The sequence below is a fragment of the Podarcis gaigeae genome (genome assembly GCF_964106915.1).
Source record: "Podarcis gaigeae genome assembly, chromosome: 1".
In the NCBI taxonomy this organism is placed as follows: Eukaryota; Metazoa; Chordata; class Lepidosauria; order Squamata; family Lacertidae; genus Podarcis; species Podarcis gaigeae.
Window position 1 is genome coordinate 64,902,873 of NC_139678.1, and position 144,179 is coordinate 65,047,051.

The 144,179-nt window shown below is 44.2% G+C and overlaps 1 protein-coding gene across 12 annotated transcripts; it reads right to left on the reverse strand.

The window, feature by feature from the left end:
* Window positions 1-10,516: 10,516 nt before the first annotated feature.
* Window positions 10,517-53,181, reverse strand: PAX6 (paired box 6). Of its 12 annotated transcripts, none has more exons than XM_083728117.1 (14): window positions 52,998-53,181; window positions 42,398-42,543; window positions 37,983-38,059; window positions 37,525-37,579; window positions 31,395-31,525; window positions 30,382-30,423; window positions 30,072-30,287; window positions 28,959-29,124; window positions 19,415-19,573; window positions 18,488-18,570; window positions 17,572-17,722; window positions 17,315-17,430; window positions 12,188-12,338; window positions 10,520-11,584 (listed from the first exon to the last, which is right to left on the reverse strand). In XM_083728117.1, exons 4-14 carry the CDS (start codon window positions 37,532-37,534, stop codon window positions 11,499-11,501), a joined length of 1,311 nt encoding a protein of 436 aa, XP_083584243.1. In that variant the 5' UTR covers window positions 37,535-37,579; window positions 37,983-38,059; window positions 42,398-42,543; window positions 52,998-53,181; the 3' UTR covers window positions 10,520-11,498. The 12 variants fall into 12 exon arrangements, with proteins under 12 accessions (XP_083584239.1, XP_083584242.1, XP_083584250.1 ...); XM_083728119.1 differs by lacking the exon at window positions 52,998-53,181 and adding an exon at window positions 51,878-52,095; XM_083728120.1 differs by lacking the exon at window positions 52,998-53,181 and adding an exon at window positions 51,682-51,806.
* Window positions 53,182-144,179: the final 90,998 nt, after the last annotated feature.

The window sequence follows — 144,179 nt, forward strand, 5'->3', positions numbered from 1 at the left end:
GAGGTGTTGCCTGGAGAAGATGCAGAGCTTACAAAGAATCCTGAGAGACATGGCCACATTTGGCCTGAGGTTCCAGAGCAACTTTTCAGATCAATGAAAAACAATCTAAAATAGATGACATATAAGGAAACGAGAATGGGGAGAGAGGAGGAAAGGAACAAGCTCGGGTACTAATTCTTCCTATAATGACCAGTTGGGATGGAAACAGTGCAGGGAGCTTGATGGAATGAGTGCTGCTAGATGACAGTTGCAGAAGAGCCAAAGGCAGCTCTGAGCAGCAATGATAGAATAACCCAGCTTCCTTTCTCTCTCTGCTCTGCAGTCTGGGGGAATCTTGGCATTTGCTCAGTACCATGTATGTCTATTTCCAGCATGGCCTACTTTTAAAACTTTTCAATCTAAGCTCTAATGTTTCACCCCTAGTTTCATTTAAAGTCGCACTGTGTTGTGCATCTTCAAACAGCATTCTTATACAAGCATCTTTTACTCATTGTTTTTCTGCATTCTGACTGCGAATGCAAGAAAAATGTATTGGGGGCACAGCTTCCAGACAGATCCTCACAGGCACTGTGTGAGAGCATGTAATCACCTGCACATTTGGTGCACAGTGGCGGCAGCACAGATAGGATTCGTGTAGGGCTTACTCCTTAGCCTTTTCTTCTCCCAAAGATATCCTGAAAGGCTTAAGATTGGAGTTTTGCTTCTCCTGAATGGGCCTCATCTGCCCTTCGGCATGTAGGGAAGTTTGTGCACATTTCTTACAGTGCCTCTGTATTTAGCAATCTGCTCCTTCTAGTCCTCCTGTATATGAAATACAATTCTACCAGTCCGGAGACGCCAGACTGCCCAGCTTGGTACTGTACTGTGCACAGAGATATCCAATGTTTGGGGATGTTCCATATCTGCAGCCTCATAGAATAGATGCTGCCAGCTGCCATGAACCCAATGACCACTACTCTCTAGGCAGGGAACCAAGAGTGGTCAGTTCAAGTATAACACACAGGCACCATAAAAAATGACAGCATTCAGAGAAAATGATGGTGGTTGTGGTAATGATGATAGCACCATCTACAAGAGCTTTGCAATTATGGAGTAATTAGGCTTATAATTACATACAAATATGTACATTTGTATATTGCAAACAGTGTGCTAAGGACAGGCTTAACGTTAAAGAGAGACTTATTAGCAAAAAAACAAAAAATACTTAGTATAGACACTAAGGAACAAATAAAATTGTTTCAATTTCAGTGGAGCCCTACCACCACCACTGGCCATTCCCATGTGGGGATGTAGTGACTGGAGTGTTAGCTTTGAACCTGGGACAGACCAGGATTCAAATCTTGACTCTCCCACTAAGTTCACCAAAGGACCTTGGGCCAGTCACCGTCAGCCTAACCTACTTCATAAAGTTGCTGTGAGGATAAAATGGGGACAAGACCTACAGTATGTACTCCACCTTGAGCTCCTTGAGGAAAGGAGGGATGTGCATGTAATAAATAGAAACACATAGAGCAGTTCCTTGATTTTGCCACTAACCTTTGCAGAGGTTTGGACTGCAGCCTCATTTTCATACGTCTTAGACTATTTTGGAGCAAAGATGCAACCAAAGAAGATGTGAGTGGATATATTTCAGCTGTGACCTCCTGGGTCCAATTCCTCCCCTTTCTAACAAAAATGGGGGCAGGAATCACAGGGCAATACTATATACGTGATGCCCCACTCAATTTAATGGGTCTTACTGTCTGAAAAGTGTTTATAGAATTGCAGCCTAAATCCCTGATGAGGATTGCTCCATTTCACATTTCTGCATTTTGTATTCTGTTATATGCTTAAAGGTGTTTGAAATAGTATTAAGAAAATGAGTAAACCTTCCCAGACTAGGGGAGTGGAGGAGGAAGAGGAGGAGGAGGAAGCTAGCATATGTTACAAGAGGCTTGAGCTTCTTCAACATATCACTTTGAAAACTCTTAAATGTATTACAGGTTGGGGTTTTTATTTTTATTTTTGCAAAATCACTCTATAGGTATTATTAAGCTGCTTTGGCTTTTTTTCAGACTGGTAGAGGGTTACATAAGTAACCTGCAATAGTTTTAAATATGGAATATTTAAACAAGCTAAACTATGGAATTAGCTCCCACAAGATGCAGTGGTGGGTACAAATTTGGATAGCTTTAAAATATGATTAGATAAATTCCAGGATCATTAAGCTATCAATGACTAGCCATACAAGAACCTTAAACCTGACGCAATAGCATACGCTCAGCCAGTGCAAGCTTTTGCACACTGCAGTTATGCTCTGGTGTCAGTCTGCCCTATCAATAGTCTGGCCACAGTGTTTTGCACCAGCTGGAGCCTCCAGATGAGACCCAAGGCAGCCCCGCATGGAATGCATTGCAATAATCTAATCTTAAGGGTACCAATGCATGGATGTCAGGCACTGGCTGGACAAGGAGTGATGGGATACGTCAGCCAAGGAACCCCAAGGGAAAACACAGAAGAGGAAAGCTCAGAGCCCGGGGATTGGTGGTGGGACACCAAGGAGAGGTTGGGGGAAGATTGGGAGATGGTGCTGGATACTGACGGGACAACAGGTTTTTGTGAGCAGGAAGGACCTATGACAAGGAGCAGTTCAGACGCTGAGGCTGAAGCGGGGGTGGTGGTCAATAGATGGCTGGAAAATCCCAGGAGTTTGCCTCTTCTGCTGCAACAAGCTCCCCTCTTCCCTGGTCTCCAAAAACACACAGGATAATGAGGAGAGCAGAACAGAGGGGGGAGATGAGCAGGTGCAGTTTGAGACTGCTTGGGAAACATCCAGGAGAGGAGTAGCTTTAGAGGGAGTGGGTGGCAGGGACCTTCAGTCCTGGCAACTGTGCTATAGGGGCAAGACCTACTGGGAAGTGTTGCTGAGTTGTATGCCATTTCCTTGACTAAAGGGTTAACTTCACTGACTCTGCTTATTCTTGCTGACCTGTGTCTGACTCCTGCTCTGGCAAATCACCATGGCCAGGCTACCAGTGTCCAAGGCTGGCTGTAGTTAGAACACCAGCTGCAGCTAGTAAAAGGCATTCCTAGCCACTAAGGCTTCCTGAGTCTCCAGCAACAAGGTGCCCACCCCCCAAAAAATAACAAATCTGATCTCAACCCAGAACAGGCAATTTGCCAATTTCCCAGACATGGGGAACGCCCCCCATCCACAGTACAGTGGTACCTTGGGTTAAGAACTTAATTCGTTCGGGAGGTCCATTCTTAACCTGAAACTGTTCTTAACCTGAGGTACCACTTTAGCTAATGGGGCCTCCCACTGCCGCCACCGTGCAATTTCTGTTCTCATCCTGAAGCAAAGTTCTTAAGCCGAGGTACTATTCCTGGGTTAGCAGAGTCTGTAACCTGAAGCATCTGTAACCTGAGGTACCACTGTATCTATATGTTTAAACTCAGTTATGGCCCTCATCCACTCCACCACTGAACATAGACAATGATCCAGATCTTGCACACCTTCTCCTGATTCAGTTGTTATGGAGAATTAGAGCTGTGTGTCACTAGCATACTGATGACACTTTGCCCCCAAAGTCCTAATGAAGACTCCCAACGGCTTCATAAAGATTGGGGGGGGGAGAAGACCATGCCCTGTGTCACACACACCATTGTGTGAAGACCATGTGGCTGTAGCACAATCTTCCAGTACTGTACTCTGGGCACAACCTGTGGGCTGGAGCAAACTGTGCCCCCAATATCCATCCCAAAGAACAAGTCAAGGAGAACACCGTGGTGATAAGTATCGAAAGCTAAGTGACTGAGGAACATAAGCAGAATTGCAGTATCTCTGTGCCACTCTTGGTACTAGTCATCCACCAGGGCAGCCAAGGCTGGTTCCTCCCCAACACCACACCTGACCCCAGATTGCAATGGATCCAGATAATCCATTTCCTGCAGAAACTCCTGCCAACACTCTCTTCATCAACTTGTCCAAGAAGTGGGTATCATTGCAAGGGTCCTGTCCACATGATCCGGCTATATAAAGTAAAACCAGCTCCATAGAGTATGCATTGGACACTGGTGTCCTTGACCTTGACCAACAACTATGGCATCCAATGCACAACAGAGCTGAGTGCCATTCAAATTTCTCACTGAGAATTGCCACTGAATACCAGTTGCTGGGAATCACAGGAGAGGAAGTTGTTGCGCTTATGTCCGGCTTGCAGGTTTCCTATAGGAAGCAGGTTGACCAGTCTGAGAACAGAATGGTAAACTCAATAGGCCTTTGGTTTGATCCAACATGATTTGTCTTATGTTCTTTGCTCTTAATACCATGTTGCAACTTCTCTAAAGAAGAGTGCTGCAATTTTAGGGCTCCAGTCAGCCTGGAACAAGAGCCTTGTAGTCCTGTTCAGGCTTCTGACGTAGGGCAGAAGGCAGTTTCAGCTGTAAAGAAAGGACTTAGGCCTCTGTTTTCTCTTCCTATCTCTGGAGGCCTTCTCTTGCTGTGCTATATAACACTGGAGTAGTGCCAGTCCCAAACCTGAGCATTTTATTTATATATTACAAGTGGAGACTTAGTTCTAGAAACTAAACCATCCCTTCATAGTTCACAGGAGGATTTTTTAAATTTCACAGCATGCAACCCTAATCCCTTCCCCCATAATACCATAAGCTGCCAGGGGCTTGAGGAGGCCCATTACCTCCTCCTCCCTTTCCTCCATGTTGCTGTGGGGGCTGGGAGTGCAGCACATTATTTTCCAGTGACATTCCATGTCTCAACTGCTCTTACACAAAATACATTTGATATCCTTTCCCCAACTCCATGCGCACTCTGTTTAAGGCAGATTCCGCTGACCAGAAAATTAAGCAAAGGTTTAGAGTGGAGGGATTGCAAGTTCAAAACAGCAGAGAAAAACATGAGCCAAATTCAAGAGTTTGCAAAGAGTCCCGTTAAGGGTTTTGCTCTTTAAAAACCACTGAACAAAATTGTCTTGCAAGTTCATTAGCTATACCTAAGGGTTTGCAAAACCACCACCATTTTAAAAAAGAAAAAAGTGCCCTGAAGCTCGTATTTCAAAAATAACTTTTAGAAATTAGAAATGTTAGCTGCCTTTGAGATATAGGAGGTACATAGGTAGATAGGGAGTTAGGTTCTAGTAATAAGTGAAGTTTAACCAGGGGTGTGAAGTTCAAAAGTGATTGCATTGCACAGCATACCAAAAAGCTAGAGATCCACAGGTGCAGTAGTGCTTGTGGGCCTCCCCTTTTCCTCCTGATTGGACAGGTGACCAACACTGACTCCTCTGTCAGCAACAGAGAGTCTTCCTTGAATCCCTCTTCCCAAACTGGGAAGCTTGCTGCATCAGAGCCAAAACCGTTTGTAGAAAGTCAACAAAATAGCTCCACGTGTGGTAGAGTCCATCACTGCCTTAAATCCCGTTTCCGTCTATAAACAAGGTCTTGTGAGATTGAAGGTGTTGCAGCCCTTTGAAAAGCAAGTGAAGCAGCAGCTTGTGGCATCACAGTTGAAAACTGTGTCTCCAAAGTTGCAAATGAATTTTCATTGCTTAAAAAGAGAATGGAAGCAAAGTACCAACTGAGTCAACAGCCAGACATTAGTGAGAAACGTGATCAGCAAGTAATGACCAACTCTAATATTTCACAGCTAAATAACTATAATAGCTAAATTACAATGTCGGTGTCTCACATGTATTCATTCACCAAAGTTTTCCCCAGTTCTTTCAAAAATGTCTTCTTTTTTCATTTTCATGCTGTTTGGTTGCTGTCCAAAATCAGGGACAAGAGCCTTGTGATCAAAATGAGCAAACTGGAAATTCCTTCTTCCTTTTTAAATTAAATTAACTCAAAATGTAGTCCAAAGCTTTCCAAACAATGCTGTTGCTATTTAAAAATCATAACTATTACCCAGACAATTCAGGGAAAAAATGCCTGTTTCCCACATGCAATCTACAATGCGGTCCTTTGGACTCTTTTCCTTTAAGTATCCAGACCCATTGACTGTGGAAAACTGAGTGTTTTACTTTAGGAAAAGAGCTTCTTGCCCCACAACCAACTCAAACAGATGGAGCAAAACATGTGCCTGTTTTTCTAGGTGAAAGCTATATGGCTGTTTAACTCTTGTGAGCATTCCACACAAATACAAACAGAACCAAGAGGGAGGACAGTGTTAAGTGTATGTCATCATAACACCAAACTGTAAAAAGAGCTTATCCCCAAATTTGCACTAAACCCTTCGGGTGTTGCTTGGAGAAAATTAAATTGCACAACGTGATTGGAAAAGGGCAAATCAATCAAAACAGAGCAGTCACCAGGCCATGTATGTATGTGCCCATCTGAGATAACCTGAGATGTCTGGCTGTTATATTTTGATTGATCTGTCCTTTTTCAATCACATTGTGTTATTGGTGGGCAATTAAATTTCACGAAGGTCTGAAAAGTCACTGGTGGACAGCACTTGTAGATGAGTCTGGAAATGGGTTGCCTTTCTGCACACAACAGGAATCACTTTTTAACACAGCAGATGGGTTGGTCCTCTGCAAAACATGCCCTGGAAGGCCACATTTGGAGCCAAATAAAAGATTGCTCATCTGTAGTCCAATGGAAAACACTGCCATTTTTTATTATTAAAATGTTGTTACTCTTTAGTAAGGGGGAAAAACCTCTCATGTAAACTGATAATTTACACTGATGTTTTATGAGGGTTTTGTTCACCTTGCAAGTACAGATTAGCAAATTATGATTTAAAGTATTGATGGCATTATTGCCAATTACTTAGTTTTCCCAATTCCATTGAAAGAAATAACTCCTTAAGGCAGTTAAACTCCTAAACAACATTGAAAAGAGAAACTAGCATTTGAGTTGGGTGCAATGCAATGCCACGCTGCTTATATTGTGCAAACCCATTTAAGCAAATGATCTGAAGAAAATGCAAAATTTCTGGATGATTGAAAGTTTGGATTAAGGTTTTCATGTGACTTTCTTTTCAGAAGAACATTTTTCTTAATCAAAGTCATAATCCATGAGAATGGGTTTCCCTAATGTATCTTTGTAAGCTGTATTCTTTCATCATTCTGATTTATTTCAGTAGCACTTAATCAATGGGGTTACCTGGTACACTTCCCTTTAAAAGCCCCTAGACAACTTTTCTTGGAAAAATGTAAACTATGTGGCCTGTTTCAAGAATGTTTTTTTAGTATTTTCAGTGCCATTAGCTCTGAACTCCTTCACAGAAAATGTTTCCAGTAATAATCCTATTTAAAATCATGAAAAATAAGTTTTAGAAACAGGTCAATTGATTCCACCATTCCTACTATTTTAACAGAATTACATTGACATGGTGGTGGGTATGAATTTGGCTACTCAAAACTTAAACAGGAGGAATTCTGCTGTAAGCCTGTGAATATTATTGGCATCAAAGCTATAAATACATAAGCCAATTGTTTTCTTCTCCCTTGCAGAATATTGCCTAGAACAGAACATTTGAAATAAAAGCTACAGCATGAGTGAACTAAAGCTTACACATTGTTTCTCATCTGTGTGCCTAGAATGTACTATGCCTCAAGGCTCTGTAGGATAACAGCAGATATAAAATGGAAAACACACAACAGGAGATGCACATTGCTGCATCCAATATATATATATATAAAATGGCATTTCCTAAGAAAATCAATGGCAAAAATCCCCCAGAATTTAATGGAAATGGGTTCAGTGTCACAAACAGATGCAAGAAACACTTAATGATGGTTAATAAATGTCAGTCTGTAAACATTTATATAAATCAAACCTGCGTGATCAGGAAGCTGCCATTTAGAACACACACTCAAAGCTTTCTGTTTACGAACCGCTTGCCAAAATGTAAAAGTAGTACCAATGCACAGACTTTCTCTCATCATGCTTTAAACCCTGGAAATTGTGCTGTGTCCAGTTAGATGCTTGGGTTGCTACAGAATCTCACATGCCCCTGAGCCAGGAGCCAGGAACTGGCATGCGAGCTCAGGCATGTTGAGATGTAGCAGCCTCTGTCCCTGCCGTTCCACTCCAGGCGATAGACCCCTGTCAGGATTCTAGACAAGAGTCCTCCAGCACAACGCTGTGTTCAGCTAGTGTTCTCTAACCCAAGATGCCCTGTGGCTGAGAGAACCGCAGCTTTTCCAGGCAGGCAGCGCTCAGGGGCTCAAGTGGCCTCTCTTCTGCCTAATGAGCAGTGAGCCAAGGACTCTTCCCAGCCTCTCTCCCATTGACAAGGAAAAGGATCACCAGCCAGTGAGCCATAAAGGCCTCCCTTGCTCTTAATAAACGCAGAGAATGTACTGCCACTCTGGTACATGATGGTTGTAGATTGTTCTTCAAATTATACCCCTGGACAAGGGACAAAGTATCAAAAAAATAAAAAATTAGGTAATGCAGATAAGCCTTGTTACTGTACAGATCCAACCTGTAGGAGAAAACTGAATGCCTGCCTAGAGTAGAAAGAAGCAAAATTATTGGGGTCAAAGGAAAGAAGAAGAAGAAAGCCTTTGTCTTTGGCTCTTTTCACTAGCTCCTTTGGATGAAAGCACCAGGAAGGAGTTTCTTTGTAACTACAGTATAGGCAAGGATGCTGCCCAACTCAAGTTTTCTCTAACTTGAGCCCTGAAGTTATCTACTAAACGTTTCTGATGATACGTTCTTAAGATCATTTAACATATGCTACCCCTTAACACATTGTAATAACCTGTAATCAAGACGGTTTAAAACTTAGGATAGGTTTCCACACACACACACACACACACACACACACTTTCACTTTCTATTCAGATCTTCCATGCTGATGACTATAATCTGTTTTAGTGATGCTCTGAGTACAGAACCAGGAGGTGGTAGTTAGATTAATTAACCTGGACTAAAGAGTGTGATCTTGTGATGTGCGGTAGGACACGATTTGGCTCTCATGTTGCTGCAAAATAGGGGGAGTAAAAAAGTATTTTAAAAATTGATCAAAATATTACTTAGGTTGAAAAGGGTATAGCTGTCTGATTTGGATAAGTGTGTGAGGGTCAAATTCATGCCTATCTGATACAGATAGTCATGTTAAGATTCACACAGTCATGTACAAGGAAGGGAATTCCTTGTAAAGCAGAATTCTCCTCTAACCTCCTGCAGTTAACTGAGCTGTTTGTATAGGACTGATTTTCCTGATGCCTGCAATTACATGCATGTCATATTATTTTATACATAAAATGCGTACTCTCTCTCTCTCTCTGAAAAAAACATTTAAAATGATCAGCAGAAATAAAGAGCTGACTTTTATGCAAAACATCTCTATTAGTTGTGATTCCTAGGTTGGGTTTTCCACATTATTATAGATATTTCTATTTCAGAAAAGCCACCATGCTCATTTTAAACTCATGGTGTGTGTGTGTGTGTTTTAATTAAAGCCATATTATTATAGGTTATGCTTTTCTGCATTTGTCACGAAAGAAAATTATGCATCTGGATGCTTTTATTGCATCAGCAAATTGTCTCAAAGCAGCCACAGCGTCTCCAACTTATAGAAAAGTAGTATTTGATTATGTTATGGCACACTGAACAGAAGAGAAATGTTATTCTCTGTCTTTTGTGAGTACAGCTTGTGGTGCTTTCTCTTTGAGTCCAAATTCCCTGTGCTTTCATACATCATCAGATCTGTTTTTCCTTGCAACATTGCAAGTAACAGCTGGACCACAATGAACCTCCTCCATAGATGTGGGAATGTTTATATTTAGCTGCCAATGACTAAAATCCTTCGGCTTTCACTAGCCAGTCACAGTTTGCATTGTTGTTGCCTGTTTATTTTCCTTCTCTCTTTATTTCTTGACATGCACCTCTCCACCCTCGCCCACACTCATGCAAAGTGCATTGAAATATTAGCCAGGTTAGAAGTTCATTGGGAAATTACACTAAGAATGTGCTTTGAGAAGCCACATAGAGAGATCGTTTCCTCAGAGAGCTTTGCTTTTGTTATAATGCACCAGTTTAATCATTTAAAAGGAAAAAGTCTGAGGCTGCAATCTTGCAACCAAATATTCCAGCTTAATCCCATTTGATTTAACCTGGATTTATTTGAAGATAGATTGCTTTAGGACTGCTGCAGCACTGAAGTAAGTAGAAAATGTTAACCCCTTTCTATAAATCCACATTTATGCAGCATAATTCAAAATGCAGACCTTCCTTAAAAGTTAGCTAGATTTCTCCCTATTAAACAACTCTTTCCTTGCATACACTTCTGTTCAACAGGAAAAAGTTTTCTTTTTATAGCTATTATAGAGAGACTTCCTTATACAGTTCTGGTGTTCCAGCAATCTGTTAACTTTTCAGCTAAGATTCCAAACCAAGCTATAGAATATATAAAAGTGATTTCTTGAGGACCTCCAATATTTAAAAACAGAAAATAATGTCAAAATAAGATTTGTCTGTATAAAAAAATATATATTAAAACCTAACAAGGAAAAAAAATTGGCCACACCACACTATAAGGTTAAAAAGAAAATAGTATAATAAAGGAAATACAAAGGCTTTGGCATGGTTTTTACAATCAACAATGGTTAATTTTGATATGTCGTTGTGAACAACTTCAAAACACTTAAGTTTAAAACTCTTGCAAGCACTTTTAATTGATTAGGAATGAATTTTAGATGCACAAAAATGATTGGACTGTGAACAGTAGTACAACTTCAGCTAAGAACAATTAACTTTTGCTGACCAAAAAAGAAACGTTTGATGCATGAAAATGTGTATAAAACATCTATAGAATATTCTTGTCAAATATAAATGAAATTAACTTTATTATAGAAATCATTCTGGGAGATTTCTAGGGAAGACAAATACTTACATTTTGACATAAAACAAATTGGATTATATCGAAGACACAATCTATCCTTTTCCTATCAAACTTTTCTTCTTTGAAGTTCTCTCTTGATCCTTCGTTTGCACATAAGCATCATCTGTTAATAACCTTTGGAAATCCCAACAGATATTTTTCTTACAGAAACCTAATGCCGTATTGTTCCAGGTTGAATTATATGCAATGGAATGATACAAACTTGGAGCATCAGTTTGAAATCTATGAACAGATTGGTAGAAGTATTCGATATAGCTTGATAAAACTCTTAATTCGTGGCAAAGCTTGTTGATCATGGCTTCCTTTTTTAAAAATAAAATAAAAAACACAACTTCATGACCAACACAAAAGCAAACATCCATTCAGTCTACATTGTTCTTTTTTCATTATAACATACAAATGCCCATTTACAAATAATACATCAAAATGAATAAAAGTTTGGATACCAAAATGAAGATTTGTTCCAACTGATATAATGCCTTCATGTATACAAAGGTCCATGTTAAAGTCTTTCTCCATGTGTTATGTCGTAGGGCACAGTTGCAGTACAGACGTACTCTGAGAGCCGTTCTTCTTTTAGAAAACACAGCCAAACCTCCAACTGTTGTCCATAGAGCCATTTACAAAATCAACACATGGTTTACTGTAATCTTGGCCAATATTGAGACATATCAGGTTCACTGCCGGGAACTTGAACAGGAACTGACACTCCAGGGGAAATAAGACCTTAAAAGAAAAAGAAGAAAAATTTTGTAGAAACAAACACACATATATTCAGCTTCTCTGTGTCCCCTATTAAAAGGGGGCTTTCTTCTAAAGCTTCCAGAGCTCTGTTAAAGAAGTCAATAAGATCTTTCCCCGTTTGATCATTTCCTAATTTTAGGAAATCAGTTGACCTGGCCATCTGCAAGCATATTAGAAAATACTTTTTGGCCCCACAGTTAAGTGTCCAGTCAGTCTGCTTTGACATTTTCAAATTGTAATGGGATGCAGTATTTTATTTTTATGTTCAAACTTTATCTAGAAGTGCTGAGAGGGGGAAAGATATAAACTGGAAGGAAGAAACAAAATGATGTTCTGTTCATCATTCTTTCCTTCCTTCAAGTGCAGCCCCCCAAAACAAGTCAGGAATGGCTTCCCTATTTTATACACGAAGAGTCAAACCACTATGTTTAAGCAACTGCTACTAGGACTGGGTTTTTAACAGGTAACTAACAATCACATTTGGATAGAAAATTAGCAATAACTTTCTGAATAAATTGTTGCGATCAGACTGGCAGAAGAAACAACTTTAAATTCCTTTTGACAAAGAAACAAAGGGGTGCTTACCTGTTGAAGTTGCGCCAGAGGCGCCCATTGGCTGGCTGTTCATATGTGTCTGCATGTGAGGAGGGGTATATGTATCATAACTCCTCCCATTTACTGACGGACTTGTGGGCAGCATGCAAGAGTAAGAGGAAGTCTGGCTGGGTACCGGGGGCTGAAAGAACAAAGCAAGGCTTGTGAATTTCAGCAGCATCATATAGCCATTGTTTCCTTTTAGGGACAGTAGATAGACTTTACACACAAAGAAGTTAAACATTCATATTTAGTGCCTTGTTCCATGGAGTGCTCAGTCTTCACAGTTCTCGCCCCCAAAAGAGGGCAAATGATTCCCCATCTATATTCCATGGCATGCAGAGAGCAGGCCCTTCCACTATTAGTCTTACTTATTATATTCAAATAGGGGCTACTTTCTTTGAGCACTTCACTTCCCCAGATTTGAGCACTTTCAGATCTGTCACTGGGTTGGGGAGCTGAGAGTGGAGCATCCTTGCTCAGAAGCATCAACTGTGAATTGGGCTATCTTTTTGTTTATATTGGAATGCATGTAAAGGGCATCTCTCAGAAGTGCCAATCCTAATGATTTTCTCAAATTCAGTAGGAATCATCTATCTTCTTGTTTCTAGCAGGAAATCGGATCAGCTTACCAAACTATAAGCCTTACAGTGAACACCAAAACAAAAACATTTTCTCTCTGGGTCTTGTCCACAAGCTTCCCACAAGTCGCTCTACTATTTGGTAAGCAGAATATAAATGAGGGCGTGCATGAAAGCCACATCACTGAAGACAAATATTGCTTATAAGAACTGATATCACTCTCAGTTTTTTGCAATGTAATGGTTTAGGTCTTACATCCCAGTCCAGTTTCTGAATCAGAGGATATGTTAGACTTCAAGGTGACAAACCAGTTTAAACCCATGAGGAATAGCAACTAAATATTTTATCTTAGTCGGGTTATGGATTGGCCTGGTTTTCTAGTTGTTTACCTATATTTATTCAGAACAGCATGGATATAGAAGCAGCAGATATAATACAACAGGCCCATGGGTAACCTTAATAATAGACAATCCACTAATTTATACCTGTATTTATCCTCAAACTGATTGTCATTTGGATTGAGTTATTTTTGTGGGGGGGAGGGGCTGCTAAAAGTAATTAGGTTCCTAATTCCCATTACAATTCCCTGTGATTTGGATATTTTACTTTCTAATCTCTCTTAACTCTCTGTCTTTCCTTTGAAAGTACTGCTGTTACATTTTTGTGGATATTAGGTTACAGTTGCACCCTGGCTATCTGTGTAAAAGTGCTGCTTCTTCTTCAGCAATCCACATACAACAGAAATAACAATTGCCTTTATTTTAGGAATATTGTTTTGCTTGCACAACAGCTGTCAGGTTCTTAAAGGACAGTATTTTGAAACATTCTGCATTTATCTTTTATCCAGAATTTATCTTTCATATATTATCTTTGGATTACTTTAGAACTCTTATCAAGTATGCTCAGATTCCCACTCCCAATAATTCTAGGTTCAATTAACAAAGAGTTCCCAACCCAAAATGCAACTCTGGTCCAAAATACAATTCAGATGCACACGCCAATTAAGTAACCAACATAAACCCCTTCCCAACATTTACTCATGACTATGTATTAATATACTAGCTTCAGTTCTAAATTCAAGAGGCATGCCATACATATATACTGTATTTACTGCAAATGTATTTGTATTTCATTGATTGTGGGGGTGGGGGTCATAAAGAACATAGCAACCTATTCCATCATGGTCAATTCTACTATGATCCGATTTCTCCAAGCTCTAGCCTGAAATAGCTGTACCAGTCAATGCTTCATGAAAAGCCATGGAAAACCTATAGCTTCTGTATCTTCCTATGAGCTCCATCGCATGTGCACAATAATGATTGGGGACCCTAGCATTGTATTCCCCCCCCCCCACTCAGCCAGCTAGTTATCCACCTGCTTACAAGCATGAGGTTTGGCAGCTCTGTTCACTTTAACACAGCTATTTAGAACTGCAGGTGCTGTTCACATCCTCCTCTCCCCCTTGGGTATTTCTAGGGTGCCAATAGCCACAGTGTCTCATCAGCCAAGGTGTAATCCTGCTAGCATTTTAATAAGCCTTTTCTCCTCACCAATGCTATACTAATGAGTTTCTCTGGTTGGGTACATTTTTTTCCTTAAACAGATTCTGAAACTTTTGCTTTATGAATTCAAATCCATGAGCGCCAATTAACTCACTACACAATTTTATCAAGTCCTTTATTTCTCTTTTCCAGTCCAGATGATCACATTCCAGGTTTGGAAAGCTCTTCCCAGTTATTGTGTACCTAACTATCATGTTGCATTGCAACAGTCCTTTTATGTTGGCTCATTCTACAACTTTTAGATCAATGGGTTGTATGCTGCCCTCCTATTCATGGAAGGCTCTTTCATGCAGTGGAGGTTTCCATGAATGGAAAGAAGGGGGAAGGTGGTTTTTGCAAATTCCCCTTTTCTCCCGCAGTCCCCAGCACTATCTTCCATGAGGGTACTCAACCATTTTAGGGGAAATCAGAGAAAAGGGGGATATCACAATCCCCCCCTTCCATTCACAAAAACATCTGCTCGATCAGAGTGCCTTTCTTGAACAAATCAGACACTTTAGAAGCCCTGATTCAGTTGAAATCACATGTGCCTTACTAGAAAAACTAGTCATAGACCCCAAGTCTAAACATATTAGCCTTCATTCAGAAAATGTTTGCTGCACTTTTGTTCTATGGAAATCAGTCAAGCAATGTATAACATTTTCTTACAATATAGCATGCCTTTTCAAAGAGATCCACAACATTTATACACAAGGCATCAGCCACATGTCAAGAACTCTCAAACAGATTGAAATCAGTGAGACAATTAATCACAACTGACTGAAATGCCATGGGGCTTAAGCACAATCAACTCTAACTGGATCAGGACCAACCACCATGATTCAATATAGATTTAATGCATGTTTCATTCTGCACAAGACTGTGTCCTTTAGGTGGCATTTAGGTCTATTGATTGCCTTGTAAAGTATACAAGGTCAGGGTGTCAGTTGTATACCCCAATGGGCAAACTCCCATTAATTACCTGGATGTTCCTAATACTCCCTTTGGTGATAATTTTCCTATTGCTCTGGGAACTTTGCCTCTTTCAAATCAGAGTATTATGAAACTTGTATATTTACCAGGAGTGGAATACCCAAGAATATTGAGAAATTTGCCTTTTAGTTGACTCATAGCCTATTAAATTGAGTTCATAAGAGATCTTAGGTATGGTCCCATTCTTTTAATTAATGTTGATCAATTACAAATTAAATTATTCTGGATTAACCACTGTCACATTTTTCTACAGTAAAACATAAGAAGAGTGTGCTGAATCAGACGAATGGCCCATCTGATTCAGTAACCTGTTATCTCAGTAGCCAATGGATATCAATGGTCATGGACACCATTTAGAATCATGCTGTAGTCAAAAGCAAGTCTTCTTTAAAAAATGTGGGGGACTCTAATAGTGAGTTAATAAACAAGGTTAGCGGCCATTAGAGGGTGTCTAAACTGTCCTTGAACACTACTATTGTGAATTAGAAGCAGGTTCCAGCCCTGCTTCCACACAGCAAAAAGTCAGCTGTGGATAGGGTTAATGCTAAGACTCCCAACTCTGGAGAAACTCAGAGCAACGCCACTTAGCCAGCAACTTCCTGCCATCTTGCCCAATGTTCAATTCAGTTTAGATATTGTAAATTGGGTTTGAAAATCCCCATGTCACACTAATACAGGACTTTTAAAAAATAAATAAATAATTGCATATGGCAGTACCAAAGGAACAGTGCTAAAAAATTATTAGTCATTCTTTTTATTTACTTATTCTGGCCTTCACTCCCAAGCATTACAGTTTTCCCTTGGTTTATTCTCACAAAGGTCCCTGGGATAGTGATTTGTCCAAGGCCACCCTGTGAGCTTCATGCTGAATAGGATTTTGAACCATGTCTAAACACTATCCACCAGTGGTGCTGTCAAGGTATGGCTTTGGGGAGAAAGTGCAGGGCACCAGTCATCAAAATGACCAGGAGGACCCACCAAAAATGCCATAGGGCTGACTTACCACACGTTGAAATAATGCACATTACCATATGGAGGTGAGAGGTGGGGGAGGGAGAGAGAGAGAGAGCCACAATTTCTTCTAAAACTACCTATCTCACACAACTACTATCCACAACAACAATTCAGTGGCTTCTACAGGATAGTCTTGCCCATACAAAAGGAACAGAGTGGCAAACATAAGAAATCACTGAATTTATGCATCCCTGTGAAATCTCAGAAGGGCCAGATTAAACTATAGATGTTTTACTCAGGAGTGACCTGATTGAAATAAAAAGGAGAAAACTATGCAGCATAGAAGCAAACTCCTAGGGGCCGAGGCCCCTTCACCCTCCCCTCCAATAAAATATTTGAGGAGGTCGGCCCCCTGGAAGTTGATAGGCATTGCTATTCAAATGGTGTCTGTCCACCAAGTCTTGTGGTCGATTATGCAGGGCAGGGCTTACTTGTCCCCCCCCCCATATTTTATTCAAGTTGGTACCCCTGCTTTAGAGTAGCCAGTTTGGAGGCTGCTGCCTTGCTCCTTCCAGGTTTTCATACCCAAGAGCACTTTACTCTGATTAATTGTTCTCAAAATACCCTTTAGCTCTCTGTCAGAATCAAGGTGGTTAAACCTTGGCAAAAATGATGTCCCAGGGCCTGTTTGTGGATCAAGTGGAACTTCTGGCCGGCATTGTAGACTGCTAGCATAGAGCCATGCCCTGAGAGCTACTCCACGTTAATTAGCCCAAGGAGGAAATCTTGATGAGTGGCTCAAGCACCTGCATTAGGCTAATCAGTCTCAAGGAGGCTCCATGTTGACTTCACAGATTTGAAGACTTCATAATGGTGTGAAAACAGAAATCCCCTTGACCTTTGACAACCTCCTCTTTTGGCCTGGAATTGGCATTCACCACCCCAGCCATTGAATGGGCAAGACTCTGCCCAGCTCAGAGAGAGAACGAGAAAGTGGGGGAGAAAGAAAGAAAGAAAGAAAGAGAGCATATTAGTGGATTATACTTACTTGCATAGGCAGGTTGTTAGCCATTGTGAAGCTAGGCATGGGTGGCAAAGCACTGTATGTGTTTGTTAGCGCGGTGTCTGTTCTGCCCAGCATTGAACCTGATGTGAAAGAGGAAACTATAATAGAATAGATAGATAGACAGGATGGACGTATTAGTTTACGCTTCAATCAGATGACTGTATTACTGTACAGAGCGTTCTGTTCTATTGCCCCAAATGGGTGACTGACTGATCAATACATTTCTGAAAGCACATTACCAGGTGTTGTGGGTTGCGGGATTGGTTGGTAGACACTTGTGCTAAAACTACTGCTGATGGGAATGTGGCTGGGGGTGTTGCTGGCTTGTCTTCTCTGATTCCTTAGCTTCTCTTCCCGTCTCCATTTTGCCCTCCTGTTGGAAAACCACACCTGCAAAACGCAAGAGCCTTTCTGTTAGCACTGTGAAAAAGTACCTTGTCCTATCACGCATCATTCAGAGCAGAAGACCCAGCTACTTCTCTAGAGCTACTCATGGGAAGCCTCTATAAAGACAGAGCCTCACTGCAACCTTTTTTCATATCTATCTATTATCTACTTAACAAAATGACTGGGGAATAAACATGGAACCATTGATCTACAAAGTCATCTGCATGCGTGACTGGCTTCCCACAGGGCAGATTGGATGCACATCTACTACACACCTGCACACCTGGGTTTTTGTTAGGGGGGCAGGCCTTTTGTTGGGGGGCAGAACCTCAGTTTGCTATGTATTTTTATTGTTTTTTATTGATTGGGGGCAGCTGCCCCTCCCTTGTGCCCATGCTGGCACATATATAGCTATCTAGGTAAGATCCAGATGGAACAACAAGCACTGCTTGGGGCTTTCCTGTCCTCATGCATGGGAAGGGCTGCAGCCCAGTAGGAGAGCATCTAGCTTGGAATGCAGAAGGTCCTAGGTTCAATCTCTGGCATTGGAGGGATTGGAGAGGCCCCTGCCTGATAGAGGGATGCAATGCACACAACACTGAGTCAGATGGACCAGTGGGCTGACTCAGGATAAGTCAGGTTCATATGTTCCTATCAGGCTGCTTTGTTGGAGACTACATATTTCCCCTTGAAAACATCAGTGTCTCCCTTTACAGGGTGATAGGAGGGGAGGGGAGGAAAGAAAACATTACATAGTCACTTGAGTACCTGTATTCTTGCTTCAGGCAAGTCTATTTTGGCAGCTAGTCTCTCTCTGGCAAACACATCCGGATAGTGAGTTCTCTCGAATTCTGGTAGAAAGGAAACGTGGCGGAGTTAGTCTTAAAAACAGGTCTCAGAAAGGACGGCCGCTTCCTGCTTTCAGCTGTCTATGTTTGAGTGCACTTTATGCTTTCAATCTTTTATGAGGAATATTTCCACCAAAGTGCTCCTATGATTTTTATTCCTTTCCTTTAAGAAGAGGGAGATGTCATTGTTCAATGTTCACACACACATATACATTCTCTCACCCTGCTAGATAAATATGTGATTAATACCAGGCTATGCAATTATAGGAGTAGATTGTTAAGAAGGAATTGACCAGAGTTCCTCTGTGTTTGGATGTATTTAGAGCAGCCAATGCATAAGAAATGAGGGCCTCCTTTTCCTGTGCTAACATTTGAACATGAGTAAGTTAATACGTGATCATCTAATCGGATTTCAAGCAAAGCGTTTGAAATCTGGGCCCGGAATCAGAGGTGCATCAAAAGAAGCAGAAGGACAACTGTCCTCTGGGGCAACTGGTGATGCCAGGACAGGAACTGCAGTCTCGGTATCCTGAAAGCTGTCCTTCAAGCATATAATGTAACCTGAGAGAAGGGTGAGGTTGGCTGCAGTCGGAAGTCTTATCACCATGACTCAGCCAATATGCGTTGCCCAAACTGCGGCACTGTGGAGCAGGTGGATTGTCAGTTTTGAATGCTGTCCTTATCATGTCACCTCCAAGCATTTAAAAGATGCCTTTGGTAGGAAAACCATGTGAGATCCTCGTCAATGTCCATCAAAGAATTTCTTTGGAACTTGTTAGGATGGCCCAGAAGGGAACAGAGGATGTGAAGCCCTTCCGTAGTTTTGACTCGGGCACACGCAACATACCTTTCTCAAGCGCTTCGATTTGTTCTTGGGTGAAGGAGGTCCGATTTCTTTGCAGCTTCCTTTTCAGCTGAAGCCTCATCTGGGCCTCGTCTGAATCTTCTCCATTGGAACTGATGGAGTTGGTGTTTTCTCCCCCTCCTTCTTGTTGCGGACAACCATCTGCAACAGAATGAGGAGGCCATCCTGAGAAAGACCAAGCTGGACCGCTATGTTCTAGCACAAAAAGTCAGCCGTGACCAAGGACATATCTTCTTAACCTTGCCCAAGTTACAACCACCCATCAGCTTACTTGAGGGTGAGATGAGGCCTCGTAATAAAAGCCTCTTATTGGTCAAGTTGTTTCTCAGTTAAACCAAACATATTTGAGGTCAACGTATGCCCAGACCCAAAACATGCTGCCACCTGATAGTTCTGCAGTACATGTATCTCATTGAAGTTACATGAAACTTCCTTGCATATAATCAGCTTGATCCAACTTCTGCTGTGGGACATGGAGCTGTTATACCCAAAGGAGGTGCACAAAGTGGGCATCTAAACAAAAGGCAGAGGGGAATCTGCACTTCCAGGCTCTGAGTGTGCATGGCAACATTTGTGGAGTTTCAGACTGAGATTGGTGTAATAGGAATTGGGGATCAGAAGCCCCGGTACTCTATTCTAAATGGTTTGTGGACTAAAGTGTGAGGCTTAAGCCTTTGGTCCATACTGAAAAAAATGGACTACTGTGGGACTGGTGATATAAGGACAAACAATACCTTATTTAAAAGGTTTATCAGTCTTGAAATCTTGGGTGGGATAGTGACTGAAGAAAAAGGTCACCTCCCTCCCACTTGCAATACAGAGGAGTTCAAAGGAATATGGAACAAAACACAAATTAGTATGTAACAATGGGGGACATATATCATGTTCAAATAAAGAATATTCAGTTTATCTAAATAACAACATATTCCCACTGTATGAACTAAAGATTAATAATACATTTTAATTCTATTAATAAAAGACATCACTTCTCCCTCCCATACAAATACAACAATCCAATAAATTATTTCAAGTGGAGATGGCTGTAACTTTTTGAAAATGCCCTGCAAAAGATCCCCTCTTTATGGAATTTATTTACCTATTGCTGCACTTAAAATAGTGATGTTCAGTATTTCAGATTATCTATAATCAGTAATTCCTATCTAATCAATTAGATGTTGATAGGTTTGCAGAAAATGCTATTAAGAAACCAAACCAAGCTTGTAATCTTTTTTAAAAAATATTTATCTAGTTTTGATTTGAATTCTGCACAGTCAATTTCATTTTAAAGGTTGTGAATTTAGAAGTGCCTGCATTGTTCTGCAGTTTTATTCAACTATTGTATGAGTGTGCATTGCCTTGACACCTATTACAGAGCACAGCTGTAATTATATCATCACCAAGAACAGGCTATAATTGCTGAAAATGGAATTTTATATTTAGATAAAAGGACTGTCCATTCTTTGTAATGTGTTGCACCAGAGAAAAGTAAGATTTCTTTAAAAATTTTAACATGTAATTTTAAAAAGAAATAGTAGCGAGTTCGCTAAGTAGCTAAATATGCTATTCTGCAGCTGAGCGCCTGGCATATCATTTAAGTGGTACATTTTTAATTAGGGCATTTCCAACACTTTTAATGTAATTTCTATCATTAAACAAGAGAAAGTTTTATTGTTTTCACATTGCTGCTGGAGGTAAAGATATGCTCGTGGTCTAGCTGTCTTTCAAAGTGTCTGCAGACACTGAGGGAAAAGGGAAAGGAGGGGGGAGAAGGGTGTTTTACAAAAGGAATGGACATTTCTGTAGAGGCAAAGGAGAAGTTGTCAGTAAATTAACTCTCCCTTTCCTTTCAGAGAATAATTTGAAGCGTTTTGATGTTGCTAAATGAAAAATAGAAGAAGGGATTCTTTTGATTCTAACACTCTGGACTAGGAAGGAAGAGAGGGAGAAAAGTTATGCTACCAAAAAAAATCAGCCAACAGTTTTCTCTCTCTCCTAAGCCTGGAAAAATATATATATATTTGTGGGAAATCAACTTTAAAGTAATATCGTTTATAATCAGCCCACAATGGGGCCCAGCCTTCAAAGCCTCAAGAGAATTGTGACAGGATCTGGTAGGGATCTTTTCAAACACTTTGAAATGTTTTAAAACCCCAACTTTCTCCCCCATTTAAACAGTTGGATTCATCTCCAGTGGTCACCATATGGGCGTTTGGAGATCTATTGAGATGACCACCAACACTTGAATAGCGAGGGGGCTGCTTTTCACCAGGACACAATGCCCGCAGAGTAAGGGAAACTATTAAACTCTTGGGGCAAGGAGGAGGGTTGGCAAACTTTCGTGGGCAGAATTTTGAGGACACAATCAGGCAGGCCCAACAAAAGGATTCTCTTGAGGCGTGCAGCGGCCCACATTGTATCACAAGGATCCCAGTCAACAGACTTTTCAGTGAAGTATGTTAACCTTTAGGCACTACTATCATTAATCACTGTCCCCTGGGCTGGGCTACTCAATGCTATTTAGGATTTTTAAAAAACTTTCTATAGGAGCTGAGGAAGAAAGAAAGAACACCCCTAAACTGGTGAATAGGCCAGTTCCATACACTGAGCCTGTTTACTCAACACCAGGAAGGGGGGAAAGAGGTGGGGGTTAGAGGAGAGAACTACTTAGCTAAGATTAGAGAAGCTTCAACTAGCAGAGGAGGGTCCAGGACAAGGGCCCTGTTTTTATTTACTAGCTAGAGTTGGTGGCTGGCTTTTTAAGTTAAGGGCACTGCTAGGAGCCTCTTCCAAGAGTCCTCCGTGTTGGAGAAAGGCAGCCCACTCAGATCTGCAGCCCTAATTGCTTCTGCCTTTTCTCAGCAAGGCTGATGGACTCTGAGCCCCACGTTACACCTTGCACGCAGGTTGAGGTAGTTGAGGAGATACTTGAGCGCAACCCAGGCAAACACTGGTCGCCTTAGTCAATGATGCACGTGTGAAATTGACAGGGGCCCCAATCCTTTCCTGGATTTAAAGGAAGGGGCACTGTGGACCGTTCAAAACTGAAGCCAATGTGCTTATTTGTAATTAAAAGCACTTCGGAGGAGAGTGCTTGGGTTCACCGGGATTTGCATCGGGTACTTCAGCCCATATGAATTCCCTGCTCTGAAACTGCGCGTTACGCGGGCGAGATCCAATCAGGAGGCGCATTTGCTGCGCGGACTTTAGCCGAGGGTCAAAAATGCCTACGTGGTCGGGGATAATTCCTTCCGTGAGATTCAACCTGAACTCATGGGATAAAATGGCCTGAAATCACCAGTTCCCCCGTCAAATCGCATTTCTGGCCACCTGGCTGAAAAGATGATTGGGTTTCAACCGTTTTGTCCCATTGATATCTTATCTGAACAAAAGTTAAAATGAAATAAAGAAACTCCAACGGTTTGTGCTTAGCGCGTGTATATAACCAAACCAAATCTGCAAGCCGCAACGAAGTCCCAGTGACCCAGAAGGAACAACCTTCGGTATAATCGGGACATTTTGGGTGGGTGGGAATTGGCTACTTTGTAGTTGTGGTCAAAGGGAGTGCTCGAAAAGCACGCAACACTTTCGGATCTTTCCAACTCCATTCCTTATTGCTGCGCCCTCCCTCGAAGGTGGTGCCAGCGCTGGGCAAAAGCCCAAATCTGCCCGTTTTCGGCGCGCGCCTTTGGAGGCTGCGTGCAGATGGGTCTGTGCGGGTGCGCAAGAAATTTTCGTCTGCTGCGACTTGCGGCTTGATTCCCCCAGCCCAGCTGCTCTCCGGGGAGGCGGTTTGGGATCCTAAGGGCCTGCGTGGAGTCATTTTTCAGCTCCTTTTTCACCGCTTAGCCAAGGCAGTTTTGGAGAAATGGCAGGAGCCGTTAAAACTAAAGGAACCAGATTCAATCCACGAAAAGCAGGGATAATTCTCTCCTCCTGCAAGGCGAAAATGGCCCCAAAGCAGGATTTGTTTTCTTTTTCCAGGTTAAGGGGGATTTAAAAGCAAAAAAAAGGAAGCAACCTCAACCCGCTCCTCATCCATTCTCCAGTCAGCCTCCACTTCTAATGACCCGCAAAGCCCCATGGATATCAATGGGAGGGTCCCCATTAACTTCAACAGAATGACGGTTGCACCCGAAATCAAGAGCTCTTCGTTTTCTTTAAGGAGCACTTATGGCAACTTTTTCGCTTGTCTTCATTCTGCTGTTTTAAGGCCCTTTTCTCTCCCCGCCCCCCCTGCCCCTCAAAACGGTGTCTGTTTAAACTATTTTAAGTTTTGCTTTGGAAAGACAGATATATGTGTGCGTGCGTGTTTGTTTTTAAGGAAAAAGAAATGCCAGACAATTAAGATATCTTTCTTTCTTTTAAAATGAGACTTGAAAAAAAAGAAGAAGCCTATAAAGGAATGAACTCAATAGCCCGTTCCACCTTCTAGACCTAATCCGTAAGAAAAAGCGAGTGAATATGCTGTCGCTATTATCCTATAGCTAGACCATCTGACGCTGGGTATAGGATTTGTTTTCCAGGAAAGGGGGAAAAACGGGGGGGGGATAAAAGACGCTGGGAAATAAAATCATTCCTTAGTTTCTTAGTGTCTTAATCAGTGAGGCGGAAAACTAGCAGAGAGGGGGAAAAGAAAGAAAGATAGCAAACCGATTGCGGCACCTTTCAGCTGCGGAGCTGGGATCAAAACATTGTAGCATCTGTTGAAAGAGAAAGTGTCTAAATCCTATAGAAGGCTTTAGTCTTATAAGGAGGGGCGAGAGGAGGCGGAGGGGGGGGGGAGATAAGAAACAGTGTCTCAGTGATCCCTAAAACCGCTAAATCACTGGAGAATTTCTCCCGGATAGAGATGTCTCTTTTTGTTCTGTCAGCCCTCATGTATCCATTATTTTATTCACTGCTGCATGGCGTTTATCAGATTGAGACCATATTTGTCCCCCTCTGAGACCTAACCTTGCCTTATGCTTTTGGAGTAATGGACTCTTAAAATCCAGGAACACAGAGGCAGCCCGGGGAGGGGGGGCACCCGAGTCCCCCGCATGAATATTCCAGGGCAGAGGCATTTTATTAATTTTAATTTAGTGGTGCAAAGGCTTTAAGTGCGCGCCTCTCTCTCCTCTTCTCTCCCCCCCCCCCCAGCGCCTCAGCCAAGGCCTCTACGCCCCCTCCCCCGCTTTCCTCGTCCACATTTTTTTGAGGTTGACTCAGGGCCAAGAATATAGTAGCAGGCCCCCATCCGCAAGCTTTCCCATTCATTTGTTTTAACTATATGGCAACTGGTGATTAATGGGGGTCTTTGAAACCCTGGCACCCAGATCCTATACACGTTGGCAAGAAGAAGAAGAAGAAGAAGAAGAAGAAGAAGAAGAAGAAGAAGAAGAAGAAGAAGAAGAAGAAGAAGAAGATTATCAGTGGGCCTTACTTCCATGTAAATGTGCTTTAGGGAGAGCAGTTGAATACGCTCTGGGGGAAACGATCCAGCCACAGTTAAGCACTTTTAAGATTGTAGTCCCATGGGCGTTTAATGGGAAGCTGGACTCATTGTCTAAAACGGGGCTTTTCTTCTGAGTAAACCTCTTACCAGCAGATCTCACTGGTGTAAATGGGATGGATTGATCCGCGCGCTCCCATTAAAACCGGTGGGATTTACAAGGGCTTAACTACAGTGGCTGAATCCTGCCCCTCGTCTCCCTCCACGGGCCCTAGCCAAATACTGCCTGAAATCCACCACAAAAACCGAAAACAAAATTCTGTGGATCCAGCGCTCCTGTCTGGAGAATTTAGAGAGCAAACCCACGCCCTGTCCCGCACCGGTTAATCTTTAACCCCAAGGATCTCCTCAGTTTTTCTGCGGGGGAAGGTGTGTGCTTCGGTTTAAAATTTAAATTTTAAAGGATGAGGGTGGGGGCTGTTGTTTCAGGAAACTATAGAGGAATAAGACAACGCGTCTTTTCCGAAAGGGCTTCACGCCCAATTCCCAATGATTCTGCGACAGATCTTACTTCATTTCAAAACAACAACAACAACAACAACAATATCTGGGAAGGGAGAGAATCCCGATTTTAAAATAACTAAATACGCGCCTGGCGATGAAATGTACCCTCGGTTCAGATATTACAGCAACGGACTTCAAGCAACCTGTTATCTCACTGCAAACACGCACGCACCAACCCGAGTGGGTGGGTGTGGAGGAAGAAATATTGAGCTCAGCAAACTGAGGGTGAGATATCAAAATTGGACCTTTCGACACCCAGAGAGAGAGTTTATTGACTCCCGCCCGCCCCCGCCCCCGTTTACCCTTGGTGGGGCTGCATATGTTCCTACACTCTGGTTTATGACAATGATCCGCTTTGGTATAATATCCGATATAACATTCAAATAAAGCCAAATTTCCCAGCTTGTTGTGATCGGGCTCTCTTCTTCCCTCTCTGATGAGATCTGAAGTATCTGGAACCCTATTAATTGCCAACGATCTCTCTCACTGACTCTCTCACACACTTCGACGATCTGTAGGCTATACATATGATCTATTTAAATAATCCTCTTATTTGGGGTTGTGACTTGTAGGTTGCGAGTCAGGGCGAGCTAATCTGCGCCAATGTGCTCACCCTGATCCTGACAGCAAGTCCCATCCAGCTTAGAAGCGCTAAGGTTGCTATTCTAGAACATAGGAAGTCAGAGAAGCCAGTGTTAGGTGGCTTTAAGCGGGGTTGCCTAAAGGTTGGGATGCAAGTTCCATTGGAGCCATTCTTAGCATCGGGCTGTTTAGGGCCCTAGCCTGAGGGCCGGATCCTTACATCAGCAATCTTAAAACCGAATTCGCAGAAATCCTGTGGATTGCAGTTCAACGTGTTTCCCAGCAAGGATGCTGAGTTTTGCAGCTAGCTAGACCCTGACTTGGGACTTTGTAAATCATTTTGATGCGCTCAGGATCGTGGCAGTGTCAGCCTGAGATTAGACGTCGTGAGGTTTAACTGCAGAGTTAACATACAACAACCAGGAAAATTCCCCGTGCAAGACCCTCGACGAGCCTGGGGCTGCCCTGCCTCTCTTCCTTATTAATTTCAATCCAGGGTTGGATCGTGCCCGAGGCCGTGGACCGCCATAGCAAAAAAACGAGCCGGGATGCCAGTGTTGAGAACCTCCTAGCTTTAAGAGTCCGAGTTATACACACAAAGAATAAAGAAAGGCGGATTTAGCCTTTCTGATATTCAGGACTGATTTGAATCGGTTGGAATCCGAATTCTTCCATTGCCCTGCAGGAACTGTGAGCGAATCTTTGCGCCTGGGACTATCTAAGTTATATACAACGCGGCCTATAGAAGCATGCAGCTTACAGTTCAGGTAAGGGGAAGGCGATTGCTTCATATCGCTGTTACTCAGATCCGCGGAACAGCTAGCTTTCGGCGCCGTTCAACAACCACCCCCTGCCTACCCTCTGTCCGCATTCCGAAGCGAAGCTCAGGCGCAGCTTCCTCACGCCGCCATCCTCAACGGAAGGGCCCTTCCTCGCTTTGCTTCGCGTGTCCCTCTCCTTACTCCAGAACTTGGCAGCTCTAAGGAATTGGAAAGACCTGGGTGCTGCTTTAGAGTCCCAGAGGCCGATGTCCAGTTCTGAAATAAGCCACTAAAAGTCCGGTGGCACTTTGAAAGACTAATACGTTTCATGGCCTCCGTGACTCAGAACAAGTCCCAGGGCAACTGATGCCACCACAAACAGCCTTGAAGGTACCACAAGGCTCTTCTTGACTGTGGGCTTGTTTTTCGCTCCTTACACCACATGGACGCCACTCTCCCATTGGAAGAGGTCGGCAATATGTGGTCTTAAAGACCTGGGTGCCGGATCAGGTCTCCCTAACCCTTCCATCCCTCCCAGGGGAGCACCTACCCAGCCACTCAGAGCACCAGTCTGAAAAAAAGGATGGTTCATTGAAATTAGTGGAACTCAATTCCAACTAAGTGTGGTTAGCTGGGACTGAAGTGTCAAAGGTGCTAACCGGCGGGTGGGGGTGGGGTGGGGGTCTCAGTGAGCAGGCTGGCTCCCCGTCATCCTCCAGCCCCACGGCATTCTTCCTCCCCAATGGGAGATCTGAGAGTTGGGACGGTAATAGGATGCCCCGAAGCTCTTGTCTTTCCAGGGTCCCTCCTAGACTGCTCCCTTCTCTTAAAACTGACATGTCTAATTGGCAAGCGGAGCCATATCGTGTCCAGAGGTCTCCTGTGGAACATTTCTACAGCTGTCTCCTTCAACTAGACGCTTATTCATGTCGCCTTAATGAGAAACAAAACGATCTCTAATGAGCAATTACATAGCGACAGAATTGTTCCCATAACAAATTCTTGCGTGTGACAGAAACATCCTTTGTACCAGATATTCCGCATATTGTTACTGATTTCTTTCTTTTCTCTCTCGCTCTCTTTCTCTCGTATCTTAACCTCCTTTTCGGGATGGAAAGAAAAAATCAGGTTGTTGGGGAGACACCTCTCCCGAGAGACTGACCAGAGCCAGAGAAAGGTCTCGTGGCCCACCGAGAGGCCGCCTTGGCAAACAAAAACAAACCCGTCGCGATTATTACAGCATCTCCAGGAGCGAAGGAGCGCAACCCGCCCCGGAGGCTCCGCATTAACCTCTCGCCATTCCCTACAACAAACACCTATTAATCTTCCGCGTAAACAGGGACCCACATTGGCCAAGTGGGAGCACGTCTAGCTGAGGAGCGAAGGCGCCCCGGGATCGGGAGCAGGCGCGCCACCGAAAGCCTATCCAGAACCAGCTCCAGCCTGGAGCGTGACCTTTTCAGTGATGCACGCACGCAACCTGGAGGAAAATCCAGCCGACCCACTTCTCCTCTGCTTTTCCCGCAAAGGCTCTTACGTTTGTCCTACCTTCCTGATTCCCTCTACTACCCTTGCAAGCAAAGAAAAGACACGCCGAGATGGAAGAAGCCAGAAGCTTCTCTTGCTTCCTCGTCCATCTTTCTAGGTGCTTCCTCCACAGAGTCACAAAATTTGTCAATTACCCTGAAAGCGCAATCGGATACAAGGGTGTTTTCCTCGCAATCCGTCAGCGCTGGAGCTTCTCAGGCTCTAAGGAGAGGGTGGCGTGGTTGTTGGTCTGGTTTGTAAACCAAAGCCCATTTTTAATCATGTGCGCGTGTGCTTATGGGGCGTTTTTCGATCCAATGTGTATCGAAAGGAAAGGGTAGGGTTGAGGGCTGCCGAAAAGATCCGGTTTAAAATAAAGCTGCCGCCTTTCAAAGGCCTCTCCGACCTGTTGCCCTCCTGAGCATTCACACGACACCCAGCCACCCCACCCCACCCCACCCCACCGCTGACCATCTCGAGATACAGGAGGAGGAGGAGATTGCGGCGGAGGTGGAGCCACGAGGCAGACCAGCATGTCGAGCTTTACCACTTTGGACTTTGATGGGTCATTAGAAAAATCGGATTGATCAGGGCGGGGTGGGGGAGGGAGAGGAGGGAGAAGAGGAGGAGGAGGCTTGCTCTTTCTCGCTCTTCTGCTTACCTTGCGTTGGCTGTCCTGGCACGGAGGTCCCCGGGTACCACCCCGGCCTCGTGCCCCACGTTCCGGTCTGCCCGTTCAGCATCCTTAGCTTGTCATACATTCCATCTGCCCCCATCTGTTGCTTTTCGCTAGCCAGGTTGCGGAGGACTCTGTTGATCGAAGATACCTGAAAAGGAAGCGACATTCAACGCGATGGTAGCAAGGAGAGGAGCCGCTTTGGAAACAAAGCGGCGACAACAGCAGGAGCAACCCCCCACCCCCACCCGCTGACCACAGATCTCTAGAACCACTGGGACGTTGCTGTCAGTCCCAGAGGATGTGTGTTGTGTGTGTGTAAGAGGACTTAAAAAAAGAAAACCCAGCCCCCAAATTTATTTACAAAGAAACCATTCCCACCGATTTCAATGGGAGTCGCTTCCAAACAGGCCACCGATCGAAGCCATCGCGACCCTTTTGCTCCAGCACAGCCCCGCTGACTGCAGCAGGACTACTCTGTAGCAAATGGGCTGTGAGAATGGCAGCCGGCTCGCGTGTTCAGCAGGGCAAGCCAGGCGGGAGATGAGAGGGCTGCGGTCGCCTTTGAAAGCCAGGACGCGTCCCCTGCAATACGCGGGGTTCTCTCGCCAGCCAACGCGTTTAGAGCAGCAATCCTCTGAAAACTATTTAGGGACTTGAGCAGGTTGTGCTCAGCAGAGTTCCTTCTTCGGGAGAACTGCACCTTATGGAAAACGCACAACCCGGGCAGAAATGCCCTGTGTTTTTCAACCTAGAAATAAATCCCCCCACTGCATTGCTTTGCACATTCATAATTCGCTCGAGGAAAGTTCCCAGTTGGTCCCACCACCCTGGGGCGGGGTATTTAGCCTCTAAAAGCCACCTTGGTTTTCGGAGCCCTGTTAGCTCATAAGCCAAGGATGAGTCCTGAGCAATTTTTAAGGGCACCCATAAGTTATTAGTGCCAAATGTTGCCCTTACCCAAGGGCGGGGGAGGGAGAAATTGCGGGGGGAGGGGCTCCTTCGTGCTAGAAGATCAAAGAGAAGGGGGAGTTAGCGACAGGTCTCCTGCTATTGTTCTAGGTCAGAGAGAGAGAAAGGATTTATTGATGAACTTACGCTGGGTATATTATCGTTGGTACAGACCCCCTCCGATAGTAATCTGTCTCGGATCTCCCAAGCAAAGATGGAGGGGCACTCCCGTTTATACTGTGCTATTTTGCTTACAACTTCTGGAGTCGCTACTCTCGGTTTGCTACCTCCGATTGCCCGCGGTCGGATGGAGCCAGTTTCGTAATACCTCCCCAGAATTTTACTCACACAGCCATTCGACACCTGCATCAGGGAAGCGGACAGAAAATCACATTATTAATAATTTCAAGACAAAAATAAAATTGTTTAAGTATGCATTAAACAATGACAAGCTTACGTTTTGATTGTCCAGCACTTGGACTTTTGCATCTGCATGGGTCTATAACACAAAAATATACCTTAAATGGTATGAGAACTTACTTAGAGAGGTTTTTCTTTTCTTTTTCTTTCTTTTTCTTTTAAAAAATATTACATTTGTGGCCCTACACGCTACAAAGGTGAGATTTTTAATTTTTTTTATTTAAAACCCACTTTGAAGGGGGGAGGGGGATAAAAACTGGAGAAAAATGTCAGATATTGGAAGTAATGTTAATATAGACATCATCAGCTCAGTTTCCAAAATACTCAGATTTCGGGAAGAGGGAAGGATCGGGAAGGTGTGGGTGGATTATAAAACGGGAATGATACTGTATCCCTAAGCCAAATCCCCGGCCAAATCGTTTTCTCATGAGCTTCTAGGGATAAACAGGCAGCAATTTCAAAAGCAACCAGCGTTGCTTATTGCTTATTCACATATACATATATATACATACATAAATTTGCATGCAGAAACTTTCAGTTACATGGAGGGGGAAGCGGACAGTTTAACACCCCCCTGACTTGCACACGCTTGCTTGGAAAGAAGTCCCTTAACCAATCGGGGGGCTCTGCCTTCCAAAGAAGCGTCCTTAGGATCGGGCGCATTGCATCGGTCAGGTCACTCCAGCCAACTAATATTCGCCAATAGAATACAGGCGTACATATGGAAATAAGGCATATCCGGTTGTCAAGCAGCCATTGACTTAAGGAAAAAATAGATAGCTCTATCCCCGTGGTTTTGAGAAGCAGATTGATGGCCATTTAATTTTTTAAAGAATCCTTCTCTCTGCCCCTCCCCCTGCCCCAAATAGGCTGGAGAGGGAAGGTTGCAGCTACAGAATAATACCCTTCCCTCGCCCACCCACCCCCAGGATAGGCTGTGTCCGGTTTTTTTTTTTTTTTTTGTCTTGTTTTGCTTTGGTTTGTTCCTTCCTTCCCCAAGCCAGGCTGGCGTAGGGTTGCTGGAGCTGGGAAGGCGAGGCGCATTTTCACCTGCAGGATTCGGGAGATGTCACACGGCCGAGCCCCGCTGTGGGCGAGTTCCACGATTTTCTGTCGGGTTGAATCTGGCAGCGGCCGACCGTTGACAAACACGCCGCCGAGCTGGTTGACGCCGCTGTGACCTGCGTGGTGGGGGGAGGAAAACAAGGACAATGGAAGCCTCGGCTACCTGAGCTGGAGAAGGACGACCTGGGGCGCCCCAGCTCCCTCCTCCCCGGTCAGGTTGCTGCTGCTGCTGAGACAGAGAGGGGGGGGAGGAGGGGAAAGGGGTCGGGATGGCGGGGGTCGGTGGGGAACAGCGAGATCAACAACCAAACAACCCAAATCAGGAGCTTCTCTGGTTCTGCTTTGGAGTTGGCAAAGAGAAAAGCCCCACTTAGCGCGGGCACAGGCGAGCCAGACCTATGGCTGTGGATCTCAGGTATGAAGACTGTACACACACACACACAAAAGATGCACACACCTCCTTAGGCAAAATCACTGCAGCCAGGTAGCCACCGATACTCCAACAACCATGTATTTTACCAGTTGCAAAGCACGTTCTATACAGGAAAGTCATTCATAGATAGATAGGTAGATAAATAGATAGATGATAGATAGATGATAGATATAGATATACATATGATCATCAAAGTAAAATTCCACCACCACAAAGACTTTCTCCCCTTTGAACTGGTCTCCTTCCCTTCCTCCCCCCCCCCCAAATCCTCCGCCATCCCCCCTTCTAAGCTCGACGCTGACTCCTCTCTATGGCTCCATTCACGGTCCCAGCTCTGCCTCTCAAGCCCAGAAGAGCAACATTTGGTTACACACTTTCACTCAGAGACATCCTTTCAGCAGCCTTGGCACCAGCCGGCGAGTGAAGGGCACACAGCCGACTGTGGGGGAAAGGGGGTGGCTGGGGGTGGGGTGAAGGAAAAACCGTCCCCTCTCTCTTCCATGGGGCGGCGGGAGGTGGAAGATGCCTTTCGAGACCCAGCAGCGCGTGGACCCAACGCAGCCTGGAGCCCATCCACAGAAAGTCCACCTCGCCCGCCCGCCCCACCACAAAAAACACAAAACCTGCCTGGATCAGAAACTGGCTAAGCCAAAAACAGGCGCCTCCTGCCCTCCGTCTCTCTTAGCCCCCTAAATGCCACCAAGATCCCCACACCCCAAATTCCTCGTCTGGAAAAGAAGGCGAGGGGAAAGGGAATTGTTGCTATTATTTTAAAAGGAAAATAAATCGGAGGGGTCTGTTCTGAGCTTTGCGACAGTCCCTAAGCATCCTCCTAGCTACAGCTCACTTGGCCAAAAGCAGCGCGAATGGATTTCTTAAAAAAAAAAATGGTTCGAAAATAATTCCCCAACCTGCAGCTTGAGGCTTTGGAGGCAAAAGGCTCCCTGGAGAAGGTCTGGGCTCGCTCTCTCTCTCCCTCTCTGTGTGTCTCTCTCTGTTCTGCTCTCCTCCTCTCTTTGGAGCCTCCTGCTAAATTGACTCCAGGAGCCTCGGCTTCTTAGCAATAAATAAGCTCCAAATATAGAAGAGGGGGAAAATATGATGAGTCTCTCTGACATTTGTCTTTAAAATAAAACTAGCTGCACGTCAAGTTTGAGCTTAATTTCTGGAAATAGGCGGAAGTCGCCCCGGATCATGCATGGAAGGCTAATTGAAAAGATCAGTTGGAGCACTTGTGGCAGACGTGTCACTTTATGACAGTGCTCCGCTTTTGAAAATTGCATCGTCACGACAAACAGGAGCATGATAAAAACGACCCTTTCTGTCCGGATTTGGGTATCACTCCGACGAGATTGAACTCTACTCGTTTCCCCTTCGAGGGGAAGCGACTTTTTAAGGTAGCCACGGGGCCAGTGCGGACACAACCGAGGGGGCGCGCTGCCTCCTCGATAGATCCGAAGTGACATGCGGTTTGGAGAGCGATGGAGGGAAGGGAGGGTGAAGGAGGAGGGGAGGGGTGCGGGGGGAAAGAGAGAGAGTGGCAGGAGCGTAAAAGCCACTAGAGAACCGACCAACGTGTGCGGTTTAAGAAATATAGGGGGGGGGGCACAAGGCACAGATCCTCTTTTTCTCTCTCTGCCTCTCGGATGGACCTGCTCATCTCTCTCCCCACCCCCCAACTATGTGAAGAAGGGGAGGGAGCTTCCATCCCCGGGTCGGGGAGGTGGGGCGTCAAATGCCCCCTTTTTAATCCTCCCAATCACCACTCCTAGGTTAGGTGGTTCTGGATACATTCCCCTTCCCCACCCCACTCAACTCCCTGTTTCTTCCCCTTACCTTCACCCTCCCTCTCCATTGCCCTGGATTGTTGTGGAATCTGGGTTGCTCTCTTCTCCAGTCTCTCAGGGACCCGATCCAGCCTCGGCAAGCCCTTATCAGAGACCAGTTGTTTCTCAGAGGGGTGGTGGGGCGGGGGGGTGTTTCAGAGAGATGAGCACGTGCTTCATTCTCTCTCACGGAAACCAATGGGACTCCCAATCCCGTGGCTGTGATGTTTCCTTGGGGCCTGGGGATCCACGGAGCCAGATCTCCCTCTCCCTCTTTCACTCCCACACACGCATGGGGCTGTGGACAGGAGGCCCTTTGCCCGCAGCCCCGCCAGAAATGTATCTCTGCGCGCGGCCCAACGAGGAATGCCAAACTCCCAAGTTGCGCGTAAAAAGGTTAAGCCTTAATCAATGCCTTAATTTCCCTGGAGAGGGGAGGCAGTTCGAGCCCAGTGGCAGCGATTAAGCGCCTCGCCTTTCTGGGGCTAGGCTTCTAATAGGAAAGCATATGGTGTCAATTTGGAGCCCCGGCACCACATACACCCAGGAGTTGTTCGCACAAAGCCTGCAGAGCCGGCGGCGACCTTTGCGCAAAACCCGGGCTTCACCCGGACGGGATCTCCTCGCTCCACTCCTGCACGGGCTGAAGGGGAGGGGGAAGAAAAAGCGAGCGCCAAGGGCCGGCATCGAGGCATCTTCTGGCCCTCCGAGGAACACTTTGGGATGAGCTGTGCCTCAAGGCCAAGGGCCCAGGCTAGGAGAGAGGAGAGCTCGGCCTCCATGCTTTTCTCCCTGCTCCACCCTGGCCGCGTCTCTTTCTGATCAGCGCTAAGGCTTAGCAAGCCGTCGGTTTAAGAGAGATCCCAGGCGAAGGAAGCAACAGAATAAATACAGGCCTTCCCGCCGGAAAAGTTCATCATCACGCTGCCACGGTCCGCCACGGGGAATCGCCCGAAAGAATCCCAACACACAGGGCAATTTAAAGGCGCGCTCGATCCCCACAATCCGGTTTGTATGCTTAGAAATGCGTCCACCCCACGCCCTTCTCCCACAGTCCAGGAGCTGAGACCTTCCTGCAAAGACCCCCAAGCCCTTTCTAGGAGGAAATCGAGGGGGGCCTCGGAAAGCCGACGCCAGCAGCTCCACAGCGAACCGCCTTTGGCTAGGGAATCCCCGCCAAGGATTTCAACGCGACTGGCGGCCAAAGGGAGACGAAGAAGGGCCGCCGCCATGAAGACCCGGCCCCGCTTACTCGGAAGAAAGTCCTGCCAGAGTTCAGTAGGGCCAACTCCCAAGTGAAGAGAGTGGCAGCTAAAGAAATCCTGATAATCCTGGATCCTGCACGAAAGGCCAGAATTATAGCCCAGGCCGAGTCAACTAAACTCTGAAGTACCTTCGCTTTAGGAAGAAATACTTGGCCGGCTTTTGACTTCTAAGGCAGCATCTTTAAACATGACAGCAACTCGCTAAGGAGCTCAACATTATCTCACGGAAGGGGCATTTTCTGGGCAACCAGGCCCTATTCCATCCATCCAAAGCTATGCACTTTTAAGTCTCCCTTGGCCCCAGCAGGAGAAATTTAAGCAGGTGCTGCAACTCTCTGGTGGACTCCTGAGAACTTAAAAGTGCATCCCTTGTGACTGCTGGATTGTCCCTTAGCCCATCCGACCTCCCTACACCCAGGAAAGTCGACGGGACTTAATTTCCCAATCAAAGTCCGCGGGAAGGCGGCTGATCTGCTCGGCCAGCGCGCTAAATATATTTATCAGGAAGTGTCACAGATTTCCTTTCCACCAACACGCTGAAAATCAGCGGAGTTGCCGGTCCAGAGTGCGGGTCAAACTGCCGCAACCTTGCGAGACTTCGCTTGGAAATCCAGACAAGGCCCTCTGAGAAGGACTGCTTTGTTTGCGAGTTCTACGCAACTGACACCTTATCCCAGTGGGCTGATCCACTGTGGGTACCATCGGGCTCCCCACAAACACAAAGAGGGCTGGGGGTGTGGCGGGATTGCGCCCGGTCCCTTGGCTTCTAGAGGAATCTACGTCCAAATAAGGGCGCTTTGTGAGAAGCCGCTGTCACTGGGGATTCCCTCACGGGAGTGGGGAGAGGATAGCAAGACAGGCCTATGTAGGGCGTCCCTCACACGCAGCCTAGCCAAACCAAGTCCTCTCGGAAGTCAATCCTATTGGATTCTATTAATTTGACATCCAAGCGCACAACTTTATCAGGAAGCCGTTAAGCAGCTGCTGCCAAGCTGGTCTGGAAGACGATTGAAAGGGACATAATCTCTCATCTTCCTGAGTTTTCACTAAGTCTGGTGGGTTCAGCTCCAGGGTTCCCTTCCCAGCCCGACCCCCCGGCCCCAGACCACCACAAGTGACTAACATTTTCTCAGCAAAGGCCTTCAGTCTCGATCGCTTTGACATTCGCCCCCCCCTTTTTTTTTTTTGCAAATCCCCACATTCCTCCAGCCAGAAGAACACAGAACACGGTTAGTGACGTGGGAACTTCTTGCGCGTTTGCAACTTGCTTGGCGGACGATTGATTGTGTGCAATCAAGGGAAGTTCTGGTTTATTAAAAAAAAAAAATCCGATCGAGGCAGTTAATTCCTGTTCGAGGTCGCCTTGGCTTCGAAACCCGTTGGAACTGATTGCAATGAAACAACCACAGACAGACGCGACTGTCCTCTGAATCCGGGTTCGGTGACCCTCGCTTGCCCTGCCTCCTGGACGGCGCTGGAGTTTATTATGTCAACACATCCAAACTGTGAAGCCATTGGGGGGCTCTCCCAACCTTTCCGCTTTGCCAGCCTCTACAAATCTAACAGGATAGATCTATAAGCACCCATCACTGCAATCCTAAACACACTTGCAGAAACCAGATCGATTTTTAATGAGACTGGCTTCCAGAAAAGTTGCGCTTTCTCACGGGAGCATTAAATCGAGTTGCATTCTCGACGGACTTTCCCGCGGCCACTCAGATTTATTTCAACTGCACCACAACAAACTGCCCCCTTATTGTCACCTCTCGCGCAACCCAGTAGATCTCTCGTCCTGGGTTACAAATCCATTTAAATCCATCTACCTTTTTCGCCCCAAGAATTTTCAAATCTACACAAGCTTCCCTGCGCCAGACATTTAGGTCATCGAGATTCCATCACCGCGAGATTTTGTGAGGAGAGTCCAACCAAAAGAAGACCAAAGAAAATGATCCGATCATGTCTTTCCTTCCCATTCACAGGACTTTCCTTACATCGACACCCTCCCCCCCCCAAAAAAAATCCCCACTCACAAAGAGCTGATTTACTCCAGTGGCTGCAGATCCGATCCATGAGCAGTGGGATTCTGGAGTGGTCAATTCCACACTCAATGGGTGGCCAATCGCTCCAGACGCGCCATCCGCAAAGCAGCTCGCTCACGCCTCCATCTTCCCAAGCACAGTTACTTGGAAGTAAGTCCCGTGGAAACGAGAAGGGCACTTACATCCCCTCCCCAAGTAAGGGTGCTTCGGATCACGGCCTCGCAAATCTCCATTCGGGAAAAGGAGCGCGTCGCTGCCCGGTCTCCTGTTGCAAGAACTACCAGCTGCATCTCTCTTAGGCGAAGGACTCAAATGGCAGCCACCAAGCGCCGGGTGTTGTAACTCTCCTAAGCTTCATAACCCCCCTTTTCCAGAAGGAGCCACTTCTGCTATGATTAGTATTTTGAAAATGTGAAATTCTATACCTTCGCCCGCCTCTCTACCCCCACCCCACCCCACCCCCGCCCAGCACACACAAACACTACCCACCCCAATAATACACCGACATCCTCAAGCCGGCAGAGTCGTGAAATAAGAGGGAGAGTCACTTACTGTTCTGCATGGTGGATTGATGGAGCAAGATCCCACGTGGCTCGCGGATAAGATTCTATGAGTAATAAAACAGGCTTTAATCAGGGGAGGGAAGCTCGCGGGCAGGTAGTTGCGCTGCACTGAGTGCCCAGGTCTCCAAGGCCTCGTTGCTTTCTGCTGGCCTCCCAAATGATGTCAAATATTATATATATATATTTATATATATCATGCGAAAACCCTCCCAGCCCCAGAGCCTATATAACAAACCTGGAAACGTTTCAACCTAGCAAGTCTAGTTATTTTTAAAAAATAAATAAATAAATAAACATAAACCAGCCGTGGCCTTCTCCTCGGCAAACTGGCTGTGGCAAGTGAGGGCTCGTGATGTACCAAGGAAAATGGGTCGGAGTGTGAGAAGTCTTCTAGTGATGGGGGGTGGGGGGACGGGACGGGGAAAGTAGAAGGTGCTTCCAACTTGCCTGATTTATGAGCGGACTCTCCTCTCTGGCAATTTAACGACTCACACATCTGCGTAGCGCTTGTTAAATTCTTCCCGCTAGGATGAGGGGAAAAGTATATTAAAAGTATATTAAGCACTTTTAAATTTGCGTTCCCTAACCTCCTCCCCGCCACCCACCCCAGTCATAGCCGCCTCGCATTTGGAGGTGGGGGTGGGAAGAGAAAGGCAGTTCAAAAGATTCAGCAAGAGAGAGAGAGAGAAAGAGAGAGAGAGGAAAAGATGCCGAAGTTTTTTCCAGCACGCCTTACTGAAGCGCCTCCTGCCCATAGGAAGGAGTTCTGATCTGTGACACCTTTTGTGTCCGTATTTACAAACAGGACCTCGACTTTAGTTGGGCTTGGATTCGCTGAAGGGAGCCGGCGCGGCGTCCTCGCGCTGCACTTTGGGGCCAAAGGACTCTTTCTCTGAAAAGAGGTGGCCAGCAGAGTTTGTGGGCACTTTCGCTCCCTGGGTCCCCCTACCCCCGCTGCAACCTCTCCAGGTTGCTTATGGGCAAATCCTGCTCTCTTGCATGGGGCGTGGGTGGGTGTGCTGGGGGCACTTCTTTCCCTTTTTAAACCACACATGTTTGGGAGCTACTTCACTCTGGTGATTCTTTTCGGGGCACTACTAACCATCCTGAAAAAAACAAAACCCGAAGAGGGAGAGAGAAGTGGGGAGGTGGTGGGGGAGAGAGAGAGAAATCCACTTATTGTGATTAACTTCTTTTTTGGTCTTTAGATCTTCCCCTTTTTCACTGTACTGTGACACACGCTGTCTACCTCGCCTCAGTGCTTTAAAAAGTAAGGCCAGGAGGGGGTGAGGGCTGGGAATACAAAGCCTCCAGAAGGCGAACAATGGCCTCCATTTTACTCCCCTACCCAAACGCCGAGCGCAAGACCCCAGCCAGGCAGCCTCCTCCGGAACGGGCCGCGGCGCAGCCTCCCAACTCCGCGTTCCCAACGACCCTCCAACTTACAAAGGAGCGGGTGCGAGGGGGGGCACACAGCGGCCTTCCTGCTCCCTTCTGTAGGGCCCGCCTTGACCCACGCAGCCTGGCCAGCCCCAAGCCCTGCCTTGGGTTGTTTTTGTTTTTAAACCGGCCTTTTGAGGAATAAGACGAGGAATAATGCAACAACAAAAGAAGTTCTGCAGTTCTTGATGTTCTGTGTTTCATGTATTTATTTATTGGGTCCCAGCGCTTTCTTTTTAGGTTCCCAGCCTAGCAGGGGGAAAATAGAAAAGTAATTTCTCGTTATAAATATCTGGAGGTAATTATGTTACTGGTGTGAGTTGTTAGGGGTTGTAAAAAGATACAACAGCGCAGTGGGGTGCTCAATTGGGGTGAGACAATTACAATAAAGAACCTATTCAAGAGGTTTTGCTTTAAAAAAAAGAGGGGGGAGAAGACAGAGAGAGAGAGAGAGAGAGAGAGAGAGAGAGAGGAGGTAAAATAATGAAATAGTGGCAGCCTTCATTTTATTCGCCCCCCAAACCTCCCCCCTTTATTTTTATTTTTTTGGAAGCTTTAAAAAATCTCTTCTCTTTCCAGGCTATAATGAATATTAATTTTATTCTTTCTACCTAGAAAAAGAGGCATCTTCTTCCGGGTCCAAAACGACTCCGGTATGATTTTTTAAAGTGCTTTTTCCCCCAAAGCCATCTACGTTCCATTAAAAGGGGGAAAAGAAAATCAACACGGAACAAGGACTCCTCTCGCAGCGTGAATGAGGCGCGCGGTGGTAAATATTTACTCCGCTTTGGAGAGGCACCTGATTAGCAGCCGAGCCAAGCGCCCTGGACCCTTCTCCGGAAAAAGCCGGTGCCTCCAGTCGCCCAGAGTTTCCAGAAGGCGCCCCTTTAACACACCAAACACGTCTGCCGGGACACACGCTTGCACGCAGGACAACCGCTCCAAGACAGAAAGACGCCGAAGCGTGAGAAGCAACTAGAGAGAGAGAGAGAGCCTTTTTCGCCCAGGCGCGGGGGACTGTTATTGTGAACACTTCCCAGCTATACCAACTGGCGAAATGCATTTTAAGAACTCACTTTGGCACTTATGGGTGTTAACAAACAAAGACGGCTAGCTGGTTTCAGGCACCAACAAACAAACCGAGGCGTTATTCTGATGAATCCGAGACAGCAAAATTGGAGTAGGGGGGAGTGAAGAGATAAAAGAGAGAGAGAGAAAGATTTGGGCTTTTGGGCTATTTTAATTACAAGGTGGACTGAGCCCTACAACCACCAGCAAAACCGACCCTTCCTCCCTTCCCCCACCCGGAAGCGCAATAATGGTGGAGTTTCTCCCTTTGCCAGAAAGTAGCTCCTTTTTACTGAATTTTAAAAATGAAATTATTCACAAAGAGATGCAGGTAGGCAGAGAGCAGCCTCGATCGAATTTCCCGGTGAGATTACAAACCCTAAGCGAAACGCAACGCCTCCCTGGTCCCGGCTAGGCCTAATCTGCAAATTCCTATTTAAATCTCCAAATCTGGATCTAATCTGATCGTCTTTGAGATTTGATCCTCCCCTCCGCTGCAAACATAATTAGCTATTAAGATGACAAACGTTTACAATCCCGGGCCGAATAAGCAAAAGATAAACGCTAATCCATTGGTGTGGAGACGTTTGCTAAAGGTCACCGGCTATAAAAATTTATTGCCAAAGACCACAATTATTATTTTAGGCCTATAAAGACGCTCAGCCTCCAGCCATAATGAATGGCTTCACTTTCTGGAAGGAACTGCTCGGTGCTCTCGACTGGGCCTGAAAAGTTTACTTGTAAGCCTGGTCGCATCAGGAGTTTCTCCCCATGTATTTTAAACCCCTGATTTGAAGACGCCAGTGGTTTATTATTCCCTCCCCACAGTTAGATTAGTTTAAATAGAGTTAAAGAAAACAGACAGAAGTTTATTCTTGCACTTGGGCAGCCCTTGCCTATGCACGTTCACTCAGAAATGCTTTATTGTTTCAGTGACGTTTATTCTCACATTAAAGTGTGCGTAAAATCTCAGCCTCAATGTATGGCGGTAGAGGTGGAAACTCTGAAGAAGAGAGGAGGTGGGGAAATGAACTTTTTTGCGGGTTGCCCTGCATTTTCCGTGAGTCTGGGCGAAACTTCACAACATCCACCCAACAAGGAAATGAGATTTCGAAAATCCAAAATCAAACCAAAACAACAGCAACAGCAACAAAAAACCCATTTGCTACTTGAAAAGGAAGCAGACAACATTCTCTAGCCTGGAAACTTGTGGAGAATGGGGTGGGGGGAGCTATTGATCGCAGATTCTTTGGAGCGCAAAACTCAGGAGACTTAAACGATCTCGGAGATTTGAGTGAAGTGCTGTAGGGGGGGTGGGGGTGGCAAACAGCGCAGAGAGAAAAATGTTGTTGTTTTTGTGGCTGTTTTTGTTTAAACAGTTTGTACTTCGAGCCAGGTAGTGATCAAGTTAGAAAGTTCTGCTCATTCCCAGTCTCGTCGTGGGCAAGTTTGGGGAGATCTCGCGGCTGCTTGATTGAGAGTGACAGTCCTTCAGCTCCGCTCAGACCTTCCCGGATACAACAACTGAGACCTGACTTGGCCTAGAATGTGACTCTGTGTGTCGTCGTGTCCCCCCCCCCCCCTCCCGCGTGTCTCTCTCTTCCCCATTTCCTTAAGGCCGGTTAGTTTGAGGAGGAAAAGAGATATATAGACATAAATAAAGGGAGAAGCGAGAGTTGCCTAAACGAAAGTCCCTCGTCAACACACACGCATAAGCACACACAGCTTCAGCTTGACGGAGATACAAAGCAACCAGGGAAAAGAAGCAGGGAATAAAGACGCTGAGCTTGGATGGACCCAGCTTCCCAAGAAAGCAAGGGCCAAGCAACGCCGTGTGGTCCATAACGCCTCCTTCACAACGACCGCAACAACAAATGCCCCTCATAGGAACCAGGTGTGATGCATTCTCGTGTGTGTGCGCGCGCTCAGATGATCCCTACAGCTTTGGCCGTCCCTATCGCGCTGTGCCAAACGCAGCAAGCCTTTCGTGGGGCTCTGTCTAGCAGAAAGGCCGGGCGAGTCTGCTGCTGTTGCTATCCAGAGAGAGAGAGAGAGAGAGAGAGAGAGAGAGATGTTTTCCCAGAAAACAGGGGCGGGGGTCGGTCCATGAAGGAGGAAGAGGAGGAAAAAGAAGAGGAGGAGAAAGAAGGCTGGAGCGAAAAGGACAAAGTTTGGAAGCCTTTGAGACTGGCATCTCGCTTAAGATCCTTTCCCGGAATGTAAGAAATGGTGTGTATGTGAGCGAAACCGGGGGGGGGGGAGAGAGAGAGAGAGAGAAGGGGGGGGGGGAGAGGGAGAGACCTGTCTAAATATTAAAATGAACTGAAGCGAGGAGAAGAAACGAGCAGACTCACCTTTCTGAGGCATCCTGTCTTGTTGTCAAAGCTCCTGTCAATAGTTTTAAAAAGCGCCCCTGATTTGAAATGATGGTGCCTTAAAAAGGGTTGCCAGTAAAAGAGTTTTTCTCCACTGAAGCTGCTGGTTGTGTGATCTTGAGTTCCTGGGAAGGAGACAGAGATTGACAATAAAATGGGCTGTCACTGACTGGAGAGGGAGAAAGAAAGAGGATGTGAGCGAAGTAGGGGGGAGAGAGGGAGGGAGAGAGGGAGAGACAGAGCACACCTATGCTGATTGGTGATGGTTCAAGTGTATTAATGTATGTGTGCGCCTGGTCTCTGCCTCGCCTCCCCTGCTCCCCACTGGCCCATTAGCAAAGCCTGACCTCTGTCATCATCTTCCAGCAAAACACTTCCTCCCTGCGCCTGAACCAGAGCGGGAAATGAGGCTGAGCCAGGGCTCGCTTTTCAAACCCACTAATCACTCCACGCATGCAAATGCTCCGCTCGCTCCCACACAAAATATTGCTTTATGCAAAGCAACGCCATTGCCTCCTAGCTGCCGATTGGACGCTCACTCGCACTGCCTGGTTCAATTGGCCCATTTGTTTGAATATGAATGCACTGGCTTCTCTCTCTCTCTCTCTCCCCTGCTCCCCCCCCCCCAGCTCCCCGCTCCTCCTCGCTTAGATTCCACCGACCTCTCTCTCTCCCCCCCCTACACCCGCCCCCCCATCTCCAGCCCTCTTTGCCCTGAGTTCCTCTTCCACCATCCTTGGGCTCAAATGCGAGGCTCCGGGACGCGCGGTGAGCGGACAGGCACCCTCCGCTAAGGTTTCGTGTTTTTTTTTGGAGGGGGGAGGGACAATGTTTTCCTGGTTAGGATTCAGTCATGTCTCCCGGCTGAACTTTTTTATTTTTTACCTCCTTCCCCACCTCAGAGATCCCCTCTGTTCGCCCCATTTCCTCCGAGATAGGGCCTGCAGTAAATAAATAACGTCGCTCGGAAAAATAAAAACGAGGACTGCCCTTTTCTTTCCAAGGCGATCTAGGTTTGTGCGGACGGCCGTGTGGGGGGGGGGGGATGGGAGAGACAGAAAGGGAGGGGGCGAACTATTTGCATTTAAACAGTTCGCTCCCAGCAGACAATGGAGATAAGGAAAAAATAACATTCAAATGGTAACGACATAAATATTTGGGAGACAGGCGCTTTGTCAACTTGGAATCGCCTGGAGGTAGCCAAGTCCACAGTTGGGTGTGTGGGTATTTTCCCTCTCCCCCCTCCTTTCCTCCCCCCCCCTTCCCTCTCTCTCCTCGAAATGTGATGGAGAAAGGAAACTCTCTCTCTCTCCCCGCTGCCTGGAAAGTGCAGAGCAAATACACACTTTACTTTGTGTATTGAGGACTTTCGTGAAGGGGCCTGAAGAGTCCTTTCCCAAACACCCAAACTTCTTCCACGTGCCGTTTGTTGACTAAGTGCTGTTGTGTTTCTCCCCCCCCCCCTCCAACTCTCTCTAGCAGACACTCCAAGGAGGGGGAGAAAGAGAGGCGGGAGGAGTGCTAAAATATCTCCACCGCAAGGGTCGGCGTGTGTGTGTGTGTGTGTGTGTGTGTGTGTGTGTGTGTGTTGGAGAGGGGGTTTTGCGTGTTGCTCTCGCCAGATTTAGCTCATTCATGTGCGCAGGGCGATTCTCTCTCTTTCCCTCCCTCCCTCCTTCCCTCTCTTTCTCTCCTGCCAGGGAAATCGGGGGCCGAAGGAAAGCAAATGACTTTGCTTCTCTGACCACACACCACCACAAGTTCATTTGTTGAATGGCGGAGTATTAAGACACACCTCAGTACACTCCAAAGCAACCCCTCCGCGCCTGCATTTAAGGTGACACTGGCAGCACCAGTTTGAGCTCAGGGTGTTCCGATCGTTTATGGCGAGTGGTCTAGGAGGCGGGGAGTGGGGAGGGGTGGGGGAGATGAACTTCTGCACAAAGAGGGAAGGGGAAAGGAGGAGAGAGGGAGGGGGCAGGGAGGCGACGGGGTGGGGGGGGGGTAGGAGGAAAGAAGGCAAAAAGCCCCAGAAATTCCAAGAGGCAAGGGTTTCGGAAGGGTTTCGGGTGGGGGTGGGTGGGACACGAACGCGCCAAGCATAAAATGAAGTCGTAGCCCCGCATACACTTGACTTCTCTTGACATGTGAAAAGTGCTAAAAGTCAGAGCTCATCAATAAAGTGGCTGGCGATTGAATGAGGGCCCTGACAACCATTGCATTCTTCAATAAAGTACAATGAGGAGACAAACGACTCTGCCAAGGAGTTTGCATGGGAGTGAAAGGACGCCTCAATAGGAGCTGGATAATGGGCTGCCAGGCCGTCATGCACTGTCATCTCCAGCCCTGCAGAGAAGCTACCGCGGCCTCTAATAGCACAAAATGGGCTCTTAAGAGACTACCGGGCGATTCCTCTCTGGGATGTGTGTGGATCTCTCTCTCTCTCTCTCTCTCTCTCTCTCTCTCTCTCTCTCTGTGTGTGTGTGTGTGTGTGTCCCCCTCCCTCTCTCCCTCCTTCTTCATCTTCTTCCAAACTCCTTCTTTCCTTCCTTCTTGTGCCTTGATGCTGATTACCACTAATGCGTGGGGCTGCGCTTTTATGGGTCTTGCTTTCTATTTTATTTTTTTAGGGGAAAGAGAGGAGGCTGCAGCAAAGGAAGGCTGGGATTTAAAATCAGGACTTTCTCCTCGGTCCCCTCTTTTTTTTTCAGGCCTCCGGTTCCAAAGTTTTTGGTGTCTTTTTTGCAGCAAATGGGGAAAGAGTCAGAGAGAATTGCCCAGCCTAGCTGGGAGGGTTGAGACATTCTTCTGCAAACGCCACTCAGGAAGACCTCTCTCTCTCTCTCTCTCTCTCTCTCTCTCTCTCTCTCTCTCTCTCTCTCTCTCTCTCCCTTTCTTCTTTCCTCTGCTGATCTAGATTTTTCCCCACCCGGGCATTGCCCCCCCCCATTTTTGATTTGTTTCTTTATCCCACATTGCAGCCCGCATCAATAACCCAGGCCACTTCAGTTTGCTGAAGGAAAGAGATCCGGTGGGTTGGACAAATCTTTTACCTCCAGCTACAATAGTTCAGGCCTAAGGCGAGTTGCACCCCCCTCCACACTTGCTGGAAATATCCTTTTTATTTCAATGTAATCGGAGCCGAATAACTATGATGGAAAGCTGGGGTGAAAAAACCAACCACACGGGGACATTCTAATAGGATTCCCCTTAAAAGGTAGGTAGGAAACTTGAGAATTCTCATAGCTGGGATGCTGCTACTGATAGAGGTGTAGGACTGTGTGTGTGTGTGTGTGTGTGTGTGTGTGTGTGTGTGTAGTGTAGTGTTTGGACGGTTTTAGTTCTGTGTTTAAATTTATTATCCTTTCGTTTTGCCCTACTGTTATTTTTGAAGTGTCTCCCATACATTGGAACCCTGCTAATTTCTGCAAAGTCCCCGCTATCAATGGCTAAATCTTACACGGCAGTCCTGCTCCATTCAACTCCATGGGAACTTTGCTGTTGACTTCAGCGGGCGCAGGCTTTTTCAAAGTGCGCCAAAGGAGATCTTTGCAGAGAGATCAAAATGGGAAGAAAACATAGATTACCAAGCCAATGTCTCGCTTGCCTCGCGGGTTTCACCGCATAGAGTTGCCGCTGCGGGATAGTTTAGCAAAGTATCTTGAAAAGACCCCGCTCCTTCAAGCTAGTCCTCTGCAAAGCTTTTTCTTTTCTTCCTGTTGTCTGAAAAAACTCTCCCTCTTAAAGAAAAATCGCAAAGAGAGTAAGAATAATAACAAAAATAATCCCTGAGATCCTGGGGATTTTTGTTTTGTTTAACGTGACTTCTGGTCCTCTGGAAATCAGACGAATCTTTTCTCTTTTTTTGTCCAACAAACTTTTTTTAATACTTTCCTTAAGTGGAAACGCAAAAAAGGGCAAAACAACAGGGTAGAAAGGTGGGGGAAATAGAATAAAATGAAGAACTCATGAAGCTTGTTTTTAGGGGGGACAGACACGTCCAGATCTTCAGGCAAATTTCATTTTTACAACCATTCAATTAGCCTTCGTTTGGATTAGCACCTCCTTATATGCTGCTCCTTCAGAATAAAGAAGCCGTAATCTTGTTGCTATTTCCCCCAGGCCACAGTGGGCCTTGCGCCCCTTCCCTCTCCACCCCCTCCCGCTAGTTTTGTTTTGTTTGTTTTTTAACTGGGGGGGGGGAGGAAATAATAAGGGGAGGGAAATGGTGAATAATCTGACGTCATTGCAGAGATGGGAATGGAAGGAGAGAGGAAGCAAGTCTGGGAAGAAAGGAAGAAGGGGGGAGGAGAGAGAAAAAAAGTGCCACAAAAGGTGAAGAAGAAAAAGATTGGGTGCCTCGCTTTGCTGCTGATTTATCAGGACGTTGGAGACGGGAGGCCGAGGGCAGGCGAGGGAGCCTCCGAAGCAAGGAAAGCAAAAGTTGAAAGGGAAGGAGGGGCCGAGGAGAGGGAGGGAGGGAGGGAGGGAGGAGGAGGAAGACAGGAGCGGAGCGAAGGGCCTGCATGACAATGTGCATGTGTGAAAGAGAAGAGGAAGAGGACAAGGCGTGTAGAATGGGGGTGTGAGAAGAAAGTGGGATTTCTGCGGAGACGTGGAGAGGCGAGAAAAGGGGAGGAGGGACAGAGCAGGGCGAAGTGAGAGTGTGTGAGTGTGTGTGTGTTTTAAAGAGCGAGGGAGAAAAGTGCAAAAATTGTGTGAGGAGAAAAACACAACTTGGGATGAGTCCTGGAGTAGAGTAAAGGAAGCGGGGCAGAGGGGGAAAATGGGGCCAGGCGCGCTTGCTTAGGAGTAAGCGCCGTGGAAGGAAGAAGCCCGCTTCGGATCCGGCTGGGAGAATCGAGATGGAAGAAGACGCGCGCGTGGGAGATCCGGGCGAGGGGAGCAGGTTCTCACGTGCAGCGAGAGCGCACGTCGGCCAGGGAGGGACGCCCTTCGCCTAGCTCAGGGCAGGCTCAGCTTGCTCTCGCAAGCAGCATCTCGGGGCGAGCGCTGCCAGCGACAACCCCGGGAGCCTTTGAAATAGTACCTGCTCTCCAACGACCAGAGGGGGGGGGGGAGTCCTTGCCAAGTTGAGCCACAACTCGAAGGGCGCCATTTTAACTCTGGGTTGCTCTGTTTTGTTTTGTTTTTAAAACAACAACACAAGTTTTTTTTTTAAAAAAAGCACGTTCTGGATTCTCCCAGGTATATACAGGTGTAAACAAAACAAAACAAAAACAGAATAAAACACGAGAAACCCCAAACTCCTCTGCCCTGTTCCTTTTTTTTTTTTGTCAGCAGCTTTGAACTTGAGAATTAACTTGCTTAAAGTGGCAGGCAAACGATGGAGCAAGGAGGGATGAGGCCGTGGAAATGGTCGCGAGTGGGGTGGAAAATTCAAGCGTCCTTTTTGGGGGGTAAGGGATGATTTGCATGTGAAGTAGAAATGAGGAATGAGCGCGCCAGGGTAGATTGGCTGCGGGGGAAAGAAATGGCCCTTTTCTCCAGGGATTTCTCTTGACCACAGGAGGGAAAATAAGCGCTGAACGGAGAATCAAGTGCATTTGATGCTCACCAGGTTGGCACCTTAGCACCTTGCCCACCAGACCTGGAGGGACCGCCGCAACCAGAGGACTTGAGAAGCAAGGGTCCGGATCCCAAGTGGATTTCTAAGTAGACACGTGCACTCCACGTAGATTCGCAAATATCATCGTGGATAGATGGGGCGGGGGGGGAGCTTATTTACTTCCCAAAGACGCGCACCTAGGATGGCAGCTTGCGCCTTTTCTAATTTGGCAAGAACGAACACCAGACGGGCAGCAACAGCAACGAAGAGTCTTGTGGCACCTGAAAGCCAAACAGATTTATTGTGGCATAAGCTCTGTGTGGAGGGGAGCCAACGGAGTCTGATGCACGACGTGTTTGTCTGTAAACTGAGTGCTAACTGAGGATAACACTTCCTGCCTCTGAGGAAGAGGGATCTGCACCACCAAAGCTTATGCCGCGGTCCGTCTGTTAGGCTTTATTTCGAAGGTGCCACTTCCTGTTTTTACTACAACAGAGTCTGGCTCATTCTTCTGAGCGTCTGGTGGATTCAGAGTGGATTGATCAGAAATGTCTTGAGCAGTTAGGAATACTCCTGCGGTGGGAAATAACTCGAGGGACTCGGGTTTATATCTTTTCTTTTTCTTTTCTTTTTGGGAGGGAATGGGGAGAATATGATTAATTCTCCCTCGCCTTCTGTACCAGTGTCAGGTGCATTAGTCACTCTGCCTTTGGATTAAACTTATCTTTGTCTTGAATTGTAAGTGTGTGTGTGTGTGTGTGTGTGTGTGTGTGTGTGTGTGTGTGTGAAGGGCACAGGTGTTCAGTAAGTGGATTCAAAATCACTCGGAAAGTTAATATTAAGATGAGAGAATTACAACTGAAAAATTATAAGCCTTTGCAATTTAAAAAACCCCCCAAACCCTTACACTCCCTTAAAAGAAACAGCAAACATCTCTACTACTTTCTCGCAGAAAGCAAACATATCAAGGAAATGTGACTAAATTAGATTCATTCTCCCGATACTGCCATTGATTGCAGAAGTAGGTATTTATTTGTCAGGGACAAATAATAATAAAAAAATTCTCCCCTTCTCAGCTTCCTTAGGAACAGGAGTCGCTCAGTTCAGTGCTCCTAGATCGTCTTGTTGTATTAATATCTGGCTCGCGAACCTCCTTTTTTTAATACCCAGAAAAATGCTTAAAGTCCTCTTGTCCACTTCAGTCTCCCACTGAAGAGATACACAAACCCTGACGTGTTAGACTACAATGCGTTTGCCTTCCGGACACCGAATGCCGAGTCGGATATGGAGAAAGAGCGCTTGAAACCTCTAATGCGCCGGACATTGAGTTAAATGGAGCTTTGGCGAGTTTAGGAGCAATCTGCAAAAAGTTTGGAATCGATTTAACCTCTTTTACGTCGGGCGTTTTGCAAGAAGGCGCAACCTTTTGTGTGGAAGGATTAAAAAAAAATAAAGGCGAAGGGGAGGGGACAAGAAAAGGACTCAATTTGTGGACTCTGAAATAAAACATCCATGTTTTTCCCCCTCCTTCATCCAGGAAAGGTTTGATATTTATCTTGGTCTGGTAGATTTTTCGAAGGGACTTGCCAGCAAAGCCCCTCTCAAAAAAAAAAAGGGGAAAGGGAGCGGCGACTCGCCAGCAAAGCGCATCCTGACGGGCTTTTTAAACACTATTGATTGGGACAAGCTGTTCCAAACCCCAGTAACACTTAATCTGCCTGTTAATCAAGGCGCTAAGGAGCTCAATGCGAGTTTTATTAGCGACTAGAGAACACAGCGGCAGAAAGGATCAAAAGACTCGCCCCCTTGATATTTGTCAAGCCAGACTCCCCCCCAAAAAAATATATTTTCAATTACAGAGCAATTCTTAGCTTATCATCGCCGCCTAACAGAAACACGCAGATGGTTTCACAAACGCTGCCAGAGAAACAACTGCAGCAAAGGCAGCGAGACCCTCAGAACTGCAGCCTCCGAGAACCCCACGCCGGACCCAAGCCGGCACTGCGCGCCTAGAAAGGAGCAGTGGCTCACCTCAAAGCGAAACCAGTGTCATTATTTCTCTCTGTCTCCCCCGCTGCCTTTCTATTTACCACCGGAATTCGAGAGAGAGAGTGGAAGGCAACACCTGAAAAGCCTATGCCAATTTAAACCATCCTTTCCTTCCTCACTTTTCTCCCCCCCCCCCCCCGTGCCTGTTTGCGAACGAAGAACTTTGGAGTGGGTTTGCAGTCAAAACGAACGGAAAGAATTTGGTATGTTCCTCAACACCACCTCACTCAGATTTTTTTTATTTAAAAATATTTTAATTAAAAAAAAAATTATTCTGAAGGGGAAAAGTTGAATGGGGGTGTTTTTTGTGTGTTTTTTTAATGGACTGGCCCGACTCTCAAGCCCGTCCCTCCCCTCGAGCTGAGTTTCAATTAAGGTAAAGGTGGAGAAATATTATCCCGTCTGCGAAAATCAACATTTTGATCTTGTCATTTTTAATGCGAACCGATGGTGCTGGATGTCAACGAGATATGCGTATAAAAGACTATGTGGTCAGAGGTAATTATGTCACAGCTTTTTCTCGTCGTGACAGCTGGATAAACACAATCTCCAATAAACATCTCTAATTAGGGAGGAGGACCTGCGAGGCTGGGTGTCTGATTTATTACTCACCCAGAATGTCCATTTACCGGTGGAGATTAAAGTGGACTCCCCCCCCCTTTTTTTTGGTGCCAAAGCACCTTAAGGGATTTGGTGTAGGAGCTGAGGGGCTGGGAAGGCGAAGTCTTACAGCTTGATCCAGGAGAGTGAATGGAAAAGAGAGAGAAAGAGAGAGGGAGGGAGGGAGGGAGGGAGGGAGGGAGGGAGGGGAGAGCCATTATCCTACTAATCCCTTTTTTCTAATTAAGTACAAAGAAGGAGAAGGACAAGGAAGAATCTAAAACACAATTTACCTGCCTTGGGCTGCAATCCTAAGCGCCCTCCTATTTCCAGCTGCTTGAATTTACTCCCAAGCAACCGCGCGCGCAGGATACCGAGTTTTACTTCTCAGGAAGTGCGGTGCGGACTTCTCCCGGCGCAACTCAAGCTCTGTTTACTCACGAGTAAGTCCAATCGGTTGAAACAGAACTTTTCCCTACAAATAATGGGTACCTAAGATTGGAGTTTCGATTGTGCGGCTGAAGTTGCGTTTCTGAACCTAAATGCACCCTACAATTCCCCTTGCTTTCACTTCCACTAACAAACCAACCATCCAGAGTTAAGCAAAAACAAAAACACAACGAGAGGCTCCACCAGGCACCAAACAGGGTATTTTCGCACACCTTTTCAGACGTTCGAGCAACCTAATGGAAAAGAAAACCATCACCACGCCGCAACCTCAAAGGAAGTTAAACGCGCGGATCCAGGAAGCAGTTCCCAAAGCAGAAAGTTTTAGAGACAGTTAACCTGACGGCAACAGATGACAGGCGCAACAGAAAAACAGCAATCTCTTCTCACTCTCTCCACCCCTTATAATACACCGACTGCATTTTATGCAGACCAGGAATACTTAGCAGTATACTTTTACATACAGCCTAGCATTAAACACATCACCTGGAAACAAAATCCTATGGATTTCTAAGGGACTGCCTTGAAAACACCGACGTTTCCGGCTAAGGCCCCAAAGCTCCTTTACTCTGGAGTAAGTCTTACTGGGCCGATTTACCTGTGCTTAGAAAGGAACGTCAGTTTTAACTCCAACGGAAGACGTATCGATTTCGGCTGAAGTGGTTTGTGGATCGGGCGCGAAAAAGCGCGCTTCGCAGGTTGCCTTAGTAAAGGATTCTTTACCCCCTCCCGCTCACTCTGTCTTTTCTTGGTACAGCTTCAGTCTGGGAACAATGATCTAGCCGAGACATTACCTTGCTGGAAACGTGGGGACACCCCAGAGTTGGTGGGTGCCCCAACGGACAGCCCCTCCCGGCTCGCCTAAGCGCAGAAGTCGCCGCGAGCAGAGCCATCCAGGACCGGGAGAGAGGGGTGTGGATATGCGCCGGTTCACAAACAGACCCCAGTTGGCAAGTGGTTACCAGGCACGTGAGTGAACTGACCGGAGAGTGGAGCAGGACTCCAGGTCAGACTAGGCGAAGGGAAAAACAAAAAACCAGCCCCAAACTCCGCAAAACCCCGAAAGATCCACCGGACCCGAGGATCCGTCTGCGCCAAACGCCCCCGACGTCTCTGCTTGCAGAGTCCCTTCTGAAGTGCCCAGAAGCTCAAGGCGAGCCGGGCGTGCGTAATCCGAAGCCCCTTTTCGTTCTACCTCAGTGGAAATCGTTAATTATTAGGTCTTCCCAAGGAAAGCTCAAATCACACGGTCTGGGGATTGAAAATGCTACCCAAGTATGCGAGCCACATTCTTTCGTTCCCTTGCCTGAACTTCGGGAGCGCCCTAGCGCGAGGGCTGGAGGCCGTGAGCGAGGTCAAGGACCAACTTCTTCCTCCTCTCTCAACACCCCCCCCCCCGCGCACCCACCCCATGCCTCTCCCCACACATCCCCAAACCGGTGGCCGGGTTTTTCCATACAAGGCACCTCGGTTGTCCAGCGGGGAGAGGTCAGAGCTGCTCCAAGCCTCGCGTCTGCCTAGCCACGCCAAAGCCCAACTCTCTGCCCCTCGCCCTCTTCCTTCCTCCCACCTGTTGGCACTGCGCTTTCTGTGCGCGCCCCGTCGAACCTGGCAGTTGGTCACGAGCCAGCGTGACCCCCTTTTATGCCGCTTGTAATTAACACTCCGCACAAGGCTGAGAGAGAGGGAGAGATGGGAGGGGGGCGGAAATAAAGAGTTTGTTTTTTTAAAAAATAAATCCTGGGCTTGGTAATGGAAACGAGGAGGTCAGAGAGAGAGAGAAAGAACGGGAAAGAAAGGAAGGAAGAAATCTAGACGAGGCAGAGAAGGGGAGAAACAAACGCAGCGGCAATTGTTTCAGGAGGAATCCGGCAACTCCCCCCGACGCCTGGATAAAGAGCATCAAATGTTTACCTGTTAGAGAGAGGGCAGGCATAGGCTCATGATCCGCGGGTTCCCAATTGCGCCTCTGAGAGTCGGTAACTGGCAGGTTTGATCGCCAATTTCTACATAAGAATCTGCCACACAGTTTAAATGTCAACGACAATAAAAAAGAGGGTGCCTGGCTTTGCACTAACTTTCCCTTAATATCAGCGCCAGCGCCTCTCCCATTGGCTGGGCTGCCCCGGTGACGTCACGGCGGACAGTAGTTAGAGCTGAGTTCATAAGAAATTTTAGACAACAAGAAGCTCACCGGGGCCGGGAGATAATTCACCTTCCCGTGACCATTGGAGGGGCTGAGAGGCGAGGCGCACGTGGACGTGGGCCAGCCATGCTGGCTTGTTCGCTCCTGCCTGCCTGCCTACCTCTATCCATCCATCCAAAAAAGAAAAAGAAATATGTTTCATTATAGTCAGATCCCACTACCAAACAAGGTCCTCCTGGCTGGCTGATCCACAGAAGCGACTCTACCATAATATGTGGTCTGTGGAATGTTGTCCAGAGGACGGCCCTTGCAATAATAATAATAATAATAATAATAATAATAATAATAATAATAATAATGCTTTAAAAAAAACATCACAGCGATGATTTGTGATTCTGAGTGTTCTTTTGCCTTTGTCTTCCTCTTGGATCCTCATACTACGACCGCCCTTCCCTTCCCCCCGGTCTTTCACCCGCACAAAAGGAAGATCTTTTCTCCTTTTTCTTTCCTTCTGTGTATACAGGAAAATCCGCAGGTTTAATTATGACGCAGCATCTTCGGCACGGCGGACGCAGAGATGTCCCTGGACTTTTGTGTGTGTGTGAAGTTCTGGAGAAGAGCTCCCAGGTGCAGCAGAGCCGCCGACTCTCCGTAACCATCCAAAGTCGAAGCCTGGGTCTTTCTACCTGAGGCTCCAGATCACACACACAAATCCCCCACTCTGCCCACGGCTCAGTTATCAATAAAATCAACCTTTATCACTTGGTTCCTAGGTTTCTGTTTATGGAAGGGCTCCAGTCAGGGGGAAAATCCAATTTGTACTTTTGGATGGCTACCTGGGTTGTAGCACTGGCGAAGACGAGGCTTAAGCTGTATATTCGCACCCAATGCTGCCTTCAGAGGGGTCTGGATCTAAATTTTATTTTATTTTATACGTGTGTAAAGCTGTCCAGTTATTAAAAGTCGATCATTAAAACCAACTGAAAGAGAAAATCAAACTGCGCGTGGACTTTCACTTCGAATCACTGAACACCTCAAACACCGAGGTGTGAGAGGTGAGTTGATATTTTGTGGAGGTTTTCTTCCAACCGCGATTCAAAAGAGAACCGGCGGATCCTTTCCATCTCTCTCTTCTCCCCTCCCCACCTTTCTCTAAACAATTTTTAAAACGAAGGGCGTTCGTTTTAAAGTTAAGCCCCAAGTGAAGTGCCGCTTATTTCAATGGAAGAATGGCGCCCTCGCTCATCTCTCCTTCCCACAGAAATGAATGGGACCTAGAAGACCATAGCGCTGCTTTTCATTTCAGAGGGGCTGACACAACCTTTACACAGAGACCAGGCCGCATCGCACTTTTTTGGCCCAGAAGGTGGTGTTAGAATAATCATCAACTTCTTGCTTTAAGGCCCCTTTCTTACAACGACACCGAACATGTCCCCTTTGCCTCAAAGTTCTGGAGAAAACGAAGTTTTCTCTAGGCAGCTAATAGTGTTCCCTCGCCCAGCAATGTTTTCTGAAGGGCAGGGAAGCTACCCCCTGCTCACACTTTTGAGGACACAATCCATTGGATAGTTCTCCTGAGTAAACAATTGGGGTTGGGAAGGTGAGTTATGTTCCGAAGAAACCCACGAGATTTAAGTGATGGGGAAAACGGTGGAGATCTTCTTTCCTTTGAAACCGGGGCAGAATTCTCTCTGCAGGCAACGTCAAGCAGGTAACGTGGTCTGGGATTACGGGGGGAGGATCAGAATAGTTTTAGTCGCATAGTAACACCCCCCCCCCACGCACACACTTGTGGGTTTCCCCTCGACACCTTCATCCTGTCCCCTTAAAGGCAAAAACACCAGGACGGGTGGGGTGGGGGAACACACTTGTCGGAGTGAATACTTTTGTTTGTCAGGAAAGAAGCGCGCACGCCCGAAAGTCGCTGTAGCTTTGATTGAACCGCGCGTCGGTCTCTCGGGAGCTGGCAAAGGTTTCTCTGGACTTTGTTTGCGGCGGATCCCTGAAAAGGGAGGCGTGGGGAATCAGTCGTCCTTGATGCACCCACACATCTAGAAATACCCGTCGGGGAGACCGCCCACCGCCGAGAAAGGATAGCTTCTCTTTCTACATGGTTTTCAGTAGCTGCGTTGCTCCCCACTTCTCCTTCTTAGGGACCGTCTCCCTGTTGGTACACTTACGGCTGCTATCCCCAGCACACTTAGCCAGGAACAAGTCCCGCTAAAACCCATTTAACTTCTGAATGAATAAATGGAGGATCGGGATGCAAACCAGATCTTGATCTAACAGGCGAGGCGAGGGAGGGCTGTCTACCACCCGCATCCCCCAACTTCGTTGAGCTCCCTGGTGCGTATACATATATGAATACGTGTGTGTGTGTGTGTGTGTGTGCATGTATATGCGCGCGCACCCACCCACCCACCCCTGACCTAGAACCTATGCCTGACGCTCTAAACTGCTTCAGAGCTTTGTGACACTCCTTTGGGGTTTTCTGTTAGGGATTAGTCGGGTTCCTTATAAGGAAGTCTATCCCCCAATGTTACATAAAGATTTCCAGAGCAGAAAAAGGAATGAAGAAAGGACAGGCAGCCGATCCAGCCAAAAGACCAGCAATCTGTTCCGAATGCAATGCGCTTCAGAATCGGATCGCAGCTGCAGGGGGATTTCGAATTGGCCAGCGGGGAACCCTTAGGCCTTCCTGCCAGCGCCCTGTGATGCCCAATGCACCTTTTCACTTGTGCTTTTTGGGCTGCGGGGGGTGGTGGAAGGTGCCATCCTAAGTATCTTTGTTTAGGAGTCAATCCTGCCGAGCTGGTGGGGGTTTCTGTCCTAGTATAAAGGCCGGCGTGGCGGCTGGGCTCAGTGGTAGAGGCAGCCCATGGGCCGCCAGGATCAACCCCTCGCATCCCGGGTTGATCACATATTGCTGGGAGAAGGACCCTTGAACATCTCGATCTTGTTGGGACCGGAAGGGTTGGGCGAAAGTTCATTTGATGAATGCGCTTCGATTTAGGACCGGTGTAGGTGCACGCTCATAGAATTATAGAGTTGGAAGGGACCCCAAGGCTCATCTAGTCCAAACCCCTGCAATGCTAAACCAGGCTGCAGCTTCAAGGCAAATGCGGCCGAATAGAAAGCCAACCCGTCAGGCGCACGGAAGGCCAGCCTGGTAGCGGCGCTTCTCTTTCGGGATCAGGCTAAGAGGGCGATCCTATAGTTAGGACAAAGGCCCACGAAGCCCTTCTGGGGACTAAGGGGAACCGCCTGAACCTCCCCAGTCTTCAAAAGGCGCCCACGTGGAAACGCCTGCGGGTCTCAGTGGAGTTCAATTCGTCGAAGAGAGAGATGTTCCCGAGTAAGAGTGGAGACAGAGCGTCCTCTGGGCAGGCTGCTCTGACCCGCTTGGCTTTGCGCGCTGTGGGGTGGGGAGGGGGTTAGGAGGAAGGTCCTGCATCTTCTTCCCTTCTCACCCCCCATGACCCGCTCGCTGCCTCTTATTCCTGCCTCCTCTCCTCCCCCCCCCCCCCCGAAAGCCAAGGCTCTCCCCGACGGCCCTGCGGCAGGTCAGGTTGGCCTAGGAGGAGCAGCAGCGCCGCCGCCGCCCTGTCTCTTGAGCCGACGCGGGCAGGCAGGCAGGCAGGCAGGCAGGCAGGGAGGGAGGGAGGGAGGGAGGGAGCCGTGGCCAAGGGCTTGTCAGGCGAGAAAGTGTGTTTGCCTGATTGTTTGGAGTTGCTGCCATTAAGGGAGCCGGGCTCCCTGCAACCCAGCAGGGTTCTCCAAGGAAGCGCTGGAAACGCCACGGCTCCCGCCTGCTTATCTGGCTGTCAATAAAAGGAGATGGCTCCGAAAAGCAGGGCCAGGTGCTGCCTTGCCTTCTCTCCAACCGGCGCGGCTCTTCAGAAACTGATCAGGCGTGAAGCCAAGTCTGCTTGGCCAGGCCTTCGGAGCGAGCAGACAAACAGTCCCCCGGCCAACGCCCGAGTGTTGCCCGGGTTGCCTTCCGAGCTCCGGGGGCGGCGAGGGTGTGTGTGTGTGTGAGAGAGAGAGAGAGAGAGAGAATTAAACATAAAAAGGCAGTCAGGACACACAAGCGCGCACACACACCGGGTGATAAATGCCGCAGCGTGGCTTGATGATCCGGATCCGATCCGGGTTTGAAAAGGGAAACCAGTCGGTAGGCGCGATCTGGATGCTGGGCTGGGGCGCGCGCGCGAAAAGCCACCCCCCCCGATCTTTCGGACAGCGCAGCCACCTCCATCGGATCAGATGGCAGTTTAATTACACGCTTGCCTTTTCCTCGCTCTTTCCCCCCTCGAACAAATTTTCAGGCGAGCATAATCTCAGTCACTCCGCATCTCTGCGGCGTGGAGTGACATGGCTTTGGGAGGAGACCCTCTGCCACCCCCTCCCCTCCGTTCCCTCCAGGCTCCTGTTGGGTAGCCCCTTAAGCCCCTTCTAAATTAAAACAGGAGTAAACAAAGAGGTGCATCTGTGTCTAAGAGGTGTGTGTTTTTGAGAGAGGGAGAGAGATCTGAAATCCCCGTCATCATTTCCTAACTTATTCGGGAAAGAGAGAGAGGAAGAAATCCCACAAATTTCAAAGTGAAGTGAGCATAAACATCACCTGAACTGGTAATGTTTGGGTCTGGAATACGTGTGTGTGTTTGTGGAGAGAGAGAGAGATCGCCCCTCTCTTCCCTCTTCGCAGGTCTTTCAACGTGCTGGAATCGTCCTCCAAGGATCTAAAAAGCTGGCGCCGTGTAAACGCAGACGGGAACTTCCCTTTTCTCTCTCAGAGTAACATTAAGGGGAAATTAACATGCCGTCGAGGTAGATAAGGCGCTAATGAGGGCGCTGAGCTGGCAAGGAGCGGAGCCCTGCCTTCAATGGAGGCGTTTTGCCGCTCAGCCTTTCTGATGGGCAGGAGGCTCGAAAGCTGTGAAGCCACTTTGAATGGGATGCAGGCAAGAGGCAACAATAATGTGTTACAAATTTATAAGCATTATACATATTTGATTTACACAGCGATAGGAAGCCTCTCTCTCTCTCTACAAGGATGCCCCAAACCCCCGTGTGTTCGCTTAGATGGAGCAATTCGCAACCCACACACACAGACACACACACACGGGCACACACACACGCGCTGTAATAATGAGGTTTAATTCTCTACCCAAGCAGAACTTGAGCAATAATAATAAGCACATCAGAACAATTTGTTTACTGTGGCATCGCACAGACGGCAAAATAAGGTCCGAGAAGGACTAGCTGCTAGAAAAGGGTGTTTATTGTTTTTTTATTATTAAAAAAAAAGAGGGGGAGGAAAAAAATTAAATAAAACAAGCCAGGGACGAACCTAAATTTCACAGAGGAGGGGAAAATCTTGCGAGCAGAAAAGTGGCTTGAATCGAAGGCAAAAGGGGGAAATGCTTCCGTAGAAGGGATCTGGTGCCCTTGCTCAAGGTATGTGCTTTTTCAAATAAGTCGATTACTTAGTAAATGCTTTTCCTTGGGTCTCCTTGGACTTTGATTTCAGAACGTGTGGGGGGGGGGACACCTCAAACCCCTTCCCTGCTGTCTCCTGGTCTTTAGTTTTTCTCGCACACATTTCCATTTCAGAGATGGATGTCTTGTTGTTGTTTTTTATCTGTCCCTTACCTACCTGCCTACCTGCCTTTCAGGCTAACTTTTAGGATGATTTAAACCGATGTAAAGCAAAGCTGTGCCTGCAACAAGAGAAATGGGTTGTCATCGGATAGATCATGCCTAGGTGGGCTTGCCGGTGTTGACGTGGGATCCAGCTCGGATTCAAATCGATAACAAAAGCCCTCCTTGACTGCACCTGGTCAGGGTAGGTCTAGGTGACATCAAGAATCCGGCGGCAAGCCTGGATACCTTGTTAACCAGCTCTCCCTCCTCACACCCTCCGAAAACATCGCCTAGCATTTTTCAGTACTGGCAAATCACAGTATTGCCCGACACCCCTGTCCTCAACGCATGATGGGAAGGCAAGTCCAGCCCCTTTGATATCTGCCGGACCGGCTCTCAGATAATGTTTTGCAGATCAGGCGGTAAAAGGGCTGCAAGGTCTAACAGACACCTTTCCTGAGGAGCATGTCCCGTTGAACTCATTGGGACTGGCTTCTGTGTAAACATGCCCAGGTTGGTTCCCTCTGCAAATGAAAGCAACCCCCTTGGAATTGGATGGCCAGACTTTCCAGTCGGGAGGCGAGATTTTTCAGGGGGCTTCGACTGTAGCGAGCTATAGGCAGAATCTCAAGCATTGCCAGAAGGCTTGTGCCATTGCGCCCAAGTTTTGCAGAACAGAAAGATCCAAAAGTTACACGCAACGCTGTCATTCTGACCAGGACGGAAGGTTTGGAGCGCCCTGACTTTCCCTCTCTAGTTTGTCAGGCGCTCCTAGGGAAGGAGGGAAGGAAGGAAGGAAGGAAGGAAGGAAGGAAGGGAGGGAGGGAGGGAGGGAGATAGATAGATCCTGGGAAATTCCGTGTAAGGTTTGAAAAGAAGAAAGGGGAAAAAGTTCCTAAGAGGCATAGTGCGATCCTAACGGAGTTCAGAAGTAAAAGTACAGCCTTAATTTAAGATAGTCTGAGGAGGGGAAGGTAAGGAAAATAATATGGGGGAGGGGGAGATGAATCCGACTCCCCTAAGCTGGGTTTTCCTTCCCTCTCCCCTGCCCCCTTCAGGATTCTTAATGGTATTAATTTGGCTCCAACATGATCCAGGCTTGTCTTGTATTATTTGCCCCCCCCCACTTCCCCCCTCCTTTAAAACATTTTCATAATAAGCGTGATGCTGGCCAATGTTGTTTGATTTGTTTTTCTGCCCCTCATCCCCGAGCTCCCCCCCCCCTTTCCTTTTTTCTCCCCCGACTGAGACATTAGCTGAATTCCCTGGGGGTGATTGGATGCAGCTCGCTGAAAGTCGACAGGCACGTCCTGGATGTTAGAAATTCACTTTTCCTCGACGTGACAAGGCTGAGTTCGATCTACAATTGTATTTGAAAGGGCAACGAGCGGAAAGATCTCCCATCATTAAAGCTTCTCCTCTCCTTTAGCGAAATAACAAGATACTTCATTTGCACACAAACACTCCCTTTTTAAAAAAAATAAAAATAAAGACAGAAGACGCCACCTCGACCCTCGATAAGTATAATAATAACAATAATAATATTATTATTAATAATAATAATAGCAGCTCTTGCTGCATAAAGGAAGCACACTGAAAGAAAAAGTGGGGGTGTCCAGGATCCCCGCCCTCCACAAGCGTATCCGAGGTTCCCCAAAGCGCCCATGTGATCCAGTTGACTTTTTTACTTTAAATCTTGAATAAGATGTGAGTTGTAACAAGGGGATTTGCACTTACTCCCTGACCCTTGTAATTGGATTAAATATAGACTGAGACGTACAAAAACAGACCAAGATTGACACCTGCCAACTGGGCTTCCTTATGATTGATTGTGATGCTTCGTGCTGGCAACAATAATGAAACAAATTGTATGGATAAAAACGGCGCGTTTGTCATTTCCGTGCCATAAGAGGAGAAGAGGCAGCGTGGCTGGCAAGCTGTTCGCTGACAGCCCAGAGCGGAGCGGGCACGTTGTGCAGGAGAGCTCAGGCCAGCGAGGCCAGCCGCTGACAGGGCAAATGATCCCTTGTCACAACCTCCTTAAATCGCCCCCCCTCCCCAAAGTTTGCCCATTAACATATAGATTGCTCGGGCGAGAGAGAGGAGGGCTTCCAAAAGTTACCACGCGCGGAGCAAGCCGCCGTGGAAAGTCTCGGGGCGCGGAGAGCCTGGTCTCCAACATGGCTCCTTCTTGCGCGCGTCGGAGGAAGCAGAGGCGGCCGAAAAGTCGCTCCTCCTTCGCTTCCGTGGGGTGGGCGGCGGCGGGGCATTTCCCCGAGGCAGCAACGGGGCCCTGGCCCTGCTGGGGTGGGGAGAAGGCGCAGGCCAGCCACGGGGAAGGGAGGCGCCTGGAGGAGCCCCCAAGGTCCCCTCTCTCCGCAGGACCAGGCCGAGTTCAAGCGAAAGGCCCCGCCGAGTCCTGGAGGCGGGAAGGAAAGGGCGCTGCTGCTTCTCCTCTCCGGGCTCAGGCCCCCCGCGCCCACAGCGAGCCGCTCGCGGGCCGCAAGTTCGTGAGAGAGATCGGGGCGCCTTCTCGCCGGCAGAAGCGAAGTGGCGCCGATTTCGCGGCGGGGAACCGATTTGGAAATGGAGGCGCCGAAGAGCTCCTCGTGGCTAAAGCGGCAGCCCGGGGCTTGTGTGTGTGTGTGCTGCTTCTGCAGACTGAGGCCTGGTCCTGAAAGCAGCATCCAGAGCCGAGTTGAAGCCCCGCTATCGCTCGGTGAATTTCGGGGTCAGGCACAAAGCCGTCCGCCTTCATAGTTAGGGCGGCCTCTTTCAGCCATCCGGGGGATCACTTCCTCTTTTCTGGGTGTCTCCGAATTTCTGCCTCCCAAACGCCAGAGGAAATCCTACTCTCGCCCTTCACCAGTCCAACAAGTGGTCCTTATTTCAAACGACGCCATACTAAGGGACTACAACTCCCATGATGCCTGAGCATTGGCCTTGCTGGCTGGGCTGTTGGGAATTGTAGTTCGCCAGAGCCCGAAGGGTGCCGCGTCGGCTTCTCCATCCATAAGTACTCTTCCTGCAAGCTATTTATTCGCGACCACCCTGATCTTGCTTTGTGGCTCATTGTTCACAAGAGCATAGGAGACGCCTCTGACTGCGCCCAGATCTCCCCATGTCTCTTGAAACTGCAACCTCTAGTCCCCTGAGTCTCTAGTCTCTTGCTTTGCACCTTGGCAGCGGCGTGCGATTAGAAACGGTGCAAAGCTTTTAATCGGTCGTCTGAGAGGGATACTTTTAAACTCCCCTCGCCAGCTCACTGATGCTTTTTTCCCTGCGGCCTGCTAACGCACTGTGGCAGCGAAGGGTCGTGGCTCCGGTGGCAGAGCATCTGCGTTGCATGCATAAGGCCCGGGGTGCATCTCCAGATAAGGTTGGGAATGGCACCTTGTCTGGAAAAGCCTGCGGAGCCGCTGCCAGCCGGTGTAAGCAGTGCTGAGCTACATGAGCCACTGTCTGTTATATGTTCCTATGATCTTGAATAAGGCTTATAGCTTAGTATAAGCCACTGTTCCATATTAAAACTTATCACTGGGCACACTTGGCCCAGTGAAGTTGGCCACCCCATTTCAGAGTTCTAGAGAGCCTGCATCAGTTTAAGACGATTAAAAATAAATCTAAGAGCACTTTATCACTGCCTGAAGGCTTTGAGTTGTTTCTTCAGTTTATACGGTCTCTCCGCCAAATCTTCTGTTCTGTCTGGAAGAGAACATATTTTCATCAAAACACAACACTTTCCCTCTCTCTGGTGTAACTGCATACAGGAAAGGTTCTCCAATAACCCAATTCACAAGCCAGTTAAACCCAAGTAATCTAACTGGGGTTCTCTTAAGCAAGTGCCATTTTCTTAAGCAAGTGCCATTGAAAAAGGAAATGATAATTTACTTTTTTGGGGGGAGGGGCTTTGTTTTTGGAGCAATGCTGAGTCTCCTACGCCTTAATGTATTTGGCTTATTGTTCTGCAGTGTTCAGGCACCTTTCTATTCCCAAAGTGGTGACTGGTGCTTCCTGTAGTCCTTCTGCGCTGGAGGCTCAAGATTTGATAGCTTCTGATGAGTAACTCCAAATGAGTGCATTAATATGTAAATGGATCTTTGTGGCTCTAAATCTTCATGGCCTTTCCCTCAGCCTACAAAGTTCTGTTTGTTTTGCTTTACACACACACACACACACACACACACACACACACACACACTTGAGCCAAGTGACACTGGTATGGAAAAGGGAGACATTAATGGTCCAATTAAATAGCAACGTGCATGACATTACACCTCTAGCCAATAACTAGGCAGGAGCTTCCCCCCCTTTATTTCAAGTACAAAATGCCCTTTCTTCCCTGAATGAAACAGGAATGGACTTTACGGATCCTAGAAAGGTAATGCCAGACTTCACCTCCTGCTCTTCTATGGTGTGGGCTACTAGGTTACAATTAGAAGGGACTCTTCCAGTGCATCACAATCGGGTTAAATGGGGAGTCCTCCAGAGGTTGTCAGTGGAAGAGGGCAGCAAAAAGAGGACCAGCAGCGGGGTAAACTGGGTGCTTTTGTGGCCTATGGGAGAAGGAAGAATTAGTTTGAGCTATTTGGTGGAGAAGCGTTTTAGTGGCTGCTGTTACTGCTAAGGGGACGAAACGGATTCTGATTCCCATTAGGAAGTAGGTTCAGCTGGGACTCATTTTTGTGGTGTCCTGGGCAGTAAATCGCTCTGAGGCCTATTGGTTTGATGTCTGATGGACTTCAGATTACAAGAAAGGAGATTCTGACTCAACATCAGGAAGAACTTTCTGACAGCAAGAGCTTTTCGACAGTGGAACGGACTCCCATGAGAGGTGGTGGACTCTCCTTCCTTGGAGGTTTTTAAGCAGAGGCTGGATGGCCATCCGTCATGTAAGATCTAGTTGAGATTCCTACATTGCAGGGGTTGGGCTACATGACCCTCGGGGCCTTGCAGCTCTACGGTTCCATCAGTCCATGATTCTATAAGCATATACACAGAGTGGACAAATATATGACCCCTTGGCCAGCAAATGACACCCACTGCTTTCTGCTGTGCTGTTTGGAAGCCTGCCCACAACATTGGGCCAATTTCAAACATGAATGTAAATAAGTTGACTTCTCTATATTTGGCTCAACCTTGATCGGCACTGGACTGGATATCAAGGCCGCTGCCATCATTAGGCCATATTGGCAGGTGCCTAGGGCATAGGCCTCAGAGGGGTGCAATACAGGCCTTTGAGGGACACAGTTTTATGCAGATTAGATTTTGTTAGACCTTATACATTTTTGGAAATATTTTGCTTTTATTTTATATTTTGATGAATATTATCGTTTCTACATGACCTCTGCTTTTGAAAATTAAGGTTAACAATTTTTTTTTGTGTGTGTAAGTAATTAACCTTGCAAAATAGCCAGGCCCCAATGCTGGGTGATAGGAGAAAGTCCTGCTCTCGGGGTTTGATATGTGGTGGTGCATTTACCTAGTCAAAATTACTGGATGCCTCCATCTAATGGACATACATGTGTGAAGGAGCCAGTGCTAATGACACCTAGCTCACTTTACGGTCTCGAGGCATGTCATTTGATTGCATCCTTCCTGGTGCCCTCCAGATATGTTGGATCACAACCCATCCATCATCCTTGGTCACTGGCCGGGCTGGATGATCTGATGGGCTGCAACTGGAGGAAGGTTGGGATACTGGGATGACTAAATATTCGGGTTTTGGAATTCTGTTTCTTATTTTATTCACTATAGATCCACTTGGCTGGATTTCTTGATCCAGCAAAGACTAAGGAGATAAATCTGCAGCCCAGTTTGCTTGAAAGCAGCTACTTGGAAGGGAATTTCTTGTCTGGAGGGGATGGGATGGGGATAAGGAATGCAGCCAAATGGAGGGATTCCCTAGCCACCACACCCCTCAGTGGGAAAGGACATTGATCAATGATCACAAAAAGGTCAAATCCAGCCAAAGGATTCCAGGCCTAGATTCTGCAGGCCTAGTTAGGATCTGTCCTTTGTCAAGAGCCAGAATTGTTCAGTTGGGGAAAATCATGTCCCTATCTTTAAAAATACTGTCTTATCACCCTCTCACTCTGATTGTTCTAATTTTAGTTTATAAAGCATAAAAGAAGTATATTTGGTGCCTATTTCTGGCTGCTTACCTATCATGGAAAAATACAAGCTACGAGATTCACCCTATCCCCAAACAGCATAAATTGACCTTTCCAGTTCTCTGTAATTGCTACCAAGCTCATTCCTAGAAATTAAAATGCTGAAAGTGATTTGAATTCTGGTAAAGTAAGGGAAGGGGGTGGAGGGGAAGGAGAAAAAAAATAAAAAATAAAAAAGCAAAACAAGAGAGGGACAAAACCGAAGTTCCATCGAATTAGTTTTAGTCCTCCTGCTCTCCCCAGTGGCTGCATCTATTAGCATTATAATCTCAAACACCATTTTTTATGTAACACTATTGTTAGTAAATCAACTCCTCAGGTCCACAGAGACGCTGACCCCTGGCAATTCAGTGAAAGTGTAATTATCTCCCCGAATCTTGGACAGATTTAAGAGATTACATTGCAACTAAATCTATATCAATGCTAATTTCTCCCCCCTAGACTCCAGGTGCCGGGATGGTGCGCCTGCCCAGCGCATCGGCTTACAAAGGGGGGAAGCGCTTGCTGTGGAGAGGGCCAAAAGAAACGGAGCCCCACATAAAATTACACCTATTTCCCCCCCTTTTGCTACAAAACCTGGTTCTTATGAGGCAAAGTTAAACAAAGCAGCTATGCTAAATTAGCGTTAAATAAAGGCGAGTTTAATGCTCGGCTACAGTCAACTGGTGTATATTTGATGGCTAATTGTCTATCAAAATTAAAGAGAAAAGAACAAATGATTCGTTATAAGAAGGTGTTAAAAGCTCCAACAAAGGGGGACATTTCACAAATATAATATCTTTGGATGGTGAATTTGAGTCTTTCGGGTGGTTTGGGAAAAAAGGAGAAGTAAGGGGTGGGGGAAAGATCTGAAAGTCCGTCAAAACAGCACGAGTTTTAAACAGGGAGCCTTTTAAACCTCAAGAATGGGCTCTCTGAATGAAAAGAGAAAATCGACACAATAAAATAGGGCTTTTTTATTTTAAAGAGAGAAATAAATAATTGCTGAAAGGAACTAATAATGAGCAACAGTACCTGCATTCGAAGTAAAGGTACTTCAGGAAATCTCGCTAGAGAGGAGTGAGGAACGTGATGCTTTTGGTAGTTCTTGCAGTTATTAGCAAAGGTATTAGGAGTCCGGGAAGTTCTCTTGCGCAAGCCCCAAGGAAATGAAGTGGGACTATGCAAAGAGTAGTGTTGTTGCGGAGGAACAGAGATATAATTTACAAATCAGCTCCTAGCTCCTAGCAAGAAGCATGTTGGGGAAACTTCAGAGTAAAGGAGAAGCTCCTTCTGCGGATAAATCTATGTAGTTTGTGTACAGGGATTTCTTTATTTTTTAAAATTTAAAAGGTAACTTTGAAATATTCATCATCTCTTCTTCCATTGGGTTCCCTACTTTTGAAAACTGATTAAAATAAAAACAAGCGCTCTCCCCTCATCATGAGAAGAGTTTTAAGAACATCCTGAAATATTTCCTATTGGGATTAATGCGGCTGAAAAGTTCTTGACTTACTCTGAATCGTGCCCAAAGGAAGCGGGGATAATAAAAAAGTGAAGCATAAATTAAAAATAAGACACGCTGTCTAAGTTCAGCAAACAGCAGGGGAAAAAAACAAACCCCAAATACTCCTTCGCCCCCCCAACCGAAAAAAGTCTCGACTAAGGCGTCAGAGCGCAATGGCCACTGATGAACTCGACACCAATTTTGTCGATCTGCATTAGAAGAAGACGCAGGCGAAAGACTTTCGTTGGAGTAAATGTAAAAGAAGCCATATATGCAGAGAAAAGAACAAACGGGGGGGGGGGGGGAAGAGCCTCGAACTAAATCATGCAGCAAGAAGGACAAACCGTCTGGAAAATGGACCTACGGAGCAGCAAGAATGTACTTTTTATTTTATTTTTCCCATTAAACAAAAATTCTTTGACAACTTGTGTCCTAAAGAAACTATCTTGAAGATAATTGAAATGATTACAATTCACTGCTGCAGCATTACTTTGAATATCAGCAGTCAAATAATGAAATCTTAGTAATACAGCCAAAATTTAATTTGCATTACAGCATTGTTCAGGCTCTCCTTTTATGCCCAGCTTCCCCTAGAAAATTTTGTGATAATACATAATTCTGTACTTCGTTGCATTATTCATATTTTGGGGGTAATATTTTCTCCGCCTTTCCTTTCCCAGTAAATGGCCTCCTCGAAAACTTCAAGGTGGGGGGAGGATGTAAATGCACAGCGACTGGAGCAAATCAGCTTCTGATCAGAGATACACACGAATATTTATATGAAAAAGAAAACAAATGTTTAACCTCTCCCCCCAAACTTCTTGCACCCCCACCCAAAATATTATTTTTAAAAAACCAGCTTCGTTTTGATCTTGGTTGAAGTAAAGGGATCTTCTTTTATATATATAAAAAAACCTGTTCTTAACAGTTAATAGAACAATAACTTGCTTGAAATAGTCAGGGCAGCTCCTTACCACCGAATAGCATCAAAAGCAGAATATTCTAGCAGAACTGATTGTGAGCTGAATAAGCGGAGGGAAGACCGCATTCCCCACCTGAAAAGGCTTATTTATGGGTTTCCCTTCCATAAATTCCATAATAAATTTGAGCCGGGTCTAGAAATCCATATGCCTTATCATCTGCCTCTAGAATAAGTACTTTCACACTGAATTTATCAGGCAGACCTGCTGCTCGATTCACTTTCTAATGGGAAGACCTGCGCTCTTTATTTTGATTTTAAAAAAGAAAGTCTACGTATACAGAGAAAGATAGAAAAGGACTCTTTCATTTCAAGTAAATTTGTTTGGGATCGCAGTTCCGGAGACGCACGTTTTGTTTTGATCGCTCTTTTGGGAAGACTTAGTCAACATTTAGTTCAGCGCAAAGTTCAAAAGGTCTTGAACTCTGAGGCTGTATATATTTTTTTTATTGAGGGGGAGGGTGTCTAAGAAATGAAAACGTCGTCACCATTTTATTTAATTTAATCTGTTCCATATAAAAAAATCCACCTACTCCTCCCTCATTAGACTATCGATCATACACAAATCTTTGCATTAAGGGCGGGAAAAGAAGAATGAGGTTTATTTTTTCATGGCGTGAATGCAAAACACCCACACCCACACCCACACCCTCACACACCCCCATTACATGTTGCGGGCAACGTGTCTCTTAATCCAAATTAGAGAAGGACCACTATACATCCTTCAACAGACTTTTCAAAAAAAGAAAAGAAAGACCATCTGGTAATTGTCTTTCTTTAGATCTTCCCTTAATTATGCTTTTAATTAAAGATGGTTCAAGGCATTGGACCACATGAAGGGCAGTAATTACAAATTACATTACAAATTCAACAGATGTAGATGTATCTGCTGGGATTGTGTGTGTGTATATATATATATGTGTATGGGGAGAAGATACCGGAATATAAAACGGACTAAACTTTGGGATCCCCCCCTTTTTTAATCCTCTGCCCTGAGAACAGAAGCACATTTTAGAAATTATTTTTATTATGCAGACTCTCGCCAGGATTTAAGTTCTCTGTCATGATTGTTTTCATATTTCTTTGACATCTATTGATTCGGAGGCAGCTGCGAGGGTTTGTCACAAGAGAGAAGAGCAGTCACAATATATTAGCTTGACGGCATAACTCAAAGACCAGGAGGAGCGGGAGGGAGCGCGGCAGCGGGGCACGTGACCCAAGGCTGGGGCCCTCCGACAAAATCAAGAAATTAATTTTTAATAATATTCTTTTTTTTTTAATAAAGGGGGTGGGGGCGAGAGAGAGAGAGAGAGAGAGAGAGAGAGAGAGAGAGAGAGAGAGAGAGACCATGGCGACGGCGGCAACACTCTTGTTAATTTCCTAACATTAGAGAAGCCGAGACAGAAGCTCTCCCAGGCGCCTTCCCCGGGATTTTCTGTCTTAATTTGTATTTCGAAATTCCTTTTCTGCATCAGATGCGAAGCGAATGCCGCAGAGTTTCGTGTGTGTGTGTCTCTGTGTGCGCGCTCCCATTTCCACCAGCCTCATCTGCTTGGGAAAGAAAGAAGACTTCCGATCCTAAAGTCAGAAAGACTCCCCCCACGTGTTAGTTTTAGTGGAATCAAACTGGGGTGCGGGGGATTATTCCCTGCCGCGGGGCTGGGCAAAAGGGAGTCAGCCCTGTTTCAATGATTCGATGGAACCAACTCCCGCTTCGTTCTGAATCTGCGATCGGGGGCTCTTAATTTGGACGCCCCTCGGCTGAACAGCCTCGTGGGTCGGGGTTTGGGAAGCGCTGGTGGAATTGGTTGTTTTTGAGCCACCGATCCTAATGGAGTTTCGTGTATTGAGACAGCACACAGTATAAATCCATTAAACATAATATTCCTTTACTGAATCCTTAACTGTTGTAAAATAACGTTTAATCTTGCCAAAACAAGGGGGAAAGGGGGTATTATGTTGTAATATGGAGTAGCTGGGGAATCGGGTCCATTGATACGGATTTCCGGCTACAGAGGACTGAGGTGTCGGATCCCGTTCAAGCCCAAAGGGTGATAGTCCAGGCTGTTAACGATCAATTCACACTTCAAACCAGCCTGGTTCGCTCTTTGCTTGGGTGCAGATGAAGGGAATCAGGAGATTTTTGATTTTTTTAAAGTTTGGGTGTACCAAGAGGTTTATAAAATCTACTTCTGGTTCAACGGACAAAGACATTGAACAAAATAAATAAATACGCAGAGGTCGTTAACTCCCCCCTTTATTATCTCCCCCTTCTTTCATCAGTTCAAAGTCTTTTGCTCCCCCCCACTCCCCCCCCCGCGCCTCTGTTCCTTCCAAAATTTCCACATTGCCTTGTATGTAGATGGAAGTATTTCGAGCAGGTTTGGGCAAGAGATCAGAATTATGGCTGGTGATTAAAAGCAGTCATTGTGCTTAATCTGGGAAGGGAGGGGCGGAAAGAATCCCTGAATCAGAGACACGCGAGGAACCAGAGCAGGGCGGGGGCGGCGGGGAGTCCGGTTTAAGGGAGTCACCGTTCTTCACCATCCCCATCACCTTCCTCTCCTTCTGCAGCCCCAAGCAGTGGCATCTCCGTCCAGTTGACTGAACTCTGGGCGTCTCCAGGTGGAGGGGAGAGGCGCTGCACTCGGGGCCATGCCCTCTGCAGGTGCGGGGGGGGGGAACCGGTTTGAGGATGCCCGAAAGTTATTTATTTATTATTACATTCGTCCCCCGCCTTCCCTTCAAGAAGCTCAAGGTGGCCTCTGCGGCTCTCCTCTTCCTCCTTTTGTCCCGTGTTATCCTCACAGCAACCCTGTGAGGTAAGTTAGGCTGAGAGACTGTGCCTGGCCTAAGGCCTTCCAGGGAGTTTTATGGCCCCATGCAGATTTGAAGCCTTGTCTCCCTTGTCTCCAGCGCTCTAACCACTAAGCGGTGCTGCCCATCTCACCTGCCAGGCTTTATTCCTTGCAGCTAGGGTTGGCCTGGGCTGAGAGAACAGCGCTCTACACATGTTTAGATGACACCTTTTGTATATTGTTACTATCTCAGGGGGAAAATAACCTCTGGGCCTGAAGGCTCTGAGTGCATTCAGAAGAGGTTTTCTTCCAGACCTTCTTTGACCACAACAGTGTTAAAACACACCCCATACACCTAGACTACAACTCCCATCAGCCTTAACCCTTGGCCATGCTGGTTGGGGCTACTGGGAGATGGAGTTCAACATCTGGAGAGCTGGAGGTTCCCCATCTGTGATTTATATCATTCAGATGTGCTTTATGTTGCCACCCTCAAAACGACCCCCTGAAGCGGGTTACACATATCCCAGTTGCAAAGATGGGGAGATGAACCAGAGAAACCTTGGGGCCCCAAATATACCCTAACTGGTCTACTGAAGAAGTTGAGCTTGTATTGTATCCATGACTCTCTCACAGTCAGAGGGAAAATAAAAGATCTCTGTCAGTCGGACAATCTTTCCTCCACTTGCAAATACCCTCGTCAGCTAAACCAGGCTACATCACTACAAATCTCATTCAAGTTTGCCTTAAACCCCAAAGACCTTGGCTTAACCTTGTTATGGAACTAAGTGGGAAATCTTCTTTTCATTCCAAACCTCTCTCTCCCCCCGCCCACTCCACAATAGTTCCCCCCCCCCAGAGGTGAAATCTACACTGAAGGCAGTTTAGTTGAAACTACAAGACTGCCCTTGCCTTGTGTGCAATCCTCACGGAGCCACAAAAGAGAAGGTAATAAACAGGAGTGACAAGCGATTGTATGTGTTAACTAATGTGCCAGGAGGATAATGCAAACATATCTGCTCACTTACCCAGAGACACAGCTCTCCCCTTGTCTCTTCTTCCACTTCCAAACACATTCACTTGGAAGTATGCCCCACTGGGCTCAATGGAACTTATTGTCAAGGATTCAGAACCGCTGGCCTCTCCTGCATTCTGCCACATGCAGCCATTCCGTGACAGGATCTTCAGCGAATATGATTTTTATTGCAACCTTCCAACTTTTCTCTGGTTTCTGTGTGACAAAGAAAAGAAGGAAGAGACTCCAGGCTGGGAGTGCTTCATATCCAAAGTAAGGAAGTGCAGCTATTCAGCCCTGCCTGGAAGAAACCACATTTTCAAATCCGGAAGCCCTCCATATATGTGGACTTAGATATTCAGCATAGAGAGGTGGGGGTGCATTCTGTCCATATTCAGATGCATTCTCTATTATGTATTCACAAATTCCAGGGCCAAGCACAGACTACAGAAACAGGTTCTTGGGCTGAGCTCTGGTGTACATTAAGGCCTAGATTGTTTGGTATCAGGTGGCTGTTAACCAGCATGATGATGATGATTTTATTTACCGAATTTATATACAGCCCTATACTCGCAGGTCTCAGGGCGGTTCACAGAATAATACAGAATTATCAAATATAATACAGATCACAATGCAGCTACATATGGGTCCTGCATATTTTAATGACAGAGAAAGAGAGAGAGAGAAAGAGTTATGTTTACGCCACCCACTGAAATCAATGGGACCTATGCTACAATCCTATACCCACATATCAGGGAATAAGCCCCACTGAACTCTATGGGATTTACGTCTGAAACATGCATAGGACTGAGTTGTTTTTAAGTGCTGGATCACTTAAGAGTGATAGGATTGGGTCCACTGTGATTTATTATAATGACAAGTTCTTACATAAGTATGTTTAATTTTGCATAAAGCTCCAATCTCCTCAAATAAATTGTACTGAAATCAGTGGAACCTCCTTCCTAGGGAATAGGTTTCTTGATCAACTCAAGCAATCTGAGCTTCCAGATCTATATCTATCTATCTATCTATCTATCTATCTATCTATCTATCTATCCAGGACAGCCTATTTTGTTATGTGAATGCGATCACAGTGATTATATATTTCAGATGTGGAATAGCTACATATCAAGTGCCATAAGCATGTGTTTGAGTGTTTTTAATAAATGAAGATTTAGTTATTACAGCTTATTCTTTCTTTGGGCAAACTATGCATATACACAAAGGGTAGGAAGTCATAAATCTGGTGTGGTTCTGTGAACCTGAAAACGAAACCTGTTCTGGGGCACCTATCCAAGATAAGTTTAATGCAGATTAATCACCCTCAGCTAGGCCTGTCACAATCAAGAGTAATTCAAGGGTGTATTTTATTTATTTCTTTTTAAAATTTGTATTTATACTTTTCAGATTTCACAATCATTTTGACATTTCAAAACTTGACTTCCCCCTCTTTCTGCAGTTCCTTAGATTTATTTTTAATATATTCTGCATATCCAAATTAACTTAATTTGCTCATTTATTCATCTTCTTTAAATATATACTCCTATGAAACTGCAGGCTATTACAATAATCTTGCCAATGTTTTTATCTGTTTACAATTTATCTGTGAATATTCAATAAACCATTTCCATTCTTTTTATTAAAAAGGTTGTTATCTTGATTTCTTATTATTCCAGTAAGTTTTGCTATTTCTGCGTATTCCATAAGTTTTTATATCCATTCTTCCTTTGCTGGGACTTCTTCTTCTTTCCATTTTTGCCCCAAAATGGAATCAAGGGTGTATTTTCCAGCTTTGGTTATTTCAAGTGTAGATGACGCTTTAAAAGTGCGGAGGTGGAAAAAAGAAATGCAAAACTTGCCAGCCAGCTATTTTGGAGTGTGGTCATAAAAACATTAGCTCATTCTCTTCTGAAAGTGCCTTTCTGGATAAAAGTTGCAGTCTGAACAGGGAAATCCAGTGCTGCTTAACTGAAGGGTCACTTGAACCAGCAAAGAAGCAGTTGGAATGGGATGCAATTAATTACCACGACAACTAGTGTTGTTGTGCCAGCATTGCAAACCAATTCAGAGGGTGATCCTGACCTCACTGAAATCTGTGAAAGTTTTTTTTCTATTTACTTGAGCACAATCCAGATTTCTTCCATGGTGAATATCCCAATGAACTGTGACATTTATTCTGCAACTGAAAAAGTAAGCAAGGCCAGACAGATGTACCACCGCTAGCCCAACTTAGCCTGTGAGAGACAGAAGTGTTATAGGTCATGAAATATGTTACGAGCCTGTTAAGAGCAAACTGGAATATTCTCACACTCAAACTGACATTCATACATCTGCTTTTCCTTTTTTCAGCATCCTGTCTGGAGCCAATAAAGGACTGCAGATCAGGCAGTTAGCCTAAGAGAAACTTCTCACATTACATTATGGGCCAATTAATGCAATTGGTGCAGATACATTTCTTCAAATGGAGATCTGCCCCTGTCATGAATACAGCAAGGTTGGAAGGTGCAAAGCCCTGAACAGCTTGGGACCTGGGCTGCATACAAATCATACATTTAAAACCTGTGCCGTTCCCCAAAGAATAATGGGAACTGTAGTTTAATGGTGCTAGGAATTTAGCTCTGTGAGGTGGGAAACTGAGGTATGGTGTGTGCACAGCCCAGGTCTCCAGGATATTTAAAGGACTGTTATGATCTCATATGATCTTGCTCATCCAATGCAGGCCATCAGAGGAGTCTTTCCTTCATATCCCACCACTGTCTGAGGTCTGGTTGGCAGGAAAATGGGGAACAGCCTTCTGGGGGCATGGTGCCCAGGCAACAGAATGGAAGCCCTAACCTTGCAAAATTGCCCAACCCCCTTCTGTAATGGCATTTTGAAATTGAAAACTTCATTGTTCCAGCATACTCATGACTTGACCAGTTCCTGCAGAATTATATAATGGCTCTCTTTTTATTGTTGGTTTTATCTGCTGCTCTCCTCTGTGTTCTATTGGTTTTGTCATTGGATTGTATTTGAGGAATTGCGGAGGGATTGAAAATGCAAAAGGGGTTGAAAGGGACAGGGGACAAAACCTTTCTCTTGTCTGAGTCCCTCCTCTTCCAGGTAGGTTCCCCATCAGCATTAGATCCCAACACTCTTAACTCCAACCAGCCCCAGCTAGCATGGTCAATGGTCAGGGATGATGGGAGTTGTAGACCAACAACATCTGAAGGACAAAGGTTTCAATCTCTCGCCCAAAGTATTATGTTATGCAATATGTTATGAAAAAAATATAGTCTTGTTTGAATGGAAGGACTAATTAATAGCAACGAGTGCAACATTCTAGGAGGCTACCTCTGTTAGTCAGTTGCAGGAAAACTACCCATGGGTTCTGAGGCAACTGAAAGTCTCAATCAAATTTATGGTGGCACAAGTTTTCAGGCATTTTTTTTCAACAGGTGTATGGCCATTTTACAAGAGAAGATGTCACCTTCATCTAATGAATCATTGCAAAGCAAGGAGACTCTGAGCTGTTAGTCTGCCCTCCCATTTCTCAGACTCACAAAAAGACTCATAATGCAATTCTGCCTCTGAAGAAGTCTGACCAACTTGTGAACCATTCAAAAGCCCCTCTGAGCTAGTCAAGAGGTGAATATGGTGTGTACAGTAAAACAAATAAAGTAAAATACTAACAACAACAACAGGCATAACTTTTCTAAAGAGCATTGTGGGCATCAAGGAGGCCCTAGCTACTTTCCCTCTTTTCCTGTCATCCCTCTCCTAGCATTGAAACTGTACAATTTCAAAGTATCTTCTATTTGTTTTGTAGGCAAAGCCTCTCTGGTCCAGGGAGGATGTGAAAGAGTGGTCTCTGACTGGCAGCCTTCTTTCCACAGACCACACATTGATCCAAGGCCAGCTGAACCAAGTTGTTTCTCTGTCCTCAATAGGTAGTTCAGGCCTCCCACTGTTAGGGTTCACTAGAAATTCTGCTGTGCAGAGAGAAATTCAGCATGGCCGAATGACAGAAAGTATAAACTTCTTTTGATATATATATAATTCTTTAATGGCATTGCTACATCTACAACAGAGCATTAAGGTGTTGTTGTTGTTTTCGCTGCTTTGAAAGTGGAATTAATTGACAGCATCCAGCCAAGTGATTCACTGATAAATAGCAAGCAAAATCTTGATTTTGCAGTATATTTGAGTGAAAAGTACCTGTCCAGAATTGTGCTGTGATTGTATGATGTTCTTAAATGAAGACATAGAATATGTGGCAATACACACACTCCTGCTGCATATAAATTAATCTGGAATAACTAACATCCCATAGTTCCATGTTAATAATCACTAAAAGTTAATCAGGATCCCTAACCCAATCATGGGCATGCAACACAGCTGAATAAAGGGGAAGAGTGGACCATACCACTTCATACTTCGAGTAGAAGGCAACATTTTTGAGTGATTCTTCCCAGGTATAATATTCTCTGCAAATGGCAAATTAGCTCAGGGAGGAAGTTTCCAGCTTAAAAAACAACAAGTGTGTACATTAAGCATAAGGTAAAGGGACCCCTGACCATTAGGTCCAGTCGTGACCGACTCTGGGGTTGCGGCGCTCATCTCGCTTTATTGGCCATGTGGCCAGCTTGACTAAGCCACTTCTGGTGAACCAGAGCAGTGCACGGAAACGCTGTTTACCTTCCCGCTGGAGCGGTACCTATTTATCTACTTGCACTTTGACGTGCTTTCGAACTGCTAGGTTGGCAGGAACATTAAGCATACACTTCCTAAATTACTGTTTGAAATGGTACAGCCCATTTTACCACCTTAGGACTATTCCCTTGTTCCTACTGTCCTTGTGCTGCAGATCCACCTTAAGTTTGCAGTTGAGAGGTGCTGAGGTAGATTTGGCTTGGAGGCCTCCAGATGTTGATCTGGACTCAACTATTGTTTTATTGAACTTTCCACACAGTAAGTGTGGCAGGTTAAAACCGAAAATGGAAACCCACAAATACTTCAAGTCGTCATAACTGGGTTTAAGTTGAAGCTTTGCATCCAAGACTTAAGGGGTTTCCAATGCCTTGGATTCAAGTACTTGGCTTAACAGGCTTGTGAAAGATGTGTAAAGCTTCATGTGATGATAAGGAGGTTGATAAGAAAACACATTTTGAAGTGTCTGAAATCCAAAATAGTTAGTGACCTGGAAAGATAAGCTTATTTAAATGAAGATCAGAGCAGAATATAAAACGGGGCTTGGTGGAAAAACCCAAACACCCCTTGTTTGTTTTGTGGCATCCATCATACGATTACAAACCACTATGATCCAAATACCTTTCTTAAATGCTAAACTGCCCCACCTTGAGGATAGCCCCAAGAGAAGCACTAATTCAAAGGCATTCCTGTGAGTCATGCAACCTTCTCAGATTGCTGTTCAAACCTCAAGCAGTTTATTGCTGAGTGCTAATATCTGAAAATCATGGAGGATTTTTCTTTTTTAAATGAAATCAAGTTCTGATTAGATATGCTGAGACAAAGACCTATTCCTAGACCTATGGGGATTTCAAAGCTCTGTGACCTTTCACAGGAATCCAGACGAAGCTGGTTAACCAGTAAACATTTAGATCTACCTTTAATTTGTTCCTTTCTGTCTTTCCCTGAAGATGAAAAATGCCTCTCTCTTCTGGCAGAATAAAATGGCACAGCACCTCCAATGCAATGTTGGCTCTCTTTCTCTGTAAAAAGAAAGGCCACAGAGGCTTAAACCTATGGGTTGCTGTGCGAGCGAAGAGGCAGCTCAAAGCACAAATTACCACTCCAGGTTACAAAGTGAAGCATCACATTTAGTGGGCCTGTTCTGGTTATTCTTGAAACAAGACCGTTGTCATTTCATTGCAGAGCAGGTTGAGGTTAGGCTTAGGACAATAACTCTACTTTATTCTTCCCACCTCCCTTTATGATGATGTCTGCAAGTGCATCAGTCTTGACCCTGCCTCACATATTTGCATCGCTGTATTTGCTTGGGATGTTTGTACTAGTCGTTCATGTTTTTTGATGTTGCTCTGGCATAGCTGGAGGGTTGCCTTGGGGATTGAACGTGGAAGTCTATCTATCCAGTTCTGAAATGGATTAACATTGTTTTTGGCATCTGCCCTGACTCTGGCCTAGGTGCCCTGTATTTTAGGAGCTCCTTTTGATACCCTCCATCCTCACATCCCAATTCTGTTAATGTCTGGTATGGAACCATTGACTGCGTTTGCTAGAATAATAAAAATTTCTTACTTGTTTCTTCTGATCACCAACATTGTCAGGGGGCAAGCTGTTTTGGTGCCCTAGGAAGCCAGGGTCTGTGATTGCAATGTTAGGATTCAGTGCAGGAAAGGGCCGAGAGATGTCAATATGTTGTGGTGGGGTGGTGAATTTGCAGCAAGACCAGAAGATCCCACCATGAAACTGAAAAAAATGGAGGAGGAGAAAAAACCCACCGTATTTACTCAAATGCAATGAGCACCTTTTCCGGCCAAATTACATTGCGGAAATTAGGGTACACATTAGATTTGATAGTGCATTAGATTTGTTTGAAAACTTGAAAAACACTGCTGACATAGCAAATACTTTTTGGGTTTCAATGTTTTGAAAATTGAGGTGCACATTAGATTCGATGGCGCATTTGATTTGCGGAAATATGGCAGTATATTTTAAGATGATTTGCTGTGATAGCTGTTGTTGCCCAAGTGTAGCTTGCCTGCGTGTAGATTGGCACAGCAAGTTTTAGGATTTTATACAACAGGAAGGACAAGATTCTGTTTCTTCATAGTCCAACTATCTTGTACATTACTGTAATTAGCGGCTAATATGATAGTGAAAGGGAGCCTCTGAGGGGACAAAGCTTTAATTTTTACTTTGGAAAACGTGCCAACATTAAATATGGTATTTTAAAAAGAAAACAGTCTATCATCTATCTATCTATCTATCTATCTATCTATCTATCTATCTATCTATCTATCATCTATCTATCTCTATCTATCTATCTATCTATCTATCTATCTATCTATCTATCTATCATCTATATCTATCTATATCTATCTATCTATCTATCTATCTATCTATCTATCTATCTATCTATCTATCTATCTCTATCATCTATCTATCTATCTATCTATCATCTATCTATCTATCTATCTATCTATCTATCTATCTATCTATCTATCTATCTATCTATCTATCTATCTAATCTATCATCTATATCTATCTATCTATCTATCTATCATCTATCTATCTATCTATCTATCTATCTATCTATCTATCTATCTATCTATCTATCATCTATTATCTATCTATATCTATCTATCTATCTATCTATCTATCTATCTATCTATCTATCTATCTATCTATCTATCTATCTCTATCTATCTATCTATCTATCTATCTATCTATCTATCTATCTATCATCTATCTATCTATCTATCATCTATCTATCTATCTATCTATCTATCTATCTATCTATCTATATCTATCTACATCATCTATCTGTTTCTTAACCAAATCAGAAGCAAAGGTAGTTGCAGGAGTTATTAAAATACATTCCTCTCCGTGTTGGAATCCAGCGATGCTTGGTTGCAGAAGATAGCAGAGGGCCGCTTGTGTGCAGTGAACAGCCATAAATGGACTGGAAGAGCCTATGCTTTATTCATAAAAGCAAGAGGCACATTTCTGCTCCAAAAATGTAATATAAATAGTGCATGTTTCCTCTAATGAAATGGCCTTTGATGGTGGTTGGGAGAGTTAACTTTCCACCAGATCTGAACACTAAAAACTGAAATGACCACTAATAGTGTGCAAAGTGGAGATAAATAAATGAAAAAGAAGATATGCTGCAAGGGAATTATATTTTAAAGAAGCATCGCGTCTGTGCTGACTTAATAGGGAGGTTCCAGTAGAAGAAAATAAAATAAAGAGAGTGTTAGGTGACAGGAGGGAAGGAGGGAAAGGGGGATGAAGGAAAATAGAGAACATAGTTGCTTCTCTTTTTAAATTGTTTCAGGTGACTTTTATTATATTCTTATAATATATCAGACTGTGCAGTGCTCCACAAGTTTACATGGGACAAGGCCGTTTTATTGTTTTATTATACTGGGCTCTCACCCCAATCCAGGGACAGCATTCTGCACGTAGAAATATATTTCTGCATATTGATCACTCTTCCAGACCTGGACATTAAAGAGCTCTCTGAGGTCTGTTTATGTGATCAAACAGTGCAAGGTCCTGTTTGGTTTGGGGACTGAATACAGGAGCACCAAGCAGCTAGGGATCACTGCTCCTTTGACAGAGCCAGACATCTGTTTACAGGTATAAGGCATCGTGAAGACCCCTATATATATATATTACTTATTCACTGTATTTTTTAAGTTGCTCGGTAACTAAGGGGATTATGTACAACATAGCAAAAACTATCAAATACAGTGGTACCTCAGGTTAAGTACCTAATTCGTTCCGGAGGTCTGTTCTTAACCTGAAGCACCACTTTAGCTAATGGGGCCTCCTGCTGCCGCCGCGCCGCCGGAGCACGATTTCTGTTCTCATCCTGAAGCAAAGTTCTTAACCTGAGGTACTATTTCTGGGTTAGCAGAGTCTGTAACCTGAAGTGTATGTAACCTGAAGCATATGTAACCCGAGGTACCACTGTACTAGAAAACAAAACACAATGGTAAAAAACCAGCATTAATGCCATCAATATAAAACAGACAGAAAACTAAAGCTGTATCAGCAGCAACAAACAATCACTGCATAAAAATATTCCCAGGATAAAGTAACAGATTTAAAAGACCTATGAGAATAAAAAAGATCTTTGCCGGTACCAAAACAATATTATAATAGATACTAGGTAGACCATGCCCAGGACTGGCCCAGGACATTTTCTTGCCTAAGACAAAGGGCAAGATGGCAACTTCCTAATTACATGTGCAGAAGCCAGTTGGCCTGGCGATTGAATCTTACTTCAATGCTGCTAGCAGAACAGCGTCCTCCACGACACCTAAGTGGAGCAGTCTAGTGTAGGGTGCACAGGCTGAGCTATTTGACACACACAGCTCTCTTCTCCCACACCTCATCACTGCCACCCACCATCTGCCATCTAAGGCAGCTGTCTCACTCTGTCTTTTGATAGGGCCAGCCATAGTCATCACACAAGCAAGGGGCTACTGAGCAAAAGGCCTTTTGCTTGTGTCCACCAGCCTGTGAATTTCACAAATATTGGCCCTGAGGTAGTTGTAGTTACACATAGTTATTTATGCACAGTAACTGCTGGCCCCCAGTGCAGATGTACTCCTCATTTTTCATCCAGCAAGTTCAAACAGGATCAGATGAACACTGTGATATGGTTGGAGATGTTCACACAGATGAGTACCAGCAATGGGCATAGAAGGCTAGTTCTGCACGTATATTTCCTGTCAAATAATTTAAAGAAGGGGGGGGGGGGGAGGAATTCATAGGACCTCTCAATCCGAAATTCCTTGTGATAATAATTCCTTGTGATGCTTTCAATATTTCCCCTATTTCCTGCCCTCCCGTCCAATAGAGACGTGCTACAAAGCAAAACTGTTTTTAAAAAAACAACCCATCCAGATATTGTGGAAGACAGAGCTAATCTGCAGATACAGAGTGGCTGAAAGAACCTGAAGGAAAATTAAGCATTGATTTATAAACAATTCACATAAATTTCAATCAATGCCCTGTCAACCTAATAGCCAGCAAAGTCAGATGAGATGGGTGTAATGTGATGAGACAGTTTAATTCTTGTTATGACATTAACTGCAGAATTTTACAGCAGCTGAAAATGCTGGAATGAGAAAGGTTTCCAGTTATCAGTGAAATGCTATGGATAAGTTTGGATTAGGCCAAAAGCACCAGCTCTGATCTCCTGACCCCGATTACCTAAAATGAAATAATTTCAGAAGATGAAACTAAAGCATTGTTTGGCAACCTTGACCGCATCACCTAAATAGATGCCAATTTTTTGAATCCGTATACAGTGGGGAAGACAGCTGAGTTCCTCCCCTCTGTCATACAAATGACCTGAAAAACATCTAAAAGGGGTTTTTTGTTCCCAGAAAGAAGGTTAAATGCAAAAATCTTTTTTTTAAAAAAATGCCCAACCTTGATTCTCAGGTAGAAAGTAATAAGGCATGACAGCACTTCAGTAGAATCTGCAGGAATAGACAAGCAGGTCTGGGTGTCACCATATAAATCTGATAATCAAATTCAGATCTCTGAATAACAGCACCAAGTGTGAGCTTGCCAGAGATAAAGGGAAGTGGGCTGTGAACAGAACCCTGAGGGACCTAAAGTCTAAGGGTATGAAATATGAGCGAGACGGAGGGAGAGAGAGCGCAATTGCTTGAGATTCACTCCTGGATTTTTTGAAAGGGAACAAAATTTACATCTTTAAAATGCTTTTGGGTTCTGTTACCGTATTCTGTGGGACGCGGATGGCGCTGTGGTCTAAACCACTGAGCCCTAGGGCTTGTTGATCAAAAGGTTGGCGGTTGAAATCCCTGCGAACTGGGTGAGCTCCCATTGCTAGGTCCCAGCTCCTGCCCACCTAGCAGTTCGAAAGCATGCAAAAAAGTGCAAGTAGATAAATAGGTACCGCTCCGACGGGAAGGTAAACGGCATTTTTGTGTGCTGCTCTGGTTTTGACAGAAGTGGCTTAGTCATGCTGGCCTCATGACCTGGAAAAATTGTCTGTGGACAAATGTCTGCTCCCTAGACCAGTAAAGCGAGATGAGCGCCGCAACCCCAGAGTCATCCGCGACTGTACTTAAGTGTTAGGGGTTCTTTACCTTTACCTTTTTACCTTATTCTGATTTATATGCTATGGTCCATATAGGAAAGTTGCTGGCAAGAATTTACCTGCATAAGCTTTCCACAATATGTGTGGAAAAGCAGCAATTCCTATGTGCGCAATACATGCACAATAACTGCATGCCAGTGTGGCTACTGTGGCGGGAATATACAATACTGGCATACCCCCCTTGCATGTGGATGAGGCGATACATGATGGTAAGAAGATCTCCAAGATTATGCCTGCCATACATGGAGTACCAACTTGGACAAGTGTTTTGGAGAGCCTGCATGTAAGAGCTATAGCACTGAAATGCAGTTCTGGCCCGATTAGGCAAGGTGATTAAACTCACCTCAGGCATCAGCTCTTTTCCCAGTACAAATAAAGGGAAACAAATGGGCAGTTATTTAGGTTAGTATTCGATTTCCAATCCACCATAAGGGTGCCATATGGATCACGTGCCCTTGGGCACCAGAATGCCTTGGGACGTCTCTGTTTAAACTGGCCTCCTTTTGAAGATGCTCATGCCTGGTGCAGAAGATACAGGAATGGCAACATAGATTGTGAAGCATTTTCAGAAATTCTGGAATACCAGATTCTGCACTGGGCAGGGGGTTGGAGTGGGTGATCTTTGGGGTCTCTTTCTACTCTGTGATTCCATGAACTTTGCAGAAAGCAGTTATTTTAAGCAGAAAGTTACATTCCATTTATTGCACAGAATGGTTCCCTTCTTGACATTCAAGGTGATGCAAAATTGGCTGCAAATCAGCGTAATTAATTAATTAATTAATTAATGTTTTAATATTTTAATTGTGGATAAAAAAATATACCAGTTAGTTGTGGAAATCACCAGTCACCAGTTGTTTCTATTCTGAAAATTACTACCAGCAAAACACAGTCTCCAGTGATGGCACTAAACACAAAGAACCATTATGAAAGGATTCATACATCTTCGAGGTTCACAACTCTCAGAAAATAAAGATTTCCTTCTCTAAAGAATGTGTGATAACTTTTAAAAATATAAGTTATAGTACATTTAGTGGAAATTATGGACCACCATCCATACCTATACACACACACATGATCTGCCAGTCAAATAAAATCTAGACAAACAGACCATTGACTAAAAGAAGTTTACTTAATGGCTCTTGTGAAAATTTGAACGAAATCCCCCTTTTGGAAAATGAACTCTCTGCATACTTTGAAATTCAGGTTTGAATGCATACATCTTGATGTGCTGTGATTGATTATGTAATTCTCTTTCTATTACTCTTAACACTAATTTTTTTATTGAGACAAGGAGTGTCCCTTTATACCCCTGCTAGTAGGGAGTTACGGTATATATGAAAGAGGAAACTATGCATCCTAGGGCCATCCCTTTGCCTATTTGCTACATTTGTTGTTCACATGAGTCTGTGAGGGAACATAGGGAACATATTATAAATAGATTAGGGCTGCAAAGTTTCATTGCTTAATCAGCAAAGCATTGTTTGGCAACCTTGACCGCATCACCTAAACACATGCCAATTTTTAGAATCAGTATACAGTGGGAAAGACAGCTGAGTTCCTCCTCTCTGTCGTACCGATGACCTGAAAAACATTCAAATGGGGGTTCTGTTCCCAGAAAGAAGGTTAGATGCAAAAATCTTTTTTTTAAATGTTCAACCTTGAATCTCAGGTCAAACAACTAAATTAATTGGGCATCAAATTATAATTTTTTTAAAAAATATGTAAGTACTTACAAAGACTTCTGAAAGCAAGCACCATCTTAAAATATGAACTTCCCTTTTTCTCACATACAACAGAATGCTCCTTTTGATATGATGCTATGACACAAACATGCAATTGTCTAGAATGAAAGTAAGCTTCTTGCTTCAGTTATATCTTTACTCATGTGCAGATTTAACGGATAGATAAGATCAATGAATTGACTAAAAACCTGATGGTTAATTAAGTAACATTTCTTTAAGCGAGTTGCAGCTCTAATAAATATGTATTTTATAAGAGCATTCATCCTGCAAACAAAAAGCATAGCTATTAGCTCCTCAGGTCTTTATTACCACCGAACTTTTGGCACTGTCCTTTGCAGACTACAGAGAAGAAGTAATTCCCCATTAAACTGTCAGTTGTCTTTCTTTCTTTCTTTCTTTCTTTCTTTCTTTCTTTCTTTCTTTCTTTCTTTCTTTCGTCTGTCTATCTAATATGGTATGTGCTTTTACTTTTTACATCTTTGTGATCTTCATTTTCCCACATAAACGAAAAAGAAATGCCCTTATATGGAAATAGAAAAACCTGTCTGTGTTGTGCCTTTACAAGATGTTTTGATCTAAAATCCAGAGAGCTGCCAACGTCTCTGAGTTCAAAACTATCATTAGGGGATTTTCTGGATCTTTCCTCCTGACCCAAAGATAAAGCCAAGTGGGTTTTAGATTGAAGATTCATTTCTCCCTCCTTGGCAATTATCTCTGTGACTGCCCACAATCCTTCCCAATCTTTTTAAACAACATCCTGTTATTAAAACCACTTGGCAAGCATTTAAAGCCCTGGCTAAGTTAACCATGCACAAAATATCCCACTTGGGGCACAATCCAGTAATAAAGGGGAACTGTTTACACTCAGGAGGCCAGAGTTCAGGATGGGGCCTACTCATTTGTGAAAAATGGCTCGTCATTAGTGACAATAAAATTATTGAGGTTTTGATCCTCCCCAACTGGAGTCAACCGTAACATTCCTACTGATTTCAATGGTTTATTACTAGGTCACTAATTAGACATTAGAACTTCAACATCCTGAAAGTAGCTTTGAAAAACATGTGATGTGCTAGGATGGTTTTTGAAGATAGATCAGATTTGAAAACATTGAAAAGTGTGCCACAAATGGGATAATTCTGTACAAATGAGGCAGAAATCCGTTTCATATTGTCCTTCCATCTGTTACTTTGGATTCAAACACCAAAGTCTTATGAAATTAAATTCCAGAGGTCGCAGAAGAACTAATTGTGAACTAGGGTGAGATGGAAAACTTCGGGTTGGCACAATAAGACAAACATGTCTGGGCTTTAAAAGAAGAGAAAATAGACCTCAGAAAAGCAGGTCTGTGTTGAGTTTTTCATATTATGGAGTTCATGTTGGTAACATAGAGGAGACTCGTGTGAATAAAGTAGAGGTAAAAAGTCAATTCTTAGGGCCAATATATATATTTTTAAAGTCAATGGGTCTGAATGGCATAAACCTTAAAATATGCTACTTGTTATTGGATGATTGGAAAATAGGCAATGTAATGGCAGTTTTAAAAGGGATCCAGGAGGGATCCAGGAAATTACGGGTCAGTTATCTTAGCGTCTGTTCTAGGTAAATTGGGGGAAAGCATTATTAATGTCAAAATAATAATTATTTTTTACTGTTTCCTTTCCTTTATAGAACCCACACAGAGACATTTCATAAGGACATTAATGTCAGAATTATTAAGCATATCAAAGAACAAGCCTTGCTGGTTTCTTCAAACAGATGTCCTGTCTCACAACTGTTTGGAATTATTTGACGGTGTCAACAAGGATGTGGGTGGGGTTATCCGATTGGCCAGTCTTCCCAGCCTGGTGCTCTCTAGATGTTGTTGGACTGCAACTCCTATCACCCCTCACCATTGACAATGAGACTGTAGCTAATGGAAGATGGTACCTTCCATACATAGACTTTCTCAGAGCCTTTGATCAAAGCCTTTCACCCTCTGAAATTTATTGGCAGTAGACTGAGAATACACAAAGCATTTCATCACTTAATGCATTATGAATTTATGGAATTCACGGCTGCAAGATCTGGTGATAGCCTGAACATGTAGGCAAGCAGGAGGTCCTCTAGCTCTCCCAAGACTTCTCACTGAAGTCTTGAAAAAGGGCTTTCATATGATGGCATTGGCTTAATTTGGGGCTGATCATCCTGCCCTCCGATCTCCATTCACCATGGCCAGTATGAGCAGCAGGGTTGTGGGTGCAACAGTAATCTTGCCACTCTGCAAAGCTCCACTGATGGGAGTGGGGAGTCTAGATTGAATCCAATATGACTTATTTTGGAGTAGAGATTTCTGGTTAGGATTGCACTGTGAGACAGCAATCCTCTGCATACACACCTGGGGGTAAGTACCATTGAATTTCTGCACTTTACTAATGGAAGGGCTATTTTTGTTCATGGAAGGGACTGAGAGACAGTGGAGGCTACCACTGGAAGAAGTGCACAATTTTTGCCAGTTTCCCTTCACCCTCTAGTACCTCCCACACCTCTGTATTCAGTTTCAGCCTCCAACTTGCAGGTACAAGTAGATTAAATTTACTAGTTGCTCCATAATAAAAGTTCTCTCTGGAAGATAAACTATTTGGCAAAGGAATCCTAACTTGGAGCTGTGAAGGGGCCACATCCCAAGGCAGCCAAGGTGGATGGTGGTGGTTCTTCCTTTATTTTTGCTATGCCACCCACACCACAATCACAAAGTGCCCCATTTCTGCTTGCTACTGCTGGCATTAGAACTGCTAGAGATAGCTTTGCAACTGCTTGGGGCCTCCTGTGTTGTGTGGAGTCCTCCCCTCAGCACCTCTCTGCCAGTGGAGGCCAGCAGAGAGTTACCCACACACCATCCAAACTCTTCCATCCATCAACATCTGGGTGGGTATGGATTGTGCTCACATATAATATAAAATCACAAAAATCTAACAAAACATAGAGTTGGATAAGAGGACAATTATATATGGGTTTTCATTTACAAGAATACAATATTCGGCATTTTCAAATTTTCAGTGGTTTGAATTTTGTATATTTATTTTCCCATTCTACTTTGGAATTTGGACTTCAGGGAATACATGTTAAAAATCTCAATTTTTAGGGTTGGGTTTTGTGTGTGTGTGTGTGCATCTAGTTTCATTCCTTTTGTCTGAGAGCCGGAAGAAAAACATTGCATTCTAAACGCTTATTTATTTCTAAATGCTTATTTATATTTCTCTTTATATTTCTTTTGTGTATTCCAGTACTGAGGGATCTTTTCTCCAGTGGATGCTCCCAATAAGACAATAGACTCCAATCATATAATTTGAAAAGCTTGCTGATTCATCAGTGAAAGTGCGGACTTCACTCAAGGTGGAAGGCCATAAATTTCGTGATCAGCATAACTTCAAAAATTGGAGACACAAGAATCCCAGACATTCTTCAGCTTTCCTGTTCCTGCTTAGCCTGTGAAAAGAGACTGCTCTGTATAGGTTGTTCTAGACCATGTGCTGCAGGTCTGGCCCAATGCATTTTGTTGATTCAAAAGGCTAGAAGGCAACCTACACCCCCATTTTGTGTACAGTAGCAGAAGGCGGCAGGGCAAGATGGGGTGGCATTGCTTGCCTGACTTTCCAATGTTGGGGTTGTTGTTGTTTACTGAGAGGGTGAGGGGTGAGGAGGTTGACAGGAATGGTAGATAACAACAACAACAACAACAACAACAACAACAACAACAACAACAATTATTATTATTATTATTATTATTATTATTATTATTATTATTATTAATACCCTGCCCATCTGGCTGGGTTTCCCCAGACACTCTGGGTGGCTTCCAACAAATTATTAAAATACAGTGATCTGTTAAACATTAAAAACTTCCTTAAACAGGGCTGCCTTCAGATGTCTTCTAAAAGTCTGGTAGTTGTTGTTCTCTTTGACATCTGATGGGACGGCGTTCCACAGGGCGGGTGCCACCGAGAAGGCCCTCTGCCTGGTTCCCTGTAACTTGGCTTCTCACACCGAGGGAACCACCAGAAGGCCCTCAGCGCTGGATCTCAGTGTCCAGACTGAACGATGGGGGTGGAGACGCTCCTTCAGGTATACTGGGCCGAGGCTGTTTAGGTCAGCACCAACACTTTGAATTGTGCTCCCACTGCTCCCACACTACCCTGACCTCTCCACTGCTTCTCTCCCCCCCCTCAGTAATTGGTAGCAACACTGGTGTTGGGAAGCAAAGAATATAATGCCATTCCATCCCATCAACCACTCATGAGCAATTGCCTGGACAGACAGTTGCATCTTCCTTCAATGATGGTGATTGGACAAGGTCCTCCACCACACCCGAGGGCAGCAGTTTAGCTTTGTGGGCACAGGACTGGCTTCATAGCATGCATAGCTTTGTCCTCCAACATCTTGTCACTTCTCTCTGCCCTGGCACCTGCCACCTGAGGTGGCCACCTCACTCTGGCTAATGGTAAGAATGGCCCTATCCTGAGTAATGTATTTTTCCAAATGTTCTGTGCTGTTACCCTCTCATTCTATGTACACTGTGAAATAAATGATTCCAGCCATGGCGCTGAGTCTCAAATCTTCCTGCAGCCATGCTTCATAAATCTAGATGCGTAGAGGGTGTGTCTGTGTGCATGTTGGGAACTCTGGCTCAGATCAAGCTCTGGCACACAGTTTCTAAACTGATTTAGGGGAAAAAATACACAAAGTGCATCAAAGTACATTATTACAGTCGATAAGCTATTTACAGTCTTGTTCCTGGCTCTGAATTTGTAACAGAGGTCAAAGTAATTGTGGAAGAAGTAAAAATGAAAGCAAATTCACAAAGATTTGCTGTACGTTTAAACTGAAATAAAACATTGGCTGGAGAGATAATTTCAGTAATGTCGATGAGGAATGGCAGATGATGTAAGTCAAGTCAAAATTTGGAAAACCAAATCCAGATCTTTGGGAATACAGGTATATAATGCTATTACAGAAATGTTAGGATATTATATACCACAAGAACCTAAGATAGCTGTTCTTGAATATTTAAAGAGTGAACTTCCAGAAAGTGATTTGGAGGTAGCAATTAATTTATTAGCAGCTGCAAAAATAACAATGCCTAAAATGGGGAAAAGAGTACCGCACCATCCTTTATTCAATGGATAGATAGAATATGGTCCACCAGGGTACTGATTAAATATAAGAAAATGCAAGTTACTGTAATCAGCCAAATAGTTTTAAGGAAATGGGCTATGTTCTTAATGTTTCAATTTATTCTAATCCTCTAAATATGGGAAGTCAAGTCCCATTGTAATCTACATATGATGCTTTCCATTTATTATGATTCTCTATGTAAGGGAACGTCAAGTACTATTGTAACCAACAAATCATTAATTAATAAAGTCTGTTAACTTTTTTTGTTTTGTTAAACCAGTGGTGTTCAATCTTTTTTTCAAAGAGGGCCAGATTTGATGAAGCGAAGGGCTGTGGGGGCTGACCAAGGGGGCCAACCAAAGTTGTTGACCTTTTTAGGATTGAAGTTGTTGAGCATTGAAGTTGTTGAGGTGTTTTTTTTTAGGATTTTACCCCAGGAAATAAACTGTCACGGGGCCGAATTAGGCCCCCGAAATGAACTTTGGACACTCCTGTGTTAAACCAACATAAATGGAAAGCCAATCTCGCCCAAACCACACTCACCCAACACCCAACATTATGAAAGGGGAGGGTGATGGGAAAGTAGGCATGAATTTAGAGGCTGACTGTCAGAGAAGATTGAAACCTGTGAAAGCATGAAACTTCTTTTCCCAGGTCAAGGATCAATTGGAACATTGGAATATTGGAAGTGGCCTCATACCAAGATGTACCATTGGCCCATCTAGTTCCATATTGTTGATAGTGACAAGCAATGGCTCTTCAGGGGTTTCCATCAGGAATTCTTCCTAGCTCTACCTGGAGATGTCTTGGATTAAACCTGGGACCTTTTGCATACAAAACATGTGCTCTACCACTGGACTATGACTGTTCACTATGAATGGTCTATAACCATATGAGTATAGTCTACTTGGAATAGCAGTGTCTGTCTGCTGTCTGAGACCCTGCTGTCTGAGACCCTGCTGATTTCTTGCACATATTTATGGTTTCTGCAAGGTTTGTTTTGCATATATCTCTGGTATATCTCAACTTTTCAAGATTTTACTCTTTTATCTAAAAATAAGGTCACAATCAAAATAATATTTGACATGAAATAGACTAGAACATCAATTTAATGCAAATGGTAGCTACATTTTATTACACTGTTGGATACAGATTTTGATTTAATTCTTGCAGAGGAGAAAGTGTCAGTTTATGCTATTGGATACAAACACACACACACACACACACACACCTCAGAAACGCACTCTGTAAGGCATGACTTGCCTGCAGGAAATCAAGTTACACTTTCCAAACTCAAATTGTCACCAGCAAGGCATGAAAAGTCACTGCAATTAGGAAACAAACCCACTTAAAGCAATAAACACATATAAGGGATCAGTCATCTACATTAGCTAAGCATAATATGAGAGACATAGTTTGGTTAGATTTAGTGTAAACAGGCAGTGAGAAAGCACCTATTGACTTGCAGGAAGAATCAGATGGTATTTGTGTATGCTTTACCACTCGTGTGACTAAGCTGAAATCTAAACTCTTGCCAATTAAAACCTCTTAAACTACATCCCTTTGGGCAATCTCCAATACATTCAACAAACTATTTATTTTGGCCAGACTGGTGTTTAGAAGAAAACAAAACAAATTTGAGTAGTATTTCTATGCATCATACAAGCAATCTCTGATCAGTGCAACAGAGCATCATCTCAGCAACAATTTGGTGGATTCAGGAGACCCAAAGCAAGATGGATGATGGGCGCTGGGTAGTCTGATGTGCTGGGTCATCTTAATCTGAGGTGGCACAAGAAGTAGTGAGGCACAATCCAATGTCTCAAAAGCAAGACAGTCCAGGATGACATTGTTAATAAAAAGTGTTACACTCTCCTTATGGAATTCAACACTGCAAAGTGGTGTAGCTTTGTGCTAAGTGTCATGGCTCCTATGAGCCAAAATACCCCATGGCATGCTGGGAGAATGGTGGTGGGAAGTGATTCTGTTCCTGGCTAATGCAAGGGGAAAGTGGTGTGAGTGATCCACACTTGTACTTTTCACACTTCTAAATGAGGTGCTAAGGAGCACTTGTCCTTCTTCCCAAATGCAAGAGACTCGAGTGCTGCTTCTTTTTAGATGGTTATTCTCCCTTTTTCTTATTAAACCCTGTTATCTGGGCAGACATTATTCCAGTACTGGGACAGTCAGCAATAATATATGTAATGGTCATTAAGGTTGTGTAGTACTTAACACTAAAGTCACTCAGTGAGACAGACTATTTGATAATTTCCCCTCATTAGTGATAATGGACATGTCTGTATATCTATATTTGAGTAAGAGAGTAAAAGTGAGTTATTTAAACACAATTAGAGGTGTAAAAAATCATTCAAATTACAGGTGAAAAAGTCATTCAGATATAATAAAACCCTTTCCTAAGTGCTGCCAATCTTCCAAGTGTTTAAAGAATACCAATGGACGTTGTTATTACTATTTCTTACTTTTCAGTTTTCCTACTGTGATTCCAACAGAACTATTCGAAGACAAAGTCTCTGAAAGCCCATTCTCATTTGTCCAAAGAATCATGGGAACTGTAGCTTTACCTCTTACAGAGCCAGCGTCCTTTCCAAACTACAGCTCCCAAGATTATTTGGAAGGGTGAGAATGTGCTTTAAGGGATCCTGTGAATCAGACTGGAGATGTTCTCCATCCTACCACACTGTTAATGTCCCTGCTCCTGGGAGTCAACTACCTGATTTGCAGGCCTACCATACTTCCAGTCTCAAATTACACTGAAATAGCCTTGCTCTAGCTCCCCCTTTCAGCTGAATGAGAGGCTTTAATCTCCTTTGCATTGTGTTCTTTCAATTTTCTTCGTTACCTGCCGTGTCTACATCACTAGGGGAATAAAGAGACCACGCATAGAAACCGCTCATTTCAGTTCTTTGTGATCAAGAGACTAAACCTGGATGCAAAATGTTAGTGCAATTTTGACAAGCTGCACAGAGAGGTTTGGTGACTAGCCTTAATTAGACCATCTTTGTTTACATTTGATGTTTATCAGCTAATTGGCATGGCAAGGTGTGAGTCACATAGCTTCTCCCGGGCATGAAATCAGTTTGTGGGAGGAAAACTGGGAGAACAAATGATCCCAATTATAAGAAAACCCACTGTGCTAATTATCATCCCATGAAGGTTGGAGCCTCCCCCCTCTCCTGCTTCCCCTCTTCTTGCCTAAAGACCCAGTCAGCCAGAACTGCTGTGGAGAGTCCCTTGACCAAATTGCAAGCTGGACTTTCTCATTCCCGAAGGAGGATTCCTTACTTCCCACCCCCGAAACTCTTTCCCCTCTTTTGCAGCATAGGTCCAGGTTTGATATTCAACCAGGTGGCACTGTATTTTGACAATAAGAATTCCAGCTTTTGCATCACTTTCCCACTTTGTTTTGTTTGGGGTGGGGTCATTCTGCTGCAGAGCTCTGAAACAACATCTCCAAAAGCATCACGCTAACCAATATTTGAATGCCTGTCAAAATCTCACCATCAATATTTATTGCTCTGGAACAGAACTAGCCTGATTTGTCACTAATTAAAAACAACACCAGAAGAAGAAAAGCTTTGATTCCTTTATTGCTTCAAAAACAAAACGAAAAACTAGACCAACTGTAACTTGGCCTGCTTCCTGATCCATTCTTGTTCTATTTTCTTGGCACTAGATTTCTGTACACTGCTTGCCCCTGAACCCTTTTTGCTTTCTCCCTAAACGCCCAGGGTCCCATGCATAGGAATGCTTCTTGGCTGCCCTTGAGTTAAATGATGATCCCGGAGCCTTCCGAAAAGCCACAAAGGAGGATACTCTCTGTTTCCCTGTGTTTCTCCTGTCTTCGTCGGGGTAACAGATGGCTGAGGCTTTCACCGACAGTCCCGAACACATTGTCACTCCCAACTGAAAGTGAAATATTCAGTGGCATTTAAATTAAATAGACTCTAATGCTCCAGTAATATTAATTACATTTTCATTCATCCCTGGCCTAATAAATCAACATGTAAAGATAGGATGATCCTGCGCCTGGCAGCAGAGCAGGGCTATTCTGCCCTTTGTAAGGTTAGCCACACAATACCCCCATTCTTAGTGGGACATGAGGGCCCCTTCAAGCATCTGTGCTCAGCACCACTTGAGGAGAAGCCAAAGTGGTAACATTTAAATGTTTTGTTTTTTAACTCATCCCATTTGTCCACGCAACAGGGCTTGGCTTCACAAGAACGTCCAAGTAAAGTTGTCAGATCCTACCAAGCTGGTGAAAACTGTCCCTATTTCTTTTGGGGGGACGGGGACGAATACAGATTTATCTGAGCAGTCATAAACTACAGCCAATGTCAAGCCCTCTATTCTCGCGGCAGAATCTGTTACCCTGGTGTCAACCTCTTTGCATAGTGGGGGTGGGGAGGGAAAAAGGAAGCAAGGAGAGAAGGCCTCAAGTGTCTGGAAAAAAAATACAGCACCACACACTTACAGTGTTGCACGACATTTCGGGAGATGCTGAGGCCCAGGGCTTCACATTTTTTGTTCTGTGAATGCCACAGAGGAAATAGACTCTGCATTGCACCAGCCAGGGAGCCCCCTCTCTCCTTACCCTCCATAGATATGTAAAAGAAGGCTAATAAAATGACCAAATAAAAGATCATGGCTAGTAAATCTTTAAGGGACAAAGCAATCTCCACTTGCGATGCTTCAAAGCTGCCCAGGGCTACCAGTTAACTCCCCAAAGTCTCTTCTCAAACCTTTGGTAGAAAAAGAAGTTGTGTTGTGCATGAACAAAAGCAGCCTTCAAACTGCTGTGTAGGAAATGAAGCATTTACGTGCACAAATGCTTGACCAAACATATACTTTTAAGATCGAGAAGGAAAAAATAATCTAATATAATTTTATCCTATTGGAAACATCCAGCTAAACTAGGGTCAATGGTTTCAGAAAAATCAAACCACCACTGTAATGGCATAAAGCAACAGATTTAAATATAGTATTTTAAAGATGTCAAACTATCTTATTGGGCGGCCAATTTAGTAGCAAAGCCAGGTTGAAAACTTAAGGGCAAAATGCTGCACCTGCCCATAGTTCTGTGGTTGCCAAGCTACCATACCCTGAGTAGCAAGAGGAAGATTTAATTCTGCTTCTTGGAGTTTCTTGTCCTTACCACCCACTGAGCAGAAATACAAAGCAACCAATCAGCAGTCAGCACTGGTGGTGGTGAGAAGGACTAAATGAACTCAGTGGGACCTACGGTAGTTCTAAGTAGACATGTTTACTATTGTGCTATACAGGGTAGCTCAGAATGCTAAATCCGTGTTTGTTTCAATGATGGAGTGCTTAGATACCTTCTTCTTCATAGGAACACCAAAATCAAGGCTGGAAAAAAACCCCCAACAAGGATATAACATACGTGGCTGGCTATGAACACAATTCATAGACATTTAGCATGGAATGATAATTAAATACATAATAACTTTTACACTGGGATGACCAGCACAGAGGGGGCTGAGATATGGACCCCTGACACCCCCTCCCCCAATGTGAACCTATGGATCTGCATGCTTCTGGACCTTTCCATAAGAGATGTTGGCAGCTCAGTTTGGCTGAACAGAGCTGAGGTGAAAAGCCCAGTGGTATAAGATCCTAAGGGACACGGGTGGTGCTGTGGGTTAAACCACAGAGCCTAGGGTTTGCCGATCAGAAGGTTGGCAGTTTGAATCCCCGCAACAGGGTGAGCTCCCGTTGCTCGGTCCCTGCTCCTGCCAACCTAGCAGTTCGAAAGTACGTCAAAGTGCAAGTAGATAAATAGGTACATGCATGAAAAGCATGTAAAATACATTCCTCTCCATGTTGGAATCCAGCGATGCTTGGTTGCACATGACCCAGAAGCTGTATGCTGGCTTCCTCGGCCAGTAAAGCAAGATGAGCGCCACAACCCCAGAGTTGCCCGCGACTGGACCTAACGGTCAGGGATCCCTTTACCTTTATAAGATCCTAAATCAGAAGAAGAAATCTTTTCACTAACTGAATTTGTGGCATTTCTTTACATACACACAGTTTTGGTTCCCTTTTGTGAAAAATTTGCTCCTCATGATATTGGTACAATTTTATTGAAGTGAGATCATAAACCACTTGCAGGTGTTCTCAGTTCTAACCCATTTTGATTAGATAAAATGCCTCTAAACCGGTATATCATGTAAAAATATAGTCTTAATCATGATTATTCTAAACTTTCATTTCCTTGTAAGCAAATTATTATTATTAATCATTTTAATTCTATACCGCTTTATATTTTAAAGAAAAAAATCTCAAAGTTCTTCACAACTGACAATAAAACATCAAATAAAACAATCCAGAATAAAACATTAATGAAGAAAGTCAAATATAAAGTATACATTCAAAGCAACCTCATTAACAGGAAACTACAATATTATCTCAATGATTTCAAAATGAAACATTACTAAAGGAAGTCATATATAAAATGTACATTTAGAACAGGATAATTAGCAAGAGAATAAAATATCATTATAAGCATAGAACTTATATGCTCTTGTGGCTGCTAGTCCTGCCTATGATGGTTCATGGCAGGCTGGACAACTGTGGAAGCTCAGGCTTCATGACCTGGGTCTGCACTAAGAGACAGCCAAGGTGGTCTCTGGCCTCTTCAGTAGCCTCAACTTCTGCAGCTGGAGTCAGTCAGGGCCCCGCCCTCCCAGGCCAGGTAAGGCCTGCAAGGCAGGGAGCAGGTCTTCCAGGACTCACAGACAAAATGAGGGCAATCACTAACAGATATACTTCTGCTCTGCATTTAAAACAGCAAACAAATCCCACAGTTGTAAAACTGAAGAATAATAAACTGTTGTGCCAACTTTGTACTTTGTTACACACTCAACACGCAGTCACACAGCACCGTGGATATAAGTATTCCCCGTCTGGATTGTGAATGACTGACTGTTCCAGTCCAACCAATGGCACACATGGCTGGTTCCCCCTGACATAATGTTTTACTTCATTGGGAAACTTTTTGAATTATTCATCCAGAGGAATATAAGCAGAAAATGTTCCATGGGAATTGAAAGCCCACATGGATGACTATGTTTTCCACACATATTCTACCAGAGGATTAATTTGAAAAGTACCTTTGTGAAGGAAAATGTTATGATGGAAGAAATCTAAACACATAAATCTCAGTGTTAAAAACGACACAGCTGCAATCCTGCACACAGTTCCATGCGTTAAATTCTTGGTGGTTTCAAGTGTGCATAACTGGATTTTGCTCCAAAGCTTTTGCCTTGATGCCTATTTAGTGTTTGGGACAATATACGGTATATGGGCCATTCTTCTCTAAAGTGTCAATGGCTACCATAAGCTCAACTTATGCAACAGTGACAATATTGTATGAGGAGAATAGCTCATATCAATTGTCCAAAGCAAGACTAGCCTTGACCACTTAGGTCCATTTTGATGATCTCACAGCTGCGCAACAGCACTCAAAGGAGCACAGCTGGAACCTCATCACCGAGATGTAAAACAAACAATTCCTATGCCCATTATGTTAAACAGGAGAGAGTGAAAGTTAATGGGGGACACAGATAATAAAGGCTCCCTGTGGCTATGGGAAATGAAGAGAGGCAGCTGTGTGGGAGTGAGGGGTGACAGGGTGAGTGGGATGAAGGAGTAAAAGTGACAATTTTAAAACTTCCCACTCCCCATAAAATGCCAAGTTAACAGCATGTGGCCTTTCCAGCGACTTTATCTCATTTTCCAAGCATTAAAGCTTTTTTTTTTTTTTAAAGGGAGCTGTTGAATGTTTTGAATCCAGGGCTTGGTCCTAAATTGTATCTGATTTGCACTTGACAAAGCTCAAGGGGGAGGGCAGAAATGCTTTTATGCCACCGTTCTGCTGACCTAAACCTGAATCCTCTGAGGGGCAAGTCTATGGCACAGCGTTGGGCAGTTTATGGAAGAGCACTCTGGAAGCTCTTTGCACTTAAGATGGGCTGCCTAGCAGGGATGGGCCGAGGGCGGTTTGGTGCCTGAGGAAGAAAATCCAAATGGTACCACCTCATGCTGATAAAATATAATAATAATTGGAGTTTGCTGCCTGACATACCATATGTTTCACAGAAATCCTGCCTTCCAGTCCAAGGCAATGGTACTCACATAATTTGTTCTGGGTACTCTTTATCAAATGTCCTTGGAAGTAGCTCTACAGGGTTTCAGGCAGGGGACACTCCCATTGCTACCTGGAGATGCTGGGGACTGAAATCCTGGGGCCTTCTGCATGCCAAGCAGATGTTCTACCACTGAGCTACAACCCTCCCCCTTGTTATCTCTGTAAAGGTGGTGCCATGGAGCTTATTGGCACACAGGAGACAGCCAGATAGCAATCGTTTTGTCCTCAGAACACCGAAGGTCAGGGATTCCTCCTCAATCCTTTCAATAAATGCATGGAGGATGGGGGATCCTGCCCCCTGATTCTGACTCACTGACTAGCTACATCTCTTAGATTGCAAGCCTGGGGTAGTGTGAAGGGTGTATTTTGTTCATACCAATATACAGGCATTGGGCTTCTCTGCGATTTTAATTCAGGAATCCTGATTGACTGTGGCTCCTGTGCCTACTGCTGTGCCTACTTTTAACGAGAGATACAGGCTTGTTTCAAAAACCTGCTTGATCAGAAATGATAGTGGCACAGAGATGTGTCTCAGTACACCATGGGCAACAACGCCCAGATCAAATCAAAATTCTCAGATTGCCACCAGTCCCCAGTCCGAGTGAAGGAATTACACTTGAAGTCTATAGTGCCTCGTTATACTCCTTCCCTATCTCTCACTGAACAGTGTTCAGTGGCAGGGCCATATTTCTAGGGCGGATACATCAAGGATTAAGATACAGTGGTACCTTGGTTTAAGAACAGTTTAGTTTATGAACAACTTGGAGTAAGAATGCTGCAAACCTAGAAGTAGGTGTTTTGGTTTGTGAACTTTGCCTTGGAATAAGAACGTGTTTTGCTTCCTGTTGAGTGTGTTCCATTTGTAAATTGAGTCCCCCGCTGCTATGGGAAAGCATGCCTTGGTTTAAGAACGCTTTGGTTTAAGAACGGACTTTCGGAATGGATTAAGTTAATAAACTAAGGTACCACTGTATATGGCCTAGGCCAGCCCTACTGTGGCACATCTACCTCAGTCAGCTTATTTTGGGTGTCATGAAAGGACAACAAATTGTGATTTATTTGCATTGCAGTGTATTTTTACTGCCAGTTTTCTGTCTCAGGCACTAAAATAACTTCGTGGGGTCTTAAGCACTATGGACCTTGACTTGGGGGAAAGGGCCCACATCGTTCATGCTCCACCTCAGGCAGCAAAAAGTCTTGGGCAGACCCTGATAAGTTGTGTTTATTTTATAGGATAAGGAGTCATTCTGTTTTACTCAGCGACTTTGTGGGTGAGGTATGGTGAAAGCAGAAGGAACTTAGAACCTTACTTCAGTACACAGAAGAGAACTTCAAGTATCATTTGTCAGAGATAATTTTTCGACTAGTCACAGACTAGAAGTACATCTATTTTAAGTTTATTATACTTGGACAGGAACCTCAAGTTACGGAAACCACTGACAGAATAGCTAGACATTAATTTTAATGCTGGCAAAAATGCACCTGAGAATCTTTCAGTGGATTTATCACTGTATGTTAAATTGGCAACATCTATTTCTAAGCAGTTCTACATATTCCCTAGTACTTGTGTTCAGTAATTATGCGTGTGGTATCCTGCAAGATACTTTCATTCAAAAGCAATAAGAAATAACATTATCTACCTTTTTATGACTGAAGATTAGGGACTAACTTCGGATAACTACAGTTTTTAAACATGACAGCCCTTGGGGTACCATGTTTCCCGACATCCCTGTTAGAAAAGAACATGTCTATGTAGATATTATTAATTTATCATTGCACAAAACAAAGTTTATGAAGTCTTAATATTTAATGTCCTGTGAATTTAATAATAAAAAATTAAGACTGCACCTCACATCATTTTTAACTATCTGGTTTTATTCCACTCATTAGTCCTTTATTGTTGCTCCTCTTTGATAGATTGCCATATTTTGAGCTAAAAAACACTTAGACTTGCCTGCTGTGCTATTAGTGGATGATGGCTCTCTCAGTTTTAACACTGGGACACAAATGAAAATAAAATTGGCTCTACAGTATTCCACATTATGTTGAAAGTGCTGAGCAAGACCCTCGTATAGTGCCGAGAGTAGCAACTCTGGTGAAGAAAAATATCATTTCACAATCTGCTGAGCAAGTGGGCTATTATTTTTAGTAAAAGGAAATCAATAAGAGTATAATTTTTGCATTATGGTCACAATCCTTACACTACTCAGGCCCAGTTCATACACTTGCTGGGTCAGTGATCCTCTTTATAGAGTGGGGGGAGTGTATCCCTCCCCTCTGCCACTCATATTAATGCGCAAGGCTGGTACTTGGTGCAAGGGCCCAATTGCCTGCAGCAGGACTCTAGGTTTGCCACTCAGCAGATGAGTGCAGAAAGTCCAGGGGGGAAACAGGATGAAGGCACAACTGGCCAGTGGCGTAGCGTGGGTTGTCAGCACCCGGGGCAAGGCAAGTAATTTGTGCCCCCTAACCCGTGGATTTGCGCCCCCTAACCCTAACCCCCAGATGCTGCGCCCGGTGCGGCCGGCCCCTCCTGCACCCCCCACGCTACGCCACTGCAACTGGCTCATCTCATCCTTCAGCAGCAGATTTAAACACAAAGGGAAAGTATTTATGCTGCAACTTGGAAGTATATCTATCAATAAAGATTTGATTCTAGTGATTCAGTTAGACAGCATGTGGATCTTAGAAAAGACAGCCAAGCAACGCTAGGCAGACCCATCACAGCAGATAGCAAGGGCAGCTGTGGGAGCTAATCTGCCAGAGTTAGCAAGCCAGGAAGGCAAGCTCTTCAAAGTCGCCAGAGCCCAAAGGAAACACACGGGATCAGAAAAACAGGGAGAGGGGTGTCAGAATGGCAAAGGAACACCAAAATCAGAAAATGAGGATAAGACAAACCAAAATGGTTCGATATGCCCTGTGCTCACATTTTAAAGTTGCTGGTTGCATGGTAGTGAAGCTGAAATGTTGCAGGAAGGAAAGGATGTGAACACTTTGTGAAATCCCTCTTAATCTGGCTGTCTTCCACTGGGTCACTCTGCCTGTAAAAAACTTTGCACAGAATTGATTTCAACATAGGAAAGATAAATTTATATTGTCAGGTATCCATATAAATATTCATACTTAAAAAAAGAAAACTATAAACTGTCTCTTGAAGATTTATTCTTTTTCATAAGGCAAACAAAATTATCCCCACTCTGGCTGGCTCTCAGGCTGAAATTGATATACAACCAGCCACCTCATTTCTCCCTATCCTTTCAACTCACTCTCCAAATAGCTTAAGCCAATCCTTTTTAATAAAAGAGAGGAGATGGGATCGGGAAACAATATTTAAACCTTAGAATTGTTTGACACTGACCCTCTGGCCCACTGCAAGGAAGTATCTCTTAACTTGCAAGTGTTCCTGGTGTTTCATACAGAGCTTCAGGTAAGATTTCTTCCCTCAAATCATAACTCAGGACCTCAACATCAGAAGAATATGTGACCAGCTCATTTAGATTGTCCTAGAGCACACATGGGGAATCTGTAGCCCTCTAGATATTGTTGGACTACAACTCCCACCATTCCTACAAATCTCTTCATTGGCCACACTGTCTGCGGCTGATGGGAGTTGGAATCCAACAACATTGGGAGGGTCACAGGTTCCCCCATCCCTGTTCCTAGAAATATCTCTCCTTCAATGAGCTGAGAGCTCCTACGTTTTTAACAGTATGCAAGAAGCAGAAGTTCAACCGGCGAAGACTTTGTGAATTTACCTGCTGAACTTCTAGTTGCCATGCACCTGCTAGGGAAAAAAACCCAAAGAAATCAAGAAGCTCTGCAAGAAAAAAAGAAAGGGCAAATCTACCTTTCCCCATAAACATCCTGCTGTCTACAGAAAAAAACCTGAATTTGAAAAGGAGCCTGAATTTCAGCATTCCGCTGTCAACATTTGTATGGTAATGTACAAAATGTGCCAAATCATGAATGGCAGCAACATTTCATTTCAGCTGAGCTACCCTGGTTAACAAAGGTAAGTCATGAAATGCTTGGAGAAGTTAGTCATCAGGACGCGTGAGACAGTGGCACCAGCAAGCATTCAAGTAGCATAAACAGCAGCTGTTTCCTGCACAAGTAAGAGCATGCTCATCCTTTGGGTAGTTTCACCAGTTCTCCTCTTGCCACAGGTCTTGTCCAATCAAATGGCTGGACTGTTTGCTGCCCACTATTTCAGTGGCATCTTGAGTCATACAGTACTGCTAGACTTTGTCAGTATGGCATTTGACTTCAGTGTAGCACTTCAGTTAAGGGACGAAGGCCTAGTGTAGCACTGCAATGGGCAAGAGTGAGAGTATGTGTAGGGATTCTGTGGGACAGTAGAAAAGCTCAGAGAGTGGTAGTAAACATGGAACCCATTCTGTGAAACCCTCAGAATTCATTAAAAATATATATTTAAAAGCAAGATTCTATTCCTTATGGCTACAAAATTACACCTGAAAGTGAGGGGCAAGGACATTTGAAATATGCATCTGGAATGCCACAAATTCAAGCAGGGGGAAAGAGAAGCAGATCCTCCCTGGCAGTGCTTCTTGCTTCCTCATTCAAAATCTCAGCCTCATTAGATCTTTCGTTATTTTTGCTTTTTGAATGTTGCATTGTTTGCTCCTATGTGGACAATGTTTGTGGGCATTGTTTGCTGCTATGTGGACAATGGCTGGCGAGAGCTGGCTGAAGGAAGTTTTCAGTCTTTGGGAGTAGGTTTGCTCTTTTCTCACCAGTGGTAAAACCAGAATAAGCACTTTTTTTTTGCAAAATAATGAAATCATACAAATACATGGTATTTGCATAATTTATAATGGTCACAGAATCCAGTTTTTCTTGGCATAGAATATAGATTGCTGTTTATTTCCACATAAATATAACAAACACAGACACACAATCCTAGTTAAAACTTGAAAGTACTCAGTCCAAATTGCACAAAGATTATAAATCGCTAGATGGTTCCAGGCAAATCAGTGTTCCCTTCTTTAGCCTCTCATCTGCAACATGCAGACACTGGGGGTCATATCCAGGTGTGGGTTTCTTTTAAGCACCTGCAAGATAGCTCTGAGTGTGTGAAATAAGGGAACATGCCCAACAGTATATTTTTTAAAATAAAAAAATGTGAGCAACAACGTTAACCTACCTCAGAGGATTGTTGTGAGGATATTTATTCAAAGTGCTTCGAGCACTTCAAAGTGTAGAATGCCATTACTATTGCTGTTTCCTGAAATTTGGGCTTGGGCACCCAACTCTTTTCAGGATGTTTTGCACCCTTTGGCCTGTGAAAAGCATGCCATCATGGACCAGGAAGAATGTATTGTGTTGAACTTAAACAAAGAAGGCATTGCCAGTTTAAGGGAATGGATATGTTGAGAGTCTTAAACAGGACTGACTCTATGAAGGAGGGACGATTGACCTGCATACATCACCCTGTGAAAAAAGTGAAATAAAACATCATGAACTATCGTTCTTAAAAGTTGAATCCTTTAATTGCAAGGCGGGGTGGAAACAGCAGGGCCTGTGTAATGCATGTACGCATTTAGCAAGAGGTAATGAACTCTCACCTCCCGTCCAATGAAGCATTAGCACCACCAGTTGGTCATCAGGCTAGAATAACACCCCAGGGGGAACAGTAATAATCAAGCCAGAGTTGGTGTAATCTCTTTCCCTCATGTTCATTTTTGTGGGTGTGAGTGTTTTCTGACTTTGATGGTTCAGATTCTCTGACGTCTGCTTAGGAATCTAGTTTTAAAATGAGTAAGGTCTGGAACAGTAATGCCAGCAGGATAAGAAGGGATTAAACAGGTGAAGCTTCTTCTCATCACTCACCCCCTATTTCAGGAAAAGGTTGTCATGCCTGATTTCGAAATGCCAGGCTGTGCTTAAAGGGGAAGGATCAGAGTTCAAAAATGCTGCCCTCCTAGGCAGGCATCCTGTAAACATACAAAGGCTTTGTGAGAGTTTAATGGTAGCCATGCTTCTTGTTTATTTTTGTTTTCTTTTACACAAAAGAAGATAATGAGCCATGCTATTATGACAGCCCTTTGCACTAATCCAAAGCATTGTGGTTAAGGGAACTGTGCTACAAACCAGCAAGTTCTTGGTTCAAATTTCAGCCTACAAATGAATTCACTAGGAGGCCTTAGGCCAGCCATTCATTCTTAGCCTGAGTTCCTCTAAGTGCAATATGGAGGATAATAATATTGATTTACCTTACAGAGTTGTTGGAAGTCGTACAACCCTGCCTGTGGGCTGACAAGCTAAGCAAACAGATGGGACGGAAAGGAAGGCATTCTTGTTTACCTTGAGGCCTCAAATTTCAGTGGGATCCTGTGCTAAGCCCAAATTTAGCGCCCCCTGCCTGTTACCTTCCATCCTACATCATAGTTGTGGCGCCCCCTGCAGCACCCCAAGGCTCTGCATCCTGTGTGACTCAACTAGTCATACTCCCCTAAATCCCCTAAATTGCAGAAGGTAAATGTGTGTAGGCTCCAATTGCAATCCTGTGCCCACTTCTGAGTTAGCACAAATGGGATTATATCCCCAATTAAAATGCCAGCAGATTAGAAAAAGTTTGGGAAAGCAGAAATGGCTTGAGGTGCATCTTAAAGAGTGAAAGGGACTGAATCCTATGACTCCCTGGAGGCAAAGAGTTCCAAAGGCAGTTGAAGTAAATGGTCAAATCTTGAAACACTCTTAATTACTGATCCTAAATGTTATACAGTAGTCAGAGAGCTTCTACAGAGTTCCATAGATGGCTCTGAAATACAGCCAGCATGTGAATGGGAGTTTATTTGGTTCCAGTGATTAATTTCATGTTATCGGTTTAATATCCCAATTTCAATCGTATTGTTGAATGAACTTGAGATGAAAAAGCACCCATGCGACGTTCTCCAACAGCATATCTGTTTGAACCATTTGCATCCTTCAGGATGTATAATTATTTTCATCTACTGCAGTTCCAAGCCCTAAACCACCAGATCCTCATTTATACCAGTGTGGTGTAGTGGTTAAGAGCAGTAGATTCGTAATCTGGGGAACCAGGTTCGTGTCTCCGCTCCTCCACATGCAGCTGCTGGGTGACCTTGGGCCAGTCACACTTCTTGAAGTCTCTCAGCCTCACTCAGCTCACAGAGTGTTTGTTGTGGGGGAGGAAGGGAAAGGAGAATGTTAGCCGCTTTGAGACTCCTTAGGGTAGTGATAAAGCGGGATATCAAATCCAAACTCTTCTACCTGGGGAGGTTGTTTTTTAAATAAAATAAAATAGTAGTTTATAGATTGCCAAAGTAGTTTATAGTTTGCCAAAGACATTGTAGTGAAACCCCAGGTTCATCTGTACTCTCTCATGCACAGGTGCTGCTGGAATTCAGGTCTGAATTTGAACAAATCTAGTGACATTGCCCAAAGGAACAGCAACAGTGCCACCACTGATTGCTTGTGGAATATGTCACGCAATAAATTTAGCTACTGCTTTCTAAACTGATGGAAATTATTAATAAAGAAAAGAAAAAAATCACGTAGAACCCAGATTCCTAGTAACATGCAATTAAAATGAAGAAAATGTTTTAAAGCACCAGCTTGACAAGCAAAATTGTGGCACCCTGGCCCCGAGTGCTTTATAGTCAGCATATTTTAAAAGTTTCATAATTGATTTTCTCCATTTGGGGGGAGATGGTGCATTAAAGTTTAAGTTGAGGTTAGTGAAACTCTGCTATGGCTCCAAGTCAGTAATCCACAAAGTCTCCAGTGAAAAAAAGCAGTTGATTTTGGTTCATTACATCCAGATTCCTTTTTATCAGTCTCAGGGAAAAGACAATGGAGAGAGATGGAATTCTGCTCCTGCGAACCCTGGATCCAACCCTTCACCTTCATTATTTCTCTGCACCTTAGCTATGATCCAGAGCTCCATACATGCCAAGGATGCCTCTTCTCTTTTATGTATGGAGAATCCTGACCCTTTTTGTGATTTGTGCACCTGAAAGCACACTATTTCCTTTGTCATAGACAGTGGCGGAGCTTCATGCTCCAGCACTGGGGGCGGAGAGCAGGCTGGTGCGCGTCTTGGGGGTGGGGCGTGCTGCCCGCAGGGACATGGCACATGTCCCGGGGCTGTGGAGCGCCACTTGTGGGGGCGGGGCACCCAGCATGGGCAGGGGGGGGGCAGCCAGTGATGGCACCCTGGGGATCACGCTGCCAGAGGCGGTGCGCTCCCCCAGCACTCCTCTTCCTCTGCCAGTGGTCATAGAAGATAAGAGCCCCTAGAGAGGCACAGAGCTTCCTGAACCCATTGAGCTGAGGCCAGTGAATATAGGGAAGATAGGAAGCTGCCTTGTGTCAAGTTAGATTAGTGGTCCATCTACTCCTATATTGTCTACTTTGACTGGCAGGGTCTTAGGTCGAGACTTTTTCTATACACTGCTGCCTGTTCCTTTTAACAGGAGATGCGAAGAGCTGAACCTGGAACTTTTTGCATGCAAAGCAGGTGCTCTACCACTGAGCCTTAATTTTGTTCTTTCTTGCAGTATTTGATTACTGTCATTCTTTCAGTTTAATTGCATCTTAAAATAATTTTAATTTTTGAATGTTATATTAAAGAACTGTCCCCTTTGCATCAAGTCATTAGCTAAACTTCCAGGTACCCTCACTCAGGGTTTCTTGAAAAGATGGGGGAGACTGCAGGAGTCTATAGCATTCAGAAGTGGTGCTTAGACAGTAAATATTATATGTCCCTGTAAGAACATTTGAATGGTAATACTCAAGCAATTACTTTCCTTTCAAGATCATTAAACACAAATCTGACTTGTATTTTAATAAGACTGCCAATGTATTTAATGGGGGCAGTAAAGGGTAGGATTTTTTTTTCTAATGGATGAATGTTTATATTATTATCCATTCTGAGAGACCACATTAGGAGGGGGCTAACAGTCATGTGTTTTGCCCCATTCAATTTTTCTCCACAGTCTTCTTCTACCTTTCACAACATTTAAGGCCAAGATACATCCACTGTAACAAAGCCCAATTCACTGAAATGAGCCGACCTGCTGAAAATAATTTTCTGTTTTTTTAATTAAACACTGTTCTTCTTTCCCTTTTAAATTACAAATGTAGGTGATAGGCCAATAGACCCGCGAGCCATTTATTCAAAGAATTTCATTGGTGAAACAAGATGGTTTGAAACTTTCCCCCAGCACACAGTTGTTCCTTCATAGATCAGTCAAAATCTTTCACCAAGTAATGCTTTTAGGTACGTAGTGCCTGATCTCTGAACTATTTCAAGGAATACATTTTCAGCCAGGAATCTTTAGAACTCAGTAATGGTTTAGAAAATTCTACCAACTATACAGTGCAAGATGTACGTGCTGCACTACCTGCAGTGGTCAGGGCAGGGCATAATAAAGAGGTTGTCCCTTGGACCCTGATCCTAAACGCACTGAGTTACATAATCAGTGTTGCTGTTTTGCTCACGCAACAGGACTTTCCCTTCCTCACCTCTCCCCTTGCAGAATGCACAAGGGCTGCAGGAGAGAGAAGGGGTTGTGGTTCCATTGAACAGGTGGAGGCCTGTGGCCAAAGCAGAATGGCAGTGTTGGCTACAATCTATTTCCTTGGAAGCAGTAAAGCAAAGGAGTGATTTACTCAAGAAGGTACATCACTCAGTGCCTCATTATTCAAAGGAGCTTGCCCAGCTGTGGGAAAGATCTGTATTACAGATCTGTGTTTCTCACAGAAAATATATAACATATGGATGCCATATGCACACATGCATGGGTATCTTTAAATACATGTTACATGTATTTGCTAATTCTGGTCCTACTGTTTATATAAGCTGCATCCACTGAAAAGTCTTGGCTTTGGAGAAAGTCTGTAGTTTCCCTGTCTGTGGTGTTTGCTCTGTAATAGCTGTTTCAAATGTGTGACTCCTCACTTGATCTTGCAGCGATCTATATGCATGCTAGGGACGCGGGTGGCGCTGTGGGTAAAACCTCAGTGCCTAGGACTTGCCGATCATATGGTCAGCGGTTCGAATCCCCACAGCGGGGTGAGCTCCTGTTGTTCGGTCCCAGCTCCTGCCCACCTAAGCAGTTCGAAAGCACCCTTAAGTGTAAGTAGATAAATAGGGACCGCTTTATAGCGGGAAGGTAAATGGCGTTTCCGTGCGCTGCGCTGGTGCTGGCTCGCCAGAGCAGCTTCGTCACGCTGGCCACGTGACCCGGAAGTGTCTTCGGACAGCGCTGGCTCCCAGCCTCTTAAGCAAGATGAGCACGCAACCCCAGAGTCGGTCACGACTGGCCCGTATGGGCAGGGGTACCTTTACCTTTTATATGCATGCTACCATGCATGCCACCCAACCCCATGTCTCCATGTGCATTGGCTCCACCTCTGATCTATCTGTGTTTAGCAGGACTGTCTGAAGAGGGCTTTTAAGTACTTCCAGCTGAACACACATGGAAGCTTACTTGCAGCTGAGGACCATGTGTTATCTGGATTACCAATCATGGGTAGGCTTCCAAGTGTATTTAGCTTAACCCACTTAGAATCCCACTTCAGAACAACGAGGAAAGGTTGGGGTAGAACTGGAGGGGGTGGTAACCTTGGAATGAGAGCAGGAACCAAAGTGATTTAGAAATGGTTGTATGTGGGGTGGGACAGAATCAATTCTGGCTGAGACCAGCAGGGAAAGGAAGCTGCTAAGATCTGAATACTGTAGTTTGTTTTGTACACAGTTTGGTAGTAGCACACTGCTAGGTTTGCTCCTTCTTATGCAGTTTCTGAGATTCTTTTGTAATCTTGCAAATGCTACACAACACACCCATTCCTCCTATGCCACAGCTAGCCCAGCCATTAGGCAGTGTGAGGCTTCTGCCTCAGGCGGCAGAAGCCCCCCAGGTGCCCTGCCTGTCCCTCCACCTCCACTGGCAATTTCAGGTCAATGCTGTATCCAAATGGGGTGCAATCCTGTCTGAAATTGGAGCTACCTGGTAGGGTTAGCAGCATATACTGTATGGCAGGGCCAGGAGTGGCAGCAGGGGTGGCACCAGCAGGGCAGGGTAACACTTCCCATTTCACTGCAAAATGGGACAATTTATGCAGCTTATACTGAACACATCTATTTGAACTATCTAGCTATTATCTGAAAGGAATTAGGCAAAAATAAGTTTATGTGGATTTCTTTACTTGGGTCATATTCATTGTGAAGATAGTGGCTTTGATCACTGGACAAGCATCAGCTATTTTTGCCTGGCTGGTTCTAACGCTTCTCAAGGAAACCAGTTTCTGGGTTGTGTAAACTGTGCCATTAATGAGTGTGGGACTGGCTGATTTGGGTTGTTCTAGTTATTCATAAGTTACCATGATAGTGACCATAGGGAACAGTAAAAGATAGCTTTCTATTTTTCCCCTGGTTTGTCAGGATGAAACTCAAGTTAAGTTGTCGTAGGTTGCTATAGCTTTTCTCGTAAACATATAAATACCCCTTAAGTCACTGCTGACAGCTGGAAATGGCAAACAGATTTTGCCATGTAAACAAACAGCTGTCATTGCTACCTTACAGAAAGTAGTATCCTTGGAAAGCCTAGGGACAAAAAAAGTAAAACAAAAGTGCTGAAATGTATACTTACCCTTTTCCCATGGAAAATGAGAAATTTGTAATGACCAGAGAAAATACAAATATGGGCTTCTAACTAAGGGCAGAGACATTGGAATATAAATAACAGTTCCTCTGAATTTAGCAACTCTGTAGACGACCTTCTGAATCGACAAAACCCTCATTTCAACACCACGACAAAGAACAATGAACATTTATGCTGTACTTTTAGAGCAACAGTGGGGAACCACTAGCTTATGGGCCTGTTCTGCCTACCTAGCCTCTCTGTTTGGCCCACCAGACCTGTCCCAGCAAACCACACCCACTTGTCACTCATGACATCACATTCCGCTTACCATGGCTAATTTCTGGTGAATGACAATTGCCATAGTTAGACATGTGAAAGCCTTGGGGAAAAGAAAAACAATTTCTCCTCCATTTTCCAACTACTCCATTTCCCCTAATTTTTACTATTTCTTCTTAAAAATGAGGGGGAGGAACACAATAACCAGTAAAAAATGGTCTTCCTGCATTTTTTCTGGTCTACCCCCAGGCTTTCATATCTCAAGCCACAGCTAATTTCCATGTTGCCAAACTGGCTGCAAATAATTTCTCATCCTACCAGCTCAGTTTCAGAGATGCAGTCTGAAGTTAGACCTCTCCGAACCATTCTGGTGCATTTTCGATCTCTGGAAGTCGACAAGCATTTGGCAGCAATAGGGTGGCTCACAGTCATTCAGAAAGCTTCAGAAGAAACCAGGAGCAATGGGAAGATCTTGAATCGCTTGTTGCTGGCACCACCCCTCTTCCCTGTCAGGAGCCAATGGCAACATGGATCACACCAATGAAGGCATCCTGTCTATTACTTATTTCATCATTACTGGATAAGTATCAAAAATATCTATTTCTGTCCAGTAACTAACATCGTTGTAAGGTAAGCAAAGAGGGTTGGTTCCAGCCCAGAGGAACTTAACATTTCAAAAGGCAAGTGAATGAAGGAGGCAATAGAGGAATGAAAGAGACAGGTAAGGGTAAGAAGGAATGAACCATGATGATCAAGAACAATTAGAGAGAACTCTGTTGAATTGTGATCTATCTTCCACTCAGTTGTTGTGAGTTTCAATAGTATAAATGTGTTTGCTTCTAACGAAACACTTACATATAATAATAATACTTTATGAAACAATTATATACACTGAAATAATAGTTGTGAGGTGTGGGAGGAGCAGACCCCCAAAGTCCTCCTATCCTTGCTGTCAATCAACTGAGGCAAATTAATTCACTGTCAACATTCATCTGTGGCAGAGTTCAGCAAACTTTTTCAGCTGTGGGCCGGTCCATCATCCCTCAGCCCATGTGGTGGACCGGACTATATTTTTGGGGGGAAATGAAAAAAATCCTATGCCCCACAAATAACCCAGAGATGCATTTTAAATAAAAGCACACATTCTGTTCATGTAAAAACACCAGGCAGGCTCCACAAATAACCCAGAGATGCATCTTAAATAAAAGGACGCATTCTACTCATGTAAAAACAAGCTGATTCCCGGAATATCCACGGGTCGGATTTAGAAGGCAATTGGGCTGCATCTGGGCTCTGGGCCTTAGTTTGCCTACCCCTGATCTGTGGGGTCAAAAAGGTATTTCTAGCGGCAAGATTCAAGGCAAACCTTTTGTCAGCCCTTCTTTATCACAGCACAAGTAACTCAAATGGCTTATCTAAAGTTCCCTTAATGGAATTATCAGGACTGATCTGAGTGTGCTTTAGACAAGTCAGTAAAAACATATGGCAGTCACACGAGGTGGTGTCTCAACTTCTTCTTGAAAATTTAGTCTGGGTAATAGTTTATGATTTATTTGCAGCAGCCTTGCATTGGAGCTAATGAAACAGAAAACCATTTGGAGGTAAATTGTGGCATAGAAAAATGTAGCACCTACTTTTCTGCTTCATATATTGCTAAAATACATCTTCACTTTTAGTAAAGTGATACAGAATGGTAATCAATTCAAAAATTCCTCACGGACATTGAAGATGTTACTTAGCTAGATTTGCTTCTTTAAAAATGTCTGCCACCAGTGGGGGAACAGATGTTCTAATGTAGACAAAAGGTTTGAGGATATATTCACATTAGAAATGAATGTCAAATTCCACAGGCTTTCTAATACACTTCAAAAAGGCATGTAGATGGTACTACAAGGGCCCACACAGGTGTCAGTACTAGAGTATGTCCAAGATGCAGGAGGGACATCAAAGAGGCTCCATGCACTCTTTGGATTCAGCTACAGAGATCCAAGTCCAGAGCACATAATAGCTTCTTAGAGCTCTGCATTCTCTCTGAGTTCTGAGCAATTATGCTTGGCTCCTCTGACCCCCACACCTTTGGCCACAATCCATTCACATTTGAAGTATGTATGCAAAACCCCTTGCAAATGGATTTCAAAGGTGGTGTTTCTCAGCTCTAATCAGCTGATGGGCCCTTAAGGATGTCACTTTGAAGTGCATTTTCATGTGGTTTGTATTGAAACTGCCCGCAAACAGACTTCAAAGGTGAGTCCCTTTCAAGTTGTCACCTGACGTCATAATGACAACTGGTGATTGTCAGGGGAGTGCTCCTGCCCAATGTTAAAGTTGGTGGGGGAAGGAAGGATCTGGCCCACCGGCCGGATCCAGTTCCCCATCCCTGGCCTACTTTTTCATCTTTCAGCTAGCCTGCAATGGCTGGTATAAGTGAGCCAATGTTATTGCTGTGCCAAAAAATTCTCCTATGGTTTTTTAGCCATTCTCCACCAGCTAATGAGAAAAGAAAGTGCATTTGGAAATGATCAAAGGAGTGAGAAAATGTCATGGGTAGATTGCAGGACTTTTGCCACCTTATTTTGGAGGTGGCTGAGGGGTATTTGTGAGTGTCCTTTTTTTCCATTCTACAAATCGTCTCACCAATGGTTGCAGTCTTCCTGGGTCCCCGTACTTCATTTAAAGGATTGGAGAAGACATCATAAGGTAATGTCTCCCACAGGACTGCTTCTCAGATGAGGAACCATGGGCTGCAGAGTAATTATAAATAAGTTCTCAAGTGCCCCAAGAATGAGGAAGAAAGCTGGAAACCTTTTGCAGAGGAAGGAAGCCATCAAGAAATTGAAGAGCAGATTTTGGCACAGCACTACCCAATATTGAGTATGCTAGAAGTTTGCTGCTGTCACGTAAAAAGGGTGAGGCAGAGATGGAATGTTATTGCAGAGGTGTGCTTCAGAGCCACAGTGTCTCTCAAGACACTGTACTGTTTATTTATTGTATATTGTATTTATTGTATAGTTTATTTATTGTGCAATCCAGTACTCCTAGGTAGGTAAGCAGGTATAGGATTGTAGCTTGATTTGTCTCCTTTTCTTGTCCTGGGTTGGGTGCATAACCTCAAAGGTGTTTCTCTTCAGTAATTATTGTACAGTGAACATCAAACAAAATATGGAAATTAACACGGGCAACCAAGAATACATTCTCATTTTATTATTGCTAGCGAATCCTAAGATCTTAAAAATGCTGCAGAACAGTAATGCTGGCAACAGAGAAAATGGAGGTTGTTCAGCCTGACTCCTGATATGAGAGACTTGTTTTGATAAACCTCAGCATTATCTTATCAGATCATTTAAATGCCATAGTTTACCTTTATAATTGTTGACATAAAATATGTGGCTAGAAAGAGAATGCATTATAGTTCTTCAAGTGAGATGTTCCTCTCTTTAAAAGGTGAAGATGTAAAGCACAGACATTCATGAATTCTGAAGCAATTACTACAAGGGCTTGTGAGCTTGTTGCCTTGCTAATGTCATCTAAGTAATATAATGACAGGCTCATTAAACAGCCTTCACTGAGAAAACAATGCCTTGAATAATGTTATTTTTCTTTCACTTTCCATGCCTCATATTTGCTCTTGCAATACTTACAAGCACATGCAAGGATCCAGCACAGATGACAATCTTTCTCTCATGCAAGCTTTTTATACACTTCACCCACACACTAGCTTGAAACACGCTTTTAATGTATAAGCAGTCATATTTCTAGAACAGTTGTAATGACATACATCATGTGGACCAATATATGGAAACACCACAGTATTCATTAATCTGAAGGTGTTTGCTTTGCTTTGATATCTTAAGGGTCTGGGATGTAGTTTAGCTTGGGAAGCAACTTACTTCGACATTTCTGTACTGAAAGTTGAATTCATAAAATATTGAAAGAGCAAAATGAAGATAAAGAATAGATTAAAATGGGGTGATGGGAATGAAAGGAAAACTTCTAGTGTATCTCACTATTATTATTAGGACTCACTACTGATGAAAGATTTTTAGGTGACTAACCATATGGCTTTTAAGTGATTAATTAAGTACTTAATTACACCAACTAGTGGCCCATGAAGCAATTTTATCTTGCTCCTGGCAGCCCTAACAAATTTTAATTAAAGTATGGTTGGGGAAAAAATACTCCAGTTTCATTCATAAGAAAACTGTTCTCAGAATTTTTGGGAGAGGCATATATAAACATGGTCTGGCTGATACTTAGAAAATAGTTTTGGGTGGTGGTGGAATCAGTTGGTGTTTGTGTGCATGGCAACATATATTTCCAGTCCACAGACCGCTGTCTTGAGTGGGGGGACCTGTGTATTCCCAGTTTAGCTCAAGCAGCTCTTGAGAGTTAGTCCTTGAATTTTATGTGTGACAGCCTCCAGCTGTTGTTGGACTATGACTCCTATTATACCTGACCTTCGGGAGTTGTAGTCCAAAATATCTGGAGGGCTCTTGCAACATACATCTTTTCTGTTTTGGGGGGACTGTGGTCTGGTTCTGCAGCCTGATCCATTTGGGGCTATTATTAGACAGTTCTGACTTTGTGTGGTGAGTTTCAACTCTCTTCCAACTTTGGACCACTCCAATTTTATGAAGGCCAATCAGCGAATTAATTTCTAAAAGGAGAGAAACAGGGACTGAAGCCTGCTCTTGCAAAAAATTCTGCTTGATCTGCAGCCACATCTACTAATTTCAGAAACATGAAGCAAGGCTGTGTTTTCTCACTGGTAGAGGAAAGGCAATCTGTGTTTGCTCAGATGTGCTATCTTCTATGACTTTACATTTTCCAGAGTTCAGCCATGACATTGAGCAAAGCTCCTGGGACAAATTAGCTTTGGTTATGATTTTTTTCAATTGCAGTAAATTGAAAAGAATCAATAACTTTGAGCTACATGAAGGTGTTTATAAGCAAAGATAGGTTTGCAAGAAGCTTGATTCTCAGAGTGTTGAGCACCTCCTCGTTGCCTTGAAACTCAAGACCTTTAAAAATTAGGTCATTTCTTTAGGTAGCTGATTATGGATAGAGGTGTATAACTTCAGGCTGTCACATTGAATAGGCTGGCCTAAATTTTGAAGGACAGATTGCTAGAAATCTGAAAATATACCACATTCTCTTTTCTCCCTCCCTCCTTAGTCTTCCCCTTCATATGTTGTTTTAGAAACCTATAGTCCTACCAATCTAGGAAAGCTGAATGAAAGCCACTGAAGACATCAATTTGGCATATTTATACTTTTGTATTTTTTTTACTTTGTAGTTATGCTAGTTGGATGGTAAGCTGCTAGAATACAAATGTCGCCCATGGTTCACCTCTCCTAAGTGAACCATTATGGCCAATGCAGTGCAGATTTGTACCTTCTGGGGACTTAATTATCCTCCAAGGCCTTTAAAGAAAGTTTACTCTATATATCGCGATGAGATCTTTATCATATTATCTGTTTGACAGATAGTTGAGATCGATCCTAGAATGATTGTAGACTGAGATTAAACAGGCTGAGGTATAATCAGTTTTCAAGAAGATTGTTCACATATTTATTGTATGCAGTATTAGCAGTGGCGTAGCGTGGGTTGTCAGTACCCGGGGCAAGGCAAGTAATTTGCACCCCCTAACCCATGGATTTGTGCCCCCTAACCCGTGGATTTGCGCCCCCTAAACCTAACCCCCAGATGTTGCGCCCAGTGCGGCCGGCACCCCCTGCACCCCCCACGCTATGCCACTGAGTATTAGTTTAACTTATTGGAGCAGAGATTTGATCTTACTTTGGGTGGGAAATATTTGGTGTAGGAGACCTGATAAAATAAAGTCCCAGTCCAACAGCAACAATCACAGACATACATGGTAGAGTTAGTTGTTTGTCAGTACCGTCTAATGAAACATCTACAGAACCTACAAACCTGTGGATCAGTTTTAGGAGAGATTAAAAAACTATCACCCAGCAGGTGATAGTTAGACAGTCCACACACTTTCTGGCATATCACCATGAGCATGTAATCGCCATATATACTAGTGCAGTGATTTCCAAAGTAGGTGGTGAAGGGTTCTTATAGCATCAAGATAAACTATGAAAACTTGGTGCACATAACACTAATAATCAGGAATATGATCATTAAAGAGCATTTGGCATGTCTGAGGCATGCAGGCAGATTCCCAATGTTCATTGTCCCAGTTAGTCAAACTGATACTTGAGAATGTTATCAAAAAACAACCTTCCTTCTTTCTTGAAATTGTCAGATGTGAGGAATTGCAAAGACAAGTGAGTCTGCTGTTGCTGGAGGTAAAAATTCACAGTGGCAGCTTGAAAGGGTAAGGGTAGACCATGAAGATGGTTTCAGTGGGCATGATACTATTCTGGCAGAATGAGTATTAACATGGAAATTGACAAGTAAATTCAGGGCTGGGTGAATTCTGTAATTCCTTGCAAGTGAATAAAAAGAAGCACAGAATGTGATCTTGGATGCAGGCTTTAGCTTTCTGAAGACCACAGTTTTCATGGTAAAACGCATGTGTGTAACCCTTGTGAGTACAAGTATGTGCTTGAAATGCAACCTAGTTACATCTGAGAAGCTGTACCTTCTAAATGCATAATTTTAAAAGACAAACCACCAAATTAAAGGTAAAAGTAAAGGTACCCGTGACAGTTAGGTCCAGTCGCGGACAACTCTGGTGTTGTGCGCTCATCTCGCTCTATAGGTCGAGGGAGCCGCCGTTTGTCTGCAGACAGCTTCTGGGTCATGTGGCCAGCATGACTAAGACGCTTCTGGCGAACCAGAGCAGCACACGGAAACACCATTTACCTTCCTGCCGGAGCGGTACCTATTTATCTACTTGCACTTTGATGTGCTTTCGAACTGCTAGGTGGACAGGAGCTGGGACTGAACAACGGGAGCTCACCTCATTGCGGGGATTCAAACTGCTGACCTTCTGATCGGCAAGCCCTAGGTTCTATGGTTTAGACCACAGCGCCACACGTGGTCCTTTAACCAGCAAATTAGATACCATTAATTCCAGCTCAGTGTTCAGGCATTCTTCAATCCACCTAAGAAACAGAGCAGTACCATATCTGCCCAGGTGTTTTGCAATCCCATACATGATGTTTGAAAGACTACTTTGGATGAGCATTTGGTTGATGCTTCTGTTGGATATCATCTATGAGACCACAACACACAGTGCAAGCATTCATTGCAGATGTTTGTGTCTGCTTTTCACAACACTTCATATAGGGCAGCTCCCCATGTGACACTTTCCCCAAGCTTGTACACTGGTAGAAAAGCTTCTGTACGTATGCCGGTGTACACTGCCATGTGTGAAGACCACAGAATGGTCTGTTTCGTAATTTGTGGGAACCCACTGCCAATTACAGCCTCCCAATTAGTGTACACTTGGTAAAACAGACACTTGGTAAAACAGAGCATCACATGTGATGGTGCGTGCCTTGTCAAATGTGTCAAACAACCTTTAGCTCAAATGCACCCATGCACATCTTGTTCTGGGCTCGGGAGCAGGCAGACAAAAATAAAAGGGAGCATCATGATACGATTTCAGCAGCACAAGGAATGAATGAAAACTAGCAGAGAAGGGGAAATCAGTAAACATACTTTCCACTAGTGTAATTGAGGAATCTGGCAGTTCTGTGAATTTTATTTGTTTATGCATAGTGTAAGACAGACACACTTCTTTCTGGTCCAATCAACACACATGGGGGGGGGGTTGGACAATAGAGGATTTTGTGCAGGAGCAACCAGCAGCTGCTCCACCAAACAGGATGCTGTCTTGTCACCCTCAACATGTGGCATGGGAGTGCAGCTCTGGCCAGGAAAGAAAACTTGAACCGGGAGATCCACTCTGTTTCCTTGTGGAGGAAAATCTGGAGAGTTGTTTGGTCGTTGCTAGACCCGATTGCAACTAGGCTAGAGAGAGTCAATTGCTGTGCAGAGTGCTTGGAGCAGAGATTTGCTAGCCTCTCCTGTAAAGAGCCTATGCTGGAATTCCAGTTAGCTAAAGTCACTAACAAATAGGCTCAGACTTCCAGGCTGAAATCACTACTAGGATAGTTTTGTAAAGTACCTGAGATGTTACTTGCATTTCCTATTGGCTGATACTATGGAGACCAAAAAGGAAATACAGGAGCCTCATTCCTGCCTCCTGCTATGCAGAAGACAGATTTGCTGCTGCCACCACTTGGCTGATGTATTTGCAACTCACCCAAATTTACTGGTACCGCCTGTGAGACAGTTCACAGAATCATAGAATTGTAGAGCTGGAAGGGACTCTGAGGGTCATCTAGTCCAACTCCCTGCAATGCAGGAATTGCTCTCCAACTTTTGCAAGTTTTCCATGGAACATGCCAGGGATCCCACCTCACTGACTGCACCCTTGAATTAACTGAGAGTAAGAACAAAGGACATAGTCTTTCATTGGTACCTCTAGACCTTGGGAAGCCAGGAGCAGTTATGGATGTGGGGATAAATTGTGATTGCATCCTTGTTACAGTTCTCTTGTTGGCGGTGCTACTGTTTGATAACTTTAATGAGTACTGTTTTTTTAACCATATCTCAGATGTGAAAGGGGGACAGGTCAACACTGCTACTTAGACATCAAAATTGGTTGTACCTGGTTTTCTGGGGGTGGGGAATTGAACTAGAACCATATACAAAAGGAAAATAATCCATGGATGCTGACCTAGAACCCTGGATTGACTCAAGGGTAAAATAATCAAATGGTAAAATACAATAAAACATCACTAAAACAATGCTGGAACCTTAGGGTGAAGGCTAGGTAATAAATAATCACATTCACCATAAAATTAACGTTAAACAGAATATAAAAGCAAGGCAGGTAAAACACGTTATACACACACACACACACACACACACACACACACACATTAAATAAGTTGCACCACGTTTATAAAACCCATACTACATGAGCATATGGTCTAAGGACTTTTCTAGATAAAAACCTGCTGGAGGAATGTCATCACAGATGGGTCTCCCTTGGTAAGGAGTTCCAAAGCCACCAAGAAGGCCCTCTCTTGCCTTGAGTTCCCACCAAACATACAGAAAGGTCTTAAAACCTGAGCATGCTTGTATGGGAGAATGTGTTCTTTTAGGACATATGTTTTCTATACATCAAGAACACTCATAATATATCCCCTCCCTAGTGAATTTTATATGTGCTCTCATTAACCTGTTATGTAAGTTAGCTAATACCATCTGACTAAGTCGTATGATTTTATTTTGTTTGCTTTAAAAAAAGGGGGGGGGAGCTGGAGGAAACCACCCTTTTAAAAAAGAATCTGCCAGTCTAGATGCGAAAGTATTTATTGGGTGTGGGAAATGCCACTAAACAAGAAACTAGGGGAAATTGCTCAGGGATTATTTTGATGTCTCACCTGCTTGCCTAAGCAGTTTCTCACCTACTAATATTGCTTTGCTTCATTCAGCCATATCTCTAATGATATAGCAGCAATGTTTATTCAAGTGGCAACTTTTTTTCTGATGTTGTGTGGGTGTTAAAAAGTTTCCACCTTTTTAGAAAATCCCCTCTCCTTCCTCACCCCCACTATAATTTGTATTATAGTAATTATAGTGTCTGAGTTTGTGTGTGTGTGTATGTGTTTGGAGGGAATATTTGGGTATGTTTCAGAAGACAGGGAATCTCAATTGCACCTTAACACTCATGTGGAATGAAAGAAACTAAATTCAATCCAAAAGGGGGGATGCTTTGTATTGAAGTGCTCCTCCTGCCCCCAAAGAAGCAACAGAGTGAAAACTGTGTCATGTGAGCAAGGAAGGGGAAGAATGCATTGAAATTGTCTGCCACGGACTATTTTGAAGGAGGGCAAATGATTAGCTATTTTGTAGGGTTTCTTCCCATACACATACACTTTTGATGTGAACACTTTTGACTTGGAAGTGAAGCTGTTTATGCCAATTGTCACCATGCCCCCTGGATGCCATCCTGTTCCATTTAGTAATACAAAGAAATTTGTTGTTTGGTTTTAACTGTTGTTTTTATTCCATGGCTTCCTAGCTGTTTTATTTTCATGTGTGCTCTTTTGTTTGACATATTGGTTGTTAAGTTTATAATGTGGTTCTTTCCCCCTAAGCCACTTAGAGGTGTTTGTAGAAAGATGTCATACATAGGCAGAAACCCCTATCCACCCAGAAAGCTTCCACACATAATTCATATTTGGAAATCTCTTTCTAAAGTAATCTATAGATATAGGCTGACATCTTACACTGTCAGACGGACCATGGAATTCTGTCCATTCAAAAAGCTGTAATTTTGACCCAAACATTGAAGTGGAACTATGGTAGAACATTCGGAGCAGCACTAAGTAAAGAATAGTCTGTTAACTGTTGGACTTGCATGGAATACCTTTTAAAACAAACAAGAATAAAGGCACTCAGGTGAATATGTGCTTAGCTGAAACCTGGGTACACCCCATAGCAATCATGAACCACATCAGTATATGCCTATACAGTCGTACCTTGGTTTTCGAACACCTTGTGAGTCGAAAGTTTTGGCTCCCGAATGCTGCAAACCCATAAGTGAATGTTCCGGTTTGCGAACTTTTTTGGGAAGCCGAACATCTGACGCGGCTTCCATGGCTGAGTTCAGGAAACTCCTGTAGCCAATCAGAAGTAGCACCTTGGTCTTTGAATGTTTTCAGAAGTCGAATGGACTTCCGGAACAGATTCTGTTCTAGAACTAATGTACGACTGTATTCAAAATACCCCAATTTGGTTAACTTAGAAGGGTCTGTCAAATCAGACCAAAGGCCCAACTAGACAAGCACCCAACTAGACCAGATGCCCTGAGGAAGCCCTCAAGTAGAACCGCAGTCCAGCACTCTCCCCACCTAATATTCCCAGCAACTGGTATTCAGAGGCATTATGCTTCCCACAGTGAAGGTACTGTGTATATTGGTGGTGGCAAGGGATATAATTTGATATTGCATGCTTGATCATTCGGCTTTCATGCAATCTCAAGTCCCTCCCAGTTTGCTACAGTTTTGGTTTTCATTTTTTGTTCAGTTTGCCATTCTTCGTCAGCAGTAGCATTCATAATACATTTTGAAATGTTTGAGCCAATTTATGCAACAAGGTGCCCACTTACAAAATTGATTGGGTTGTATAACCTTACTTACATGACTCATATCAGATGTGTATGTATGTGTAATAGTGTGAATAAGCAGAATGCTGCTCTCAGGATTTGTCCTTTCTTCCCCCCACCCCCAACCTGCAGTTCAGGTGTGTATTTGCAGTGGCGTAGCGTGGGGGGTGCAGGGGGGCCGGCCGCACCGGGCGCAACATCTGGGGGTTAGGGTTAGGGGGCGCAAATCCACGGGTTAGGGGGCGCAAATCCACGGGTTAGGGGGCGCAAATTACTTGCCTTGCCCCAGGTGCTGACAACCCACGCTACGCCACTGTGTATTTGTGTGTGTGTGACACACACACAGACACCAAACAAATCACTTATCAAGGGTAATTTTGGGCAAAGGGGATATGTGTGTGTGATTCTCTATGTTTTCTGCTGTGGGTTCAATGCAGCACTTGCTATAGCTGTTGGAGGTAGTGCAGACACCTTAGTTAGAGCTAGCTGACTTTGGAAAGGATATTGCTTGTTTAAAATGAAGCTAAGTACTTATCTACGTTTTGGGAAAGGACACTGTAATCCCATGAATGCTTGCAGGATAGCATTCAGTGTGCACTTGCTTCAAAAGCGGAATGAAATAGCAAATTCTGTGATATTTTGTTAGTACTCTTGAAAACGTTATGCACGACTTTAGTGGAGACTTGGACTTTTTGGAAGCTCTGTCCCAGCTAGGAAAGAATTGGCAATTTTAACGGATAAGTAGGAGTATTATCAGCTTCTAAAACTGTCTTAGGAGAAGAGAGGAAAGGAGAGGGGTTAGGCTCCTTCTAGCTCTTGTGAAAACCAAACAAATCCTCATCTGTATGCTTTTGGTACATGATGCCTTCACTTTGGCCTGTACAAAGTGCAGCTATCAGAGCCAGTGCTAGGCTGTACTAAAACTTAGACCTTCTAAGCCAGCGGCCCTGAGGTGTAGCTTAAAGTTCAACAACCAGGTGGCGATAAGCTCTCCTGACCAGGCAAAGGCAGACATATTTCATAAGGCCTTGCCAGCCACAAGGCCTCATGTTTCCAGCCAATCTTAGCTGGCCAGTGTCGCCCAAGTCTGTTCCATTCTGTACCTGAGGAAGAGTCCTTAGGCTTGAGAACACAGTCTAAGGTACCACTCACACTAGGTCAGGCCAAAAACCACGAGGCTTAAACTCTGGAATCCTTGTGATATATCACACTGTGTCTGGTGCCCTTCTGTTAAAAACACACACAAATAAATCACACTATTAAGTGAAAGGTAATGAAAACCAAACATCTTGTCACCTAGTAACTTCTTTTGTGCAGCACCTCATAGCACAAAGTTAATTAAAGCGTCTATACCGAGGGTAGGGGGGGGGAAACGGGAATGTTCCATTTGGTAAATTTAGAAACAGCTGGTTAGTTTTACCCATTACTTTTGTGCAGAACATCAGTTGAGCTCATTCAACTCTCTCTCTCTTTTTTATGAAGCTGTCCTTCCTATGCTACCTGATAGCTACTAATTGCAGCAAGTACATTTCTGAATTGCAAATTTTCTGCACTGATAAAAACTTTGATTGCCTGTCAGCTACACATAAGGAAAAGATCACCAGTGCTAAATGAGGTGTTCCACGCTTGGATAATAATGCCTAATGAATTATTCAGAAAAGAATGCTTGAATGAAGCAAACAATTTGAAGGGTTACTAGCAGCCGTAACAGTTCAACAGCCAAAAGAACAAAAGTATCATCCTGAAAATTACACTAATGATTAAAAAATGCGTATTAATTTTACATTTGGAGAAAAAAGAAATGCCAATCTGATTTTAAAGGTTAATCATTATTTTTTCCAGTAATGCTCTAATCTCTGGGAAAAAAACATTTACCAACATTTTGGGATGTATAATATTATGACATAATATATTCATATAATTTCCCCACACATTAAGAGAAAGGGGTAAAAATAAAAAAGCCTCATGAGGAAAAGAGAATCTGGAAGCCATTGGGTGCACTAATGCATGTTAAAAATGAATGGAAGATGCTCTGCTGTCTTCAGCGGAGCTTGACATAAACCTTGGAGAAAGTTCAGCACTGTTGGACTAAATGCTGATAGCCCAATGGATGTCTTGGTAGTAACCATTTGAAGTATCACACGGCTGATGACCATTCCTCTTGTGTTCTTATCCTTGGAGCAATTTCAGTTTTACCCCAGTGTAAATGAGAATCAGGATTTGGCCACCTTGGTATACTGCCTGAAAATATGTCGTAGCAGGGCTCAGAGGGAACGGCATGAATATAATTAAGAAAGAAATTATATTTATGTGATTAAACACGTTCAGATCACTGCCATAATTAGTCACTCTTTTCAAGGCAGATCCTGAATTTATCTTTTTAAAAAACGTAGGAGCTGCTGATGGTAATGGCATGCTCCTGGCTAGAAATAACAAAATGAGAAGAGGAAAGAAAGAACCCTCTATATAGCAGCGGAAGTTCACAAATGTCCAATGCTGACACATTTGCAGCTTTCATAAAACATATATTTCCACTGCCCAAAGTGCTAATTTGTTTTGACAAATGTTTTGGAGTTGCCAAATAACTGAGACAAAAACTCCAATGGAATCTCTAGTCAAATAGTTTAATTAAAAATATGCTTTCAAAAACTGTCCCTCCTCTGTTAATGTCTTTCATTTTTTTATGTGTCTAAAAAACCCCATTAAGCTTGAAGTTCTGCAAAATACACCCCCTAAATGATAATTAAATGATAACATTCCTAAGGGCTTGAGGAGGAAGAGCAGAATTTGGAAGTAGGATTTATTAAATGAAAGCTCACTGCTGAGATTTTACAGCTGGGGAGACTTTTGGTATTAGTCACCAATTAGGGATTTTATTATAAAGATGTTGAATGTCAAGATAACACTTCTTCTATCTGGCAGTGACACTGAATGGTGGGTAGAAGAAATGACTTCAGGAAAGCAGAGCTGACCATCTGCTTAGGTCTGCTCACTCACTGATGATTAATCCTCTCCCTCAAGGACAGTGTCTTCATGTGTTTCCCTTGCTGTCTTTTCGATGTCACAAAGAGAAGCTGATAAGCACATTCAAGTCACAATTAAACACACACACACACACACAACACAAACATTTTAACTGACCAGTCGGCACCGATGATACTATTGGACAGTTTTAGTCATGGTTGTAGCAGTGTATTTAGTGGTGTTGACATGAAGCAAAAGAGGCTGTTTCTTTTCAAACAGGCCTCCTACCTTTTTGCGATGTTTCTCAGGTGACATTTAAGTTCACCTCAGTGCCTGTGTAAACAAGCCATTTGTAAATGGAAGAACGCAGTTCTAGCGGAAGGCCGGGATGCCTGGAAAGAAGGGATCAGCATCCTGAGGGGAAGCAGATCCCAAAGGGATCCCAGACGTATTTGTCTGGGATAGAATACAGTGGTGCCTCGCAAGACGAAATTAATTCGTTCCGCGAGTCTTTTCGTCTTGCGATGTTTTTCGTCTTGCGAAGCACGGTCCGTCGCAACTGCGCCTCTTCAAGCGGCTTTAGGAAAAAAGTGAACAAACTCACAAGACGTTTTCGTCTTGCAAAGCAAGCCCATAGGGAAATTCGTCTTGCGAAGCGACGCAAAAAACAAAAAACCCTTTCGTCTTGTGCGTTTTTCGTTTTGCGAGGCATTCGTCTTGCGGGGCACCACTGTATAATTCATCTTGATTTTTTTTTATTAATGACATGCATATCTCATCCTTTCTCCCAAAGGACTTTCTTGTGAAATATTAGAAATGTTTAGGAATTACTTTGTTTTGCTAGCTTGGGGCTAGTCTGTGTATCAGAAAAAGTACGCCCCCCCCAAAAAAGGGAGATACAGTGTGGTATGCTGGATTCTGACTGGTTATAGCTCTCCAGAGTTTCAGGCAAGAGTCTTCCCCCAGTCCTAAATAGAAATGCAGAGGATTGGACCTCGGACCTTCTGCATGCCAGACAGATGCTTTGCCTCAGCTTCTCCCAGGTTAGCTATGAAATTCAGTGGCTGGCCATGGGCCAATCATTACCTTTCAACACAACTCATCTCCAGTAGGAGTTGGGTGGGGCAGCAGTGCTTACTTAATCTTCTAGCACTGGTGTCACTTCAGTTTTCCAAGAGGGTGAGGGGAAAGGAGTGGTGGTGAGGTCAGCATGGTGCAGATGCACCAGTAAGAGCACTGGATTAGCTCTGCCAGTGTGTTTGCACCATGCTGACCTCAACACTGCTTTGACCCTCTCTGTCTCGGTAAGCTGCAGTAATGATGTTGGTAGGAGGTCTTTGCTGCATTGTCCTGCTGACTGCTGCAACTGATCTCAGAGGTGTTGTGGGACTACAAAGGGAGATCCTTTAAACAACGCCCTCACTCCCCTGGAGGATAGCTATAAGCAGTGCTTTTTTCTGGGGGTACGCAGGGGTACTCATACTCCTAAACATTTTGTGAATCTTTGTACTTTTGTCCATTCACTGTATTTATTTTTCCCAATTTGAACTATGAAATGATGATTTTCTAGAGTCAAAATGTGAGTACCCGTAAACATCTTTTAAGAAGAAAAGCACTGGCTACAAGTAATAACAACAAAAGATTTAAAAATATTTTGGTAAAGACATTATTATTAGGGCTCTTGTAGTGACTTCTTGTATTACCATTTAAATGTACAACTTCCTAGCTGTGTGCAGTTGGTGCCCTGAGAGCTTTCAGTCTAGAAAAGACAGCAAGGAAGTGTGAGAGATCAGAGATTGACAAATTAATACCAGGAATGAGATAAATAGGGTTTTAATTGTTTATGGGCATTTGGCTTGGGTGGAATGTTTTAATCTAGTTTAAAAAATATATAATAGTCTTTTAGATTTTTTTCCCCATGCTGGTTTTAATATATGTGCCTGTTTGTTTGTTTGTTTGCTTGCTTGCTTGCTTGCTTGCTTGCCTGAAATATTACAAATTGCCTTGAGTTGCTATGGCAAAAAAGTTTATTGACTAATAAAATTTCAAACAAACAAACAAACAAACAAACAAACAAACAAACAGAGTTAGATAGCAATGAAAGAGAGACAGAAGGTGAGCCTCTTGGGCTTGCTGATCAGAAGGTTGGCAGTTCGAATCCGTGCAACGAAGTGAGCTCCTGTTGCTCTGTCCCAGCTTCTGCCAACCTATCAGTTCAAAAGCATGCAAATGCAAGTACAGTGGTACCTCGGGTTATGAACTTAATTCATTCCAGAAGTCCGTTCTCAACCCGAATCATTCTTAACCCAAGGTGCACATTCCCTAGATAGGCCTCCCGCAGCCCCGGAGGCGGATTGCATTCATATCCCAGGGCAAAGTTCGTTTGTAACGTGAAGCGTTTGTAAGCAGGATTGTTCGTAACCCGAGGTACCACTGCAGATAAATAGGTACCACTGCAGCAGGAAGGTAAATGGCATTTCTGTGCACTCTGGTTTCTGTCACGGTGTCCCATTGCACCAGAAGCAGTTTAGTCATGCTGGTCACATGACCTGGAAAGCTGTCTGTGGACAAACGCCGGCTCCCTCAGCCTGAAAGTTACATGAGCACCGCACCCGATAGTCACCTTTGACTGGACTTAATAATAATAATAATAATAATAATAATATTTTCATTTATACCCCACCCTCCCCAGCCAAGGCCGGGCTCAGAGCGGCTTACAAGCAATAATAAAAACAAGATGAATGATTACAACTTAAAAACAAAAATAAAATACAACTTTAAAATAATGGAACATTAAAATATTAAAATGTAGCCTCATCGCAGGAGGAGAAGGAAAAGAAAGAAAGAAAAAAAAGAGAGGGAGGGAATCAAATTGGCTCCAAGCCAAAGGCCAGGCGGAACAACTCTGTCTTACAGGCCCTGCGGAAAGAAATCAGATCCTGCAGGGCCCTGGTCTCATGAGGCAGAGCGTTCCACCAGGCCGGAGCCAGAGTTGAAAAGGCCCTGGCTCTGGTTGAAGCCAATCTAACTTCTTTAGGGCCTGGGACCACTAAGGTGTTGTTATTTATGGACCTTGAGGCTCTCCGTGGGGCATACCAGGAGAGGTGGTCCCGTAGGTACGAGGGTCCTAGGCCGTGAAGGGCTTTAAAGGTCAAAAGCAGCACCTTAAATCTGACCCTGTACTCCACCGGGAGCCAGTGCAGCTTGAAAAGCACTGGGTGAATATGCTCCCATGGCAGAGACCCCGTGAGGAGCCTCGCTGCAGCATTCTGTACCCGCTGTAGTTTCTGGGACAGCTTCAAGGGCAGCCCCGCATAGAGCGAATTACAGTAGTCAAGCCTGGAGATGACCGTCGCATGGATCACTGTGGCCAGGTCGGGGCGGGAAAGGTAAGGGACCAACTGCTTGATGTGGCGAAGGTATAAAAATGTCACCTTGGCTGTTGCTGTAACTTGCGCCTCCATGGAAAGGGAGGCATCAAGGATTACACCCAAACTCTTAACGGAAGGCAATGGCACTAATTGGGCCCCCGCAAGAGAAGGGAGTTGGTTCCTCATCCCCATGCCATCCCGACCTAGCCATAGGACCTGTGTCTCCGAAGGATTTAGTTTCAATCGGCTCCCACAAAGCCATCCAGCCACAGCTTCCAAGCATCTGGTCAGTGTGTTCGAGGCCGAGTCAGTGTGGCCATCCATCAGCAGATAGAGCTGAGTGTCATCAGCATATTGGTGACAGCCCAGCCCAAAGCTCCGGATAATCTGGGCAAGGGGGCGCATAAAGATGTTAAAAAGCATCGGGGAGAGAATTGCGCCCTCGGCACTCCACACACCAAGGAGTGGAGCGACGACATTTCCCTCCCTAGTGCCACCCTCTGTCCCCGACCAGAGATAAAAGAGCACAACCAGTTACGGGCTATGCCCTGTATCCCCACGTCTGCAAGGCAGTGGTCCAGAAGATCATGATCGACCATGTCAAAGGCTGCTGACAAATCTAAAAGGATCAGCAGTCCTGACCCGCCTCGATCCAGTTGTCTACGGAGATCATCTGTTAGGGCAACCAGAGCCGTCTCCGTCCCAAAACCAGGACGGAAACCGGACTGAAATGGATCTAATGCCGATATTTCCTCCAGAAACCTACCAAGCTGTTCAGCAACAGCTCTCTCAATTACCTTACCCAGGTATGGAAGATTTGAAACTGGGCGGTAATTGGATAGGTCTAAGGGATCTAATGAATTTTTTTTAAGAGTGGACACACTGCTTCCTTCAATTCCCCTGGGAATGTCCCCGTGTCAAGGGACGGGCACAGATCAAGGAGGCAGGTGGTGGGCCTACCAACCTGGAGGAATCTATCCACATCAGTAGGGAGTATCCGATCGAAATGGTCCAACACTGGGCCTGAAGTCAGTCGAGGGGCCTCCAGTTCAGTCACTGCATCTAAATTGGCAGGGAGGTCACGGCGGAGCAACAGGACTTTCTCCGCAAAAAACTCGCGAATGTCTTACAGCTGTGGGTCAAATTTGTGCTTAAATTTGGTTGTCCTCCTAAGGACGTTATTGACCTAATTATTTTAAAAAGTTGTGCCGGGTGAGAGCTAGCGGATGCAATGGAAGCTGCAAAGTAAGATTTCTTAGCAGCTTTCATAGCCATCTCATAGGCTTTCATAAGCGTCCTATAAGATGTTCTTGAGGCTCCGTCACGAGTCCGTCGCCATACTCGCTCTAGCTGTCTGAGATCCCGCTTCATTTTCCGGAGCTCCTCAGTAAACCAAGGGGCCCGGTTTCGACGGGGTCGCAGAGGGCGCTTAGGCGCGATCTCATCAATGGCTGCCAAGAGCCGGTTATTCCAGTCCTCAACAAGGTCATCTAATGAGTCGCCAGGAGGAGCAGGGTTCCGCAAGGCTTGTCGGAATCTATCAGGATCCATCAGTTTTCGCGGACGAGCCCAAATAGGTTCGCCACCCGAGCCGGGGAGGAGCGGGAAGTCTATCTTGGCTTTCAGAGCGTAGTGATCAGACCATGGCACTTCCACAGCAGGGAGCATGATCACATCTATGCCAGCCCCAAAGATCAGCTCCAGCGTGTGGCCTGCTTGATGAGTGGGGCCCAAAACAACCTGGGAGAGCCCTAGTGTTGCCATGGAAGTCACTAGGTCCAGAGCCTGTGAGGAGGGAGCGGCATCGGCATGGACGTTGAAGTCTCCCAAAACCAGTAGGTTTGGGAACTCCAAGGCCCAGCCCGCCACCACCTCCAGCAGGTCTGACCATCCAGGAGTACCTTACCTTTACCTTTTAACCCTTTTTTTTAAATAAAAAAAATTACATGTACACTACAGCCCCCTAAAGAACTCAAGACAACATACATAGTTTTCTTGTTCCAATCCTCATATTATGCTCACAACAATTCTGTTACTGTGGCTCAGTGATAGTAACTGGCCCAAGGTCGCCCAGTGAGAATTTGAAGCCAGTCTCTCCATTCCTGGTCTATGATCTAAAATATACTGACTCTCAGGCAATGATTAATCCAAAAAACACTTTTCTAAAGGAGGAAGTATGAGGGACTACCAATAAAGAGGGTCTGACTCTTCCAGTGAATTTTTCACTTCTGCACATAGAGCTCTAAAGCTGTAAAGCTTCCCCTAGCACAGGCATGTTCAACTGTGATCTACTCTCAGTATAAAAAAACTGGCAGTGATCTACCAAAGGTGGCAACTCAATGGGGGGAGATTTGCCAAGGGTTGTTTAGCTTTTTTTGGGGGGGGGAGGCCAGAGTTGTTGAGCTTTTTTTGAGTTTTCAGCTTTTTTTGGGGGGGGAGGCCAAATGATCATTTCCTATCGTCCCTCAATCTAACTGGAGCAATCTACCCGTTGGACATCCCTGCCCTAGCATCATCTGTACTGTTCAAATCCCATTCTAAAGTATTCCTATTGTATGTACATAGCCTGTCCTTCTAAGTAATTTATACCTCCTTTTATCTCTTGTTTTTGCCCCGATCCTGACTTTTCTTTCTCCACTTACCTAAGGTTGGTTTAGCAGTTTGCTGATTTTCACCTTCTGTTGACAACTTCAGAAATTCATAGAAAACCCTATAAAAACTACACTGAGGTAATTGAGCTTAAATGAGCAATTGAATGGAGAGGGCTTTGATTGCTTCTCTTATTCTGTTTTTGCTGTTGTATGTTTAATTTTTTACAAACAAACAAACAAACAGATATCTTCGATGGAGGGGGGCAATCCTACAGGAGTATTTCATAAGAGAAAACAATCTATTTTATCCATGTCAGATGTAAGTGATGACAAATTGTAACAATTATGTATAGAAACAAAATACATCACCCAGTGAAAAAAAAATATATAGGAGAGGTTAAATGTTTGGAATGGCAAAGCACTTCATGGAAGCATTTGGGTGTAATATGTGTTCAGTGGCTGATTTCTAGCTCTCTCTGGAGTGAAACTGAGGGCTTCCCTGTATCTATACAGGATCAAGTAATAAGGACGAGTATCTATCGGAAGCCTATAATGAGGGAAAATATCACAGATAAGTGTAGACTATGTACGAATCCAGGAGAGACCATAAAACATCTACCAGCAGGGTGCCTTACTTTAACTGGCAGACATAATATAGCTGCGGAAATAATGCATCAACAAATAGCATATAAAGCAAAGTCAATCGCAAGGAAATTTATCTTATTGGAAACACAAGCCAGAAATAGCATTGCAGAATGTAAAATACAAAATGCATTGGAATGACATTATCCTCACTGACAGCACTGTCACTCATAATGGGTTAGAAATATTGTCTGCTGATAAACGAGAAACAGTCATTATTTATATCAGTGTAGGGAACCTGTAGGCTTTCCAGATACTGTTAGACCAGGGGAAGGCAACCTAAGGCCTGAGGGCCAATCGCCTTCTAAATCCAGCCCGCGGATGGTCCGGGAATCAGCGTGTTTTTACATGAGTAGAATGTGTCCTTTGCATCTCTGGGTTATTTGTGGGGCATGGGAATTCGTTCATTCCCCCACCCCAAATATAGTCAGGCCGTCTGAGGGACGGTAGACCGGCCCACAGCTGAAAAAGGTTGCTGACCCCTGTGTTTGACTATAATTCCCATTGGATATGCTGGCTGGGGCTGATGGGAATTGTAGTTCAATCACATTTGGAGGGCCACAAGTTCCTAACCCCAGATTTACACATATGAGTACTTCTTAAAACCTTGTTGTTGTTGGCACCCATCTGTCTCAAGAGACGATGGAGTGCACCTCTCAGGGTGAAGTCAAGTCACTGGAGAATCACAGCACCTGCTGGGCTGACAGCTGATAGCTTCTAGGAGCCACTGATAAGAACTTGGTGCAGGGTGGGGACCAAAGCACGACAAGTTCACCACCAGAGGTGTTACCCCTCCCCAAACATCCTCAGACATATGTAAAATTAGCTAGTGAAATTGAAGACATGCTCTTTGAAAGTGTTCTGGAAAACCTTAAAAATGAAGAAGTTTGTTGTGGGCAGATCTTTTGAAGATCAGAATGATAACAGCGGCAAAAGCAAAAGTTAAAAGAAAAGAAAGGGAGAATGGATGGAAACAAAAATTAATGGGATATAACAAATGTATACAGAAATTTCAATTAAACCAATTAGGTCATAAAAACAATGAATAACAAAATGGGGGACGCAGAAATCTGGCTACTATTTTATTTTCTCAGAACGCTTGGGATGTTCACTCTCTGCCCTTGGGCCAGTCATTCTCTCTCAGCTTAGCCTACCTCACAGGGTTTTGGAGAGGATAACATAGGGAGGAGGGAACCCATGAATGACATCTTGGAGGAAAGGTGGAGTGGATATAAACGTGACACTGATAAATAAGGAATATTGCTCAAACTAGCCACACCATTCTACTTGCTAGTTACAGAGAATGTTCTTTGAGGTGTGGCTTTCAAGAAAACAGCTCTGTGTATGCTCAGGCCGCCCTTCAAGGCAACCCAATACTGAGGCCCCTGGCCAGCCCTCATGGAAAAGGAGCCTTCAGAACAGGGGTTGGAGAAGAGGCAGTCTCCCTATAATTCAAATGTCAGTCACATGGCTTTTCTACCCAGAGACACATGGAGGGGGGACCTCTGCCATAGCTATACTTTTGGATAAGGGATGGCTGAATGCTAGAGACCTGGCTGGCCAGAGAACAGTAGATTGACAGACATATTTGCTTAGCTTCTCTGAGTTCAAACAGAAGTAAAATGTATGTGGGGCAGGAAAGTGTGTGGTTTTCAGATTTTGGAGGCAATCTTTTTTTAAAAAATGCTTCACATTATTTTGGGGAGGGCTGTGCCCCATTACTCCCAGAAGAGCTGTCTCCACTGTGCAGTTGTGTTTTGGAAGCCCCAGAATCAGTTTTATAATTGCCTGTTCATTGCTTGGCCCTTTAGGACTGAGATCTATTCCACACACAGAGCTCTTTTGTCAAAGCTTTCTTGGGTCATATTCTATTGCAGTAATTTCATACTTGCCATACCGAACACAATGTGCATTATTTCACATTTCTGTGTAATAAATGTAATTTGCCATGTGTCAGCTCAATTATGAAGCTGACCTAAGTTGTGATGAATATTTCTTGCCACTCATTCTGTGCTTCACAATTTGGTAGCATCAGCAAATCCAGCAAGGGATGCAGTTGCTCCTTGCATTTAGGGAGGAATAAAAGGTAGGAATAACACGAACCTTGTGAATCATTTCTGATTTCTTCCCTTCCAGGCCATGAAGGATTAATTTAAGAAGAGGCATAGTTTTTTTGTTTTTTGTTTGCATATCAAAATCATCCTCTTTCCCCAATTGCTTTTGATTCATTTTTTGAAACAGCCTGTCATGGAGATTTTTATCAGAGCGTTTCTGGAACTCTAGATAAAAAATGTCATATCCATTGTAATTATCTACTTGATAGCATTTAAGCTCATTAAAAGAGGTCAATTAGTCATTATTGCATTTCCAAAACACACTTGGGCAGCCTTAGGTTAGTTTTTCTGCTCTTTGATATACACAGTGCCTAAAAGGAATTTGAGGGCTTAGTTCTTTTCCAGGAGGAGTTGCCTGCTATTTCCTTCTCACATTAAATCTGAAGCAATCTTTAAGCAAATAGCACAGAGATAAAAGACAGAAGAGGAAAAGAAAGGGGTGGGAAAACCACATACCAAATGGTGTCAAAGTGTAGCCTTGTTGCTAGATTCCTCTTGGCTCATTATGACATCCATGCCACATCTAGTAAAAATAAGAACAGCCCCTTGTTTGTTTGAATATGTTAGAATCAATTTAAATATATGATCACTTTTAGAACTTTTCAGTTCTTAGCCCCAGAGATCAGCTAGGCATAGGATCAGGAGCAGCAGAACCTCAACTGAGCAGTTTGGATGAAAACATGTGCAGAGAGCTATGATACGGTCCATTTTTGTATTTATTTACATTTGTTGACCTTGCTCTCCAGCCTCCCCACAAAGGCTCCTATTTCCTAGAGCTCCGACAGTGGCTGACAATGACCACTAATAAGATGGTCACTAGTGTCCGCAAGCCTACAATCTAAAAGGCATGATGCAAAAGGAAAATGGTTTGGTAGGGAGGAGGCGGAAAACAAACAAACTTGGGCCTCAGTTCTTAGCTACAAAGTGTGTGAGCAATCTCCCTACATCTGATCTTTTTCTTGACACTGAATGAGGCCAAGTTGGCCTCCACTCTTGCTCTGACATTTGTCCTGGGAGGCAGGAGGTGCAGCTTCCCAGTGCACTTTGACTCCTTGCCAGTGATAGAGGCTGGAGTGTGCTGCTGTAGATAATGTTGGGTTCAACGTATGTTGAGCAAATATTTTGAACAATTCTAGGAAGCCTGGATTTCCCTTCAATTTATTGGCTGACTAACAGCCGGTAACAATTTCCACTGAAAGAAGCATGCATGTATCTGCTTTTTTGAGGTATGGTACCTCCCAGGACTCTTTCTTCCTCCAGTTAAAAATAGCAATGCATCAGTTGTGGCTACGGCTGAGGAATATTTAAAAGAGGAGAGGGAATAAATGCATCCCCCCCTTTATAAAACTGTCACAAAAAAATCCCCAAACTACTTTTTCAACTTCAGAATCTACTCGGACCCGAGTGGAAGACATACAGTACTTGCAAACACATATATCTCACAACAATTCCACCAGAGGGCAAGCAGACCTGTGTGAAATACATTTTCTTGTGATTTTAAAATTGGAGGGTTTTATAAAAAACAAAAACCAAGCAAAGGACAAAACAGAACCTAGTCAGCCTTCATTTCAAGGCTGTGGTTTGCTGAATTTAAAATGCAATGCATTTAGAGTTGGGGCAATTTGACTAGCTACAAGTGACTGGTGGAATTAGAACTTGCTCCATGCTATCGGCCAGCACATTCTGAACATCCCCGTGTGAGGCAGTTTAGGCTAACTCTAGGGAACATAATTCACAAATCTCTCTTATCACCAATTTCTGATGACAAGACCCAGTACAATGGAGCTGAGCATAACCCAGAGGACATGGTCCATCTAGGGTTAGCACTTTTTCACTTTGCCCCAAACTGACTCATGTGGAACTTCATCACTGACATTGTGCTCCAGATGCAGGGCATCCATGTGACTGCAATGGTGAGAGTGGAGTCTTTGATTCCAACAACAGTATTATGAGTGAGCAAAGATTTAATTCTAATTCTGTTGCTCCAAAAATGGTTATCTTCCAATTTGGATGACATAAAATGGCTGCTGACACTTTGCATGCCTTGCATAAGTTGTTAGGTTTTTTAAAATAACCCGTCTTTGAATAAAATATATTTTAAAAATAGAGATAGAATCTAATAGGATCTGGCTCAGGCACAAGGGGGCCAGGAGGTCATTTATTTTGTTGGGCCTAGGCCTGCCTTTGCCTCTTGTGATGCAATGTGGTTCCAGCAGAGACACACTAGGTTTGTACAGATTCCTTTTTGGAAGCAAGTGACTCACACACCAGATACTGCTACTACAGCTTAAAAGCAACAGCATAGAATTGGGCTGTTAGATTCAGAATGATGCGAAGTACGGCGATACGTGTAAGGTGTTACCTAGGAATGCAGGCAAAAAAAATCACAGTCAAGTTAATAAGATGTTAAAAGTGAGACAAAAACAGACATGGAGAGAGGAATAAGGTATTCATCTGGAATCATGTTCAAGGTAGATGAAAACAAGAAAATGGATATGAAAATTAAATCATAGCTCATGATGCTGTGGATGTGTGAGAAAAACAGCAACTTTGAGGGCTAGCCTGACTGTTTTGATAAAAAAAGAGAGACAGGGCAACAAAAAAGGGTTCAATACACTCTAAGAGCATCAAAGGCAGCCAGCAAAGCTGATGGAAAAATGAAATGGTGGCCTTTGGAGGAAGGTGCAGCAGGATGCCTTATTCAGTGCAAGGATGCTGGATTCTGTGAAGCATTGATGTCTGGTTTTAATATGCACCTGGTGTGCAGCGGCAGGGCTGCAAATGCTTCAGATCCAACGTGAAGAACAGAGCATTACTACTTGTTTTCCACAAAATCCCAAGCAACCATGTATTAAATCCATTATTTTAAAAAAACTAATTGGTTTTGTATGATGGTCTGATGAACCTTTTGCCCAAATTAGGTGATGCTTTGTGCCTGCAAGGAGCTGAGGCTAAAACAGGGAAGGCTTTCTGAGAAGTGAGGGAGGGAGGAGGAAGAGCAGAAAAAGCCATGGACTGATTAAATATATGTTTCCAGAGGATATGTTAATGGGAAACACAAGCAGTCAATCCACAACATCTTTCTGGATGCTCCATCTTTTGCTCTCAGTTGCATAGCTTATCTATGCAGTCATAGAATGAAGCAGGAAATTGGACTGCCAAGGCTCAGAAGCCTCAGGATTGTGGAGGTGGAAGTGGAAGTGGAAGGAGAAGTTTAATTTTTGACAGAAAAATAGGAACATAGGAAGCTGCATACAGCTATATGCATGGAAGTTCCCTCCCTTCAGACATTTGCATGATAGCTGTGGGGCTACTCAACACGTGTGCATAGCATTGTGGACAGGGATAGTCAGCATAGCCTTGCTCCCCTTTCATACAATGCTCAACATGCATTATTTCTGTATAACATGAGTTCTTTGGGTGGCTCACGGTAATAAAATGAAATGCAACATTCTGAAATTAAATTGAAAATAAAATGCAACATTCTGAAATTAAATTGCATTCTGAAATTAAATTGCTCCCCTCCCCTAGGAGAAAAATAAAAACAAAATAAGGAAAACATTTGCAGAGGTCTTTAGTCAGTGTCCTGAAGCTCTCCAGCCTGCCTAGCTTCACCACAGGATTGCACTATCAAAGCTACAAAATCAGTATTTTTAAATTTATTATGGAAGGCATCAGAGGAGGCTGAGCAATGATGACGGAGCTCTAGCATCATCGTTAGAATCTAGTACAGTATTGGGACTGTTAGCCAAGTGCTAAAAACAATGTAATTTCCAAAGTACAGAATTATTTCCAGTTCCTAAGCAACGTCATAATGTACAGGGAGCAGTGCTTTCATTTACCAAGAATACATATGGGCAGTGGGGTGGATTATTAAAGTGATCCCTGCTTCTACTTTGTACCAAAAGGTGCTCTCCCTTTGTAATATCAACTCTAATGTCATGTTCCTAAGAGATCGGGGTCTTAGTTGGCTACATGGATAAAACAGGATCCCTCCTTTAGAAGTTATTCCTTGACATGTGAGAGGCTGAAAGCAGCCATGCAACCATGCGGCAGAGCTAAATGTGTGGTCCCCTCATTCCCTTTGCATCCATGTTATCCCTTGGCCATAAGTAGCACATAAATATGACCATGACGTGCTTCTCCAGCAGATGCAACATCTTGTGCTCACTTGGGACTGTGCTAGAGCAAGACAGAACAACTGGTTTTCAAAAAGTCAGATTAGTGCCTACTATCTACAAGCTAGGTTAAACAGAGCCTTTGAAAGAACTGAATATATTGTAGCCCATAGGTCAGGGGTAGAAGAGGGCCCCCAGATGTTGGTGGGCTCCAACTTCCATCAGCCTTAGTCACCATGGACAACGGTCAAGGATTATGTGAGTTTTAATCCAATAGTATCTGCAGGGTACTATATTGGCTGCCCCGGTTATAAGTTACCAGGAAGCCCCTGTCCCCCACCCCCCACCCAAGGATGCCAAATCATTCCTCTCTCGAGAGTTATTTAAGTGATGCCATCTAGCTTCTCTTAGCTGAGACTTTGTGGCCTTGTCTCATGCACGTTAAAGACTGGGCACAGCCCAACACAAAGTCCGACTTCAATGGGTTTATTAAGCAAACTTATTGAAACCAATTACTTTAAACCCATTTTGGTTTGTGGCTATTGTATGACGCCACAACAGCTTAGCATATCAGTGGTCCAGGATGATGAAAATATAGATGCTTCTTTAACTAACTCACCTGGGGATCAAAAATGCTAAACTACAATCTTTGGCTATCTTTGTGCATATTGCTTGCCAGTAGCATGTGTTGTTAGAGGAAAGCACTATGCAGGTGAAACAGAGGCTCACCTGCCAGGCACCATATGTTTTCCTACACTCAAACCCAAGGGCTTTGTAGTGAATTGAGGCAGATGCTTATCTAACTTTCCACACTCTTCCGAAAAAGAATGTGTGCACACCTTCAAGAGCTCTAGATTGCGAAGGAAGCTATCATTTCCCCCAGACATTTATTAACAATCAAGGGTTTCTAGTTATGCTCCATGTCTGTTTTCACACCAGCTACCTGATGCTCTATGAAGCTATTTTTAAAGCTGACAATCTAGGATTCCCTTTGCACATACCAACTTTGCGACACTTGAGACTCAGTGAATTGTAAACTTTCACAACAGATTTATATGCTATAGGTTTTAATACCTGCTCGGTGCTTCACGTATATTAAAGAGGACAGTCTTTAGCTGCATTTGACAGAAATTATTCCAGACATGGCCTATTTTTTCATGAGCTAGTTTACTGTACATGATAATTATTGCTTGGCATTTTAAAATGGATTTTTCTTTCTGAATCTGCTTTAGCGTCTCTCAAAATAACATGTAATATTTTAGCATGATGAATGATTGGTTACACTTTCTCTGTGAATTGGCACATGTAGTATTTTTTTGTTTTCACTTATACAGTCTATGGTCAGTTCTGAAATATATTCATAGTGGATTTCTCTGAGCACATACTCATTGAACAGCCAAGGTATATGCTCAACAATATCACTGAGCAAAGTCCTTGCAGGACTCTTTCGTTTCAATGACAGGTTTTTTATTTGATCACCCCCCCCCCCAATAAATAAGATTTATTAATTATAGAAAGCATTACTTCAAGGAAAGAGGTAGATTAGACCTTCTGTCCCTGGTATGCTAATTTTTAATGTGTGCTGAATATTTAAAGGGGTGCCAGGATACAGATATATGACACCCCACACCCCCAAAGCTTAAAGTTTTCTAGTGAATTTGTAGAGAAACCAACATTTGCAGATTTCAGTGCCAGCTGCTGGATTTTATTTTATAATAAGGCTGTAGTCCCATTGAACTAGTGAATATGCATAGGATTGTTCTATAAACTGGTTATATAGGACAGAATTCAGTCTCCGCCAGGTGCAGTTCTTACACATGGAGCAATTGCCACTGGACTCAATGGACCCTTGTTTACTCTCCCACCCAATCACTGCATGAAAACAGTACATCAGGAGGTTTATTTGTGCCTCCCTCAGCAGCATCCAACCCTATGTCTCTGCTTGAGACAAATCACTAAACTCACTTGTATCCAGATGGGATGGAGAGTTTGTAAAGGGCCTTTACTAAGGGTCCAGAGTGCTGCTTGTATGCGCAGCTGTGTTGGAGCAGGAGAGGGGGAAAGAGGTGGAAACTAACTGAGCCCTGTAGCAACCCCTCTTTGGAATGTGCCTGTCAATTACAGGCAGTGGCGAAGCTACCTGCTCCGGCACCGGGGGCGGCGTACATCCTGGGGTGTGGCTGGTGTGCATCCCAGGGGGTGTGGCGTGTGCAGGGGGCATGGCAAGCAGTGCATGTCCCGGGTCATGCGTGGAGAGCGGTGAGGTGAGCATCCCAAGAGTGCGCGGCGAGTGGTGAGCGTACTGGGGGCGGGGTGGCTGTGATGTCACACACATCCCGGGTGGCACCCAGGGCGGACTGCCCCCGGCCCCCATCTTCGTCCGCCAGTGATTACAGGCACCATTAATTTCACATGTGTAAGAATCAACAGAACATAAAAAAGACAAGCAGATTTATGTTAAATATATGGTTTCACTGGGTGGGTGTGTTCCTGTGGCTACAGAAATTGGGCACATTAGAACTTTCTGTTTTGTATGTTAGGTGAATGGATTTCTGCAATCAGAACTCAAAGGTGACTGGCTGGCTAGCAAGACAAATAATTTTTATTACATTTTCAGATTATACATTTCAAAATAAACATCTTTCATTATAACCATACATTCAATAACTTCCCTTCCCCCTCTTCCAAGTTTCTTTTAATTTACCCACCATTCCTGCATATATTGTATATCCATCTAAATCAGTTCTCCAATCTTACATCCCTTTGCAATATAATACACTGTTGAATTTACCTTAATACTGTGAACATTTTCAACTGTGTACAATTATTTTATACATACTCAGCAAAAATTTCCCACTCCTCTCTGAATACTTGTTCTTCTTGCTCCCTTATTTTACTTGTTAGACCTGCAAACTCTGCATATTCTATCATCTTAAGTTGCCAGTCCTCCTTACTAGGAACCTCCCTCACCTTCCACTTTTGGGCTAACAAGATCTGAGCCACCATTGTTGCATACATAGATAAGTTTTTCTGAGACCTGTGTGTGTGTGTGTTGTTTTAAACATTTTTTTTCCATTTCATGATATATCATTTCCCAATATTCTTTAACTATTTTTTCATGCCCACCACATATGAAAAAATGTTCCTTCTATTTCTTTACCTTTCCAACACAAATCCAATTCCGATTTATTCATTTTAGCTTAAAGAAGGCTTTCTCAACCTGATGCCCTCCCAATGTTTTGGACTATAAATTCCATCAATCCCAGCCAACATGGCCAACATTCTGGGATGATGGAAGTTGCAGTTCAAAACACTAGGAGGGCACTAGGTTAGAGAAGCTTGGCCAAGAGTCAAGAGCCACATTCATGTGACATAACATGTACAGGAAACCTGTGTGTGTGTGTGTGTGTGTGTGTGTGTGTGTGTGTGTAGGAAATGAGGATCATACCTGTTGGCCATACTCCTAACTTCCATGTAGAAGAAGAAGAAGAATTTGGATTTGATATCCCGCTTTATCACTACCCTAAGGAGTCTCAAAGCGTCTAACATTCTCCTTTCCCTTCCTCCCCCACAACAAGCACTCTGTGAGGTGAGTGGGGCTGAGAGACTTTAAAGAAGTGTGACTGGCCCAAGGTCACCCAGCAGCTGCATGTGGAGGAGCAGGGAATCAAACCCGGTTCCCCAGATTATGAGTCTACCGCTCTTAACCACTACACCACACTGGCTGTATGTAGTTAAAGGTTTGACAGAAGCCTACACACACAGAGCTGAATGTGTATAGGCTCTGTACATGTGACTGAGCATCTTGCAAGGTTCCTGATTGCATGGAGAGAGTCAATATGCTTAGAGCTGCATATGTCTAGGTTCCATTCAAACTTTTCACAGAGTATGCAGAAAGCAGAGGCAGGGTTGGTGGGCTCCATCCTGCCCTTCCTACATGTGTTGTTTGTATCCCTCTGTTGCAGAAACAGGGTTGCCCATCTCTTTCTGTGCCATTTTGTCTCTTTCTCTCTAACGCAGGTGTAGCTAAAAATAACTCAAAAAGCATAGTGATTTACAGTTGAATATCATTGCAGTCTTGAAAAGTAAACAATAGGGATAAGAGAGAAAAAAAAAGCTAGGAGCATAATCCTTTAAAGAAATCAATAACTTGCTCTCCACAAAGACAGGCTTTCGACCACTATACCCTCATGGCACTATTTTAAGTACTCTACGCTCCACTCACTTGTTTGCTCACTCAAGTCATTTTGTGTTGATTAAATTTCTATCACTGCTACAGTGGAGCAATAGAGTGTCATTTTTCAAAGGAAGTATGTGATGGAATGGAGCTTAAGTAATTTGTGTGACCAGCTACAAAAGGGGGGGGGAGCAGAGGGGACGGCTGGGCAAATATCTACTTGAATTCCTGCTGTAGTGAACCATGTATAGGCAAACCTGGTAACTAGCCTTGAAAACAGAGCAAAAGAAAAAAAGAATGTATTGTACAGTCTGCCCAAAACTGACAATTCATGTCGCTCATATTGAAAATGGCCTATCACTCAGACTGGTACTGCTGTCTGTCTTTTTGAAGGTTCAAGATTATGGATCAATGGTGAAGCAAAAAGTTATTACTGTTGTGAAGCACATCAGAAGTCAAATTCTTCTCTACCCTGGAAAAGTGGAGGGCAGCAGGGGAAGAACTTTCTGCTATGCTGGTGGAATAAAGTTGAGCTGAAACCAGCCACATGCAAACAAGAAATACTGTAATTTAAAGCTATCTGCATGTCTAGTATTACAGTGGTGCTTAGCTTTTAGTGGGGTGGTGGGAAGGGCTTGTGTTTATTAATTTGTTACTAGATGAACATTTTATGTATTTTGTATTGTTCTGTTTACAAAGGAAAAATCTGGTTTTAAATTGCTTTTATTTGTTGCTTTCTATCTTGTCAAGTCACATTTGTTTTGTACAAATTGACTGGGCAATGTTAACAATAAGGACAATATTTTCTTCAGGAGTCTGGTAAAGACGTGCAGCCAAGAATATCACATATCTAAGACAGGAATGTGTTACTTAACACCCCCACACAAATATTATTTCCTCTCTTTTATCCCTGATCCAACTTTTTTCCCCTTCCTCTGTTGCCTCCCTTGTGTTTAATTCCAGTTGGCAAGCCCATTGACAGGCACCTGTCCTTTTCTTCACCGTGAAGCTGCTTCACCCAATCTGGGGCTCTTCAGATTTTGGTGGACTAGAGCTCCCATAATTCCTGACTGGTTTGGGCTGAGAGAAGCTGGAGTACAACCACATGCAGAGGGACACAGGTTCCTCATCGCTGCCATACATAGAAAACATGCACTCCACTACTGAGCTGGGAAAAGAAATGTGTGAAGGATACCTTTTTATTCATGCTAGAGATTTTATCTGTCTCTCTCTGACACTACCTATTTCCGAGTCACATAACTGGCGTGTACGGTATTCTGCAGATGTATCAACAGAGAGAAAGAGAATAATCCATGTCACCTGGTATTAATCTCTTGCAACTATAGACACTGTGATTGAGTCAAAGCTATCACTTGCCATTTCAATTCTGAATCTGTCACTCTCAGAAAGATGTTTCTGGAACTTTCTTTTCAGGAGGGATGCCTATGATCTGGGCTGGGTGGGCAGGCATGGTTCTGTGCTTTGTAGGTCCTCAACAGGGCACTGGTTCATAATGTCTCTCCTGGCCAAAAACTATTCTTTCGGAGTTATGAGTGAAAGAAGAAGCTCTAAAGTCACCAGTGATAAATAGGAAATGCTGCTCTCCTTTCCCCCTCTTCTCCCACTGAGAGCTGGCCATGTAGACTTGCTCTGGGTTCCCCATTTACTGAAATGATACCACCAAACAGAAACGACTGCTGAGGCTTTCTGCTTTGTAGAACATCTTGACTATGGGGGTCTGAAGATTTCTTCTACTGTCAGGTGAAAAGCTCCTTTTTATTTTCAACTCCTCTCCACTGGCTTACTGCAGGGGTGAGGAACTTCAAACTGGGAGGCCAAATGTGGTCCTCCAGGCCACTCTATCAGGCCCTTGGGCCTCTCCTCAGGCCCCAACAGGAATTGCCAAAGCCTCTTCCAGTCAGAGCCAGGTTAGGCAGTTCAGGACCCTGGGCAGCTCCCGATGAGTCCTAATGACTGAGCTTTGGAAGACATATTATCAGAAAATGATCAAATTTTTCTGAAGGTTTAAGAAGGTAGCTCGAGTCTTCCCTTCCAGCAGTTCTGCCCCACTGAAACAGCTGTCTGCAGTTCTTGAAGGTTCCATAGCTGAGCATTCGCCTGTGGAAAAGGAGAAGCTATGGGGGGGGGGGCATCTCAGAGGGTGATAATAGAACGAGGTCCTCAGGCCAGAATGGGGTAGAAGGAAGTGCTGAGGGCTCTCCTGTGGCCTGTGAGTCATCTGAATATGATGACATTGGACCTGGATGCTGGAAATAAGGATGAACGTGAGCCACAATACCTCACTGGTGAATGAAGCCCAAATGGTACTCCATTTTCAAAAACAAAAAATAAAATAAAATTTTTAAAATGGTGTTCTTGGTTTGGGTATTATGCAGATTCCCTCTTGGCCAACATGAAGCTTTGTGTGAGGCTCTGCCATCATACGACAAAGCGGTCAAGGCCTATGACCATTTCAGTCTGGAGAAATCTGAAAGAGCATCACTTGAGCACTTCATTCAACATCACACTTCACTTTAGTGACTTTTCAAGGAATGAGTTTATGAAACTGACTGTAGGATTTCACCCTTACTGTGAAATCCTTTTCCCTTTTGTGACACCAACTGGTCTTGAAATGCTGCGAAACTGCTGACAGAAGAGATACCAGAAAACAGTTTTTAAAGTTGCCAAGGGTTTGTGTGTGTGTGTCCAGAGGTGTTATTTTTAGCCTTCCAAACAACTAGAGGTCATGTAGCACTCAGGGGAAAAAATTAGAGAAGACACAGAAGATTTAGTGGTGTTTGAGGAAGTCTCCAGAATGAAAGGTAACATATTTTGGAGTGGGCTGGAGGGGACAGAGCCTGATGGATGGGATGTCAGCCCAGTGGTCATCAGAAGGGGAGAGGGTGCAATCTGCCCTACTGGGAGATATGAATGGAATGAGAAAGATAAATGAAGCACAATGCAGCCACAGCAAGCTGTGACTCCAACTTCAGATGTGCCGTAGTAGTGCACAGTCTCATAGATCCCACTGAGTTTTACATTAAAATGAAGTGACAAAATCATCAGGAGAGAAATGAGAATGACCAGCAGAACCCGGAGGAGGAAGAGTTTGAGAAGGGAGTCAAACCTACTAAAGACCTGCCTGGGGTTAGTGCTACTGGACTGCAAATTATGAATAGATACACAGAGAATGGCCTGAGAGGCCAGAGGGAAAGTGTAAGCAAGAAATAAATATGTTTACAGTGTCCACTGTGACTCTCACAATGTAAAGTATACAATGAAGGTGTAATTAAAGAAGCTGCAATTTGAAACTGGCAAAAAAAACCACACACCTTAATTAGCCTTTGATGTCTTCATTGTCAGCATCTCCAAAGGTCTCATGGACCAATGCAATTCGAGATTATGAATGTTTTCAGCCATTGCAAAACATGAATGCAATCATGAAATCTAATTTTGGTCAGTTCTTTTGTTGAATTTAGAATTCTTTTCTGCAAGAAATCCACATAGGAGCAGGTTACTAAAATCAAGAATATTATGCATACAGATAGAAGGGACATTTCAGAACTTAATCAGTGGAATATTAGGCATGACTAGTTTGAAATTACTCATTAGTACCACAAGGTCTTCAGTTGTTTCTCTTGCTTTTGGACTTCTTCCAAACCACTGGCTGACAGGGAGAATAGAATGCTGGATTAGATGGGCCATTTTATTGTGCTTTTAATTCTGTTGGGAGCAGCAGAATTATTATTAGCCTGAACCAGCAGGGATCTTCTGATGCTCTTATGCATTCACTTTGTATTTTTTAAGTTGGCTTTTTATGCTTTGATTTTGGAAGCCCTGAAATATTACAGTAAAATATTGGGGAAACAGTGATGCAGATTGTTGTGATGAGCAACACTGAAGCAA

Excerpts from the sequence above, each read along its gene's own strand:
- PAX6 (XM_083728116.1), bottom strand. The coding sequence starts at position 37,003 with ATGGATCGGATCTGCAGCCACTGGAGTAAATCAGCTCTTT. Across the intron at positions 19,574-28,958 it reads GCCAGGACAGCCAACGCAAG|ATGGTTGTCCGCAACAAGAA; the intron begins GTAAGCAGAAGA and ends ATTCTGTTGCAG. Across the intron at positions 17,723-18,487 it reads TGCCTGAAGCAAGAATACAG|GTGTGGTTTTCCAACAGGAG; the intron begins GTACTCAAGTGA and ends TGCGTTTTGCAG.